This window comes from Sphaeramia orbicularis, chromosome 15 (assembly GCF_902148855.1).
Source record: "Sphaeramia orbicularis chromosome 15, fSphaOr1.1, whole genome shotgun sequence".
Taxonomy (NCBI): domain Eukaryota; kingdom Metazoa; phylum Chordata; class Actinopteri; order Kurtiformes; family Apogonidae; genus Sphaeramia; species Sphaeramia orbicularis.
Genome location: NC_043971.1, coordinates 33,362,588 through 33,506,766, shown reverse-complemented (window position 1 = coordinate 33,506,766; position 144,179 = coordinate 33,362,588). Strand labels below are relative to the sequence as shown.

At 38.4% G+C, this 144,179-nt stretch overlaps 4 protein-coding genes and 1 pseudogene across 8 annotated transcripts; 2 read left to right on the top strand and 3 right to left on the bottom strand.

Moving 5' to 3' along the window:
* The first annotated feature begins 24,800 nt into the window (after positions 1 to 24,800).
* Positions 24,801 to 81,112, top strand: lzts2a (leucine zipper, putative tumor suppressor 2a). Of its 2 annotated transcripts, XM_030155818.1 has the most exons (9): positions 24,801 to 25,071; positions 51,609 to 51,713; positions 72,152 to 72,808; positions 74,235 to 74,906; positions 75,014 to 75,136; positions 76,221 to 76,367; positions 76,447 to 76,929; positions 77,015 to 77,119; positions 78,272 to 81,112. In XM_030155818.1, exons 3-9 carry the CDS (start codon positions 72,185 to 72,187, stop codon positions 78,452 to 78,454), a joined length of 2,337 nt encoding a protein of 778 aa, XP_030011678.1. In that variant the 5' UTR covers positions 24,801 to 25,071; positions 51,609 to 51,713; positions 72,152 to 72,184; the 3' UTR covers positions 78,455 to 81,112. The 2 variants fall into 2 exon arrangements, with proteins under 2 accessions (XP_030011678.1, XP_030011679.1); XM_030155819.1 differs by lacking the exons at positions 24,801 to 25,071; positions 51,609 to 51,713 and adding an exon at positions 57,902 to 58,191.
* A 2,345-nt stretch (positions 81,113 to 83,457) lies between these two features.
* LOC115434123 (PDZ domain-containing protein 7-like) lies at positions 83,458 to 112,692 on the bottom strand. Its single transcript, XM_030155825.1, has 17 exons — positions 112,389 to 112,692; positions 111,338 to 111,971; positions 110,402 to 110,539; positions 110,123 to 110,297; positions 108,626 to 108,802; positions 107,123 to 107,270; positions 106,246 to 106,306; positions 105,100 to 105,627; positions 102,727 to 102,914; positions 100,534 to 100,674; positions 99,698 to 99,789; positions 99,309 to 99,400; positions 97,290 to 97,358; positions 92,692 to 93,345; positions 90,426 to 90,526; positions 84,718 to 85,305; positions 83,458 to 83,504 (listed from the first exon to the last, which is right to left on the bottom strand). Exons 2-16 carry the CDS (start codon positions 111,528 to 111,530, stop codon positions 85,129 to 85,131), a joined length of 2,934 nt encoding a protein of 977 aa, XP_030011685.1. The 5' UTR covers positions 111,531 to 111,971; positions 112,389 to 112,692; the 3' UTR covers positions 83,458 to 83,504; positions 84,718 to 85,128.
* An 832-nt stretch (positions 112,693 to 113,524) lies between these two features.
* sfxn3 (sideroflexin 3) lies at positions 113,525 to 126,389 on the top strand. The gene is made up of 11 exons (XM_030155820.1): positions 113,525 to 113,649; positions 115,712 to 115,884; positions 116,737 to 116,907; positions 118,939 to 119,037; positions 120,842 to 120,917; positions 121,030 to 121,115; positions 121,205 to 121,332; positions 121,446 to 121,495; positions 122,753 to 122,802; positions 122,901 to 122,948; positions 123,059 to 126,389. The coding sequence occupies exons 2-11, from the start codon at positions 115,721 to 115,723 to the stop codon at positions 123,153 to 123,155; spliced, it is 969 nt and encodes a 322-aa protein (XP_030011680.1). The 5' UTR covers positions 113,525 to 113,649; positions 115,712 to 115,720; the 3' UTR covers positions 123,156 to 126,389.
* A 2,114-nt stretch (positions 126,390 to 128,503) lies between these two features.
* LOC115434122 (peroxiredoxin-like 2A) lies at positions 128,504 to 137,521 on the bottom strand. Of its 4 annotated transcripts, none has more exons than XM_030155821.1 (7): positions 137,447 to 137,509; positions 133,490 to 133,682; positions 131,994 to 132,179; positions 131,428 to 131,519; positions 131,195 to 131,335; positions 129,793 to 129,957; positions 128,504 to 129,708 (listed from the first exon to the last, which is right to left on the bottom strand). In XM_030155821.1, the coding sequence occupies exons 2-7, from the start codon at positions 133,653 to 133,655 to the stop codon at positions 129,613 to 129,615; spliced, it is 846 nt and encodes a 281-aa protein (XP_030011681.1). In that variant the 5' UTR covers positions 133,656 to 133,682; positions 137,447 to 137,509; the 3' UTR covers positions 128,504 to 129,612. The 4 variants fall into 4 exon arrangements, with proteins under 4 accessions (XP_030011681.1, XP_030011682.1, XP_030011683.1 ...); XM_030155822.1 differs by having other exon boundaries at positions 131,994 to 132,155; XM_030155823.1 differs by lacking the exon at positions 133,490 to 133,682 and having other exon boundaries at positions 137,447 to 137,521.
* Positions 137,522 to 138,982: 1,461 nt separating this feature from the next.
* LOC115434646 (peroxiredoxin-like 2A) lies at positions 138,983 to 141,842 on the bottom strand (annotated as a pseudogene).
* Positions 141,843 to 144,179: the final 2,337 nt, after the last annotated feature.

The window sequence follows — 144,179 nt, the reverse complement described above, 5'->3', positions numbered from 1 at the left end:
TCTGGGATTTTTTTGAATATGACGGAGAAGAAGAGAAAAGATGTAAAGAAACTAAAACTAAACTAAAACTAAGCATTTAGAAAATAACGAAAACTAATAAAAACTACCAAACCTGCTGTAAAAATGAATTAAAACTAACTGAATTAGAGAAAAAAAAAGTCAAAACTAAATAAAACTAAACTATAATAAAAAAAATCCAAACCTATTAGAACCTTGCATTGTACTGCCAAAAACAGTGCTTTTAGGCATTCCATGTTTTCTTTTCTATCTGTTTTAGTCACATGATACACACAGGAGTTAGTACTGGATTGCATAACCATTGTTTTTGATGACTTTTGATGGTCTAATCATTTTTTCCGCAACTGTATGTACTTCAGGATGACTTGGGCAGATACAAGTAAAAATGTGACACAGAAGACATAATCCCCCACCCCCACCCCCACCCCCACCCCCATCCCCCGATCCAGATACACAATATAAAAGCCAAATAAGTGCTGAGATAGGGGGTTTCACTTGCAGTAGAAAATGTACTTTTATGACCTGAAATTAGCAGTTTATAGTAGTAGTGGTTAAAGGTTGTTTGTGTTAAATTTTAAGAATATCCAGTGGTGACATTACAGATTGGACTCAGGTCAATGCCCCTCACCCCCTTCATATGGAGGCCACAGCACATGCCAAATACTGTCTGTAGAGCCATTGTTTGTTTTGTCCATTCTGGGTGGGATTTTTTTATTAACTCTGTTCTAAACACAAACAAAAGCAGAAAAACAAAGAAGGAGGAAGTGTGTTTTGGGTTACTGTACAACCAATGCTTTGTGGATATAAACAGTTCATTTTAAGACAACACACACAAAAGGTTCTTATTTTTGCATTATAATACATCAAATGAATATATTATTCCACATCTACAAGAAGAGCAATAATGTTTAAAATATACAGCAATATATTCAAACTGCTATCAAATTACTGCAAAATGGGGCTCACATCCACGACTGAACATCATTTTCATCATTTCAGTCGCTCCTCAAAGCTCACCTTTTAGAACTGCATTTTAACTTGTTCTGATGATGTGCGGTGCTTCTTGTTCCTTGTTTTTCAAGTACTTCTGGTGTAATGATTTCATGATGCTGTTTTTATTTCTGTCTTCTATACTCTATGTTTTATGCCATGTATAAACATATCTGGAAAAATGGGTATTTTCTCATGCGGTTTTGCCTTTCATCCATATGAAAACTCTAATTTAGGTCACTGAAAATGATTATTTCTGAGTGTTTCGGCTACTGGGAGAAACGAATGTTACAGTATATGACAAAAAAAATGCACTGTCATATGTGTGACCTTTCCTTATCCTGACCCTAATTCCATGATATCATTCGACGGGCATATTTATGTGAGTTTGTGTAGATGAAAACTTTTCTGAAAACGACCTGGTATGTACGATGCTATTATTAAAAAAAGAGGGGGAGAAATATCTGTGTCTTTAAGTACAGAGCTATGTGTATTCACATGGTCTTACACTCCTGTGAATGTTGTATATTATTCTTTGTACACACTTACTTTAACTTAGTGTATTTAACTCATGAAGACCCAAACATCCTCCGTCGACCAAAACCATCTACTGATGTAAAATATTTAATACCTGTTTATCCACTAATCTTATCAATACATATAAATAATTAGTGTAAAATATAGTTTACCATCTTTTCATGGTTATCAGATATGACCCATTTGGACGTTCAGAGGCTCCGTAGAGAACATGGAAACACCATCATCTTCTACAACAGTGTTTTTCAACCTTGGGGTCGGAACCCCACATGGGGTCACCAAGAATTCAAATGGGGTCACCCGAAATTACTAGTAATTGATAAAAAAAAAACAAAAAAAACAACTTACTAACAAAAAATATATGATGAGTTGATAGAGACAATCACAATCCATAAAAGACATGACACACAGTGAAGCTGAAACTCAAGCACTGTGGTACTGTTTATCTGTCAGATGTTCATTGTGGTCAGTTTCAGATGCTGCAGCTCTTTCATAATTCATAGTTTGAGTTCTTGTTTGTTCAGTATTAATTGTCAGCCTTGTAAATCCAAGCTGGACTGACTGTACATATCCTGACCAAGGAAAACCAAATTCTCACTTTGTGCAGTAATCTACACCTGGCTTTTCTGCCTCTGTCCATAATAATATACATTATATAGCCTAAATGTCGTCTAAAATCAAGGTTTATTTGCAACATAGTATAGCAAACTATTACATGGTGAAAAACAAATTAATTTTTAGCAAAAAAAAAAAAGTCTCTGTTTTGAATGTCTGAGGTCGCCAGAAATTTGTGATGTTGAAATGGGGTCACAAGCCAAAAAAGGTTGGGAACCACTGAACTATACAGTGATTCACCAGTAAAACCCATGGAGTTGGATCCATGACAGTGGATGGAGACACATTTTTATGTTCAGTTATTGATAGATTTTACTGAAAAAGTCACTTTTTCTTGAGTTTTCTCTGTTTCTGATATAATAACCTGCAACTTTAATCTGAGCTTTAATGAACATCTACATGATCAGTAATTAAATATATAGGAAAATACATAATTTACACTGAAAAAACACAAAACACAGAAAATATTATTATAATAAATGGTGATAAATCACTTAAGAGAAGTTAAATTAACTTAACTGACACAAAAGCAGCTCTGGGTCTTCATGGGTTAAGTACCTTAAAAAGTGCTTTACACTTAAAATGCATTATTATACAGTGGTGGTAGCAGTTCATTCCTCCCTAACACTGGTTCTCAGATATCAGACCTAGACCCAGTATTAAAACCTATGACAGATTTTTGTTAGTTATTATAGAGTAATATAATTGAGCATAAATGTAAGGGTGAAGTACGGTTTTAATGTGTTCGCATCCATATGTGTGTATGTGAACGGGTGCCAGATTAAGTTTCCTCAGCCTACTAAAGAAATTAAACCTCCATCCTAAAAGCATGTATCCCATGCTCGCATTCCTCATGTTCAGAAGCGTCTGTGGCAGCTCCTTTCCAGTTACTATGACATTTACTCACTGATTTTTCCCATATCAATAATGTAGGATTATAATTGCTCTTCTTTGAAGTGGCTGGTTAAATAATCCAGGGAGGATTGCTTCTGGCATCGCATTTTCAGCTCAGCCAGAAAAATGAGCTGCTGTAAGAAAAAAAAAAAAGGAAAAAAAAAAAAGAAAGGATGAATCTTGAATGTAGAGGTTGAGGCAGAGCAGCGGTGTTAGCCTCTCAGGGTAGTTAGCTTTAATCTGGCAGCCTGGAAAAGCTGATCAGAACCAGCAGTGTTATTAAAAGAAGGTGCACAAGATGGAGTGTGATGACGTTTGATGGAGAATAATGTGAAGGAAAAGGTTATGTATTATTGATGTGTGATGCTCGGAACTAAAGTACTGGTATATTTTTAACACTCATTAGTCATTAGATGCACTACATTAAAAGTACAGTTTCATTCTTCTGTGATTTGTGCTGTACATGTGTGAAATATAGAAAATGGCCAGTTAAACATCATAAAATACACCTTTATACGGCGTCACAGACTGCATTTAACAGAGATATCATCTAATCCTCCTGGTTTTATACATCTACATACTGTATATGACAATGTCTTTGCTGTTTACAGACGGCTATTCTTCACGTACATTACATTTTATAAGAACTAACAAGCCTGATTCTACTTGCACATTCATTACTGATTTAAGATTTATGTTGAAGTCAGTGCATCTTTTATTATTTTCAGGTTTTTTTGTTTGTTTGTTTTTATTAAACTACAGTGGTTTAAATACAAACAAGTTGTATTCCATTATTTAGCTGATAATCACAGTAGGGTAGTGATTTAGTGATAATTGAAAGTATGGATGTCTGGTCTCTAATTTTCCTGTTCAAATAGAAAAAATGATGGTGGCTGAGAGAGTCCAGTGCACTGCAACTTAAGACAATGAGCAAAAGGTGTAAATTAGTATTCACAATGCAAGAAAATACAGACAATATCAGAGATGTTCACACTTGAACTTGTGTTTAGCTCATTTTCTGACAACACCTGCCACCTTCAGTAACCTCAAATATTGACCAGGCAGTGTTTCTAGAGAGACTTTCAGAAGTCATTTGAGTATGAAGAGTAATGACAAGTATGCATTGTGATGGTTAAATGAGTTAGGCCCAGTTTACACGACAACACTCACGGGTGAAAACATCAAATATTTTATCAGATGTGCCTTTCGTTTAGATAACAATGATGTATTTGGGGGTTAAAGACACAAAAAAGTGAAACCACCTTCCAGAGTGGAAATCTTAAAAACGCTCCACCCTTGCATTACCGTCTGAAGGGTTGAAAACTCGCTGCTTCACAGCTTTGCTCAATGTCCCAAGGTTAAGATATTTTGGTTTAATATCTTGAGTTTAATATCTAAAATATTTCGCATACAGTTAGAGCCTAAACAACCCATTATTATTTTGGGAAATTCAGATGATGTTAAAAAACTAAATAACTTCCAGCAATGTTTCCTTTCTTGTCGTCTTATCATTGCAAAGGAGTTATTTCTCATGCACTGGAAAAAGAAAGTGGTACCCACCACAAAGATGTGGCTTAGTCACCTCACTAACACACTCCACTTAGAAAGAATTAGAAATACTATTATGGATAAACTCACACTCTTTGAAAAAACTTGGTCACCTCTCATTCAATATCTCACACCTCTTAGCAGAAATTAACTTTTCACCTCTACTCTAACAAAGTAGTGAATAGACAGAAGGGTATGGGTGGGAGGGATATTTATTTTTATTCATCCTTGTTTTTATTTTAATGCATTTTTTCTCTCATTTGTGTTTTGTACCTTATGTTTATATCTGTTTTTCATGTATTGTTATATATTCAAAGAAAACAATAAAAGTGCATTATGACCTAACTGCACATTTGTGTATATGGATGTAAAAATTCTGCACGCAGTTTGTATGCAGTAAACATGTAACTATATGACAATGTGCTCTAATAAAAACATTTGAAGCTAAAGCGTTGAAAATGCAAAACTGTGTTTTCTCGTCATGTAGAGTTTATATCACAGAAAAACCACAACATGTCAGATTATTTCCCAGCAACGGACCTTCAAGTTGCCCTAGCCGCTCTAATTTACATCCAAGAGTCGTTTCAGCAATTATCACAAATCTTTATGGAGTAGTAGAGAGCAGAGAAGGAAGATGTTCTGTTTCCTGTTTTGTAATTGTATTTCACACCATGAGAGAACAGGAAGAAGTAGAAAGGTTCTATGCAGGCGCTTGGTCTTGGTGGTGGTGATGTCACATAGCCACCTGGTGTGCATGCTACTTCAGTAAATAGGACATTTCACACACTTTTGCGTGTCCGACTGCATGCAGATTTTTCCCCTAAAACGCACGTCTAAACACAGAATTAAAAGTGAGAACACAATGCCACTTTTGCGTTTTCAGTTCAGATCATTATTGTCTAAATGTAGCCTTAGTCTCAAGAAATTATGAGTTTGTATCCTGATTGGGAAACAAAACTACTTGGTTATTGTTTGAGGAAAAAAACACATATGTGTTAAATTAACCCCTTTGACTCCTGTTGCAGTGTGTTGAACTTTCTTTGACAATGAATGCTGAATACAATGCTGAATTTCAACAGAAAGTTGTGATATAACTCCCGATTTGGCATTCTTTATATTTCCACTGTTAGCGTGTCACTGTTTTGAAAGTTCCCATCTGTACGACAACTGCTGAGTTTACTTGAATATAACCAATTTTGACCAGTCTTTTCATGTCACATTTTCTTGTGTGAATGATTTTAATTCAAAGATGCATTTCCTCATGTCCAAATGTTTTACAAAACATCTTGCCATTGTAACCTCTCTAACGTGTTGTGGCCAAAGACTCTGCCCACTGGTCTGTCTGGTTACCACTTAGTCTATTATGTTAGCAGAGGGTTTCCCTATTATAAAAAACAGGTCAGGTACACTACCAGTCAAAAGTTTGGACTCACCTTCTCATTTAAATGGCATGAGAAGGTCCGTAGATGGCCAACAAATATTCAGCATCACTGGGAACTCCTTCAAGACTGTTGGAAAACATTTCAGGTGACTACCTCATGAAGCTCATCGAGAGAATTCCAAGAATGTGCAAATCAGTAATAAAAGCAAAATGTAGCTATTTGGAAGAATCTAAAATCTAAAACATGCTTTGAGTTATGTCACTTTTTTTAACTACATAATTCCATATGTGTTCATTCATAGTTTTGATGCCTTCAGTGAGAATCTACAATCTAAATAGCCCTGAAAATAAAGAAAAACCAAGTGAGTCCAAACTTTTGACTGGCAGTGTAGGTCTGGTCACAAAAGGAACAAATCCAGAAGTAGTGGCAACAGTGTACATTCTTTATTTAACAGTTTTAATAAAAGACATTTTTTTTACTTTCTATGAAAGCATAAGGAATAGAGGCTTGTCTAGCAAAAAAACCCCAAACAAACTACTGATAAAATTCGGTCACAGTAAATGAGAATTTAAGTAAATAGAAATAACTGAACACAAAACACCACAAACCAAAGTTAGTAACAAAACCAAATGTTAGTAAAGAAAAATACTGTTTATTATGATCATCATATTATTATTATGATATCATAATAAACACAGCAGAATATCAAAGGGCGCTTCATATACTTTATGAAGTTACCCTTGGCAAAGCAAATTTGTTCAGCACCAAAAGGAACCAGACTACCATTCTGCTGTTAGAACGCTGGACAAGACAAGTAGGAAAAAAAAAAAAAAAGTAGTGTGAGATACTCCCTGGTAAAATGTCCAAATAAAAGAGGATACACAACCAAACGTGTTAGAAAAATGGGCAATGATGACTGGGAGTACAGTTTGTGTTGGCTGCTGCCTTATCGGTACAGACAGCTGCCTGTCAGCCAGCTGAGCCCATAAAGAAAGAAGAAAAAAAAAAAAAAAAAAAAGGAAAGAAAAATACTTCATGTCAAATCCATATTAAACTGCTGACCAAAATACGCCCCCCCCCCCCCCCCCAAAAAAAAAAACCCTACAATTTAAGGCCAAATTAAGACCAAATTATCCTATTATCTGTTTGCTTTGACATGTGCACAAAATGAGTACATTTCATTTAAAGCAGAATTTTCAAAACTTTTTCAGCTTAATAAACACAAGTATCAGTATTTTGTGAAGTACATCAAGAATGGCCATAGATGTTGACCAAACACCATTTCTGAAAGTGATTTTTACCTCCGCCAAAGAGGTTCTGTTTTTGCCGGCGTTGATCTGTCTGTCTGTTCATGTGCAAGATAACTCAAAAAGTTATGGATGGATTTGGATGAAAATTTCATGAAATGTTGATACTGGCACAAGGAACAAATGATTTAATTTTGGTGGTGATCGGGGGTGGGGTGGGTGGGGGGTGGGGGGCACTGATCTGCCTTGGCAGAGGTCTGCGCTCTCCGAGTGCTTTTCTAGTTTTTTCTATGTTTTTATATCAGACATACCATAGTTTGCATCTTGTTGCATCATTTTTTCATGTTGGTTTTTGTAATGTAGTTTATATATTGACACATCTTCTGTAAATGATGCCTCTCCTCTGCAATCCAACATTTATAAACTCATCCAGAGAACACTCTTCTACAGTTTTAATAGGGAAAATTAATTCACATATTATATTATTACTATATACACTACCAGTCAAAAGTTTGGACTCACCTGGTTTTTCTTTATTTTCATGACTATTTCCATTGTAGATTCTCACTGAAGGCATCAAAACTATGAATGAACACATATGGAATTGTGTAGTTAAAAAAGTGTGCCTTAACTCAAAGCATGTTTTATATTTTAGATTCTTCAAAATAGCCACATTTTGCTTTTATTACGGTTTTGCACATTCTTGGCATTCTCTTGATGAGCTTCATGTAGTCACCTGAAATGTTTTCCAAAAGTCTTGAAGGAGTTCCCAGTGATGCTGGGCACAGTCCATCTCATGCCATTTAAATGAGAAGGTGAGTCCACACTTCTGACCGGTAGTGTACCTTATATTATAGTAATGGTGGCCCAATAAAAACAGCTCATTTTGGGCCCTGGAGCCTGTCAAACAACCCAGAGAGTTTTTATCCCTATTCCAGAACAGTGGAGGGTGCCAGACTTAACTCCAGTTCGATAAATCTGACTCAACTCTGTAGATGTTTTTAGATTTTTGTTTTTTCATGTACCTCTCCCCTTACATCCAACGCCACATCGCCCACAGCCTCACCATCATGTAAGAACACTAGGTTTCCTCACACTTTAATCTATGAATCATGTCTTTTTAAAAATTGCTTTTCTTCATTAAAGCATCAGTAGTCACTTTTCCACTGGACATCTGCACAAAACTCTACTGATATTTACTAAATGTCAAAAAAACAGAAGTGCTTAGTGTCGGTTTTCCATTGAATCACAAATGCGATGATTTGTTTATTTATTATTGCAAGATGACATGAAAAGTCATTCCATAAACATGGCGACGAACATAAATATGGTGTTGATTTACAGATATATTCATTATTATTATATATTACCCCTCGATCTTGTTCTAAATTAAAAAATGATTGGGTTTCCTGGTGTGTCCACACATACCACGACATGTTTCTTTTTCTTCTTTGCTTGTTGTAACGTACATCAACATCCGTTTTTTTTAATTCACCCGACTCTAGTTGCAAAAAAAAGGTCTTTTCATTGCAGTTTTGCATAATATACCATTTGCACTGTGCCCGAAAAACCACCTCTTGCCAGCGCAAAACTTTTAATCGAAAAATGAGACTTTCGACGAAATTGTCGTTTTTCCATTAGGTACATTTTTATGTGTAAGTTATATTTGTGCAATTTGAGGGTCAATGGAAAAGCGACTACTGATATATTTACTGTATGCAGAGTTGTGGTATAGGTCATAGTTCAGCTGGAGTGCCAGTGAGCCAGGGGATGGATGAACATATGGGACAGTTATTAAAATGTATGAAAGTACACCAGTATGGGGAATTAAAGCAAGATCAAAGTGGTGGCAGGCAACTGAATAAATTATCAGCGTGGTTATTTTTGTTGCACAGACATAGTCTTAATGAGCATGTGTGAAGTATTAAATAATGACTTGCTGCGTGGTTTGAGTGAACTGATGCCGCTATGGCCTTGGCTGCAGCCAGTTTAGTATTTCACTAAAGCAGAGAGAAACTGAGCTGTCATATTGGTTTACAAGACCAACCTTGACAGCAAAGGGATAAGCGGCTGTGAACAGACAGCAGTATCACAACAGAGACGAGGCTACTTTTCTGCCCCAGTTCTCCGCTTCCCAGCCGCACTGATTCAACTGTAGACAAAGAATTCAATATTGGATGAGACGCAGGCTCCAACCAGAGCTGGAATCTCAGGGAAAATATTTTCATGCTACACTGCACTCCTCTGATTCGACCATTATGGAAATATGTAAATAAACCTCGGCAGAGCTCTGGCTGTGCAGCTCTGGGATTGGAGAGCTCTAATTGGGTACACGGCGATGATGTCAAAACACGCTCGATGAATTTTTAAAGAGCTCAAACTAGAATAATGGCATCATTCAAAGTCTACATTGTTGTTGTGTTTTGGCAGATACGTCCTGGGTGCATTCAGAGCTTCATTGTTTATTGAATAGCTAAAATTCATCTACTTGGCAAAAGAGACATAAACACTTCACGAGTTTTTTTGAAAAGTAAGAACACTTTAAGCTGTTTATTTTAAATACTTTGTCTTCCTCTCTATAACTGAAAGTGATAAAACAAAACAACTGTATCACAAAATACAAGCTGTCACAGGATTTTTGGTGTTTCATTTTTCTCACCCCAGATATTATTACACAAATCTGTTTGTAATGATTCTTTAGAGAATATCTGTATAAGTTAACAGTTAGTAAAGGAGTGTGTGTCATGTTTTCTACTGCCATGAAATCACAAATGGCTTTGGCTAAAACCTGAATATTTAACCCACTTAAGAAAGAATCTTCAGATATATATCATATATTACTATTCATGCTAAATATACAGGGTGTCCCAAAAAATGTATACACACTTTAAATAATTGTAAAGTAGGTGTTTATTAAAATTCATTTAATTTTCAAAATGTAATAGAATTTACGAACATCATTTTATTATTTTGTCACCACCTGGTCCCAAACTGACGTCCGTTCTGGTCCAGACACTGCTGACAACGCCAAGCAGTGGAATCACACACATCACCAAACAATTCCCTTGGTATTTGCTTGCATTCACGTTCAATGGCTGCTCTCAATTCAGCGACTGTTGCAGGTCTCATAGCGTAGACTTTGTCTTTTGGGTATCCCCATTAAAAAAAAGTCTTGTGGTGTGAGGTCTGGTGAACTTGCCAAACAGGTGGATTGGACAGAGGGGTTTCGTTGAATACCCTCTGCGTTCAGACCTTACACCACTAGACTTTTTTTTTTTATGGGGATACCTAAATGACAAAGTCTAAAAAAAAGTGAATCTATTACATTTTAAAAAATAAATGAATTTTAATAAACACCTACTTTACAGTTATTTAAAGTGTCTATACATTTTTTGGGACACCCTGTATTGAGTGCTGAGTCCTAGTTTAACCCTTTCATGCATAAGTCCCTCCAGTGGACAGTTATTCTCCAGCTGTTCTCTTGTATATTAATGCGTTTAGTTGTTTTAGTTCCATATCAGCCAACACAGTGGACACTTACGCATCATCTCATATCCTGACATTCATACCATTACTGTAACTTTGCTGTTCTTGATAAACCTGATCTGCACTAACATGTTTGAGTGTAAATCAATTGTTATTTGTTAGACAAGAAGGTTTTTTTTTTTTTTCGCACATTATCTTGATGAAGTGAGGAATTAATAGCATTAGAATATGTTAAAATGTGAGAAGACATCAGATTAGCAGCATTAAACATGTTTTTATTTCATTGTTTTCATATCACTTTCTGATATTGGGTTTTAAACACGTTTCTTTACTTCAAAAATTAAATGCATGGATATTTTTGTAACTCCACAGAAAAAAAAAAAACCTTGATCGCATTGTTTTTTTCATGCCTAAGGAGGAATAAAAACACTGAAGAAAAAAATCTTGACTAAGGTTCTCACAATAAATGCATGAAAGGGTTAAGGTATGTTGAACTTGGTTTTGTTTTGTTTGTTTTTTTCATTCCAACAATTTCTTATCAAACTGGGTGACATGTCTAATGTTAACGGTTCAGTACATAACATTTAGGAGAATTTATAAGGGTCTAAACTGCAGGAAATGCATGTAATATTCAGAATTCTAATTTTATTATGAGCTATGACTGTTTGTATGTTGTTTGCATTAGACTGAAATGTGCTGTTAAAGTCTACAGATGGAGTGGGTCACTTCCACAGAGATCCTCATGTTTCTAACTCATAACAGACCGACACTGAACTGAAATGACTGTTCTCCTCTTTTCCAGTCCATAGCAGGTGGTCTCTTACCATCATCTACAATGTTTGAGTTACCATCTTCTTTAGTGAAAAGCACAGAATGGACAAAATGAACTCTAGCTGCAACAAAGGACTTTCACTTTTGTTTTTTGCAACCATTGAAAGCAGACGGTGAGGAGGGTATTCAATGGGTTACAACATGAAACTTCACTAGATGTTACTTAAAATTACATATTGAACCTTTAAACCTCCTGTTTCACTTATATATGTTTTGCTTTTTTTTTTTTTTTTTTTTTTTTTTTTTTTACTTTAAGGCATCTCAATCAAACAGTCCATCAGAGGTTTTATGAAGTTTGTAATGGTTATTTTGTCCCTTCTTTCTCTTTTGTGTACGTGTATGTTATTGATTGTGTAAAATTGTGTATGTGTACGTATACATCCACTGTACTTTATGATAAATAATAAAAATAAATGAATGAATAAATGATAAATAACTGACAGCTATCGGGTTCTCTATCAAATGCACAGAATACAAAATGAATATTATTTTTGTGTTTTTGTGTGAAGAGTTTGATCTGTCTCATGTGGTTCATCCCTCCATCCCTCGTCTAATATTTTTTTGATAAGCAATAATGTTCTGGGTAATGTTGCCACATTCTTGTGAGTAATTTCCAAGCACCTCTGTTAGCTCTGTGATATTTCTGAGTCATGTTAAAGCTGTAGGTCGGGCTTTGGTCAGGTGTCTGGTGGTGGATGAAGACCCTGAGGGGACAGGGCATGTGTGAGTCATATGATCCAAGACTTTGGCCTTCACAGACACACCAAAGAGGATTGGAAACAAAGACTTGCTCTGTATTTTTCTTGTCGAGGCATGAGCGTGAGGAATTCTTTATTAATCTTTTTCATCTTGTTGTGTGAAGCTGTTACACGAAACTGAGTTTCAGCTGTGTCTCAGAGCCCCCCCTGTTGGACCCCCGTGTCCATTCTCACAGATGTGGAGCCCCATGAGCTGCTGCAGCATATGTGTACTCGACAATGACAGCATGTAAAATATATATAGTGTATGGGAGTGCATAGTGTAGTGTCGCAGGACATTCAAAGATGCAGTCAGAGGAGAGGAAATTGGCTGCATTACAAGCATGTAGTTACATCACATGTTACATTATGCAATGCTTTCAATCAAAGTTTCAAGAAATATTAAAATTCAACATAAGTAGCACATGCATTACCATTCTCGCATCTATTTGAGACACAAACATACTGCAAAAATTAGTAAGAAAAAGCTAAATATGTTGAATTTCCCATATTTTTCACCAGCAGCATCCTCTTCCCGGAGATTATGAAAAACACAAAGTCTAGTGCAACACTACAGACTGCCAAGGGCAAGGACTTTTTATAGAATACACACGAGCACAGGGATCTGCACAAACACACAATACCCGCAACATACTTAGCATATTGTTAGTGCTTTGTAGATGATAAAGAAGTAAGTAGCACAATCAAAAAACCTTGAGAATATTCAACTTTATTCTTCTGCAGCTTAAAAATATGAAAAAAAAACCCCACCCCAGCCTAATGAAGTAGACTCCAATGGGAACCCACTGGGGATAAGGAGAAGCTGCAGCCCATTTGCACGTTTCATTTCAGCTGGAAATCATATTAGCATTGCAGGCTGCTGAAGCCTGAAGTAGAACTGAACCATGGAGATTATTTAAAGGAGAAATGGATGAAAAAAGCAAGTCTGCATTGGTTAAAAAAATTTAAAAAATGGGAGGGTGGAGGTTGAATATGGCAGACAGAAGAAAGACTGAGCTCCTGCACAGTTGTTGAAGCTACAAAAGATGAAGAAAGAAGGTTATTAGAGTTTAAAGAGAGGAAAAAGAGCAGAGGTGTGGTTGGAAATCTGGAGGGAAAAAAGAAAGACGAACACGACCAGAGGAGGCGGAGAGCTCTGTGGATATTCACTTGGCATCGGCGCAGCAAATAAATTGGTATGTTGTTCGCAGAGAAAGAGAGGTCATGTGGAGTTCAACTGTGACAGGGCTCCTGAATATCATTCTCCTCAGGCAGGAGGGTCGGCTCAACATCAAAGACTCAAGGTGATGCTGCAGAGGCGGCGGTGGAAGAAAACGGTGTAAAATGTTTTTGTGCTTACATGTTTGAGATGTTACCCAGCTGTTGAGAGTTTCTCCTGCATCAAATCATCTTTATCAATAAGATATTTTAATTCAATAGGAATCTTAGTGATGTTGTTATTACTACTTTTGCTTTATTTTACATGAGGATATGATGGATGAACATCCCTAGCCAAAACTTATAATATCTGGTTGATTTTTTTCTGTTTTCCAAATTAAACTTCGTTCAAGAACTGATTAAAAAAAAGGGTCAACTATAAAAACAACATGCAGCTTTCTTTGACACAGTGTTCTCCTAAGTTATCGTGCCATAAGGAAGTCGGCACCATTTTAAGATTTTCTCTGGGGATTAACGTTATACCGTGACAGCTGCTCATTTCAAGTGGCGGGGATTTTGCACTTTAAGACCTCGTGGTAATCAATCCATACGTTCCTCCAACAAATTAGGTCATTCCAGCATTCATACAGCTCCCCTTTCATGGATGAATCAGACAGGTGGTACTCCATTGTGTTGGGAGAGAAGACCCTGGATTGTGTTTCCAGGGTGTGAGCGTGGACAGGAGGCGGTGGGCGGGAAGCTCACCTCAAGAGAGTTCAAAGTGGGATAGACAGTGGAAGTCACCTTTAAGTAAGACGGCTCTGGCGTATTTAATAAAAGACTAACCTTGGTACAGGGGTGTCAAACTCATTTTAGTTCAGGTGCCACATTCAGCCCAATTCGATCTCAAGCGGGCCAAACCAGTAAAATAATAGCATAAAAACCAATAAATAATGACAACTCCAAATTTTTCAGTGCAAAAAACAACTTAAATAACTTAAAAAATCTGAAAATTTGTACATTTTACAAACTATCCAAAACAAAAAAGATGTGAATAATCTGAAAAAAAAAGAAAGAAAGAAATTTCTGAAGAAAAATAAGCACAATTTTATCAACATTATGCCTCAACTTATGATTTATACATGTGCATTACAGATCAGCTCTACCAAGGCACAAAACATTTGTTAAAATTGCCCTTTTTTTCTTTAGATATTTCAGGTTGTTCATATTTGTTCTGTTTATTGGCATTTTATTGTTAAAGGATATCAGAATTTAATGTTCTTTGCAATAAATCAAAGAGAAAAAATTGGTGTTGCCATTATTTGTAGGAATAATGTCATATATATATTTTTTTCACATTAAAGAAGAAAATTTGGAGTAATTATGTTTATGTTTATGTTTATGTTTATTCATTTGGCAGACGCTTTTTTCCGAAGCGACTTACAGGGGAAAACCAATCAAACCACTCAATCAATCAAATTTTATTTATATAGCGCCAGATCACAACAAAAAAGTTCTCTCATGACACTTTAAATATAGAGTTGGTCAAAACCAGACTCTAAGCCAATTTACAGAAACCCAACAGAATCCTCCAGGAGCAAACACTTGTGACTGGTGATTATTTATAGGTTATTATGCTATTATTTTTGAGTTTGATGCCCTTGACTGTTAATATCTTTAGGGTAATATTTGCATTTCACAAATTCATCCCGCGGGCCAGATTAGAACCTTTGGTGGGCCAGTTTTAGCCCTCGGGCCGCATGTTTGACACCTGTGCCTTAGTAGAATATATGGAGCATTTTCTCTTCTCTATATCACCATTAAACAGTTCATTAACCTGGAGTAAGGCAGTTAGTGTCTTAAAGTTTAGATTAGACCTTAACTAGAGGGACTGCACAGAGCTGTAACTACTGACCAATTAGTCAACTGACAGCAGGCCTGGACTGACCCAAAGAAGGGTAGGACTATCAAAAAAATGTTGCATCGTACTGTTTCCAAACAAGGCAATTATTTAACATTAAAAAGCCAAAACTTGTACTTAACTTAAGATCCTGTGGGACTTCCAGATCCCAACAAGATGGTTATGGCCAATCAGCCTGATGTAGTGGTGGTTGATAAACATCAGGAAACAGTGGTAGTGATAGATGTAGCAACCCCAAATGCAAGTAACATCAGTAAGAAGGAATGCAAGAAGCTTGAGAAATACCAAAGGCTGAAAGAGGAACTAGAGAAAATGTGGGGTGTGAAGGCAACAGTAGTGCCAGTAGTGATCAGGGCATTGGGGGCAATGACCCCCAACCCGGGTGGACGGCTCCAGTAGATACCAGGAACTCCTAGAGCGCAGACCTAGGAACAGCGAAGAACCTGCAGAGAACCCTCAGGCCTCTGGTAGAGGAGCTAGACCACAGGTGTCAAGCATGCGGCCCGGGGGCCAAAACCGGCCCGCCAAAGTTTCCAATCCGGCCCGCAGGATGAATTTGCAAAGTACAAGTTAGGGCATTGAACTCAAAAATAATATCATAATAACCTATAAATAATGACAACACCATTTTTTTCTCTTTGATTTAGTGCAAAAAACATTAAATTATGAAAATATTTACATTGAGAAACTATCATTTAACAATAAAATGTGAATAACCTGAACAAATATGAACAACCTGAAATGTCTAAAGAAAATTAAATGCAATTATAACAATATTTTGCCTGTTACTAAATTTTTTGTGCCTTTGCAGATCTGATCTGTAATGCACATGTATAAACGATAAGTCGAGACATAATATTGATAAAATTGTACTTACATTTCTTAACAAATTTCATTTTTCAGGTTATTGACATCCTTTTTGTTTAGATAGTTTGTAAATGTAAATACTGGCATAAGTGGATGTTATTTTTTGCACTAAAATAATTTGGAGTTGCCATTATTTATTGGCTATCATGCTATTATTTTACTGGTCCGGCCCACTTCAGATTAAATTGGGCTGAATGTGGCCCCCGGAAGAAAATGAGTGTGACACCCTTGAGCTAGACAAACCAATTGGTGCTCGTCAGTTGTCACTAATAATGGCGCTTGGTCAAAAGGTTAGAAATCAAGTTTTTTAGACAAGACAAGCAGAGCAGACAGAGGACCATGATCGCATTTATAGTAGAGAGTGAACATGGCTGCAGTCCTCTGAAAGCTGTCAGAATCCTTTGAGGTAGTGATCTAAGTTTAGTAAAGATATGTTTATGTTATTTTAAATACAAACCTCAACTCTTTATTATCTCTGTTATCATTTGCTTGTAAGTTTATGCAGCTGAAATGTGTCACCTGCTGACCTTCTAAGTCAAAAATGTCTGTAAATTATAATTCTGATTTATTGTGTAAAATCTCCCTAATAGTATTTGTGTGAGCTTAACCTTCTCATCTGATCATTACACTGTATATGAGAAGACTGACAATGGGAACACTACAGGGGTGATCACTAAACAATATACGTACAATAATTTTAAGTATTTCACATTTATTTTTACACAATTAAGAGAATACTTATTTTACTACATGACATATGTAGTATAGGTCCTGCTGGGCTAACTATACCTCCAAAATCTGGGAACCCCTATTAACCCTTTCATGCACTAATTATGAGAACCTTCATCAAGATTTTTTTCCTGAGTGTTTTTATTCCTCTTTAGACATGAAAAAAACAATGTGATTGAATTTTGTTTTTTTGTTTTTTTATGAACCTATTTTTCATGGAGTTACAAAAATGTCCACTCAGCTGGACACCATGCGTTTAATTTTTGAAGCAAAGAAACATGCATTTACTGTCAGACTGTGTGAAAACTATGAAATAAATGTTTTTTTTAATGCTGCTAATCTGATGTTTTCTCACATTTTAACACACTATAATAGTAGTTATTACTCACTCAAATAATATGCAAAAAACAACAAAACACAACAACTTAAAAAAAACACCCAAACTATTAATTACAGTCTAATAACAACTAACAATTGATTTACACTCACATTTGTTTCTGTGGATCAGGTGTAACCAAAAACAGGAATGTTACAGTAATGGTATGAATTGCAGTGTATTATGGGATGGTGCATAAGTATCCACTGTGTTGGTTGATATGCAAGTAAAACAACAAAATCCATGAATATACAAGAGAACAGCTGTAGAATAACTGTCCACTGGAGTGACCACTGTGCATGAAAGGGTTAAGGTTGGACAGTGTCTTATCTGTCTAATGGTTAGTACATATTTTGCATAAACAGAGACTTTTTTTTGTTTTCTTGAGGTGGCAGTTCATTTTGACAAGGATATTTCAACCATTTTGACATACAAATGTATGAAACCCACACCTGGACTGAGTACTGTTCTCACAGTGAAGGAGCTCATGTACAATTACTGCCACTCTTGTGCCCGGTGAGTAACTGAAAATGCATTTGGCATCTTAGCAGCAATATGGAGGATCCTTGGCTGGTCAATAGAGTGTTTGGCAGGTAAAGTCAGGTTTATATTCAAGGCCTGTGTTTCCTTCCACACCTACCTTGCCTGTACAGATGCTACTAACGCGTCAGCTGCCAAATACTTTACATCCCTGCAAACTTTACACAAACAACCACTGTTTCTGGAGAGCTGCAGCATGGAGAATAGAGGAGACAGGTAGAAGGAAACAGCAACCCTCAGGACCCAGGGAGACTGTCAGACATCTAGAGCAGCTCATGTCACAAGAAAAGACTTTTATGAGTTCTTTCTGACACCTCAAGAACTGGTGTCACAGCAAGCAGGCATTATCTGGAGGGGGTGTCTACAACAGCCAGGAGCAATAAATTATTATAATCCCAAGGGGTGAAATATTTTTTATGATATATATATATTTTTTTTTAAATTGTCTAGTATTTCAGTTATGGATGCAGAAAATTTGTTACACTAATACATTTCAAAAATAATACAAATGTCTCAGAAGTCATTTAATTTGTATTTTAAAAATGTGCATTTAGATTATTCTTGCTTTTGTTAAGTGTACACAACAAACCAAAAACCTTTTCCAACCACACTTTCAGGTTTAGATTTTCTCAATATATAAATATCTCAGTGTTGCACTTTGGTTCTGAAATGACAAATATATTATCATCGACGTGGAACACCTTGGAAGGAATAATTATAGACATAAAAAACATGGCAACAGAGGAAACTGTCCAAGTTGCCAACAAGTCACTGTGGAGCGAATCACCTACATTTCCACAGTGTTGATGCCAAGCAGAAAAACTTTCTGTTCTGGCTCATGCATCAAGTTTTACAACTTCCATTTAAAATCAGACAACACTTGGTGGCAGTGTCTTCATGAAATTTGTCACATGCAGGACTTATCTGTCACAGGGGTCCATCAATTGGAGCATCTTGAACCTTGAAGCTGGTCCAGCAGATGAAGTTGGAGATGGAGGAATGGTTGAAGGTTGGGTGGGAACTGGAGTTGAAACCAGAGGCGTTGGTGGTGGTTGTGGTGCAGAGTACTGAGCTCCCATGGTCTGTCGTCCTGATGGTGTGGAACTCACAACTGAGGTTGACATGGGATGAAGTCGGGGTCACAGGGGTGAGTGATGGTCCTACCTTGGGGTCTGAATCCATTTCCTCAAAAGGAAAAATATTTTTAAAACTGTTATTAGAAGAAAACACACAAACCTAACACATTTTAATCTATGAGACCCAGGAAAGTAAATGTTTTGGCCTTTTTACATTAAATAATTGTTTTGATTGGAAAAACCATAATGCAACAGTTTTTCAGATACAATTTTAATTTTAATTTTATTTTATTTTATTGTGGAATGTTCTTTGCAGTGGACAGGCTTTTTTTCCTAAATAAAGCTGTGAAACTCTTGTCCCCTACAAAATGCATAGCTGGGTCTCAGGAGGTTAAGTTACAAAACCCCAGATCATAAGTGTGTTTCAGCCAAAAAACACAGTAAATCTTGTTGATCCATGCTTTCTGATGGTACGTGCTGAAATGTCAGACTATGGTGATGGCTGACCATATGGCTTCCATATGGCATCAGGGACTCCAAGGAGGCCCTGACATATTCTGCAATGGTTTGACTAAATTAATACTGTTTGATCAATTACTTTTAATATGAACTGTTATTGTACTGAATACATGAGAACATTATGTTTATGCATAGCATTAGAGGCCATACTACAGTTTGCTGTAGGCCCCGTTTGGTGTTCATGATCAGGTTATATCAGTGATTTTCAACCTTGGGGTCGGGACCCCTCTTTGGGTCCCCTGGAATTCAAATGGGGTCGCCTGAAGTTTCTTTTATAATGTTTTAAATGTGCTTCTTTTTCCCTTGTCGTTGTATTTCAATGTCCTGTGTAAAGCACATTGAATTGCCTTGTTGATGAAATGTGCTACACAAATAAACTTGCCTTGCCTTGCCTAATTGATAAAAAATTAAAACTTTGTAATAAAAATTTACATTATATAGCCTAAATGTTGCCTAAAATTAACGTTTATTTGCAACATATTATTGCAAACTATTACATGATCAAAAACAAATAAATTTTAGCAAATAAAATGTCTCCGTTTTGAATGTCTGGGGTCACCTGAAATTTCTAATAATTTATACAAAAAAATTCAAAAATGAAAACTTACTAATAAAAATTTACATTATATAGTCTAAATGTTGTCTAAAATTAACATTTATTTGCAACATAGTATAGCAAACTATTACAAGATCAAAACAAATTTAATTTTTAATTTTAGCCAAAAAAAAGTCTGTTTTGAATGTCCGGGGTTGCCAGAAATTTGTGATGTTAAAATGGGGTCACGAGCCAAAAAAGGTTGGGAACCAGTGGGTTGTATTATCAGGTGGGCACCATTGCTTACCTCAACTCGCAAAACATTCATGTTGGTTGTCGTTTCAAGGTGTTTAATATGAACATCGAGCCACTGCAACGAGGTGTTCAGTAATTCTTCCCACCAGGGTCACCACTCTCCTTCGTCTGTACACACTGTTTGGACTTTGCGAATCTGTCACAGAGGTATCGGCATCTTTTGCGATGGATGCTCTCCTCTGTGCACAATGTTTGGGCTTTGTCGGCTTGTGACCGATGGGTTGCTGGTTCAATTCCCTGGACTTGCGGAGAGTTGTTGGCTGAGGCACTTAACCCCCCCATTTGCTCCCTGGGCACCTGACATAGCGAACCCACTGCTCCTAGTATGCAGTGTGTGATGCATGATCTAGTGATGGGTTAAAGGCAGAGGACAAATTTCAGTGTGGTGCATGTTAACCTGAACCTACTGACAAAATAAAGATTCTTCTCTCTCTTCTCTGCCTCTTTCCATCAATTATTAGCCATTTTCATGTCTTTATATGCCTTAGAAGATGTGTCATATAGATTCTCATACTTCCTCACTGTCTCATCCAACTGATTCTCAAAACTACCCATATCTGTACAAACTTCACTGCCAGTGGAAAAGCAGGAATGACAGCATTTCCACTTTCCTGCATTGACCATGTCCACTTCAAATTTCTGACCACTCACACAATAGTTATCAAACACCACACAAGAAAAAGTTCTGCCCGGGTGATGTGTCAAGAATAAGCTGTGAGAACTCCCAAACCAGTGATGTCAAAAAGAATGATGGCATTTTTCTTCTTGCAACCCTAGGAGCGAAAACACATTTCTGTGTTCTCGCAGTGTATGTAATAACCTTAAGGTGAGTTGACTTTTTCCTTGTCTCATGTTATTTAAATCACTCACATCAGTTGTTGTTGACCACTTTTCACTGTTGAACTGAATATTGTTATTGGTATATTTACCATGGTAAGACGACATCTAAATGATCTACTGACAAAACATTACAATTATGTTGTTTTGCTCAACAAAATGCAAAGTCATTCATCAAAATAGAAGTGTTGTGACTGTTGTATTCAAGGGCGCATTTTGATGAGGGGAGGTAAGAGAAAAGCACTATGTGTTTAGTTTGTAAGTAGGGGTGGCCTGAGTGGGTGTATGTCCCAGTCCAGCCCTAATTGACATGTGGAGTTGAATGTCAGCCGAGGCTATTTTGATAATCAGTTCATTTAAGTGATTTATAAAACGTTAAAATGTATTTATATTTAATAAAATGTAATATTGTGGAGCTTTGACTGTTGAACCAACACATTTGAACAAAACAACTGGCTCCTCTATTGTATGTGGTTCATTTTGGATCAAACTTTAAGCAGAATTGACTTCCTTCCTTCCTTCCTTCCATCCATCCATCCATCCATCCATCCACCCATCCATCCATCCATCCATCCATCCATCCATCCATCCATCCATCCATCCATCCATCAGGTCATGGGGGTGCCAGATCCTATCCCAGCTATCTACAGGTGAAAGTCTTGTACTCCCAGACCTGTCTCCTGTTCATCTCAGGGTTGACACAGACAAAAACCCATTCACACCTATGGATGATTCAGATGGACTAGTTAACCTATTAAAGTGCATGTCTTTGGTTGGTGGGAGGAAGTACCGGAGAGAACCCACTCAGACTTGGGGAGAACACACAAACTCCACACAAAAAGACCCACGCTGGAACTAAATCCCAGGTCCTTCTTGCTGTGAGGCGACCCTACTTCCAGTCCATCCAGGGAAAAGCTACATGCTTTTGTCAGAACAGTTTTCATACTCTAAGAGGTAACACTAATGACATTAAAGGTCCAGGATGTGAGATTTAGAAAGATCTCTCAACAGAAATTGTATAATCACCTGAAAGTCTGAGGCACTGTGTTTTCACTCCTTCAGAATGAACCCTTTATGTTGACAATAGAGAGCAGATCCCTTCTGCTGAGTTGGACATGCTACATTACTCACACATGCATTTATTTATTTTTTTCTTCTGTTCCATGACAGAAGTCTTGTTATCTCTTTAACCAAAAAGCCCAGATCAGGCAAAACAAACAAAAACTGTATGCATTTTTAATGACCACCATGCAGGAGGGTGAGGTGAGGGCAGAGTTGTGCAATCTGGAGCTTCACCTCCTGAGGTCACTAAATATTACAGCATTTAAATATGTATAATACAGAAATCAGTGTTTTTTAGTGTGATGCCCATTCCGTTGATTCTGTCAAAATTCCTTTTTGCATGTCAATTCAATAAGTTTAAGATTTTAAGACTTAACTACTATATGACTGTATAGCCAAAGATAAGATAAGACAGATTTTTTCACTGCAGCTGAATAATACAGAGGGTAGCATAGAATAAGGGTAAAACCAGTGGTGTAGTCCAGGGTATATGGCATATACCTACTTATGTTTCGGTCAGCATTGCTTATACCCACTTCTAAATCCCCTTGATGTGCACCATTCGGTAGTATCTGAGCCAAACTGCTCATTTTTTCCACTATGGTGGTGAGGCCATGACCCACCCTACTCTGCCTCTAATTGGTTAGTACTCGCTGCCTTCACTGATTAGATTGGTTAACTGCTAACTAGCACTGGCCACCTCTGGAACCTGATTGGACACCTGAGCGGCCAGTGCCACCCCGGTTGATTGACAGGTCACTGCAAGTCTCGAAAGATGTGCGATTGTTGGAAATGTGAACGAGAAAGGTAGAATAAATAAATCTTTCAAGTGAGTGGCACGTATTGAGAGAAACTACTTTCATGGAATACATAATTCTGTGGTAAGTTTTAAGGTGGTTTCCAAATGAGTCACTGTTTTAAACTACTGGCCATATGACTAAACATTCAGAGAAGAGATTTTGTCACTAATAGTTAAACTGCGTGAGTAGGCTAACGTTATGAAAGGCTAATGTTATCCTGTGTTTGGCTCATGTTGAAAAAAATTTACATTCATGCAGCTGCTTGTGTGACCAGTAACACCTACAAACTGTTCCTGATCAAGTCATGCTAATTTTATAAAAGTGAACAAATACTACTGATGGATTTTTGGGTAAACTAAATAGAGTAGTCTTACATGTCACTGTTTCTAAAACAGGGCGTTTTTACTGGACTAAAAAAAAGCCAAAAATTGAGAGTATACTCACTTCTCCAGGGACTACTATACCACTGGGTAAAACACAGCAACTAGCAAAATTAAAACTATAAATAAATACTATACAGATCAGGGGTGTCAAACATGTGGCCCAGGGACCAAATGAGGCCCGCCAAAGAGTTCAGTTTGGCCCCTTGGATGTTTTTGCCAAATGCAAAAATTCCACAGTCGTGAACTGAATTAAGCAAAAAAAAAAAAAAAAAAAAAAAAATTAGCTTGAATTAAGGAAAAAATCTTGAATTAAGACAAAAAAATTTTTCAATTAAGTAAAAAAAATCTTCAATTAAGCCAAAAAAAAATCTCAAATTTTTTGAAAAATTTTTTGAATTAAGCCAAAAAAAATCTTTAATTAAGTAAAAAAAAAAAAAAATCTTGAATTAAGCAAAAAAAAAAAATCTAGAATTAAGAATTTAATATTTTTTTTCTTTGTTTTAGAGCAAAAAATAACATTAAATTATGAAAATATTTACATTTACAAACTATCCTGTAACACTAAAACGTGAATAACCTGAATAAATATGAACAACCTGAAATGTCTAAAGAAAATGAAGCACAATTTTAACAAATTTTCTGCCTGTTTCTCAGTGTTTAGTGTCTTTGTAGATCTGATCCATAATGCACATGTAGAAATGATAAGTTGAGGCAGAATGTTGTTAAATCTGCACTACATTTTCTTACGTTTTTTAATTTAAATTTCAGTTTTTTCAGATTTATTTTTTTTTTTTTTGGATAGTTTATAAAGTAACTATTTTTATAATTTAATAGTTTTTTTAAAACACTAAAACAAAGACAAACATTTGGAGTTGTCATTATTTATAGGTTATTATGTTATTATTTTACTAGTCCGGCCCACTTCAGATCAAATTTAGCTGGATATGGCCCCTGAAATAAAATGAGTTTGACACCCCTGATATAGATAGAGCTCTGAACACAATATAAATACATAGCCTACAGTTTTAAGTGTGACTTGAATAAAATAATGTCTTTACACTTTGTCTTTTTTTTTTTTTTTTTAATCTTTTCACCTTCAGGTCAAGATGTGTGTTAAGAGGCATCAATTTAATCGATTTTCCTCATCACCTAAACCTGCACATAAGTAGCTCTGTGTAAAATAGTGCGGAATATCAAATAAATGAAAAGGCATGTGCTTAAATTTGAGGGGAAATGGTATTAAGCCCCACATTATAATGAGCTGCTCAGGATAAAGTGCTCCATTGGTCGTTGTAGCCCCCTGTAGACCCCCTCCCCTCCTGTTCCGAACCGTGTTGTGGATCATCAGTCATGTCCCTCTTGGCGCAGACAACGCACCGCCTCTCGCAGCAGCAGCAGCAGAGCATCCGCGGACTGTAACCGTGCGTAAAGCGAACGCACCCAGACTGAGCAGCGGCGGCGGCGGAGGCGCTTCAGCGGCAGACCCGCTCCTGTGTGCGCCGGACGGACTGAGAGGAAAGCAGCAGACACAGGAGGAGAAGAAGGGCTTTTATGTTGGTTGGTTTGTTGGGGTTGCTGTTTGTAAAAAGTTTACGGAAAGAAAGATTGGATCAGGATCAGAAAGATTTACTGCCACACGGGCTGGTTGGAAAGAAGATCCTGTTAAAGGTGAGTGGGCTTCGGACAAGATTTCGGCGTCAAACTGTGATTTAGGAGAGTCTGCAGATTGTTGTGTTGAATATTTTAACAAAACGTTGAAATCAAACTTACTACGTTGGATCCAAAGCTTTCCAGACCGTGTTTTACGCACCAAACCATCTCTAAACTCTACTACTGCGAGTCACAGTAGAATAATGACTTATTATTTATGTGACATTTACATCCTAAAGGAGCAACAAAGTACAAAGTTGTGATCCTGATTCTGCTTTGTTGGAGTGTGTATTATGTTTGGAGCAAATACATGATTAATTGGTTATTGATAGTTTGACTTGTTCGAGTGATTAAGCGCTTAATCTGTCGTTGATCCAGCTGAGCGCACTGACTAGTTTGCCAATTTCTTCCATTAAAATCAGCTGTTCCTCCTAAAGAACTTGTATGCTGTGTTAGTGCGTAAAAGAGGAGAGAGAAGACAGAATAAACATGGCTTTGTGTCTCCATCCAGCTGTTTTAGTGTTTGGGGTTTTCTAGGCAGCTGCTACACACACACACACACACACACACACACACACACACACACACACACACACACACACACACACAAATATCACTCTTTCATGCCTCCATTGTCTTGTTATAGTTGTTCCCTCTGACTGACTCTTGCTATTTCCAGCTGGGTTTGTTTATGTGATAAAACCAGAGATAAGGAGAATATTGTAGCCTATTGGAAAAGGTCACAGAGCGTGGAAAAAAAAAAAAAAATCCTGGCCAGCGTTTGTTTTATGCTCTCAAGGCCTACTTTAATATATGGATTAGTTTTGAGTTGAAGTGGAAACGCCCAAGGTCTGATTGGACCATAAATAATCCCCACAGGAGCAGATATAATAAACACTGAAGGAAGGAGCAGCATGCCTATAAGATCTCCCTCTCCTCTGTGAAGCTGATGGATGGCTGGAACTTCATGGAAGACTCGAACAGATTGCAGACATATAGAAGACATGCACGCACGCTGCAAAGATGAATCCTGTAGCACACAAACGTCCTGCCTCCTGCACAGGCCGGCAGCGTTATGTCACCGCTCCATGATGTTAACTTCAGGCATCACGCCACCTCACTAGGAGCCCCTACATCATCCTGCCCTGTCACCACAGCACTGCACGGCTCAGGCAGGGGGCAGAGGGGAGGGGGTGGTAGGACACATGCAGGGAGGGGGTGTGCGGGGGGTGCTGGGAGGTGATAACCAAGCTGTCAGATGATCAGGACCGGAGGCAGAGGGCAGGTAGGAGGAAGAGGAGGAGGAGGAGGGGCTGATGCAGGGGGATCATTTTTTATCACATGGCTCCTTCACAGGACGATGAGCCCTGAGGGGGCAATGAGCGAGAACCTGACCAAAGTCATGGTCAATGTGCTTTTGATAGTGTGTAGTCTTTTAGAACCGAAACTGTCTTTGCATCCTCATAGAGCTTATCGAATAGATCCGTCTGTGATAGTCCATTAATCACCCAAGTCACTTTGAGAACAAAAATACATTTTCTGCATCTCATTTGTGAGGATTTACTGCTTGTCTTATTCTGATAACATCTGAATGTTTGAACAGAGAAGCAGCGTTGCAACTTTTTTTGATGCAGTAATTTAATTAGCTAAATAACAAAAAGGGAGTCAGGCAAACATTCATCTGTTTTGTTGCTCTAATTTTTGATGTCACTGTAAGGTGAGTATATGTAGATTTTGGGCTTTTAGTTTTGCAGCAAGGACAATGTTGCTTGCTCAAGACAAATTCAAAATGCAACCTCTTGTTATAATGGAATCATTTCGTGTATATGATTTATATGCTGCTCATTGACCCCCTTGCATGCTGCTTTTTGTTAGTGTTGATATTGTACATATAAGCCATATAGTTTTAGCAAAATTATGCCCTCGAATAATGTTTTGCCTTGAGTTTACATTAACAGGAGAGAGACTTAAAAAACACCCTAACACCCTTACAGCCTGAATTGCATGTAAACTATTGAGCTCTCAAAAATACTGGATAAATGTTTTAATTACTAGTTTACATGCACAGATTATGGCAGGCAGTTCATTTTGTTTTCCATGTGCTATAATCTGTTTTCAGCCATTTGACCAAACTGTGTTTTTACTGTGATTTCTTGCATATGATGGTATGTTCAGTTTCCCTATAATTTCAGTTTATTACCTCAGCAACAATATTTATCATAATATTGAATCAAAATTATAGTGATATTTATCATTTTACCCCATCCAGTGATTATGGTATTTACTGATACATTTTTCATGTACTTGATAATCATAAATTGTTAGAAAGCTAATTGCTAGTCAACAAAACAAAGTGTCATCTCCAGTCACGTCCATATTCAGTTAAGTGTGAAGTAAAACTAGAACAGGACCAGAGGCACAATGTGCATCTGCCAGCGTTCGCTCTGAAGATGAACGACATGGTAGCACAGAACATTAAAGACACGCCTACCGCTCAACATGCAGACTGGCAGCCTTCACAGCTTAATTTGCTTATTAGATAATCTCAGTAGAAAAATAACACGCATAAATGCTCACGTTGGGCCACATCTGTGCGATCTTATGTAACCAGTAAAGGGAAATCCCAAGTGGAGCATACAGTATCTCCAACGTGCCACACAGCAGATCCACACCTGTGATGTTCAATCAGTGAAATGCAACCTCAGCCATCTGGGAATTGAAAAGTTGACGGGCTGCCATTTCATTTCGCCGCAGCCATGATGATGACGTTGAGTTGTGGATGTAATTAAAAGCATGAGAGCGGCATGTCGGCATATTTAATTCATTGTCATCCATCATGACATAATGTAAGCCCAGAAAGCCTTACACAACAGAAACTGTACCTCATGCAGCACTCATTGAAAGTCACTGTAGATAAATTTAAGACAAACCAGGGGCTCGCTTGTTTCTGCTTTCTATAATACTGAGCTTTCATGTGGAAACTCCAGAATGTGTGTGTGTGTATGTGTGTGTGTGGAGGTTATGGAAGTCCTTCAGATCCCTCTGAGGGAAACTCAACACACTCAAAGGACTTCAACAGATACGTTTTCTTAGTTTTGTCTTTCAGCCCCCTCCGGAGCTTTTTAACATCTAAAGTTTCATGCTGGACAAGTCTATCATTTTGACGATACTCTGCAGTTCAATGTTTGCTGTGGTGTTGAGTTTTGTAGATGTGCTTCATCGGAGAGCGGTTGTTTTTTGGTTTAGAATCCAGATTTAGTTTTTTTCTGGTTCCCGTCAGCTGTAATGTGTCTGACAGTGGGTGAAGCATTGAGATTTCCATCAGAGTTCCTCGCTGTCAGCCCATTAAAACAGGACAAGAGTGGGAGCACAGTAGGGGAGACACAAGCTGTCAGTCACACACACACACACACGCACACACACACACACACGCACACATACACGTACACACACTGTATCTGAAACCATTATTAGTATCTGCCTGGGTTCACAGTGACCTTTGTTTTTCTGCTTTTAAAGGTCCCTTACAGTCTTTAAACTCTTGCAAAAACACGACCAATGCATATTCATGCAGGTTTTTTAAGTGAAGTATAAGTAAGTAATTGAGAGTTTGCAGCACATTAATTATCCGCATCAACTAATGGAAAGCTTCAAATATGTTTTAAGGCTTTAGTCTCTCTTTTTACACTTTAATGGATGAAATGTCATGCAACTTACTGAAGAATATCTTAAATTAAATGAGAAGCTGGCTGTTATATTATTATAAAACCCTCTCTCTTCACTGAGCATGAATCACATTCTCTCAAAGCTAAAATAGAACACACATGAGTGTTTTGCTTGAGAAGTAACCCCAGAACATTGAGTTGTAACACACTATTAAACCTTGATGAATTTTTATTTGGTTCCAATGATAATGTGAAGTATCATTTCATTTCATCTGAGGGTTTTTTCAGAGTTACAGACTTTAATTAAATTATCTGATCCCTGGGTCACTGAGTGGGAAAAAAACATAAAATTCACAGTGTAGAGGGGAAAAAAACAAGTATTCAGGCTTGAACATAATGCAGCCTCCAATTTTCCTTTTCATCAAGTGAGTGATTGCAGTAACAGCCTTCACTTGTGTACTGATGATAATTTCCAGGTTCGCACTATACAATCAAACTCAAAACATATAATTTCTGCCCTGAATGGAGAAATAAAGAATGCAAAATGCTAACAGAGGCAGATTTTGTGAAAAAGTGAGTGCTGAATGAAACCTGATTGACCCCGATGGCTGTGAAGGCCTCCTGACTGCAGCATTTCAACATTTGTCACGTCATGAATTTGTGCCGGTGGATTATCAATCACGCTATCAGAAGTCAGGACAGGTCTACACGGTGCAGGCTGCTTATTTCTGCAACTTAATACAGGGTGCTTGTAATAATCAGAATTTTAATGACACTAACTCATTTTGCAGTGTTTACTAAATTAGCTGGGAGGAATATGGAGCTGCATGTAGGGACAGACATAAGCACTGTGTATGAAACGTAGACCCAGGTTTATTTTATTTGGACCAATTCAATAATGTAGAGCGCTGACTGCTAACATTTTTGCATCTTTTGCCTTACTACAAAGAAGTGCCATTTAGCATGTAGTACCTGTTAGACTTTCTGTTGGAAATACTGTTGATCTCCAGATTGTAACAATGAAAGACAAAATGTTTACTGGTTTAATAAAACTTCAGAATCATAACATATTTTGTGGCTTATTTGCTTTTCTGAGAAGCCTTTAAAATGATGGATTTTGCAAACAGGCTGAATAGTTTCCAATTATCATTCCAGTATGATACCGTCATTAAAAAACACAAACAAAACCAAAAGCATGTAAACAGTCAGTCCCATATAAAGTATCCAAGTTGGTTCCCCAGACCATTATCCAAAATTTGTGTTATTGCAGCACAGCTCACTGTTAAAATACCCCAGAGGATCTACCCTCTCTCTTCTTCATTTGCTAAGGTGTGGCTGTGCAGACCAGGGTTGGCCATTACCGCCCCTGGCCTGTCATTGTCAACATGTCTTCAATCTCAGTCTGTCATTACGTCCTTCGACTTAAAAACACCCAAGCGCAGTCATGAAATGCCCCATGAACTCGCCCACCGCCTGCCTATTATCCTCATTTCAGTGTAAAATGAGACTTATGCGCTCTTTTGTGCGTTAGTAGATGGCAGGTCAATTAAGTTGCTGTTGGAATCTGATAGCAATGATGGCAGGCGGAGATGGACTCTGAAAGCCCTTACAGTCTGTAAGAAGAGACAGAATCAATTCAGAGTGGAGTAAGTCTGTGTATAATGGACATTAGTGGGCAGAGTTTTGGCACAGATCACATTAACCAGAAGTGCTGAAGTCTGCCAACGGCTCCAAACATCCATTAGTCGGCTAATCAAACTGTGTTTGCTCAACAGTCATGTAATTATTTACTGATGCCCAAAAGATTTTGGACAGAAACTTTTTCATATGCTTAAATGGCAGTTTGAGTGCCCTTTTCTGTTATGGTGTGACATATCGCTGTTATTATGTGAAAAGCACAGCATCAGTCTTATGAGTCCAATCATCACACATGGAAACTCTTTTTCTGTTTGTCCATCCATCAGGGCAGAGAATCGCCTTCCCTCTCTCTCGCCTGTTTTCTCTTTCTGGAGAAGGTAAAGTGGCCTCATATGTCACAAAGTGTCACTTCACTGCTGTCAGCATGTTGATTTATGAGGGTCGAGATGGCTAGTGCTGAAACAGCAGACCACACACACACACACACACACACACACACATACACACAAACGCAAGATTGACGGATGACACCAGTATTTGGTCCAAAATGGACGCTCTCTGCCTTGTAGCAGATGAACAGTTTTGGGAGTTTGCTCCATGACTTGCTGGTGATGACGTGCAGCTGCAGAAATTAGATTGGATGGTCACGTTGGTCTCTTGCTGAGCTGCAATAATTAATTAATTAATCGATGAGGAAAAGAGGAAAAACTAACAGCAACTATTTTTCATAATAATGAATCATACAGAAATACCAAATAATGGCTTGAGTTCTGCTTCTCACATATTAACATTTGCTCATTTTTTTGTCTTTCATGATTAAACCTCTTTAGAGAGTTGGTTTGTAAAAACACTCAGGCTTTTTTCACTTGACTCAGTTTTTGTTGCAACCCAGTTGGTTAAATATGAAATGTTGCCCTTGTATGCAACTGCATACTATGACAGCGTATATAAAATGCAAAAAGAGTCATAATTTTTACGAGAATGAAGTTGTAATATTATGAGAATCCTGTTGTCATATTTGAAAAATAAAGAAATAAAGGAAGAAAGTGTTTATTTAGTAGGCCTAGATGACTTTAGGGGACAATGTGGCCGGTGCATTACCTGGCTTGTCTGGTCCAACAGAAGTGAAAGTTGCTGCTTCACTTGTTGCGTTTGCTGTAACCGTAAACTCTGTCATCAAAGAGGCTTAAGGCTTACAATTTCTAAATTATGACTTTTTATCACAGTATTGCAAACTTATTTTCAAAACATTATTTTCATTAAATGATTAATTTTTTTTAAACTATGACTTTATTCTCGCAATATTATGACTTTATTCTAGAAATATTACAGTTTTATTCTTGTAGTGACAGTTGTTTTTATTTTTTCAATGTGCCCTAATATGCTGTCATAGCATACCATGTATACATATAGTCTTTAATTTGTTGTGGGATTATCCAATAGACACAAACTGGGTTGGGATGGAGGGTGAATGTAGAAAATCCAGGACTTTGCCAGTAGAGGGAATATTGGACTTTGGATTGGACAGAGAAAACATTGGGGTTTGGTTTAAATATTATTAATAATATACTGAGTCATTTCATGTCTATATGAATTTGAGCCCTAGTATCTTCCTTGATCCACAAACCTAACCATATGAAGTCTGCTGTCATCGTGATCACTTGTGTTGGAAATCATGTTACTTATATTACTTATGTTGCTTAGGCCTATATATGGTACTTATATAGAGATAAATGTTCATTTGAAACATTTTTGGTTCAGAAATGTAACATGTATCTCTGGTTTTCAGTAACATACAAAGGAGGCATTATTCTGGTGAATGGCTGTTGTTAGTCAAAGCAAATGCTTCTGTAGATGTCATTTGGACACATGGAGAAGTCATTAAAGGACCTTTTTGCTATTTTGTTGATGTTTTACAGACTATTTTATTGAGAAAATACAGGGAAGCGTATCTGATAATGAAAATAAATGTTAGTTGCAGTTGCTTATTGTACTCGGGAGACATTTTTGTTTTTTCTCTGAAGTAGATAAAGGTCTAGGCCTCTCCTTTATATGTGATTAACCACAGCCTGCTTCCATGCAAGCGTGAAAGCCATTGATTAAGCTGTTTGTTGATTTGCCTGTATTGGACATTTGATTTGTGCCACCAAGGGAAGCAAAACATGAATTACTGATCTGGCGTAAAATCTCTTCATTTGCGGTCGAGCTGTAGTACCTTCACGACTGTCTGTGGTCGCAGACATCAGCAGGATTGAGTTGTGAGCTTTTCAATGTGTTACAGCCAAACACCTCCGAGATAATAGCATAAGCAAAGATCTGTTGACATCCAGTTGTTTGGACACGCTTCTGATTTATAGATTAGATTTCCTCCACCCTCTTGGCCAGCTCCTTGCAAACTCCTGAGTGTGTGTGTGAGTGTGTGTGAGTGTGTGTGTGTGTGTTGGTGTGAATCCAGCCCAGAGGATGCATCTGCCAGATGACCCTTTGGCAAAGCGTGTTCCACACAGCAGCATCTGTAGCCCCTCCCCTTTCCTGCATCAGCTGACTAGCTTGGGTTAACTGGGGCTGGTTGGTCTTGTGAAAGCAGAGTGGGGAGAAAGAAGTGGGTGGGTGGGCGGTGGGGGGGGGGGGTCACAGAGTTTGAATCATGAGAAAATGTTTACATGCCGACCTCCAAACCTCCCCCTCCTTCCTCTTTGCGTACTGTATCTGTGCGTGTTGAAACTGTGGGATTGATCCCTCCTTTTTAATTGCTGACAGATGTCCCCACTGCTCCATCTCACTTTCAGCTCTTTCTCTTTACTTCTTTCTCCGACGCACACATATTGGGCCGTGATGTTCCTCAAATTCTTCCCGGAAACTCTGGGATGTCTTCCCAGCTGTGGTCTCACTAACATAACTCCCATAACCCGCTTCTGGTCCAAACAGCCTTCATCCCTCAGTGGGTCTGTCACACCAGGACCGGTCTGGATGGTGTCCTGGGCTTGTGAAACTTTTGGCAGATTTTAGACATTGTTGCAGTTCTTGAAAAGATGCTGTCACTGTTTCTCTCCAGTTTTAGTGAGCGCTTGGGCTCAGCGTTTGCCAGCACCAGAGCAACAGAGCTGAATCATGGAGGTGTTGTCTGTCTCTGTGTTGCGGCGTCTTTGTCTGCTCTGCATTATCCTGCAGAGAATTGGTTATGGAGGATTTTGTCCCATCTGCTGAGTGAGATTTCTTGGAAACTGGAGACACAGCACAGAGACAAAGAAGAAGGACAGGGTTTGTCTTGTGGTTAATCAGCAGAAAAGTGAAATCAAGTCCTCAGCAGTGTGTGTGTGTGTGTGTGTGCCTGAATATGTGCCCAGCTGAATATAAAATGTACTGTATCAAACAATGTGATTCTTTGACATGCACGCGTCCTCAAGCCTCCCTCAGCTTCCCTCTGTGATTTCACATTCTAAAGATGTATTGTCCAAGTAAGCCTTTGATATTCATATCATTAGCCGGCTGCACCAGTCTGAAGCTGACTATGTTTGGGGTCTCGGCGTGCCCCCTTTCTGGGGTCCAGACTGAGGGTGGACAGAAGTAGGTCAAAGTTTAGTAGAGCGTCCTGTCTGAGCAGGAGGATTGGAGGGTGTGCAGGGGGGGTTAAAGGGCTCTGTTGGTACCAGGGAGATTCTTACTGCAACGGGGAGGGGGGGGGTCTAATTTCATATCAAAACACTGGAGAGCTGAGTTAAGCCTGTCATTGAATGAGGATCATTTTAATGAGTCACAGCTATAAATGAGCTCTGTTATGACTTTTTTAGAGTTCAGTGATAAAATGATATGAAAATATGATCACCACCAAAAATGATAGATGTTAGTGACCCTAACCCATGTGTCTCTTATAAGCCTAAAGAGTCATTTCCTCAATATATAAATCTACAGGTCGACCAAGTATAGGACGGTGGTTTAAGGAAATGCCCCCGACCTTAAGGACAAACAGGACAAATTTCACAGCATTTGTGGTTCATTTCTAAATTATCTAATGGACAAAGATTTATCACAAAAGCTGGATGAGTCTGTGTTATATGTAACCTCTGCAGATGAATATATGAATACTGAGCCACAGTAATATGATATGTACTTACAAGTACAGTCTGTCTCCTCTGACACTTAAGGGGTGGATAAGTGGCAAAAGATTTTGTTTTAATAACTATGTGTTAACAAAGTTTAACAGAATTTGCTCTAAAAGGATGAACGCTGTTTTATTTTATTTTTGTCTCTTTTTTTGCAGTTTTTTTTTCTTTATTTACTAAATGCTTTAATAATTTATACATTAATTTTTAAGGTTTTCTTTATATTGTCTTTATTTCTCAAACTCAAACGTATTGTTGAAAAAAATATTTGTGTATGTTCCCCGACTGTTCAATCAGATAGGAGTTTTATCAGTCCTTACTGTTTGATGAGTTTTGTAGGAGTATGTCCTCTATTTGCACCCATACTGGTAGTAGTAGCCACAGATGAAATCCTGCTAAAAAATAAATAAATAAATAAATAAAAATCACTGTTGTATTTTGGCAGATGTAAGTATGTCATAAAAGTTTGGTTAAGTTTAGGGACAGAGTTAAAATAGGTATTTAAATATGTATTTTTCTTTAGGTCAGAGGCATTCATTATAGTGATTACAGTATGGCTATGTAATGACCCTGGGTAAAAACATCAGCAGAACATCACTGACTGCAGTTTGTCTCCAGAGTCCATTAGAGCTGATTCGAATATGCTTCTACTGAGGCCATGATAACTGACATCCTAATCTGTGTACAAAAGCTATTTGACAAAAATCCAAAATACCTCATGGAATAAAAAATGCCACTGCCAATCTATCATTTATCTATTCTCAAGATGTAGCTCCTCAACGCGTCACGTCGTAGTCCTACTCACCAAATCCAGAAGCGAGGATTTAACAAAGTCAGACAACCTAGCTTCAGAGGCATCTTTTAAAATGAATATGATGTGTAGAAGAGCTCCATCATCTGTTATTTAGTCACAGTACTGCTATGTACTATGATCTGTCCCATGAGTCTTCATATAAATTTATGATTAAGTTTTAATGTAAATGTGCCTAATGTGTCAAATTATACAGGCATTTCATACTTAAAAAAAAAAGATAAAATAACACACACACAAGTCATGCATTTCATCATTTATATAACTAGTAGAGCTTAAGATTGAGGAAAATTTCCTGCTCATTGCCATGATTTGTTTAATGTTGACATGTGTCATGCTTCATTTTGCATGTCAGGGGTCTAATCGCTTGAAAGATTCCAGCAAAAGATATACTTCTTTATTCTTGGTCCTTGGGAATTGAGAAGTGCCTTTCTGATGCCACCAGCATCAACGTTTGACCACTTACCAGCTGTCCATATAAGTCAAGTGTCTGGAATAACTTCATACATTTCCAAGGATGACCCCCAGAAATTCAAGTCCCATATATGCCAGAAGAGACTGGCACGTCACCAGAAAACTGCATGTAGAATTTAAGCAACTGGTAAAACTGTCCTTTTTCTACGTGAGTGATAATAGTGCAACCTTCATGCTAAGAATATGCACTGTTGTCCATAAAGTTGGAATAAAATATCTTTACCTCTTCTCATGAAATGATTGTGACAATGTGATTTATTCTTAATAAAGTGCAACTGGGCTTTAGTATGTACTTCGTCTAAGGTGGTTACTGATGTGTATAAACAGGAATAAAAAGAGGAATGTCTCTGAAAACAACATAATTATTCCAACTTTATGTTCAACTGTGTCTAACATTTAACATGACATTATATTTTATAATGGTTGAATCCATTGCTGAAAACGGAATGCAAGTCATAACCCACACTCCGTAAAATAACAAAAATGATATTTTTGACACACTTATAGACTCCACTCCACATCTTCTAGGTGTCACTAAACAATATAATGTTTCCTGCTCCTTTATGTTCTGTGGTTGTCTGCTCTTTCACTTTAACAGATCATCTTAAAGGACTCATGGATTACTTGTTTAACCAGTTAAAATGTACAATATGTCTGGTGCCCTAAGCCCTGTCTGGACTGGGGTTGAGTGAAACATACCATACAGATTAGGCTGTTTGGGTGAGTGGGTGTCTTGTGAGAGGGGATTGGGGTGAGCAGAGGTCAGACTGCAGGGTTAGAGTTTAACAGACGGGGTCGTGTGAGTCATGGCCGAGCTTTTTAATGTTAAATCTGAAGAGACCGACTTAAGTTTTCAGAAACTCAGAGGGCTTTTCGAGGCTTATACTCCAGATCCTGTTTTAGGACGTGAATGTCTGGTATCCGGAGATGATACAAAAGAGGATGTGCAATATTTATACATGTCATCAGCAGACTTTGTTGAATGGAAAAGTCCCATTCCTGTTGTTTCACCCTGGCCTGATTTGCTAACATTACATAAGAGAGCTTTTGACAATTAGATGTTATCGTTGACAACGTAAAGAGGGAGGAAGGGCCGTACATTTTTTTGGGAGCATCTTCACGAGAGAACTGTAAATAAAATAAGGGCTCATCTCAGATTGCCGCTCATTCAGGATTTTCTGGTGTGAGGAGTTAAAAACGTAGCTTCAAAGATCAAAAAGATAGATTTAAGGAGGAAACGGAGCGGTCCGGAGATGAACGGATGAAATGAGGGCAGTGTCATCCCATCTCATTTGCTATGCGGGGTTGGGAGGGGATTAGCCTCACTTATGTAACTCCCGTCTCCCTCATCTCCCACTTGTACCATCTCTCTTATTCTCCTCTGTTCTTCTGACATCATTATTCCAGCATTTAGGATGTTTTTCTTTGTTTTTCTAAGATGATCTCCATCTTTGAGAACAATGAAACGGATGATGACCCAGGATGATGAATAGGTAAAAGCACAATTTAGGAGGAACTGGGGATGCAGGGAAGGCAAATGGAGTGAGCAAAGCTAAAACGGTAGTGAGAGGTCTGCAGATGAGGCAAAATGAAAGAGGAAAATGGGAGAAAAAAGGGGGATGGGGGCAGCGTTGGGGGTGGATGAGATAGTCTATTTATAGTTTATCCCAGGCAGTTGGGTTAGACCGCCTGGCCCAGTGCAGCAAAGCTCAGCATCCATGTCACTCCTCATGTCATTCTCCATTAGCTCTATACACACACACACACACACACACATCCTTAGGGTGAAATACAGGCTGTCACACAAACATGGGTACGATGACCTTTGCCACTGAGGTACGAGAAAAGAGAAAATTACACACTTGCTGATCTGCCAGACAGTGTGTGTGTGTGTGTGTGTGTGTGTGTGTGTGTGTGTGTGTGAGGTGCTAGAGTTAACAGTCAAACAGTGACTGACATAAATATAGTACCAAACGTAGGTGAAATCACGTGTCGCTCAGCTCAGTGGATAAAAAGACTATTTCTGAGGTTTTCTGAGAGTGCAAGGTTTAATTTGAGACATATGCGTGAAACACACCGGGGCTGCAAACAACAATTACTTTCATTATCAGGTTATTTCTCAAGGACTCACTCAGTCAATAAATTGTTGAAAAAAAAAAAATCCAGTGAAATGCACTGTATCAGTATCTGGGTTTGCATACAATGTTAAGTAAATTAGAAGCAGTCACAAAAATAAAATGCAGATTATCTTGATTTCCTCAAACTGTTTTTTTTTTTGTTTTTTTTTTGCAAATCTCTGCTGCATTGTGTTGCCATCAGGCAGAGCTGTAGGCTAAATTACACATGGCTCCAACAAACAGAATAGAAGAAGCAGACTATGTTTTTTCATTTAAAATAGCTGCAGTGTCTGTTTTCGTGGATGAATCATTCGGTTTTCTCACAGCAAACTGTTGTATCAGGCATGTTTTAATCCTTTATCCGAATATCTGGGATGACTCAGCAAATATCTGATCAGTCAGCTGCTACGTCAGGATTTATTTGACAAAGGTGTTTCCATTTGCTCTGTGTACATTTAGGCTTTGGTGAAAAATGGCAAAAAGCACCTGAAACCAGTGAAATTGAAATTCTGTTATTTTTTCCTATTCAGGTCCTACGTTGTTATGCTTTCATAGGTACATACACAGAAACATTAAATTCCCAACACCCACTTTCTTTAATAAACTGCATGAATAACCAGCCAAGTAAGTGTAAGAAATATATTATTAGAAGTTTGATTTCTCCCCTCTTCACTTTGACATATTACTTTCCAATTGTGTCCTTAACTATTTGATGAGTTTTGGCATTTGTTATTTTTATTTATGGATTGTTTAATGAGTCACATACCCACAAAGTATAAAAATGGCCGGTTGGTGAATGTATACTGTGCATATGAATAAAATAATTGTATATATTCATTTCATTTCAGGCAGATCTCGCTTATGTTTATATATTCGTATCACATGTATTAGTTCATGTGTTTGTGTTTCAGAGTGTGAAACGTGCTCCCCTCACTGCATCAAACTGGGGGCTTTCCTTTTGGCCAACACTGACGTCACTGCATTTGTTTTTGTTCCAACTGCATGTGCACACGTGTACATATGATCGGAGTCACATGTAGCCAGAAATACTTCTGATTCGGACTTTTTCACTTACTGTGACTTGCTTACTATTACTATTTGCCCGACATTAGTTTTCACTGTAACAGGGCTGACTCAGGGTAATTTTGGTCTCATTTCGTGCTTGTTTGGTCTCAGAATCGGATCTGTGACAGAAAAACAACTCTTATCCATCTTTCAGCTGCTTTTTTTTTCTTTTTCCTATTATGGCTGATGTTAGTGTGATCTGCATGCTAATGAAGTAAAATAATCTTTGGTTACCGGCCGTGGCTAATTGTTATGTTATTGTAGGTGTATTAAATGAAAACTGATGTTTCAAGCCCCAGCCCCACTCGGCTGTCAGCATTCAATGGTCACTGAAGCTTTGAAGCCTGAAAAGTGGTATTTGGGACCGCCTTAGAGTCTTATTTGCTCCCAGAATTGGCTCTAAGATACAAAAACAGCACTTCACATAGTGTCAGTAACACAAATTCTAAATTCAAGGCATTTATATTATACGACTGAAAGCCAATGGGTTTTCACTGTGGGAAACATTGTATTAACTGGGAGCTGAATGCTGTGAAGACTGGCCAGCTACTGTACAAGTTCCTGGATGATTCATGAAAGAGTCTCAGGGTTGCACAGGACCTCGTTTGTTTCTGCTCTTTCTCCCCCTGGCTCACCCCGCTCCAATAACACACTTACTGTGACCATGGTAGAGGACACACATACACAGACACACATTCATGAGCACAAACCCACGCATTCACACATGAACTTATGCAGGCTGACACCCATGCATGCTGCAGTCAGGGTGCACTATATATAGTCAGACTCACACTTTCATTGCACAGCACAAGAAAGTAGGAAAACTGCCAAATGAAATGAATCACTGTCTTGTTTCAGTGGGTTTGTACATTGTTTCATTTGGGTAAAAAGACATAAAAAAATAGAACTAAGAAAATAATTGTCAAAGGTTAAATCTATAAAATTTGTAAGTACTTAACATGAAGTTTGTGTTGGAGCAATGGATGAGGACTTCAACATCCAAATGAAGCCAGTATACAAGTATGTTAATATTGTAGTTCCACTGATGGCCACTGGGGGCTGGCTCCAAATAGGGATATAACGATTACCGGTATAATGATAAACTGCGGTAAAATTCCTGACAGTTAATATTACAGTTGAAATTCTATTTATCAGGAAAACTGTATTCGATTACTGCACTTTGAAAATTCACAGTGATATTACTCATTTCCTGGAGAAGCAGCGGTACTCCAGGTGTGCAATGCAATGTTTGCCTTGCAGAAACATGGCTGAAGGCAGCCGCATGGACAGCGCTCCGGAGAGCCAGGGATAGCAGCATGGACCCGCATCCGGTCCTAGCGCACGTCCGTCCCAAACATCTCTGTCTTTGTCGCTGTCTCTCTCTCTCTCCCTCTCTTTCTCTTTTTCTGCCAACAGAAAGTACATTGTGTGTGTTATTTTATTTGTTTTGAGCACATGTCAACAATACTGCAATAATAATGGTGTCCATGATAATTTTGGTCACAATAACCATGATATGAAATTTTCATATTGTTACATTTCTAGTTCCAAAAGACGTTGCCTCCTATATGCCATGTTTCCACTATGTGGTACCAGCTCGACTCGACTTGGGTACCAGGTACTATTGTTGGAGGCTGTTTCCATTACGGGATGGTACCAACTTTAGACCACCTGGTCGTCATAGCAATGCTGCGTGTAACTTCGTAACCGTGTGCTGTCATCTTCTCTGAGAGTTGCTGATAAACTCACTTGTTGCATGTTGTCCCACCAAGCTCGCACTGAATCTTTTCATCAGCCAACAAGGACAGAAATGTCTGAACCTCCTTGACCGACCACAGTGTTGTTTTGTGGGCTGTCATCATGGATGTATTTATCCCACTGGTATATTAACTGTCAACTTCCGAATGTGGTTTGTTAAAAATGGCGGGCCGTGCATTGATGATGCAGTGACAACTCTCTGACCAATCAGTAGTCTACAGTGTGTATACGTCACATTTTAGTATCTCTTCACCTGTTTTGGAACTTCTGCTGAGCAGATACAAAAAAATAGTACCAGGTACCAGATTCCAGGTACTTTTATGTAATGGAAATGCAAAAAGGCTGAATTGAGTTGAGCCGGTACCACGTAGTGGAAACGCGGCTGTAGACCTAGACTGAGCTTGTCTTCACAAGTCATTCCTGTGATTCATTTTTGGAACCTCTAATAAAGGATTCCCATCTATCTTTACATTACTAACCATTATTCCGTTAATCAGATCTCTGGAGTTCTGGTTAAGAGGTTACACAAATAACAATACACAATGAGATATACAGTTTAACATCAGCTGACCCCTGACCACTTGTGCTCCCACAGTTTTGCCCTTTTGTCTAAATATTGTCTCCTCCGACTCCAAAAAAAACCAACATGGCAACGACCAAATTGCAGTATACAGGATTTAAAGCAGCAATTCAGAAACCAATGGGAGACATCACAGTCACTCCATCCATTAATTACATGCAGATTATATACAGATGTGTTGGGAGCTTGTCAGTTTTTTACACCAGCTGCATCTTTCACCTAAGAGCAGCTAGTGTTGCACATTGTTACAACTGTAGATGAACAGTAAAGAGGCTCTGAAAACCTTGAGTATAGTTATAGTTCCAACCTATGGTCAGATGTGTCATCGCTGTCCATTCTTATTGTCAAATGTGTGCTAGTGTGACTGCTCTTCCCATTGTAGCCATATCATTTTCTCCATCTTTTTAGACTTTTAGCCTAGAATCTCTAACAGAAGTTATTCCAGAGGATGCTGCAACATGTCCTCTAATCCATATCCTCCTGAGACCCAGCAATGCCTTTATGGCCTCTGTAGAGGACAAGAACATCACAGCCTTACTTAAAAAAAAAATAGATAAATAAAATAAAATGCTGTCCACTGCAAAGGAAATTCCATAAAAAGGCAATTATTTGATGTAAAAAAACCCAAAACTTTTTACTTTCCTGGGTCTCAGGAGGATATACTAGATCCTTTTCTCGTATAGTGCTCTTTTTTTTTTTCTTTTTTTTTTTTCTTTTTTTTTAACCTAAAAGTTAATCCTTAAGTTAACTTTTTCCTCAACTTTTGGTAAATCACCAATTACATTACCTAAGAATATTAAGAATTACCTAACTTAATAGCTTTTTTTTTTTACAATCACAGGGTGTGGGGAAAAAGGAGCCAAGGACCTTGAATGCACTCATGTATTCTTGTGAAAGCATCACATGTCCTGTGGTGATACATGACATGGATGTATATCTTTCATTTTCTGCAGGCTGTGTGGAGTGTGACGGCAGCAGCTTTCATGCCGTTTGTCTTATTCGGAGTAGCATTGCGTAGACGTTTAAAGCACAGTTGAGGTATTGAAGCCAGATGCTGACAGGTGCTCAAATGTACTTGTGTGAAATATGTGCAGATCTGGCAGCCCTCTGCTCCGGGCCCTCTGGCAACTTTACCATGCACGCTACATTTCCACTCCTTTGAGCTCATAAAGAGGATATCTGGGCATGGAAACGTATTTGAAATAATTGAAGGAAAGCTGAAGACGGAGAATAATGAGAGAGGAGACAAAGTGTGTGAATGAAAGGAGATGATTCACATCCTCCAGACAGACAAATTGTTACAACAACAACAGAAGCAGCAACGGCAGCCGGATAGAGCTGGAGACAAACAAAAGCCAAGACAAAGGTTCCGGCTTTGGCTGCGGCTGAAACATTGAATCTGCAAAAGAAAAGTTTCCTTGAGCTCTAGATTCTCATTTGCTAATTTCCCCTGTAATCACTATTTTTCTTCATGTGGTCACATTTTGCTCCTCCCACCTCATTCATCATCAGCTGATTTGTTTGCATGTTGCTGTTCTGAAGGATCACAGCAGGATGTAATGTGATGCACAGAAATGTTTTGCTTTGATCAACAGTTTGTGTCTGACGGATTTTCCATGGAAAAAGTCCAGCAAATCAAGGGTAGAAGAAAATATAATTTCTATTAAACAAAAGAGGTTCCTTGTGAATTTGACTTAACATAGTCACCACTTTGTGTTAAAAAAGATTTTTTTTACAACGTCAAATTCAGTGAAACTTACACTGAAGTTAATTCTTTGTTTCTTTATTTTTTACTCAGATCCCCATTATTTGGCAGACTAACAGCAGCTCTCCCACATGCAACACACATTCAGCATACAGAATACTACCCATGTCACTGTCTACAAGAAAAACATGTCTTACATTTTGTATTTAAGGGTATTTTTTCCATCTTCAGACACACAGACATCATGATATATTGCAGCTGATTGTCCTGCACTTCATTAAGTATTACAGGTCTCAATACTGTCATTTGGTGGGCAGTATATTGTGATAGTAATTTAACATTTTGTGATTAACTCTGATTCCCACGCTTTCTGGGACTATAATGTTTATTTCTGAGGTTTAACTGTTGTGTATGTGATTGTTTCTATTCTCCTGAGAGTCAGTTTTCTTTGTATGTGCAGATAATGGCCTCACTTTTGCACGTGGTGCTTGTAAACATTATGTACTAGATAAGAAGTGGCTTCAGATGGTATTTATGTCACAAATCCCACGTGTAGATACACACTTTAAATCACAATGTATGTGAGCACAGCAGCCGATAGATGGAAATGTAAAGTCTATGCAGTGAAGTGATGAGATGAAAGATCATCTGTGATTGGAAATGGACTTAAAGATCAGTTTCTGATATATCCTTAGCCCACTACTGATGCATCCACCCCTTGATCTCATGTCATCTTATCTAATCTGGCCACCGAGGATCTGAGGTCTTACGGACATTACATGCTGCGGATTGGGGTCGAAAAAGCTGGTGTGTATTGATTAGCCTTTTCCCTCCAGGGAGGATTGAGTACTGTACACGATGAGGTCATCGTCATCTGGTCCCGCTTCAGTCTTTGTTTATCCTCAAGGTGCTCGTTGGGTAAAGGTTAAAGACATCATTTAAGCAATTCATTAAAACAAAGCACTGAATGGACTCACACCTGTGGCACCCAAATGTGTATTAAATCACTTTACAGTTTAGCTCGTGACATTTTTGTTACAATATTGTTTCCCTGAGGTATGAATGTCAGATCAGCAGTTATTGAAAACAGCCATCATCACAGACGCACAAATTAGAATGGCTGCTCTCTAGTGGACGTAAGAGGAACTACAATGGCCCGAGCTCTGTCAGAAGTGAAGTGCACACTAACAGGAATGGAGTTTAATATATACAGCAGATAGATCTATTAGAACAGCTCTGGCAAAGACAGTTCCCATTGTTTTTTTCTTAACCTATAAGATGAATGGGCCTCATTAATCATGGCCATTTGTCTTCAGTTGTAAGTCTAGAGGTCAGTGATTAAACCTTGTTCTCTGAAACGTCGCCAGCTCGTAGCTCCCCCCTCTAACGCTCTGCCCCCCCCCCTCCTCTCTGGCTCAGAGGATCAGATGCAGAGTTGCATTTCACCACTGCTTTGCTTCTGCTTTTTATGGCTCTGATGTTGTCTGCCACCAAATCCCAGCTGAATAAAAGTCAGAAATTGAAGCAGCAAATCATGTTTTATGTATGTGTGCTTACACAATGAAAGTGGGCTGGAAAGTGGGCCAAGCATCACACAGGGCATATTATGGCAACAAAGCAGCTTTCCTTTTCTTAGAAAAACGACAGTGGCAGCCTCCAAAGTGCTGGGCATTGAGTACAATACAAGTGTTCGGTCACTGACAGTGAAAACTGTAAGAGAGATACACAGAAATTGCATTACCTGACTGCTGTGTTCCTGGGAAGTGAAGTGACTGGTCCCATTGTAGTAGACCTGTTAGCTCTATTGTTCTGCAGATACTGTATACTGACAGTTGGGCAATGAGACAATACATTATGAAACATTAGAAACTGTTCAACTACTGGTGCCCTATTCAGTATCTCTGGCTGTATTATGACGCTGTGTGCAAATTAATGTGCAAATATAGTGTATTGTATTAAAATAATGAAGTCTCTTGATGCCCAAAGACAGATGTTGAGTTGTCTAATATTACTGGTTATGTCTAATTTCATCAGTGCTCAAAAACCTTTATTTCATTTATTTTTTTGTTTGTTTTCTTCACTGAATTGTAAGGTTGTGTGATATTTTATTCAGATTGTGCTCATTCCTTATCCAGATAGCTTTGTATCTACACTATTATACTACAATGTACTGCAGTTTCTATAAATTTATTGCATTGACTCCGTGTTTCTAAGCTAAAAAAGTCATATATTGTATCAGCTGTAGATGAACACAAAGAAGCATTTAAGAATTCAAGTGCAAGTGTAAGGAGTTTTACAGAAAACTGATCCAAAGTCCTCACCAAAGAAATTAGTATATCATGGTGATTGAACAGTTAACAAGTGTCAAACATGATCTGCTCTGAGCACAGAAGAGACACAATGCAAACTTCACATAAAAACATGATTATGTACACGTTTTGCATAAGTAGAAAAAGTCATCTTTTTTCTGTTTTTATTTGGGACATTTGTGCACATTTAGATGTTCTAAAATTAGTAATGTATGAAACATAACAAACAGAGAAAACATTTCTTACAGTTGCAGTAAATAAATAAATGCTTATAGGTTCAATATAGGACATTTTCCCAAGTTTAGGTGAAGTTTTTGTCTGTGTCATTTGTTGACATTAACCTAATTTCTAATGCAACGATAGTGTCTGTTCCCTACATGCATGATCTCAGAAATGTTTATCAGTTTTAATTAAAATCTGTCTATAAATCTGAAGTTTGACCTGCACAGAAATCAGTCTATCGTGTCTGTTAGCTTGGATGTAGGCAATTGAGACATTTGAAGTCACTAATATAGAAAACTCCAGCACAAACTGTGTAAATGTACCATATTTAACCTGTACGTGAATATGTCTTTGTCTGGTGTCATGAAGAGTCTTCCCCATCAGTCCTTTTTTTTTTACTCAATACGAGACCCAAGCCATGAGTAACTGCTCTAACAAAATGGTTGAAGTTGTGAATTCTGCCTGTTCCATGTTTGAGCAGGTGTATCTACAGTATGTGTTCATGTCTGTCACTATTTCCGGCTTGAGTTAAACATTTCTGCTTCATGGCTCATTGTGTAAGAGTCACCTTGGCCCCTGATTTAGCCACGCCTTTTGTGTGACGGCAGCTGCTTTCCCCTTCAATGCCTTCCTCATCAGTACAGCCCAGCTCTCTGAAATGAAAGGGATCTGGAGTAACCCAATAAATTTAACCTTAGCAGCACTGTGATTAAAAAAGCGAACCCAAGGCAACCAGGCGAACACGCTGGCTGCATCACCTTAATAACACCCACAGTTGAAGTTAATACTGCAGCGCCCAGGAATGCACCCCTGATTCATAGTGTCACTGTACTCACATTAAAGGTGGTCTGTGTGGTGAGGACATATGCCGCTGTAGCACTGCGATCTATCTACCAATGATCTAATGGATTAATAATTTCCATCTAATCTGGACCCATGGGATCACATGTCATCCCCTGAGTAGAGATGGGACATGTATGCAGAGGTGATTACAGTATCACAGGTCACAGCTTCTGGCCTTGCTGTGTGCTTTATGAATTAAATGTTGGAAAGATGAGCCCAGAAAGCCTGCATCACATCTGAGTGGGTGTGTGTACATGTACACGCAACATGTGCACGTCTATATTGATGGAGACTTGATGATTTTGTTGGATACTTGGTGATCATACTGTTATTTTGTGTCTATTTCACTAATTTTATAATGATTTGTGTGATGTTGCCGTACAACTAGTCTGCAATCCTGTTGATCTAACTATGTTGTGTTTTTGCTTTTCTTGGCCTGAAGAGATTTTTAATCTCAATTAGTCCTTTCTAAAAATGTGACACTATTTTTGCTTTATAATTTTACATTATTCCTGCATTATTGATAGATTTTAATAGATTAGTTTGTTCTTTATCAAACAATTGATCACTGATAAGGCTTTAATGGTAGCTATAATATGTAATATTTTAATTTATCTCCATTATATAGACAAACATATTGGACACATTACACCTACACCCTTGTGGGACTTCCCATATCTGTTTATTTGAAATATTATATGTTCAAGTCAGATTTTGTCAGTAATTGTCACAATAAATGTTGTATAAATATATTTCTGTTGAGTTTCAGTGCTATTTTTTCCTCTTGAATGTAGGAGTGTAAGGAAATATCGGTTCCGCAATATATCGCTATATTTCATTTCACGATACTGTATCAATATTAAAAAGTACTGTATCGATATTTTTAGGTATTTATTCAAGTAGAGATATGGCGGAGGTTCATGTTTTTGTTTTTTATTACTCTTTGGGGAATCCTGCAAGCTTTTATTTCTATATTCACATGGGTATTTTACTCTGTTGTTTGTAGTCAAAAAGTACTATTGTGATATTGCAGGTCATGCAAATAGTTTTTTTTTAAACTTATAACACTGTTTTGTTAAATAATGGTTATTTCAATCATCCTAAAAGCACTTTTTACTGTCTGAGAGAGGCAGATGTTAATTTCTTTGTTGGGATCAAAAAAAATAATGTGATGTTCAGGGACTGTGCACTATGCATTCTATTCACGACTAATAAAATATGAACATCTGAGCAGGATCTTAAACTGTAATGTCTGTAAACATAATTTTATTTATTTGTTTATTATCATTATTTATAATAAAATTTCCTTTTGTGGTAAAGTATTGAATCCTGTTCTGATCAAATAAAAATATGTTTAGTATTTGTGCATATATTTGGTATAATTACATTTTTCCGGGAAATATTCTCTTAGAAGAAGAAACAAACCAAACAAAACATATTGCTTTGTTAACAGTATCATGATATATCGTGATATATTGTATCATTGTACTAGTATTGTGATTTGTATCGTATCGCCAGATTCTTGCTAATACACACCCCTACTTGAATGACAAGTAACTTAACCAGATATTTACTTGTTGTTTCAAATGATTATTTATGGTCAGAGCACGAAAAACACTTTAGAAATCTGGAGCTAAAACTAACTAAATTGAAAATGACTCTAATGATTTAAAAGAAAGTAGCATTGATTGAGCCTTTTGTAAGCATTTTAGATGGCACTATAAAATTAACCCTGATGATGAAATAATGTGTATTGCAATGATATTTATTGCAATGATAAATTTATATTATGACATTTGTCATTGTGTTTTTGTACCCCAGTCCCCTGCTAGCAATTAAACACCTAATTCAACATATTTTATTCATATCTTTCAGTGGTTTCCAGCAATGTTATAATTCAGAGAAATCTCTATTTGTAACATTCAGTAACATCAGTCTGGTCAATGGTGCTTTATTTCATTTATGAGGAATCATAACCCACTGGATAAACCATCCTAATTATACTTAATAACAGTAATTCAGTAGTGTTTCAGCATTTTGTTAATTATTTGCATGCCATTTTGTAACATGGTAATCAAGTAGGGAGAATATTTATCAATATATTTCAGTACTGACAGTTTAATCAGTACAATGTGTAACCAGTGACTTGCAGAAGCCTTCAATCCAATGTGTATGCTAATGGGATGCTAATTCCTAACTTACGATTAGATAAGCTGATTCTTCTTTTGTTAGCGTTAACATTACATTTAGCAACAACAACAGTGACATTAATATATACCTGAATAAAACTTTAATAGTATATTATCTTCTCTGAAAAAATGCTTTCGCTCACAGATTTTTATACGCAACAGTGGTGGAAACAACAACTCCCAGAATCCTGTGCTACTTCACAGTATCATCAAATGATGTATTTTGTTATTGTTTTGATTCAGAAACCTTCACTGGCAAACAATACATAATGTGCTTTTTAAGAAGACAAATAAAATATGTCAAAAGCTTCAAATATTTACTTAATACAAACATATATTAAGCCTTTGTGTGTTTGAAAATGAATACATGATCAAAATGGCTGCAGTGGTGCTTTGATCAGGTAATCAGTTCTCCACCTAATTACTGCTTTTCTATTCTGCTTATCTCTCATATGTCAAGTGTTTGCATCCATTAGTAAGCAAGAAAATCAATTTAAAGGGCAGGGAATCTAAAATAAACTCTGATCCTTTATGTGGCTTTACCCCCTCGGGTCTGACCCCGGTGTCTCTCAGGGAAGACCTTGACCATCTGTTTTTTGGGGGAACCTCTTGTTAGGACACATGGATGTCTTTACCCCCTCTAGGAGGCCCCCCCACTTCACGCTTGGCTTCAGATAACTGGATCATGTCTCACTGGCATTCACAGATACAACTACAAGGCACACAGAGCCTCTCTGCCGTCAAATCAGGTCACTATCTCAAATGGCTCCAAAACACTAATCATCTAATGGCAGAAATCCCGGATGCTGATTGTCACTTTAATCGGTGGCACCTAAAGCCTCACTGACCTCCAGATTTCATTCATAAGTTATGTGACGTTCTGCTAACAGACCACAGACAAATATGATTTCATTTCCAGAATTCTATGTTTTCCTTAAAACACCAGCTGCATTAAAAAAAAAAAAAAAAAAAAAAAAAAAAATCAATAATTGTGTTTTAGTTTGTCATTTGAGACAATGAAATGGATTATACTGATTCAGGTTTCTAATATGTCCAATATGTTTTGTTTCCTAAAAGCAGCTGCATCTTTAAAGCGTCTCTTTACTCATTGATGAAGTTTGTCTTGTGTTTCTGTATTGTTTTGTCGGTAAACAGTGATAGATGGTTATACAATGCACTCTGGTACCTCTGTGACATAAAAATCTGGGATAATGTCATTAAAATTTACTTGCAGTTATCCTCAATTCATGTGGAAGCCATTTGATGTTTCCATCTATGCTGATCAGCGTTTGACCTGATTTTGTGAGCAGCCAGAACACGGCATCCAACTCAGGCTGATGTGATTTTTCTTGACAATATATTTTGTCAGAAGTAAAAATCTGTCAGTGCGGCTGTCCACTTCCTCGAGGCTGTCACTTTGTAACAGTAGCTGTGAAAGAGCGCAGTCAGCATCTGTTCCCGGTTCCTGAAATCTCTCAGGCCCGGCCCAGCGCCCGCCTGGCAGGACTGACCCCTGCACCAGGACACTGGCGCCAAAATCAATAGTCGCATCGTATCACTTATCAGACTGTAACAAGCTGACTGATTACCTCATTGGCCGTTTGTGTGAGGAGGAGGCAAAGGGAAAGAAGAGCAGAGATCAGGAGATAAAAACATAAACAAATGCAGAATTACAGAATGGATCAGAAAACTCTGCAACGTAAGAAAAGCACAAAAGTTTCTGGCTTCTTAGGGGAGCAAAAAGTATACAATTAAACCACAATACAGTCCTGTGACAGTGTGACAGCTAATTTTATGAAGTGAAATGTGAAAAGTAATTGAACTGACAGTAATTAAACTGTTGAAATGTCTGCCATGTACAAATATTCTGGATTCACCTTACTCGTGAGATTAGGAAATTATGTATTAGAATGGATAAAATGATTTAATTTAGTTTAAGGGTTAAACTGAGAAATTAACTTTTAATAGTTTAGGGCCAGAAAATGCATTTGTATTGAGGTGTTTCCCCTGTGTGCATTATAGACTCTCAATGTGTTACTCCCAATATCCATTTCACTACATGCCTTCAAATGTAATTTGTAACATGTTCCATTAGATTCAGTGAACAGCATACATTAAAGGCTTAACATTGTCTCACATTATTATTATTTTATTATTATTATTATTATTATCATTATTATTATTATTATTGTTAGTAGTAGTAGTAGTAGTAGTAGTAGTAGTAGTAGTAGTAGTAGTATCTCTTCAGTACATCATTTTATTTGCACTTAATTTCAGAGGTGCGTTGAGTGACAGCTAATCCTCTTAAATTAAAAAATGGCAACAGAAAAGGTTTATTACTTTTTCTGTTTTGGGCAGCATGAAATGGGTGTAAAGGTTTAACATAAATAGCAATAACCTACATTTACTTTTCAATCAAAAATGACTGTAACCAACATGTTACTCTACACTTTGTGCATAACTTACTATGGTGCAGACAGGTTTTTGCACATTGTTTCAAATCAGAGCTTATTAGTAATCAGTGTCTTGTTATTTTCAGAGAAATCAGGTAATCTGTAGAATTTGAGTTACCACCTCATAACACAATCATGTTAGACCTTTAAAACAATACTTCGAGTCCTTTAAAGCGTGTTTAAGCTATTGTTTTAAAGGTCTAACATGACCATGATATGAGAATAAATATTTTAATAATTTTAAAAGAGAGTGCCTTGGGGTTCTTTGTATTTTTCTGAGTCTGTGCCAGTCCACAGAGCGCCTCTAACAAACCCTTTCTTGAGCCCAGGACGTGCCATTTTTCCAATATTTTTTTAGTAATTCCCACCTGTTTAAAACATAACTGTAGCTAAATAGTTTTTCATTGTTTCTAGTCTAACTGTATGTATTCCACAACTCTGCACCACTTGCTGGAATTAATTATTTGAGATTTTTATGCTTCCCATGTCACCAAGTGGGGGCAGTGTGTCCCTACAGAGTCGTTACAGTTACTCTAAATGACAACATTTTTTATGCTAAAAACTCAACTTTGGTTTTGAGCGGATAAGTTAACCCTCTGTTTTGCTTGTTTTCTGTTTCGCAGAGGAGATCAGGCTCAGACAGGATCGAGGTCCTGGGATGAAAATTCTGCGTCCTCTCCCTGTTCCACCCAGACCTCCAGGAGGAGAACACTGGGCGACACTCTGAGGTAAAGAACCACAAAAACATAAAACCCCTCTGCAGACAAAACTCTTCTGACAAGGCTGACCTTCAATATTTGCTGACTCCAGCTCTTCTCCTCCTCCTCCTCTTGTTCTATCTTTCCGACTCCCTCCCTTCGACTGTTGTTGTCTTTATGGAGAGATGGGGACATTGATCAATGCTCTGACTTGGTATGAGCTCAGTTTAGTTACTCACCCTGGTCCCTTCGCCTCACACGCACACATGCAGACACATTTATGGAAATCTGGGTCCTGGCCTCCGTCTTTGAAGTGTCCAGTCGGGGATTGGTTTGGAGATGGATGACAGTCGGAGTGTGTGACAGAGGAGGGAAGGGGGAGGGGGGAGCAGAGGAGGAGATGAGGGTCAAGGGTCAGGAATTCACGGCTGGTCCTGTGCAGTCCCAAATGAGAGCAGGGAGATGGCAGGTGTGTTTGTCTGTTTATTTTTGCTGCAAATCCAATTTGCTCTGCAGTGCACCTCTTTCCTAAACCTTCACCATATGACAAGAGTATAACAAAAAGACATTTGCAATGGGGAAATGGGCGAATTCTCAATGCTATCAAATCAACTGCAGTTTTGAAATGATATATAAATAACCTCTACGTTGAGTAAGTAATCAAAAACCTTTGTGCTAAGAATCTATGTTTATTAACTAAATAAACAAATATAATTGCAATGTAAAAATTCTCTTAAAATCAAGGAAATTTTCTAAATTTCAAACTTGTGAGCTAAGTATAAGGTTTGAGGAGGAAGCTGTTTTCTGTCAATAGTCGACTCCATATCTAAGCTAACGGTAGCTAGGTTTACACACTGTTATGGTTGTAGAAGAGCAAAAAAGAGACAGTGAAGAATTTATTATCGAGCATAAGGATTTTCACAGAATAATAAATCAGTCCTTCAGAAGTCAGTACAGGTTATAATCATCGATGTAGAGAACCAAGACAGTCAATAGCTTACAAATGGAGTTAAGTAAGGTCAACGAATGACTGAGCAGCACAAAACAGACTCCAACATAAACTTAATGAAAGCACACAACCATGTAGAAGCTGGAACTAGGCAAACAAAAAAGTATTCTTCTCTGTAGTTGTTTGGCATGCAGGTGGAAGACTATAAGTGCAATACTAATTTTGTGATCTACATGTGTTAACAGAGAAATGAAAGAATTTTTGTTGGAGATTTCAACAGCAGTGACGTAGCCGATTCAGTCATGACTTGGAGACCATGTATATCTGGACTGCAGATATATTTCAGAACAGTTACACCCCTACTTAAAGCTGCAGGGCTTTATAGTTTTTGGCATCATTGGGCAAAAAATCTCCAATTACCTTTCAGCGTATTGTATTTCAAGTGGTGTGAGAGGAGATAACACTTCTGGATCTACTATTTGCTTACTTTTCAGGCTATAAAAATGACACCCTGATTTTGGCTAATCACAGTTTCTTTACATTTCCATAACTGCAGATCATCTATCTTTATATTTAGTCTTTTGATTTGGACACAGGAGAGAGCTGCAGAGGTGAATCTATCATTTTTTCTGCCTGATTTCAGCTCCTGTGGCTTTAATATGAAACAATATTACATTGGTAAAAATCCTGTACATAAATACCTTCAGCGCTTTCCCCAGATCTTTTGTTGTTAACGTGGTAACACACTGAGTCCCGACACTAGAGCTTTATCAATTCTCTCAGCCCGGGCCCCACAATAGAGCCCAGTATTTGTGAAATATGTGCACTGATAATAGTGTGTGGTCAACACAGCAGCAGCTGTCTTCCTCTCTTCTTTCCACCGTCTCCATTACAGATCTGCCGTCTCCTCTGCTCTCCTTCGTTCCTCTAGTCCATTTCAGCCCATCCCAGCCCAGCTGTCCCCTTCCCTCAATAGCTGTCCCACAGCACAAAGCCGCCTGCTGCCTGCACCAGCAAGGTCACTTTCAGAAAACCCAGGACCGGTTGATGCAGTAGAGATTTAAAGAACAATTCTAGTTAATGCCAGTGATTCCTTCTTATGTTGGTGCCATCATCTCTGAAGCACTTGCAAAGATATTAATTTTTTGGTAGTTCAGAGGTCATACAATCCAAAATTTGTATTAAATTTGGAAATGTATGTTGATGTCAGCTCTTCATTTGCCAGCTACAGCATGAAAATTATTAAATATATGTGGAACAATGAATTTACCAAATATTCTTGTCATCGAGTTGTAATTCTTAACCGTCGTGATTTTTCTTACACTCCAGTGCATGCAGTTGCAGTTTTGCCTGAGAATCTTAACCTGTAAGTTCTTAGCAAGTTAGTAACATGCCATGCTAAGCTTAGTTCAAGCTAGTCCATCACACTATAGTGAGTCCAGATGACATGCAGAAGTCTGTCACATCAGCTCTGTGAGGAAACGTCTTTTACCCACTGAGCAACGACAACTTTGAAATGGTTAAATAATCTACACTGAACAAAGGAAAACACTCCACTTCCTTTTGTTTTGGACTTTTATGACTTAAGAGATGCTCTGCTTTACAGTCAGTTGTGATCTGCTGCCTTTTGTTTGTTTTTGGGGTTGTCTATAAAAATATGTGTTCATTGTTTAGATTTTACTTTACAGTCTCAGGGGCTGCAGTAGCTGAAGCTCTAAGTGGAATAAATTGGAACATAGCCTTATGCATTTGAGTTTTTTTATGCTTTTCACCCCTCGGCCAAAATGGCTGGAGGGATATTTGTAATCATTTTGTTGTCTGTCTGTCTGTCTGTCTGTCCATTCAACGACGTAACTGTATTATCTGAAGAAAGCATTGACATATCTGCACCAAATTTATACTGTGGATGCATCTTGGCATGGAGCAGAAGCCCATTGAAAATCAGTGCCCTTGACTTACTTTTTCAAGGTCAAATGTCCTTTTGCTGTTATAATATCTGAGTACTTTCAAACATAAATATATTTGTAATAAGTTTTACACAGACAATCTAATCTAAATTGTAGGGCAGTAACTTTCAACAGAATCTTACACTATATTTGGCTGAGGGGTATTAAAAGTGTGCAACACATCATGTTTTTCCTGGTGGCAAATGGTCTATTTCCAAAACGTAGTGTGAACAGTGTGGACATCACTTCTGTGATCTGTTACACCCCTATAACTGATTAACAGTTTGAGCACATTTTCCAACTCAAACTACAATGGTCATTGGAAAGAGTTGCAGGATCACAAATTGCAAGAAAAAAAAAGACAATTTTTTTTTTTTGTTTGTTTGTTTTGTTTTTTACATCTTTGAACAAATATAAGATATTTATTGATGTTGCATTGTGATTCAGGAAAAACAGATAAATGTTCAGCTCTCTCAAAGAGAAAAAAAAACTCAGATAAATTACAAGAACCTCAATTTACAGCAACAAACTGGACAAAAGTGATGTGTCGTGCATGCGATTGTTTCGATGTTAACTTAAGCCTTTTTCAGCTTTTGCTAAACATGACTTTGTCCTGCTTTGTGCTGACTCATATGAGGGTCGAACATGTTGCACTGAAAGGATGCACTCTGACAGAACATCATCATTACCTGTGAAGAGGCTGAATAAGAAACGCCTGCTGACTCACACACACACACACACGCACGCACACACAAAGATGACTCAAAAGCTTTCTGGTGTTCAGTTCGGAGAGGTGGACCTTGTTAATGGCAGTAAAGTGCCAAGTCAGAGAGTGAACTTCTCACTTGTGACCCAGAAGGAGGCGCACACACACACATGCATGCAAACACACACACCCTTTCTCCTGCAGCATTACTTAGTCCTCTTGTTTCTTTTCCATGGCAGCGCACAACAAAAGTAAACCTTATGGCTAGAGTTGTGTACCTCAACTCTGTGCTTCTGTTGTCCATGGTTACAATAGTGTAACAGTTGAATAATATGCTCATTATTATTATTATTATCGCACCAAATTATAGTAATAATAAAGACATAAAAGAGAAAATCATTTGTGACCCAGACAGTATTTATTATGGGGGGCTTCAGTGATCAGCATGTTTTCTTGTTGTTCTTTTCTAGTTCACACCTGGAAAACTATTCAATATTTTTCCACCCAGTGTGGTACAATTTATTTGATCTATTGTGGTTGTTCCTTTTGTTTTATTTTCTCTCCATTTTCTGACACTACTTAACTGTTCTGCTGTCAGTGGCTAACGCAATGAAATTAAGATAACATTCACTGCCAAGCAAGTGACAGCACCTGGGGCTGAAAAGTGAACCCAACACATGAAGTGTCAAAAATCTGCAGTAACTTAAATGGCCACTAGGAGGCTGACTCCAAAATCGAGTCAGTCCCATAGACCCCCATGTTAAAACGGCAAATTTAGACATAAACATGTTTACAGCCTGAGACAAAAAACTGTGTAGGTCTCTGTAATTCATTTTCTTATCTATGACAAATGTATGGGAGGTTAATATTTATGTAACTCACATGTTTAGATAATATTTAGCCAAAAGTTTAAGGGAGCTGCTGGTGTGATTGACAGGTGAATGCTATCAGTGTCTGCCATGCTGTTTCAGCTTTTATTTACATTTAGCAGCTGTTAATGCCTCTTGTTTATTGAATAAAACTTATTTCCCTCATTGACGGGTAACACTGCCATAGTTGTGTTTAAGGATTTACATTAAAAAGGCCATCAGAGGATTCTGTTTGTAAGATAACTGGTAATTATTTACAATAATCAGGACATCGTAGCTGCTTTAGCTAATGGTAATATTGATACATGTTGAATTATATGGTCAATTAACTAGGCTACTAATCACCTCAGGTAGACGTACTTAGTGTGAGCAGACACAGTTGTATGAATTAACATTTATTTAATTGTTTAGTATTTATTTTTTAAGTGGCTAAAATTAGTCAAAGGCATTTATTATTACACCAATAGTCAATGTGGTTGGTGTATTCCAGTTTCATCCCTTACTTTTCTCCGACCCCACCCACTTGTTTCCATAAAACCAACCTAATGACAGCCATCTCACACATCTTTAGGTTTCAGAACTGCAGTTTACAAACAACAACATAACAGAGGGTTCATCTGGTAGTTATCTATGGTGACCAGTCATGATGGATCTTGTCTGAGCAGCAGTCTAAAAACAAAATCTTAAATTTCCAATGAATGAATGATGTTTCTGATATTTATGAGATTGCAAATAATGGTAATTTTTTTTAGCAATTAATGTAGTGATTATTTTTCATTAAATCAATTCATTCTTTGCATTAAAACATAAAATTCCCAGAATTAAAATTTGTCTATCATCAACAAGGCCAAATTAAGAAAGGTATTGCTTGCTACTTTTTGATAATTACTGTGATAATGCTGGGTATGAATTATTTTACCTGTCATCTTTGCTATGTCCATTGTCATCTACTCTAGGGAGTTCTCTTTGTTGAGTTCTTGTTGTTGAACATTTAAGTTTAACAAAGCGTTACATAAAGAGTTCCCACACTTTCGATGATTGGGTTTCCTTTGGGATTGAGTTTAATTTTCAGCATGCTCAGGAGAAGGAGCGGTTGGCCTGTTTGGGAACGCACGGTGTGACGTGCTGACATATTCTAAACAAATCAACATCTATGTAATGCACATGTACCAGCCATTGCACTGATGCATTATTCCAGCCCTAGTTACTTATCCCATTTTCATTTGACTTTTTATTTATTCACTCACTGCGCATAAGCACATGAGGAGTGTACAAGTACAAAGATGAGCACAAACCTGTTATGTAATAATACCCCATCTGGGTTAATTGACCCACCCCCTCCCTCTCATCTCTCCCTCCCTTGCAGCTCCTGATGTAGTTGATCTTGTTTGATGATCGCACAATCGAAAGTAACAACACTGGTATTTAGCCCCAGGACATTATGTTAATAACTGTGGAATGGAGAGGTGTCCTTTTGACTTCCATACCAGACATAGACAGCAGAGGTTAAACATCCAAAATCCTCCAATCCAGTGCAGGATTGAGTGGATGCAGGGAATGAGCGTGAATAGGAAAAGGGGGATGGATGAATCCTAAAACAAGAGAGAAGGGGGAGGAGAGGCAGAGGAGTGCAGTGTGTTAAAAGAGGGAAACCAGAGGCAGGGGGTGGGGGGGGCTGGCAGACAAAAGTGAGAGAGGGGAGGGGAGTAAGGAAGGAGGAGGAGGAGGAGAAGGGGAAGGCGGTGCTAAGGCAGACAGCAGGGAAGGCAAGCTGAGAGGAGGAACAGTGGAGAGAAGTGAGAAGAGCGAGGAGGAGGAGGAGGACGGGACAGGAAAAAAGGGGGCTGCTATCCAAAACGCCCTCATGTCGGGATATGAAGTCCAGCAAAGGCAGGAAGCTGGACTGTTTTAGAGAAGAGACAGTCGACGGGAAAGAGGGAGAATCAGGGAGAATCTGAGCTGACGGACAGACACAGACTGAGGAATTTTTTTTTCCAAGAGAGACAAGTGGAGGCAGCGATGCAGGAAGCTCACTGGGGTGAGTGAAAGAACGTGTGTTAAATATGATTGCATATGTTTGCCTCAGATTCTCCAATGTCCTGCTCTTTTTACTCTGCTGTGTTTCCTCGTGTGGCTTTGTTTAGCTGAAAGTTGTTGGAGGGAACTTTGTATTCATGAGCTCCTTCAGCCTCTGAGAAGGTGTCAACTGGGGAAATGTCTTAGATCGAAGGTGTGTCAACGGAAAGAGTTTTAAGACAAAAGCTGCTTGACAAACACACTTTGACAGAAAACTGCAATTTTAATAGAATAGGAAACTAGTTTAGGACTGGTGATGAAGATGACACTCAAAACTTTCATACATCAGTAAATAAAATGGCAACATACAGATGACAACTAGATTTCTTGTCATTTGTCCAAAGATTGAAGGCATCTGGATGATTCAGAGTCAGCTGGTTGAGCGGGCAGGGGATATGAAAATTCCACTACCCGTTTTTACTCCAAACAAACCTACATTTTGTAAGTTCAACGTGTGATATTTAATGACATCTAGACATGGATTTGTAGATATTCGCAAACTGAGTACTGCCATCCCACTCCCTACGGTGGCCACGAAAACCTGAGAGGCCCTTGTTAGGGTCTTTACTTTGTCCATTCAGGGGTAGTGAAGGGGGCAGTCACTGTGGTTCAGACTCAGACATAGTAGGAGACACTTTAACACAGGATGCCACCAGAGAGAAAACAGAAAAAAGGATAAGACAAAGTCTGTTGTGAGCTTATGTAGAAAAATGTTGGTGCTCATTCTCATTCTAAGTTAATGAAGATACTGTGGTTGTGATTTTGTGTAGTTACACGCTAATGAAATATTACAAATACTATTTTCATACTTTCCATAAAGATCTTCCTAAATCTTACCAAACCATCAATTATTTGTCTATACCATCACTGCATGAAAAGTGGTTTCTTTTCATGCAGTAGATCTTCATTATTGTCCAAAAAATTCCATACTATTATAATGGGAGACAGTTTTTTTACTAGGACAAAACATGGACATGATTGTGTACTTGTATGCTCCAGCAGAACTGTCAAAACCACTGGTATTAAATAGTCCTAAATATCTGCATGTTTTAATCTTGTTTTGATCTGTTTTCCAGAGTCAATCTTAAAATGTTATCTAGAACTGGAAAATTATGACTGAAATTCTATAAGCATCCAATGAAGGAGCAACGGAACAAAAACTCCTCCTTCTGATCAGTCACTAGATGCCAGGATTTTTCAGGGACTAGTTGTAATTGTGTTATGTTGTTACTGTTGTCGATGCAGCTGTAACTGACTCTACAGTAAAAGATTTAGGCCAAAGTGCAGACCTTGGTCAGCATGAGGAGGGACAGCCTGAAGCTGGGATTTGTTGTGGAGCGGTGATGAGGTTTTGGTGGTGTGAAACCAGGTTTTCTAATCTTGACCCTAGGTAATCTGTTCTTTGCAGATTGTACGCTATTGATCTGAAATTTCAGCCACAGAAAAGCTGTTTCACCCTCTGGACAGTTGGCCTAGAGGAGCGAGGAGGAGGAGTGTGTTATTCAATCTGTCTAGTGTCTGCACACACACACTTATTGAAGATAAGAAAGAGCATGAGGCAGCATATATATTTCTACCAGAGCAAACAGAAAAGTGTGACCCACCACAACTTTTTTTATCCTAAGAAGTTGAGACTCAAAGGGAATCTTTGTTTTTCTTTTGATGACGAAGCACTGTGGGAGCACAGGCCGCTGTTGTTTCTCTTTTGTCTTCCTCACACTTATAATTACATGACTCCTTGTGTGCCTTGGGCCACATATTGTAGTTTCTCATCAAGTTTGTTATGGCCCTGGAGTGATGTGTCAGCAGATATGTTTATAGTCAGAGCGGTTCGAGGCTGTTCATCCACTTTAAGCCTAAGTTTCGGTAGTAGCTGTTGGTCAGACCGTACTATGTCGAGGTTTCGTTCGAGCGCCCGTAAAAGGGAGCACACTGGCAGAAGACTGTAATTATCCAGACGGGATTTTGGCAGTAGTAAAAGGACTGACGTTTTACTCCATAAACACTGCAGCTGTAACAGACAGGTGTTGTAAATGTTGACATAAAGCTTAACTCGAGGAGTGAGGAGGGGTGATGAAGAGTCAGAGGGTGAGGTAGACAGAAACGGAGAAGATACGTTACCTCATCTTTGCTGAAAATAACAAATGAGGTAAATGTGTGTCACACGTGCCTGAGGTAGCATTCATAACACATCCCGGTTGTGTCGGTCAGTGCTTCTTTTTTTTGCGTAATGGTTCTATATGTAAGATTTGCCCATGCTTGTTTGGTTTTGTGAGGCTTATTTTTGGAGTCTGGTTTGTGCTGGGAGTTGGATGTTTGTTGACGTTAGCTAAGTCCATTCCTAAACCAACAACTGTCTCGGTTTACTACATCCATTATAGCAGCCTGTACACTGGTTTTTATGTAGACGACTTACATCCACTCCAGCAGCTGTAGTGAACAACACTAGCTACCGTTAGCATAAAAGTAAGCTAACATCAACAAACAGCTGGCGCCACTACAACACTGACTCCAACACAAACATCATATAAACACACAAGCAAATGCAGATCTTACATATTGAGCCTTTAAGTCGAAAATATAAAGAAAGAAAAGCATCACAAGTTCTCTCCTCCCAAATAATTTCAGTTTTCAGGCGTCTTTCCTCCTTTTTCTTCCTCCTCTTCAAGCCCCATTATTTTCCAGCGATCCCATTGAGCTAAAGCTCATGCCAGGTATTTATGTAAAGCCTCTAGATGAGAAGCATGGTGGAACACTGAAGGAGAGAGAGACCGAAACACAGGAAGACAGAGAGACAGCCAGAGATTAGAAGTCGGCCTGGCTTCAGCTCAGTTTGCTGAATAAATGTTTTCCACGCCAGTCTGTCCCCCTCCATCTTTCTCCGTTTTTTTACAGCAGTGTGCAGACGGCACGGACAATATGTCTGAATACGGCTGCACATGTGTGTATGCGCGTCTTTGCCATGTCAGATATTTTCTAAGATGAGTAGAAGTGAATTATACATAGAGGCTGGCACAGTTAAACCGAGGCGCCGCTGCTTATGTAATAGCTGCTGTGAAACTCATTTGCCTGGCTGCATTTAGTAACACTGGGTGTGTGTGGGTGGCATTGTGTCTCGGTGTGTTATATTCAGCTTCAGCTATGATCACAGATTTCACAGTAAGTCTGAGCCTGTCAGGAAAATCAGACACCTTTGCTGAATATAAAAAAAAATCTGAGCCATTTTAGATGTTTTGGCCTACTTTTCCTCCCTGGAGCTCGTGATTATTTGTAAGTAAAGTCCAATCGGAGTCCTGTCACTGGCCCGCCTCGCTTTCCCTCACATTATAGGTCACATTGTCACTCAAAGTGTGCTGGCTTTCAGAGTGAGATAACAGAGCCTTTCTCTGCTTTCTCTGTCCTCTGTTAAACTAAGACAATGGCTCTTCACTGTTCATACAGCCAAAGCAGCAGGGGGGAAGGAAGGGGAAATTTCAGAGGGAAAACTTTACTCTTCTTTCTGAAGCTGAGACAATAAGAAGTTAAAATAGCCCGACAACCTGTTTTTTCCAAAATACAGCCCCAGTTATAAACTATGCTTGAGATAAAAGCAGCTGCTCTGGAGCTCAAGAACTAGACGACCCCAGTGATTGCATGTCAGGAGAACTAATCAGAGAAGTTTCATCACGGTTAAGGCTGAAGCGGTCACTGATCCTGACGAACAGTAGTCCGTGGCCACGAGGCTAATCCCTGTGTCTGTACCGCCGGCATCTTCGGTATTTCCAGTGTCTGCCTCTCTGACCACTGACCGCCGCTGGATAACTGTCAGCAGTGGAAAAAACCCTGGAAAATCTAACATTCAAAGTGAGGCAGGAATCTTCTCTTCTTCACATACTCTTTGTTTTGATTTCCTTTAGCCGACTCATCAATCAGTTTGTTTAATTCTTCAGGTCATTTACTGTAGAAAACTAAAATACCAAATGTTGGTAGTGCTATTCCAAGGACTTTAAAGGAGTATTTCAACATTTTGGCCAAGAAATAAACCCCAACTTAAAATTTTTACACCAGACTTTTTAGTTTTGCACAAAACTAAAAACTTGTCTCCCTTCTCAAAAGCTTACAGCTACATTTGTAAAGATAATAAATTGATTTGTTTCTCAACATTTTTGGATTATCTCTCTAAGATGCTGGGCATGTTTTTATAACTTCTTAGCTTGATTCAATCAGGGATTTTGCTGCATGTCCTCATTTTATGTTAGCTGTCTGCTTGCCTCGAATATTTATTTAAAACAGCCAAACATTTGATAACTTCAGCCTCTCAAATGTATGATTTTGCTTTTTTAAATAATAACCTTAATGTAGCTTTCTGACATTTGAGGGATTAAGCAGATAATAACAGACATTTACACTGGTTTTGCCCATTCAGTGCAACATACATTGAACTGAAGAAATCCATAATCTTTTTGCTAGGTTTAAAGAGTGCATAACTGTCCCAGTGGCCTCAATTTTGTAATCAACCAAGGCTTCTTTAAACTAACTAATAAGGCAACTCACTGAAAGATCAGGGAATAAATGTGCATGTGATTGGCAGTTTATGTCCCCAAATGACCGTAGTGTTTCCACTAAGCTGCTGCTACACGCTGATGTCATTGACGTCTACTCTGTGCCATTTCAATAGCTGCTGGCTGCACTCGCTGTCAACCCCCACAGAGACTTTGTGAGTTTTTGAGTGTAGTACAGTATGTATATGTGATAGAGAGAGAGGAGGAGAAATCTAGACCCCGGTCACCCACACAGCAGCTCCCCCACATCCGAATTGAGGCCAGATGCTTTGAGATGCTAAGGAGCCAACCTGCCCGCTGTCAAACTGTCAGGCTATCGAAGCCACGAAACTCATTCACTCTGTCTTTTTTCTTTCTTCCTTCCTTTTCCCGCTCATCCTGTCCCATCTCATTTTGCTCCACTCTTGAAAAATGTGGGCCTCCGCTGCCATGGCAACACCTGCAAACAGAGGGAGAAGCTAAAGTCTGCAGCAGCAACAAGTCGGTTGTAAAAGAGGAGGAGGAGGAGGAAGGGGGAAAAGATGGAGGAACTGTTGCCAATTAGTCTTACACAGACTCCCTTTGGAAGTCTTATTTTTGTATTTGTTTCACTGTAGAAAGCAATTTTTTTGGTAAAGTCCGAAAAACCTGCAGCAGCCTGGACACGCACAACTTTTGTTCAAAGCAATGTCAGAAATGTTACTTTGCCAAACATGAAAATATCACTCTGATTTGAGTGAAAAGAAACTTGGCGCTCAGGTTGCGGGATAATGAGGACTGGATATGTTTGCATGCAATCTCAAACTCTGTCTCACACACACAGACACACACTGCAAGATGTTAAAGCCAAGCCATGTGGGGGTAGGTGACAGAGAGCGACCAGTCAGACAGACAGTCATTGTGCAGGAATGGAGGTTTAATATCACCTCAGGTTTGTTGGCAACACATTAAAGTACCTCTCCCGTTTTACGGCGGAGTCAGCTGACTTCATTACAATACCATTTTCCTGCCTGCGTTTGAAGTTTTATTGTCGAGCTTCAGTGAGTGAATGCGTGACAAATAAATGGGAGAGTAGATTTAGGTGTAGACTGATGTTAGCTTTAGCTGCCAGAGACCGAGGCCGTGTTCCTGCCTTGCCTGTACTTGTCGATTTTCTTTTGTTAGCTGACAGTGACTCACCTAGCATGTTAAGTTTCTCCTTTTTTCCAGCGTCTCTGTTTTTCACTTTCTCCATCCACTGGGATCACAGGTCTCAGGATTAATCAAGCCACCCTCCTCCACACATATACACTATATTATATACACTTGAGTGCTAGGTTGGAATTTTAGAAAAGTGTAAGCAACTATTTGGAGGACAGATCCACTTTTTAAGTCTGTCTTAAAGCAGTGCACACTACCTACACATAGATGGTTTTTGCTTGTAATTATTCCTTCTGTCCACAGTTTAATATCCGTCCTGTCCAGTAACTGTTTAAGTTCATGTGTGTTGATGCTGAAAGCTTGTGATAAGATGAATGATAGATTGTTGCTTTATGGCTACAAGAATCCGCCTCTTTTTTTAAGCATATTAAGTTTGCTTAAAAAAAAAAAAAAAAAAAAAAAAGCCCTTGACTGATTTTTAAGCTATTCCAAATCTAAACAAAACAACAGATACTACTATTACTTAAAAAAAAGTCATGAGTATATTTTGATTATGATGCTGACATTGGTTTAACCCCTGTTCTGGCTCCAAACACTGTGTGATTCTGCATTTTTAAAATGTGTTATGTCAAAGTCAAACCCACAAACAAATGAATCAATCAAAGCTGTGAGTTTGCCACATAAAACCACTGCCTTGGTTCATTTGTTTGTCGGTTTGAAGCTGAACTAATCACCTGAGTCCTGTGGTTGAAAATAGAACATTAAAGTGGCTTCAGGTTGACCCATCAGAAAATGAATGAGGTTTGGCAGAATGTGAATATAAATTTCACCATGTGCAGTCATACTAATGTTTGACTCTACCTCATAATATGTAGGGAAGGTGCAAGAAGATTCTTAAACAGAACATGACAAGTTGAGCTATTGAACTAAAACGATTTAATAATTTGTGCACATGCTTTATTATCTTGTGCGCATGTTTAATTAAATCGTGGCCACGCACATGTTTTTTTTTTTTTTTCTCTCACATGTCACCAAAGGGACTCCGTACACTTGAGATCAAATTGGGCTGAATGTGGCCCATGAACTAAAATCAGTTTGACACCCCTGTTCTATTACATAAATTGTTTTACTGTTCCAAGAGCGCTTTTTGGATCGGTCACCTAGCCGAGGAGAAAGATCATCCAGAGGTATTTTTACAGGGTTCCTGCGGGGTCTTAAAAAGTCTTAAAAGTCCTGAATTTACAAATCTGCAATACCTTAAAAAAGTCTTTAAAAGGTATTAAATTTGATATTGTAGGTCCTAAGTTATGTTGCCATAAACTTGTTTGCTGTATTGTGTTTAAATATGTCTGTTAAATGTCCAAGCTGCAAAGAAAGTACCATTAGTCGACTCAATTCCACCTGTTCCAACCTGACAAAATTTATATCAAAATTAGGAACCGATTATCAGTAACTTTGCAGCCACTGTTGATGAATGATCACAAAACATTCAGTTCTGTGCACAGTATATATGTAATGTTCAATTCTAGGAGTCATTAATTTTTGCCAGTATGGCTGTGAAATGGGCTTTAAATTCTGTTCTAAGTCTTAAAAAGGTCTTAAAAAGTCTTAAATTTAACTTGTAGAAACCTGTAGGAACCCTGTTTTAACGATTGGCTCTCATTATTCTGATACTTCTGCCCCTGTCAATAAAGCAACAACTCTGATCTGACAATTTTATCCTTTCCACCTGTTGCTCTCCCCCTCACACTGGCTTTGCCGTCAGTTAGTCACACTGTGGTGTTGCTGCCGAGGAAGGGCGAATGAAAATGAAAATCTATCTGCATTGAGCAGGGAGTTGTAAGCAGCGTGGTGGGGGTTGGAGGGATGACAGGAGAGCAGTGGAGCTGTAATCCAGCACAGGAAACAAGAAACTGAGGAAAGGGATATGGGTGAAAAGGAGGAGGAGCAGGAAAAAGGAGAAGAGAGGAAGGGCTGAAGTGTGTTTAAAACATTGTGGTTGTACAGAAAGAGGTCACTGTTATCAATGACTCAGCAGACCAGAGCAATTTATGTAATCAATAATCTGTTATGTATGTATGTATGTATATTTATTTTTCTGCCAGATATGATGAAACAGAACATCAAAACCCATTTGTTTTGGCCCTTTAGATGGAAAAAATGACTGGAAGAGAGAATCAATTGCTAATAGAATTGCTGACCCTTTTGATTTCAGTTGACTGAATCACCAACAGTTGCAGCTATAATTGGGAGTACTTTTACATGAGACACATAGATCTGCAAACATTTTATGACTTTTATGTGGTTCTTTGGCAAAAGAGCCACTAACACAATAAAAGAACTGCATTTGATAAAACACATTAAAAGTCACCCATATACCAAGATAGTGCATTCTTCTAGTTTTAACACTTTCATCAGAGTGTTAATACAACTCTTCTTCCTCGTCTGTATACACCTGCCTTCTGTAAAGTTTGATGAGTTTCAAGTATGTTCCTCTATCCACCGTTCTCCACAAATGTGGACGTTTCCCTGCAGTTTCAGTTGAGTTGCTATTCCTCTGCTTTGTATTAGTTGCTACTCGCTCTATCACCTGAAGATTCTGCCACTGCAAAGTTTGCCAAAAGGCCATATTATGAATTTCAGCTGTCATATCTGTTCTCCTCTTAATTTTCATTACTTTTGTGCAGAGCCTTCAGACTAACAAAAAGTAAATAATATTCACTGATTGGTTCGTTCGAGAGAGGAGACAGTGTCTCCCTTCACATTTAATTTTTTCAGTTTTTGAGGTCGTAAGGTGCTTAGACCCCAGAGTCAGTGTGTGTGCTCACCAAATAATGACCAAACAGGATTAGGTGCTTGGCTTGCCCAAGGCCTCTTTGGAGCCTCTCTTTTGGAAATACCTGGCAATGGAATTCCCCTAAACCCCCCAACCAATGCCCCCACTCAGCCTCAGCCTTTTGTCTCCTTAACCCACTCCTTTTTCTTCTTTCTTTCCACTTCTGGCTTTTCTAACTTCGTCCTGAGCCCAGCAGACTCTCCGGAACAGCTTGGAGGTTGCGTGTGATTTCAGAGGCCGATCTGCTGCTGCAGAATAATGGGTTTCCTCTCCTGGGTAACGCTGGCATTATTAACAGACTTATCATAACGGGATTATTTCCCCGTCACAGACCCCACTTCTGTATCTTGTTAGAGAGCTACCTGGGAACCTCTTTCTTCTGTCAGTCCTGCTTTTAGTCATCTCTGGGCCACTTTTAACTCTCACATCAGTAACCTTTTCCACAGAGGCAGGTCCAGGGCCAGTTTGGAGCTGGTGCCTTCTCTGGAACCTACTTTTATGTTTCAACCACCAAAGAACACACTTTTTGCTGGTCAATAACCAGGTACCTCTCAAGTCAAGAGCTGAGGGCAGGATTATCATAAACAAACGCAACCAAGTAAAGTTTGTGAATGCAGCTTTATCCAGGGTGTCAGTTAAAGCACCTTTGGATAACACAAACTGTCTACCTTCAATGTGATGTATCCTACTTTTTAAAAAGGTTTGCTGTTTTCAGTTCAGCTCTCATCATCATTTCATGTTGATAGTTGCGAAGGCTTATAACTTGTGAGACATCTCTGAAAACTTTGGAGCAAGTCTTCTGGACTCTACCTTGATAACAGACCACAGATAAACTTTATTATCACCTGAAAAAATCTTAAACTCCATTCTGCGTCCCAACAACAGCAGTATTTTTAAGAAAATTCTAATCTACAATACAATAACTAACTAGCAATACGATAGCAACAACGCTAACTAACACTGGGCTGGGTGGTGCACTGGTGTAGTGGTTAGCACTTCCAAAGATGTTGTGTTCAATTCCCAACCTATGTTGAGGTTGTCTATTCCCTCTGCTCTTTGTGGGTCTTTGGAGTCCTCCAGTTTCCCCTACCATTCAAAACGGGTATTTTTGGGTGAATTCGCTTGTCGGTGACCTCAGTACTGATGAAGATCTGGAGTTGGCCTCTGAACACCTTCAGTGGCAGGATCCTGCTAATGTTAACCACCATTGCTAATGTCAGGTGCTGTGTGTATTTAGATGGGTAAAATGCAGAGACACAATTTCCCTGTAGGCATAGTAAAGTGAGTTAACTTTGACATTTTTAACCTTTTAGTTCACGTGCTTCTCTCTATCAAGGTGGTACAGAGGTTGGCACTGTCGCCCCCTCCCATCATCCAAACACATGCACATAGCAGGTTGACTGGTCAGTCTAAATCACCCATATACCCATAATGTGAGCGTAAATGGTTATTTGTCTGTATACGTCTGCCCTGCGATGAACTGACGACTTGTTCAGGGCCCACAGGTAATGTAGCTGGGACAGGTTTCAGCACCCCCACTCCAAAGGAAGTACTAGCACTAGACCAGAACTAGCATAGGGGTCGAACTGGGGGAGATATATTTCCACTTCCCGTCAGGACCAGTTGTTTAACGTCACAGCTGCCTTTGAGCCACGCAGCATCATTTAATAGTTTTCAAGCAGCAGGATGTGGTGTAAAGTGTCCCCGGGTTGACCCTGTAATAGCTGACTGCACCACTATTGGAGTTTATTTTTGAACGTCGAATCAAATGCCTCACTGAAAGAAACGCCTCATGAAAGACTGAGAATGATTTCGGGCACTTGAGACGTTTTCTATTTTTAGTTTAGTTTTCCTCTGCATGTCTTGTGCTGCTGACAGGAGAAGAGGATGCAAGTTATTAAGAAGGTGTAGGAGATATTTTCACTTTGTCAAAGGAATGTGACCAAGAAGAGGAGGTGCGGGAGACTTCAGTAACATTAAAAAACAACCAGTGAACAACATCAGAAGGGGAAATTAGCTTTTAGGATTTGTTGCCCAAGCAGCCGGAACAAAAGCAGACCCCAGGAGGTCACAGGGGTGGGAGGACAGAAGTAGACCAGCTCCCTTCCATTCATTAAGGGTTGCAGGGTAAGGGCGTGGGGGGTCACGGTTCAACCATCTCAGGGGGTTGTTAATTCTATTATCCCTGCCTGAGAAGTCCTTGTCAGAGTTAGGAGTGAAGAAAAGGTGGAGATGGTGGGAAAAATGGTGAAAGGCGTGATTATTTTGGCATGAGAAGTGATCACATACCACAAATGTCTTTATCTCCTTGAGTCATGTGCTCTCATGAATTCTGTCTTTTACGCCCTCTCATTCCACGTCATGTATTCACAGTTAGTCAAAATGGAGTCAACTAGCGGGAATTTTACCACCCCCATGACTAGCCTAATAAATCAAGTCTACCTTTGTATTATTGTGTCTCTACATGTAAGGTTTACAATACAAGCTTCAATGATTAGTCCATTCTAGGATCATAAATCTTTAACTATTGTATAACTTACTATAATTATTAACTAACAACAACTGGTACAAGTTTATAACAGAATTCTTCTTTTCATATTTAGTGCTTTCTTGATGCATATGTAATATTTAAATAACTAAGTTTTGACTTTCTGATTCGTGGCTGAATACCAAAAGCTGTACTTTGTTTTGTGAAACTAATATTTTGGGAAAGAGTCATCAAGATGAATTGAATTTAAAGTAATTTTTCTGGTTACTGTGACTTAATTATTAGTCATATTGAGTCTCATTTCCACATTATATTTCAGCGCAGTGCTAGCGTTGGCTGAATCAGTTATCATTCTAAAAAAGGGGAAAAACTCCAGTCCTTCGTGTCTTTCTTTAAGTAACCACTGTTTTGTTGGAGTTGCAAAGTACTGAGGGAGACTTGGTTTTGGTGGAAAATTTGCATGTTAGGAGGTGAGCATTAAAATGGCAGAGAGGTAAACACCACATAAAACTGTAAAAGACAAATACTATGAATATGATGTGCAGGATGTGTGTCACGTAGGTGGCCAGTTCAGTCTTGTTTCACACAGCGATGGAGATGATAACATGGAGGCAGCAGAAGGGGCGGAGAATGCTGACTGAAATAGTCATAAGCAGGCTTATTCCAAGAAACGATTTCTAATGAGACTAGTTCGTTTTTGTTTTTTTTTCCTTCACTTGGACATATCTGGTTGCTGCTAAATGCCTCACAATACTCTCCAGCAAACTTGCCAGTGTGGCTGGAAATGAACTTAAAGCAGCGAAGACTTTATTAGTGAGAGCTTGATACTTGAAATGATACTTCAATTCATGTTCATGTCATTTATACTAGAATTCAGATTCTTACGATGCTCCAGTACAGCATCTCAAAATGTAATTACATATTTTGAACATGACATTCATAATTTAGAATTTATTGTTAACCTGATGATCATTTTATTTGGGAAATTTCATATACACAAATATAAATATACCAAAACATGCCCAAATTTTAAAGTCTCTGATAGAATTTGAAAAATATTTTAAATCATTGGAATTTATCTTTAACAAAAAAAGCACTAATACCCTGGCAATTTATAAAGAATTTTTAAAAATGGACTGAACTTACTCTCTGATGTATTTATTCATTTAGTTTTCTTAGCTCTATATATTTTAAGTTTTTATTATTGTTATTTGTCTATTCTTCTTTGTGTCTCTAAATCTTTGCATTATTTTAATTTATTTGTTCAGATGCTTTTTCCTTTTGACATCTTGATGTTTGTTCAAAATTTATATGTCTTGTATACCTATATATTTTCAATGAAGTTGAAAAAAAAAGATACTCCAGTACACTGCATCAAACCCACTCAGGTCTCTTTCACCGACCCTTTGTTACACTGTTTTATTTAATGTACCAGAAATAATGAAATACTCTAACATTTACCCTGCATCTGTATAAAATGAACCAGGTGGCAGTATGTGTGTGATGCATGTGCAGATGTTAACATTGCTTTGTGTGTATAAGAGTCTGTCGGTATGATTGCGTTCACCCTGGCAGGCTGTGTGCCGTCATAGCTGGCGTGGATTATTCCACTTGGCCAGACGGATTTGGGCTTGGCACGGCAGGATGAGTAGATGTGCCCCCTCGCAACCCCCCAGCAGCTAACACTGATAATACTATCTGGAAATGGATGTCTTAATCTCCTGCCACTTATTGTGTGAATAATATGCTTTCATGTTGCAAAAATAGAAAAGGTCAATGTAGCACAAGTGAGACTGTTATACATGGTCTATATATATGTTGATTGGCATGTGAGGCTGTGGAGAGGTGACTAGTTTTCTAATGGCTTTACGTGTACTACACAGATGACTGCTCACTAAGTTCAGACGGGGACGTTAAGGAAAATCACAGCTGCAGATGGAGTTGACCATGACTCATTCGCACTCTCTCTCTCTCTCTCTCTCTCTCTGTCGACTGCTCTCTCTGCTAAACCCATCCTCTTCCTGTCTTTCTGCCTCATTAATGACATTGGCAATTAGCAGTAGCGTCACCAGAGATATATATATTTAATGAGGAACGAGCCTTTACTGAGACTCAGGGATCTGGAGATATGCTCCCACTGGACTCATTTTTCTAATAAACAACCAAAACGTGGTTGCTGCTAATGAGCTTTGCGAGTGGCATTAGGCCTAAAATCAATAAATAATTTGGCTTCAATGTTGCAAAGAGGCTTATTTTGATTTGTAAAGTGTTTGTTTTTACAGAAAAGCGATCACATTTCAATAATACGAATATGAAATAATATGTATTAAATCAAGGTTAATATTGAAAATGTGTGAGTATTGATTATGGTGATTAGGCCTGTAATGCAAACATGACAGGGAAGCAATTTAGCAAACAATAAGTTTATCGGAGTTTATTTAATTATAGTGAAATATCCACGCCTGCTGCTCAGCTAGTCTATTCATCTGTGTTTCTACACTCACTTCGTAATTTTTAAAGATATTTGCCTTGTAGATGTCAGTTTTCATCAGATCGTTAATTTATTTTTATCTTCAGCTCTGCAGATATAATTCATCTCTGCTGTGTGGAGTTAATCTGGCCTCCCCACAGCGCACAAATGGTGATGGGGCCGTGCAGCAGTGCGTGCTTTATCCTGCTGTATTGTAGGTGCATTTTACATGAAGGAGAGAGATTTTTTGGGGGGCATTATGAATCAGTCAGAAAAAGTAGAATAAATTATTTGGGAGGGGTACTTCAAATTTTAGGAAGCTAAAAGGCTGTAAAATAGATGTGACATCAGTAGAGGATAGTGTCATGTCTCATGAATGTTGAATATAAATGGGTAAAGCTCTCCAGCAAAACATGAAATGGACATCTGTATCTAAAATAGATCTTTTCTTGCTGTCTCTCTCCTCAGAGTGCGTGGTGTGTCTGACACCGTCGGGGTGCCATGGCTCTGGTTCAGGCACTGCCTGTGTCCGTGACTGACCACCCAAATCCAGGTCTTGAGGTCCAGCAGTGCCGGCCGCTACCATCCCACTCCCCCTCGGGCCCCTGCTCTGTCCCCTGTGGGCCCTGCAGCTCTGGGACAGCCATGGGTTCAGTCAGCAGCCTCATATCAGGCCGGACGTACCAGGAGAGACACTGCCGCGCCGCCAGCGAATTTGCCACCAAACCACGCCGTTCCACGCCGGCTACCAGCTGCTTCCGACTCCAGGATAACACCCTCCGCAGCGGGAGCTCCCTGGAGCAGCTGCTGGTTATCACCAACCAAACGCAGCCACAGGTGCAGCTTCTACCTCCCCCGCTGCCCACCAAGAGGCAGCCTCGGCCAGGAAACTCTGCCGGAGCAGGTGGAGGCGGAGCGGTTGGTGGAGCAGCAGGTGGTGGGACTAATGGAAACTTTGGGTATGTTACTGAAGAGGTGGTGGTAGGAGACTGGAATGACAATGTGGTACTAGCAGCTGGAAGCCCCTGCAGTGACTCCGAGGACCAAAAGGACAACAGGACTGTTAACGGCAACATCGGAGGGCCACCTCCCAAACTCATCCCAGTGTCCGGACAGTTGGAGAAGGTAATCAAGTCCATGATGGAAAGGGAATCTGACACTTATAATCATTCATGTCATTTTTTAAGAAAAAACCAAAGAAATCTTTATGGTTTCAGCTCCCAGAATATGAGGATTGGAGGCTTTTCTTTCTGGCAACTTTAGTTAGTTTATATATATATATATATATATATATATATATATATATATATATATATATATATATAGTAAGATGAATGAGTTTTGAGTTACTTAAACAGAAATATTCAAAATTCTACACTTACACTAAAACATGCATTCATTTTCCTTCCACTACAAAAAACAAAAATAAAAGATATAGTTGTAGATGATGATGTGAAGTATTGTGGGAGTAGTTGTTTTTGCACCATTATTAATGGGCAGAAACAGTAATTATAGGTGAGGCAGTTTTATGTCATCTTTAAATGTTAAAGTTTGTAAAGAGGATATGACATAGGACAGTTGACCAGTATGGGTTGGTACATGAAATAAAATGTTTTTCTGAATCTGAAGATGTTGTATTTATTTTATATAATCAAGTGTACAAGCCAACAAAATATATAATATAGATCAAGACATTTTAGTTTTACTGTACATTTACCAGATATTATATGTTTGTAAGTGTAGACTTTATAGCATAGATTCTCCAACTCAGTACATATCTGCCAGTTTACAATGTAGTTTATATTGAAAATGATATACAGAACTGTTTTATAGCTGTCCGTGACCTCTGACCCTCTAGTAGGCAGAATCTTTATAGAAAAAATTCTTCTTTAGACAGAGCTCAGGATTTCACCTTATAACATTATATATTCCAGTTAGGACCTCCTGTCGCCACTGCCTGGAATACATACAGGTCTTAAGCAGGCCGGTTTTACATTTCTGTGCTGATCAGGTTTACGACACATTACCTCAGCTGTCTAATTGGCTATTTATTTCCATTGATCCAGTGAGAAGCTTAATCACTGTCCTGACAGGCTGAGATGGATCATTTGACAGCCTACTCACCTTGCAGGCACATAATAATCAATGTCAGCGCTGACTTACACTCAGTGACATATTTAGTGAACCCAGAGGAAGACCATTAAGAAAAATGCTTACAGAACATGTGAGGAGCTTTCACCTCATCTGTCTTTGTCTCTGCCATCTCCTCCCTCTCCCCAACTCTGCCCTTTAATCAGATTCACTCTGTCCTCTCCTCTTTCACTGTCCATCCCTCTCTTTTTCTTAGATAATAAGAAAATCCTTAAGAAAATTACTTATGAAACCCATGAATATCAATTAAACCAAATTACTCTAATCAGAGTCCTGAGGGGTGACCTGCCTGCATATCACTCACCCTTCACTAATGAGTTTTATCCAGCTTTTGCTAATTAGGGCGGCTTAGCTTTTATCAATCACTTATGCTATTTTTTTTATGAATCTCTACTTTCAGAACATGGAGAAAGTGCTGATTCGTCCCACGGCGTTCAAACCTGTAGTTCCCAAAAATCGCCACTCTGTGCAGTACCTGTCACCGCGGCCGGGGGGCAGTAATCTCTCAGAGAGCCAGGGCAGCCTTAACCTCCTGCTGCCCCTTGGGGGATCCAACGGCGCCAGCAGTGCAAACATCAACGTAGGAAGCAGCAGTTCAAATTCTGAAGAGAAGCGTAACTCCTACAGCGGAGGCCGAAACGCTCGGAGCAGTCAGTCATGCTCCATGTCCGATTCAGGGAGGAACTCTCTCTCCAGCCTCCCAACTCACAGCAGCACAGGCTATAGTTTGGCCCCCAGTGAAGGCTCCAGCTCTGGATCTGGGTCAGGGGGCTTAGGTGGCCAGTTGGAACCTGCGTCAGGCCTGAGCCGCAACACATCAGGTGGTAGTGGGAGTCATGGTCACACTAACTCAGACAGTGGACGTTCCTCTTCCAGCAAAAGCACAGGGTCTGGGTCGATCAGTGGGCGCGGGCAGCCCCTGTCAGACAGTGGGTCCTGTGGACACTCGCCGCCGCCTGTGGAGGGCTACGAGGCTGTTGTGAGGGAACTAGAGGACAAACTGAGGGAACGGGATCTGGAGCTTCAGCAGCTCCGGGAAAATCTGGATGAGAATGAAGCTGCTATTTGTCAGGTGAGACAACAGCTGTTTCTGCCTGACCTGACCTTCAACTACAGCCATTTAGTATTAAAAGAAGAAACACTTACCTCTGTCATCTCCTCCATTTATTTGTCCAAAAGGTCTATGAGGAGAAGCAGCGTCGCTGTGAACGAGAGATGGAGGAGCTGCGACAGAACTGTGCCTCGAAGATGAAGCAGGCGTCTCAGAAGGCGCAGAGGGCTCAGCAGGTGCTGCAGTTACAGGTATGTGAAGTGTTTGAACAGATTTAGTAACTCTAAGCTCTCTCAAGAAGCTCATGAACTTATGAACTCTTTTCAACAGAGACCTGAGAACAGACAAAAAATGTAGTTGACTCAACTACACAAAAGTGCACAAGAAACAGAATACATCAGACAGAACTGGGGCAAACTGCTGTCCCACAGCCAACAAACACATTTAAAAAGCATTTAAAGGTGTGGATTTGCTTGTGTGAAGTTTGTGTTGAAGTCAGTGCTGTGGTGGGATCTGGGTAGCTTTGACACAACTGTCCTGCTGACTAGTAGTTAGTGTTGTACACTATTACAGCTGTAAGGGAGCAGAAGTATTAAAGAACTCAGAGTGAGAGTCAGGATTTTAATGGAAAATCTGACTCGAGTCCTCTGTATGGAAATCAGTGTACAGGCTGTTATCATGGATATAAACATCCAAGACCAGTGATAACATAGTAACGGACTGGCTAATGTCAACAAACAGCTACTACCACACACCAGATTCCAACATAAACTTCACATAAGCACATGAGCATGTGTGATTCTTGTATAGTTCACCTTTAAGTTTGCAAATCTGAAATATTTACTCAGGTCTATCTCTTATCTATTTAAATCCAAAATCATTTTGAGATAACAGTAAATTTGATGTCCATTATAATAATATCATCATTTATGGGGGTACTTTCAGTTGGGTGTTGGTGCCAAACCCAAGCCCTTTAGGTGTGAAACATTAGTGCTGCTTTTAAAAAGATAAAGTTTATTTTTTATGTTTCTTTTTTCTGATGTAAATGCTGAGGAAAAATGTCCTTTTTTGGCTATAGAGCAGTATAGGATTTAGTTGATCACCCCTACATTTTTAGACAGTAGGAGCTTTTGGTTGGTGAACTGGAAACAATTATGACCAAACTTCTCATGATGCAGCCATGAGAATAGGGGTTTTCAGAGTTCAGTAGTTTTGACAGGATTTGTATTGTTTAATGATCTTCAAGATTATGAGGCGTTCGTCTTGCCATGCTTTTAATTGTAAATCTTAATATTTGTTGTAGTATTTCATTTGGTCAAAACCCTATGTCTACAGGTATTTCAGCTACAGCAAGAGAAAAAGAAGCTGCAGGAGGATTTCTCTGCTCTGCTGCAGGACAGGGAGACTCTGGAGAGGAGGTGTGCGACCATCCAGAGGGAGCAGACCCAGCTGGGCCCACGGCTGGAGGAAACCAAGTGGGAGGTGTGTGGAATAGTTTTAACCTCATAAGCAGTAAAAACCTACAGAAGGCAGGCAGTGACAAAGTCCTTCTTTTCCTCAGGTTTGTCAGAAGTCTGGAGAGATCTCCCTCCTGAAGCAGCAGCTGAAGGAGATCCAGTCAGAGCTCAGTCAGAAGGCAGGAGACATTGTGGTGCTGAAGGCGCAACTCAGAGAAGCCCGATCTGAGCTGCAGGCCAGCCAGGTTCGAACCCAGGAGGCCCAGACCGCCCTGAGGACCAGATCTCTGGAGCTGGAAGTCTGCGAGAACGAGCTCCAGAGACGCAAGAGTGAAGCCGAGCTGCTCCGGGAAAAAGTCGGCCGCTTGGAGGACGAATCATCCCGCCTTCGAGACACTCTGTCCAATCACAGCGGACCATGTCTAGCTGGAAATCCAAACGGGAAAGGACAGTGCATGAGAAGGAGCGGTCCTAGTCCGTCTGTGTACCGCGACGGGGAGGAGACTCATCTGGTCTGGGCGGGGGAGAGCGACGAGGCCAAGGCACAGAGGCAGAATGTGGAGGCTGTGTTAGGACTCAGACAACAGGTATGGAGGTTTTCTGCACATTCTTCAACCTTGAGTAATTAAAGGTCATGGAAGAAGGCAGTGCTTAACTCCTGGTTTGTCTCAGGTGGACAGGCTGAAAGCTGAACTCATGTATGAGAGGAGGACGAGTGAGGAGCATCTGTCACGGTTTGAGGAGGAGAGGAGGGTTTGGCAGGAGGAGAAGGAAAAGGTAAAGAGGAGGTTTATTGGTAATCAGTTCCTATCACTTGTAAGACTGTTTTTTATTTTTTCAGAACAGGGCAGTCATAGCTTCTCAAATATAGCACCACAGCATTTCTGTCCATATTCCCATTGGCTCTACTTAACTGTATCTGTAATGTGCTTTGTCTACAGTGCACATACCTTAACTAAAAAATAACAAAACTAAAAAAAACATTAATGGTCTAAATATGTAGGTGATTAAAAAAGCTGAACTTTATAAGCTTTTAGTGCATTCATTGGCAGCATTTGCAAATCTGTTTAATTTTTTTTTTTTTTTTTTTTTGACTGGCTGATGCTGTGAAATAATTCAGTTCAATTCAGTTTTGTTTTTACGATCCAAAATTATCTCAAAGCACTTATTAAAAAAATAAGGTCAAGAACTTTGAATAGAATACTATACACAGGAAAAAAAACAACAAACCCACCACTCGGAGATCGTGAAAAAACTCCCATGATGTTTATAATCTTTAATAATTACAGTGTTTAATAGACCAGGTTAATCAACGAACAGTTTAATCTGACAGTTTCAGCCTGTTAAAAGGAAGTTTATCCTCGTTACTGTCACCAAGTGTTTGCTCCAGGAGGATTCTGTTGGGTCCTGTAAATTGGCTTGAGAGGTTTTGACCAGCTCTATCTGTAAAGTGTCATGAGATAACTTTTGTAATGATTTGGCACTACTGAAAAATAAAATTGAATTGATTGATTGATTGATTGATTGATTGACTGATTTAATAGGTTTATCTAATTCATGAAAAAAGATTAAGGTTGTATATAATTTGATTTGTATTTGATGATTTCTAATTTGATTTGTATTTTTATTATTTTTACTTTAGATTATTATTTCAGTTATATCGTATTTTTAATTCTTTTTTCTTTTTTTTTCCTGTGTTTTGTTTATTTCCAGGGAGGTATTCACATAAGCCTTTTTTTGGCTTCTATCCTCTCCTGCACAATGATGTTACTTGTTTGAATGTTGTTGTTATTGGGTTTTTTTAAATTTTTCTCTTGCTGTTTTATGATGTGCAAATAATAAAATAGAAATCACTAAATGACACTTGCACAATGTACAATTTGAGTCTTCATTTTACAGCTTTTGTTCATGCACTTGCTCTCTTTTCAGGTAATCCGCTACCAGAAGCAGCTGCAGCAGAACTACATCCAGATGTACCGCCGAAACCGGGACCTAGAGCGAGTCATGAGGGAGCTGAGTCTGGAGTTGGAGAACCGGGACATGGAGGACTATGAGGTTCACAGTGGCAGCAATGACATTCACTTTGAGGAAATCACCGCCACTGAGATCTAAACCCACATTTAATAGACAGAACCACAACTCACAGACGACCTCTGAGGACGTAAAAACCAAACAATGGACTCCAGGCCAAATAACTGCACTATCTTCACACTATGGCTTTATCTGGACCACAGAGTGATAACTCATCACTGTCTCAACGGTGCATCCTTACTTTACGCTAACACAAAATGCACTCCTCAAATCCTTGTAAGGTGTCCCATGGCGCTTTTTAAAGAGTTTTATTCCACCACAAAGCCAGCACAAAGACTTTTCTTCTATGAAACTACGGTGAAAAGCAGTGAAAATCAAGAGTATTTCTTCTTTTTTGGACCACGTTCAAATCAGGGTATCAAAATCAACAAGAAACCTAAGCAAAAAATGTTGAGAAACGCACAGGATTCTGGTCAAAGTGCAGTCCCACCTGGCCACCAGCATGCATGTAATGAAGCCATCATTACAGCCGTCCCATTACTTCCACTGCTGGCTAATAATGTTACTAATGAAGACCTTGCCTCACCACCCGTCCATACTGTGCTTGATGATGACCCTTAGCAACAACCGCTGCACTAGAACCTCCAAATGACTGCTTAAGGGAAAGCAACACCAAAATACACACCTGTATGAACTTTATAGCATTGACAGGATCAACAATTCATGTCATTTAACACATATGAGACAGTTTTGCTTTTGTGCTTGTTTTGGCAGCAACCGTAAGTGTCTAGAAGGAATGTATTGTCACTCGAGAAATGCAGTAAAAATGGTCTCCACTGAGAGAAGGAAGGAATCTCCTCAGCAACAGAAACATGGTTTGTTTTGCACAATGTTCCTGCGCTTTTTTTTTTCTTCCTTCTGTATGGGATTTTTTTCCCTCACAGAGCAAGTCATCACCACTAAAACAACAGTTTTGACGTTTGCTTACATGTGGACATCCTTATTCTGTCTGCCGTCGTGGAGACAGAAACCAAACATTCAAAGGAAATGTTTTATTTGAACACTGTTTCTAGACCACCAACGGGCACACAATCAACGCGTCATCTCATTAAGGCGACGCCGTGAACTTTCACAAAAACATTTACATTTTACAGTTGTGTAGCACTGGGAGAAACGTAACAGTACTGAGCATGGGAGATATCATCGAAATGCTGCTGATTCTCCTCTTCCTCTGTCTTTTTCTGCCTTTTGTCTATCTCTGTCTCTGCTTCTTACTTAGCTCTATTTTTGTAACGGTGAAAAGCACCTCAGCGGTTGGTATCAGAGTTGTACGGGCAACTAAAAATGGAGCATATTCAGGTTCGGTTGTGACGTCACTGAGATATTTCAGCTGGTGTTTGAACTGTAGGCATGCTTTTTCAGAATTTCCATTTATTCCCACATCATTCTCTTCCTCCTCCTCCTCCTCACTCTCCTTCTTATTTAGCTTTTAGCGGCATACAGCCAAAAGAATATTTAAAGTCTTCCTAGCCTCCCCCTAGACAATAATCTTTATCGACTGCTATACAGGTAGTGAGACTGGCATGTCTGCATGTCTTTGTTATTCCAGATTTCAGGAGAGGCTGGTTCAGGCAGAGGCAGGGTTTGTGATGTGAGGGGAAAACTGCAGATGCAGTAGCTTCAGTGCGTCATGTTTTTTAAGGCAGATCGGTTGTTAAACCAGCAAGAAGTGAGTTATCAGTCGAAGCTGTGGGTTGATTTGTGTTTCTTTAGGCTGAAACTCAGTAAATGCACTGAGCATGGTGGGTCTTTAAGAAAAAAACAAAAACGTAGCGGGCTGAAAACTGTTGTCTTTTCTTTTACAAAGAGTCTATATCAAGGAAGTATAGTTAAAAGGAAATCTATATAATGGAGGAAATGTTGTATATTTTTTTATATATAGCACCTGAAGATATTTTGTTGTAGTACTGGTATCAGTGTGGGTTTAATATACAAAAGTATAAAGACTTCTATATATCTATCACATAAACATCACCATTTCAAATGACGGATCAATTATTAATGGAGGCGGCAGCAGAGAAAGAGTGCACCTAATACTGTAATGCATGAAAGTATGTTTACATATAATCTGTCTGTGTAACACAAGCTCTCTGAAGACCAAACTTTGCAACTGATAAAAAAAAAAAAAAAAGTTGGGAGTTTTGTTTTGTGTTGAAGTGTCTCCATTTTAACTGATCTTTCATTTGAGTTTCAGCCTCATAATATTCACACTCGTCTTCACTGTTGGGTTTTTGTGCACGTCGTTCGTTTCTAAATGCATGGTCTTCATGAAGTTGAGGTCAGAGCTGATGCGAACAAAGACTTTTTATTTCCTATACCTGAGAATTTAATAGTACCCTTGCAAAAGGCATTGATCAGGAAACTAGATCAGTCTATATTTTGCATGATACAACATTACCACATTTACTGTGGTTTGAGAGATTATGTAGGATGTTTAAAAGCCCGCACTGTGTAAAAACGTAAAGCATCGGAAAATGACTCTGAGTGCAAAAAGTTGGGTTTGTTGTGGCTCCGGTTTGTGCCTCTTATATATAACCTGACATAGGAGTTACATGTCCAAATCTAACATCTACTGAAACATAAACTTATTAAAGATCCAGCACACAATTGACAACATTTACCTCTATTCTAATGCCATCATCAATCTACAGACACTTACCTAACAAGCTAGGGCACAAAGATTAAAAAACATGGTATTAATTTCTGAGTTAGAAAGCAATAGCAGATAGACAAACCGTAGTAATTACCAGAAATGCATCCATATCTTTGGTTATTTGCCTTGTGGATCAACATTAGCTCATTTGCAAAAACGATGACATTCACCAAAGGAAGATGTTTTTCTGCTTTGTTATATTAAAGGTTATTTCCTAAATATACTCCACTGAATTTGTGTTGATTCAATGCTAGCATGATGAAAGGCTTTAAAAGAGCTTACTTATTTTCGATAATGAAGATTTTACACAGGAAAACAGTATTGGTGTTGGCCCAAACCTCAACAAATGGTGCATCTGTAATAATTAGTTATGTTTTGCATCCGTCACACCCTCTAGTACTGTTTTTATCCAACTTGTTATAATCTTTCTGGATAAACCGTCTCATCTGAGATAATTGTTGTCAATCATCTGCTGTTTGTTTTTTTTTGTTTTTTTTGTAAGGTTGCTTAATATTTATTTAACCTGACATTTTATTGATAGGTAGTATATCTCTGAACCTCAAATATGATGCAACACATTTGGGCACTAACCGGGGCTACATGTGTTTAATCATATTCAGTCACAGCGGTTCTTATTAGCCTCTAGTAGACTGTTAACTCATTCACCACAGACACAGCACAGGTTCACATAACCAACAAACCGGCACCTTCACTAAAAAGTAGTCTGCTGAACATCCTGGACTTCTATATTGTCATCATCGCATAAACATCAGTGTAAATATGTAAAAGACTAAATAGTATAACAGAGTGACATTGTCTTTTATTTAGACAAACTATATATTTCAGATGTAGCCACTGTGACTAGACCAAAGCAAAGTAACATTTATTTTCGTGGCATTTTTTTCTCATCCTTATGTGTGCATTTTTTTTTTATGTTTACTTACATTGTGTCTTCATTATTTCAAGTATGTAGTTGTCTCTGTATATTTTTATGTGTATATTTCTTGGACAAATGACTGTGTTTTTAATTAAAGAACAAGTTGTCACACCTTAAAGCAACTTTTGGTTTATTTGTTTCTCACCAAAGGCAAATGACTGACACTTTGACGCATCTGTTAAGCAGTTATAAGCAGCGTATTAGCATTTAAGTATTGCAATTCTGAATAGATATGAGGACATTCCTCTTACAGCATTATTATTGTTAATATATATTTATTTTTTACGTTGTCTTATGAAGACTTAACTATAATATTCAGTTCAAACATTTAATTAAATGTTTGTACACTGCATATACCTGCTTAATATTGTATATAAATTAAAATATTAGTGGCAAATCTGGTCTAAATATAATGAAGGTGAGAAAGTTATAACAAATTAGCCGTTACTTGAGCTGAGTAAATTATTGTGTAATTTCTCAAGGGCACAGCTGAATTTAACTGACTTGTAATTTACAGTCAGAACATTTCACCTTGAGCTTTTTTTGCATTTATTAAAACCAATCTCTTGCTCAGTTGCTGACTCCAGAATAAGGCACTGTGCACTCTATACTATCTTGTTAGCCATAGCTCTTCTTCTCTGATATAAACTGTGCCACTGGCCTCCATGTTCTGCATTTCTCTTTGACATGTTTTTCCAACTCCTCCACATGTCTGCGTAAGCTCAGTCCACAGCGTGGTGTAATTAAGCCTCTAAAGTGGCGGATTGCTCCAGAGCACTGGCATTTCTGCCAGAAAAATACAGCACAAAAATACTGAGCAGCAATTTGTAATAATCCCCCCCAGACATCCACTAAACCCAAACTATCAGTTTTGACATAGTACAGAGGTTTAATCTGGGTATAAATCTATAAATCTCATAACACAGACTGGGGTAATCTCCCTCTGGCAGGCCTGCAGAGCTGGTGGACCAAAAAGTTCAGACCACTGGCTCCACAATCAGACACTGGTCTGGGGTCGCTACAAGGTCGCAACATGTTAAACAGTGGCACAATTTCAACCAAGAGCGAGTTCATGCAGAGCACAGTCTACAGGATGGGTGAACAGTAACTAGGCATTAGAAATTGCTTATAGAATTTTTAGTATCACTGAGGTCATGACGAAAACAGTTTTTACACAGACAGCACTAATGGGGATTTCTTATGTTCTTATTGTCTTATTTCTTATTCACGGATTCAGGAGGTTCTCAGTGAGATGCCAGACGATGTCTTTCAGAAGGTTGTTCATTCCATCTCTGACCGTTTGAGGAAACTGGTTGACCCCACCGGTGCTTACGTTGAAATATGAAGATTTACTTTCATTTTCCCATGTAAAAAAGAACATATATCATTTGTTTCAATAAATGTGTGATAGGAATATGGATTTTATTTCCAATTTTTTAATACCTAGTTACTTTTCACCCACCCTGTAATCATCAAAGACCCTTAAAGGTGCAGGAGACTTTTGTGACCAATTTTTGATCAGATCTGTAAAACCTCAGTAATAGCCTAAGTATTATGAATCTGTGAGTCTTTCTGTGATTACTCACCTGAATCTCTTGCATCACGGTGAACAATTTCGAAGTGCCATCCACCATAAAGAGTCCACATGTTTACAAACTGAGCTGGGAGGTCACTCGGGCCTCTTTGGAATTTTATCGCGATGTGCATTGTGGGAAGCGAAGGCTCGCGCAGCCACCTTAAAGCTGCAGCTGGAACAGACACGATCGGAAACGGCAGGAGCTCCCCTCCCTCTATGCATACTACTCCAGCCGTTTCCATGTGTTTGTTTCATCCATATAATATCATATGGTCACACTGCTGCTGTCAGGTGGCTGCGCGAACATCCATTTCCCACAATGCATGTCACAACAAAATTCCGAAGATGCTCAAGTGACCTCCCAGGTCAGTTTGTAAACACATGGTTTGTTTATAGTGGATGGCACCAAGGTTATTATCGTTAATGAAAACTAATGAAATGATGAAAACTAGAATTGAAAAAACATTTTCATTAACTGAAATAAATAAAAACTATAATTCAAAGAAAAAAACGATAATTAACTGAAACTGTATTGTGTGCTTACAAAACTAAACCAGATAAAAATTGTGGATAAAATTCCCTTCGTTTTTGTTTTTTGTCAATGTCGGATTGATGCAAAATCGATTTATTTCGCTCTAGCAATTTTAGCTAGCGGCACCATACGACACTTCACGGTCTGTCACTTGTGGTTTAGAGTCGTCTTCTTGTCCCCACTGTACCTGGAAACATGAAGACTAAAACTGAAAGAAATCAGAAGAGTCCTGTCTGGAATTTATGCAAATACGACGGAGAAGAAGAGAAAAGATATAAAAAAAACTACAACTAAACTAAAACTAAGCATTTAGAGGAAAATTAAAACTAATAAAAACTAGCAAACCTGCTCTAAAAATGAATTAAAACTAACTGAATTTGAGAAAAAAAATTCTAAACTAAATAAAACTAAACTATAATGAAAAATCCAAAACTATTATAACCTTGGATGGCACTTTGAAATTGTTCACTGTAATGCAAGAGATTCAGGTGAGTAATCACAGAAAGACTAACGGATTTGTGATACTTAGGATATGACTGAGGTTTTACAGATTTGATGAAAAATTGGTCCTGAAAGTCTCCCACACCTTCAAGAAGACTTGCTTCTCATCCAGTTCATGTGCAATACATGCATTGAGTAAAGTCTTTGCTGAAAATACTAAGAATTTTATAAAAGTTAGAACATTCGTGCTTCTAAACATTAGACGATCTTAAAATATCTCATATCAAAATGTGTCCTTAATAATCATCTACTGTAAAATAAACTTTTGTATAAGCTAAAAGTTACTTCACAGTCTATAAAAATGCTCTTCTTTGTTCTTGTGATGGCTCCACCTCTGTCAGGACTAATCCATTCCTCTTTACAATGACCGGAGCTTCACCTGTCCACTGTTTCCTGTTTGTGGTGAATTTCGTAGCTCTTTCACTCCCTGCAGGGGTTGCAAGTTTTCGGTGTCCTTCATGCGCTGTTTGCAGTCTGGCTGGGAGGCACACAGAGGTTAGTCAGCAGGTCTCCTGGGGCTTTTGGAGGTGGTGGGGACTTTGGGGACCTTGACCACAAAAATCATGGGTTCTATGGCCTTATTGCCGAACGCACGGCGAATTGTGTTCACGGCTTGCAGATGAGTCAGTCCCTGCAGATTCTCACCGTCCACAGTCAACAGCTCAAACCCTGCCTGCAAACACAAACACATACAGACGTTTTCATACATATTTATTCACTGCTCTGTGTCTACATGTCATATAAGCGTATTTTTCTCCCAGTGTATCCATCTTCCTGTAAGCAATCTATCTCTTTCCAGCACAACATTATAGACAGTTTCCATAAATCTGTAGTGATTCTGTCCCTTAGCAGGAACCTGATTTATGCCACAGAGGATTGGGACTTTACCATGACTTTAATATATTCACACTGAAGGCCGTCACAAGTGTACATATAAAGTTTCCCCTTCAGCACAAGGTTGTTGGAAAAAATACACTGAGACAAGCGCAAACACATGCAGGATGGTTTTCTTGCCGTTTCCTGCAGGGTGCGAGTAACTTGGCAAACTGTTGAAAGCCAGTGGAGAGGAACTTCCTCTGATGTCATCAGAGGATACACCTGCCTAATGTGTTCAACCTCAATGAGGGACCACAAACACACACACAGAAACACACAAGGCCGACGGTCATTGTTGTATCCCCACCAATCGTGTCTCTTGCCTTTTACAGTCATGGAACGCAAATAGATTAACTTTCCTTTCCTTCTCTGTTGGCAAATTCTATGTATTATTCCAAGAAATGAAGCAGAAATGTGTGTAATGCATTTATCCTGACAGTTTCTCTTCAGATCAGTGTGTGAGTGTGTGTCAGGCCTACAGTATAGCCTACCGTGAGAACAGTATCAAAAAGATTTAGATCCATTTAACCAGAGAGGAGATTAAAAAGCGCTTTTTCATTTTTTTGAAAAGTAATTTATTTGAATTAAATAGATCACAACCTAATCTGTCCCATCCGCTTCCTCCTCTCCAGCCAGAGGAAAACACAGCCCAAAAATAGCACGACTGAACCCTGTATGGACAGATCGGAGAGTGTCTTAATGTGATTTACCATCATGTTACAAATACATGTAGCTCTCTTATTTAGCAGAAGTAATAAGAAGTATCGGCCTAAATATTTAAAGATGGATTTATCTGTGTGAAAAGGTGAGCATGTACTGCATCATAAATCATCTTTAATCATAAAACTGTACACCTGAAACATCTGAACATCTAAAAAACAAAAACTGATCACAGCTAAGATCTGCGCTATATATATATATATATATATATATATATATATATATATATATATATATATAATTTTTTATATAATATAGTTCTTAGAAATGAGACAGAAAGTTGACAGTGTAAAAGTGATATGTGTTTGCAGATTTCTACTTACTCTCTTATATTAGTAAATATAAGGATTATAGCAGATTTACTTATGTCATCAAAGTCACGATTGATTACATTTGATTATTTTGTGAAAACCTTTCTAACAATTATTCTAAACTGCTTCATAAAGCTGAAAAGAAAACAATACTTCCGAATTAGAGACAGATAGATTGATCACTTTGTTTGGCCGATTAATCTGCACCAATAGGACATTTTTAATAGTGGTTGATGAGCTTCTCAAGCTTTACAAACAGTAAACAAAAAAAAACAGTTGGTAAAATTAAAATGACAAAGATGTTACAAGACTGGTTTATGCAATATATGCATGTGCAACATCACTAACACACTGAGGTAGTACATTGTGTTTGCACAATAGCTTGTACAGGGTGGGGAAGCAAAATTTACAATATTTTGAGGCAGGGATTGAAAGACAGTGTATGACCAATTAGTTTATTGAAAGTCATGAGAATTTATTTGCCACAAGAAAATTGACATAATAGAAAATGTTTTTATTCTATGTGTCCTCCTTCTTTCTCAATAACTGCCTTCACACGCTTCCTGAAACTTGCGCAAGTGTTCCTCAAATATTCGGGTGACAACTTCTCCCATTCTTCTTTAATAGTATCTTCCAGACTTTCTCGTAATAGTTTTGCTCATAGTCATTCTCTTCTTTACATTATAAACAGTCTTTATGGACACTCCAACTATTTTCGAAATCTCCTTTGGTGTGACGAGTGCATTCAGCAAATCACACACTCTTTGACGTTTGCTTTCCTGATTACTCATATGGGCAAAAGTTTCTGAAAAGGTATGGATAATAGTGTTAGGTATGATTATGACATCAATATATGTTTGGTTTCAAAACAATTGATGTTGTGCCTGCTGAGAAAAAACAAATAAATGTTCATTGTAAATTTTGCTTCCCCACCCTGTATTGTACAGTAAAATAAAACACAGAAGTATGTGAGTCAAGAATATTACATCTTTACAATCAAAGTGAAAAGGAAGACAAGCAGAAAAAGCAAAACAGAACAAAAAGTAACAGATATCCATCATGTTATGTATTTAAGTCCAAATTATCCTGCACTCTCAAAAGTTCTAGTGGCTTCCTCCATTTCAGCAGGAAAATATGAGTCATTTTGTTAATATAGTGTTTTACTAGTATCACAACTTCTGAAATCAGTGATTTCCACATAGGAATGGAACGGGGGGGGGGGGGGGGGGGGGGGGTCTTCTCCAACCCATTTTACCATTATGGCTTTCCTTGCTAACATTAAAAGCAGGGACCTTCCCTTGCAGACATAAAAGTGGGTTTACTGGTACCTGTTGACTTATTGCTGTACTAATACTTAAGCACACTGCCTTCCTGAACAACTGATTTTTATTTATTTATTTATTTTTTGCTTTACTACTCAAGATTTACATTTGGGGAAGTTTGATGAAGTTTCATACTTACTATAGATATATGGAGATATGTAGAGAGTCAACAATTTTTAAAACCACATCTAAAATCTTCCATTTTATTTTTTATTGATTTAAATCTGCTGCTCAGTGATACAGATTTGTATATTTAGGTTTTCTTCACTTTAATTTAGGTGTTTAATTCAACAGTTATCACTTTCCCATTAAGTCAAAGACTTAATTATTGACTTTGAAAATAATTTTATATCATAATATCAGCCTGTAAACATGTAGTTAGACACCACCTTCTGATTCAGTTGTAGCCTCTTTATAATCACCAACAATTTCCCCAGTAACTATATTTACAATTACATTTATTTTGTGATTCCCTGTAACTGTTGATGGTGAGCTGCATTAGTTGCTCATCGATTCTTATTTTCCTTTGATCCTGTTTCATGTCATCTCTCCAGTAGAGTTTCTACCTGATAGCAAAATCAAAGATTCATGGAAACATCTCCTTCCAGATGCAGCAAGTGTCTATACTGGATAATTCACATGCACAGGCTGTCATACAGATTCATGTTCACAATGACAGATGTAGGTTAACTGACACGTTAACCATGAGTAAACCTGCAAAATGATGCGCTAGTGTAACCAGCATAGTTATCTTTACCATTCATTGCACCCTCACATGACACACTTCGGTGCATATTTCTGCAGATAAAAGCAGAAGGTGGCAGGGAGAATCTAATCCACAGGAAAGTGTTTGCACATACACACAATGGTAGCATTCTTCCCTGATTGTCTGTTATCATACGGCTCAGAGGAGACAGGATGCATGTTAACGCTGTGCTGCCCTGCTCTGACTTCCCTCTGCAGAGTGGGGGGAGATAAGTGCAGAGTGATGGAGCTGATATGGACGAGCTGCATGCTGTGCCTCTGAGGTGTGAGACAGCAGTCAGCAAATCTGCATCTGAGGTTAAACACTGACTCTGCCTTTACGCTCTCAGTCTGTTTCTCCTCTTTCTGCTGCTTTTCTTCCTGCATGTTGTCATTTATTTTAACTGAAATTAGTTCTTGCTTTTTTGTTCTTACAGTTATCAGAGTTACATATATCACTAATAGGTTACAGATTAGTTGTTACCCTGTTAATATTAACTCCATCTAAGTAATTTAGATCATTCCATTTGATATCTTTACTAACATCTTTTTTAATCTGGCCAATGAAGTTCTGAAAACCTACGTTTAAACAGTGTTAGACAGGATAAACCTCACAGCAGGACTCAACATGTCAAAGGAAATGAAGAAAAACAAGAAAGTTCTTGATAAGTTCAATTATAACTAGCATGATTTGATTTTAAAGCACAGCAGCAAAGTGAATTACAAACAACAACAAACTCTGATTTATCTGGTGGGACTTTTCCCCTTAATCACCAACATGATCATCAACTCTTACATTTAACTAGTTTCTCCCCAAAACAATGTATTGCAATTATATTACAGTTATATTATTTAAGGTGGTAGAGATGAGCGACTCCGATGAATAAACACTACTGGAAATAAATAAATAACTGCACACAAATGGACTTATATTAACAGTGGCTGAAATATCATCACCTTACGCTGCAGTTTCCCTCAGCATTATGGAGTGGTTACTTCTATAATAGGACTTTGTATGCTATAACAGTTCATATGAGGATGACAGTGAAATGCTGAGCTGATACTGGATCCTCTCGAAGTTTGACAATCTAATCTGGCCTTGTCAAACGATAGCTAGTTGTTAGGAAACACATGGAAATTAACCCTGGTGAACACACACCTGCACAAACATTCACACAAAGGTGCTATCATAAGAAGTTTGCATACTGTTTGTCACACTTTCACCTACTTAAACACGCACTTCCTTTCACATATCTCCTTGTGGCTGTTGACTGACCTCTGTATCTTTGACTCTTAAGCTTAAAGGGTTAGTCAGTTAAACTGAAGTGGATGCATGTGTGTATATCATATGTTTAAGTGAGTCAAGCCAAGATCACTGTTAAGTTACTGTGCAGGCAATATATTACCAATACATTAGCAGGCCAGCACCCGTGTACCTCATCAATAATGGAGGAGATGGGCTATTCGAGATGCCTCTCCACTCATCTTCTCTCCACTCCTCATTGCACACCCTTCACCCTCCGTTATAGACATGGTTCTTATAACAATAACAACTCATAACCACAGTACAGAGGCTGAACAGGGGAGTGAAAAGGCACTCTGACTATGATGGTTGAATAATCTGCTCACAGAACAGCTTTCTAGTAATGGAGCGTGGTAGTTTCAGCCCCTTTCTAATGAAAAGATGAATTTTCACTACATTTTTCTAGATTTTTCTTTAAAATTAGGAATTTTCTTTGGGGAAAAAACATATTTTAGTCTTCTCCATTCATTTGAGCCCATTAACATTATATCATTATGTGTTTTCCTCCACAGCTCACCTTTAAAGACTCATTTGCAGAAGCAGCTCCTCCAGGGAAGATTTTTTCAATTTTTATCATGGGCTGCACCTTAGACTCTGCACCTCCAGAAATACTAATACCTGTAAACACAAAGAGAAATGATATTCAAAAAAAAAAAAAAAAACATGTTTAGTCACTCTGATACTATTAAAGCTTTTAACTCCTTCACGCCACTTTCAGTTTGGTAATAAGTGATGCCCTGACCTCTACTGGTCATGTAGTGAAAATAGGAAAACATAAAAAGTACTTTACTTTTTGGCAGTGTTTACAAATTAAAAACATATGGAGCAGGCATGTTATTTGTGGATTCATTGACAAAAATATCTAAATAGTTGCTTATTAACATATGCTTCATGTTAATAGCATATTGATTAAAAGCATATTGGCTCTTTGTTCATTATAATGCAATTATTCATTCCTTTGCACGTTCTCCCATGTCTGTGTGGGTTCTCCGGCTTTGGTCCCACTGTCCAATAATATAGACCTTTATAGGTTGAATAGCCTGTTAAATCAGCTGTAGATGTAAATGTGTGAGTGAATGGTTGTCTGTATATGTCAGCCCTGTGATGAACTACAGGCTTGTCCAGGTTGTACCCTGCCTCCATATGTTGGTCGTTGGGAGAGTCTCTGACCCCCCCCAATGACCCTCTTGAGGTTTGAGCGGTTTGGAAATTGACTAAATGCATGGTTATTTATTACAGATTTAATATGTAACATCCATAAGCATGTGTTTCCATTTAGTGAACACTGGAGTCACTTTGGTCATGGGAGCAATTTTTTTGTGATTTGTCATTATGTAACTTCACTGCTTTGCTAAAAACAGTCTCAGTTGCATACATCTACAATACCAGCCTGTACACTGATTTCTACAAAGAAAAATTGGGTCAGTTTCTTTGTGAAAATCCTTATTTTTGCTCAGACGTTTTTCAGTGCCTCTCTTCTACTTTTCCACGGCATCAGTCAAACAAATGTTTGACTCCAACACAAACTACACATCAGCATATGAGCCTGTGCAAATCTTAGGCAGAATAACTAGTATGATCATAATATACAGTCCATACTGAAAAAAACATAATATGAGCATTATTTTTAGTGTGCATGGGCTTATATGCAAATGCAGCTAGACTGTACTCAAAACACCTGGTTCCTGTTTAAAATTTCTAACTCAATGTCCCGACAGAATTCAATTTTCTTAAATATGACATACATGTTATCAGTATAAACAGAAAACAAAATAAAATTTAAATAAGCACACAAGTCTGAATCACATATCGCATACTGGACTGTATAGGCTTTAAAATAATTAGAATCTGTGACCTTGAACTTTGACATGTTTATAGCTGACCAAAGCGATAAACGAAAAACATTACTGCTGAAGTTGTTCATCATAGCTCTATTTTTTATTAGTTATCAGGTAATAATTTAATAATCACAAAAACCCACAGACAGACAGATGGAAGTGACTGACTTATACATCCCCATCAGCTTGGGCATCTAAACAGGTAAAGGCTGGCACTGATTGTGTGTTCATACAGTTTGCTTTTTTTATACCCCCATGTGGGAATAGGTAGCCACCAAGACACAAAGGGGTGGTGATTTCTTTCTCACCCTCAAGGATAATAAATTGCATTTGTTTTATTGTAAATACCAGTGGTTTTAAGTTACCTGTCCTACATTGGATCCTAGTGCATCCAAAGATATGCACTAGTAGGTTAATTGATTAATCTAAATTGCCCATAGGTGTAAATGTGAGAGTGATTGCTTGTTTGTCTCTATATGTCAAGGTCGTTATTGAAAATGAGAATCAGTTCTCAACTTACCTGGTTAAATAAAAGTTAAATAAATAAAGCATTCTGCCCAGGGCTTGGCTTTGAAGTAGAACAGAGAACCCTACGTGAGGTTGTGTAGCCAATCAGTTTGAACTTATCATGCCTTTTTTATATTTGCATATTTGTCATGCTCTCTTAACATTTGTACATATTGCTTCTGTTTATTGTTATCTTGTTTTGTCTATATAAAAAATATGTATTACAACTTCCCGACTAAGTATCAGTAAGAAGAACTTTGATGGAAAACTGTGGAAAACTTGAAAATGTTTAGTTAATAGTTCAGTGGTTGAATAATATAATCATGTAGAACAGGCTTTATAATGAGAAAGATAAATGTTAATTCACTGCTAACATGTCCTGTATATTAACAGGCAATAAAACATCTGTATCTTAATATCAAGTGTTAGTGTCCTCACCCAGGGATGGCTTGGCCTTGGAGATGATCATAGTGGCGATGTCATAGTCCTCATGTGGCAGAGTGCGTCTCCTTTTCACACCTTGACCATCTTGTACATGTCCGTTTACCTGCGGACTGCCTCCTCTGCTCCTGGAGGGGCTTTTCTCTCTTGGGGTTGGGGGATCAAACACATTTGCTAAGGGGGTTCTCCCTCGTTGCTGTGAAGGTACACGTACGCTGACCTCGGTGTAGCCCTCCTGCCTGCTCCGTCTATTGTCTATACTGTCAGGACTCACGTCCCTTCTTGTCCTCCCACGACTGTTCCTCACTGGTGACCTCCCTCGCTCAGGAGCTGCATCTCCTCGGTCAGACACGGACAACATGGATACTTCATCGAACAGACGGGTCGGCCCGTTCTCTCTTTGGACTGGGGAGCGATGGGGTTGGCGCCCTCGCTGTGGGCTGTGAGGGGACGAGGGGCTGGGGGAGCGTGAGAACATACTGGACGAGCTGTAACTGTCCACAGGTACATCCAGCAGGGGGGTGAAGGCACGGGATGGAGGTAGATGATCTGTTTGATGGCTGGACATCCGCAGCCTCTCCAACTCCTCAATTAGCTGACGCTCCCTCTGTGTGTCCTGGACTGGCTGCAGGTAAAACCCCCCTCTGCAGTCTACAGACATACACAGAAACACATTAACACAGAGTGTATTCAGCAAAATGTTTCTCAAAGTGCTGTAAATCATTCAGTAGAGCAGCATAGTGTCATAAGGAAAATATAACTATTACTCACTTTTCACATATAAACAGTGTATAAAGTTTAACCTAAACTTTCTGCAGTATTGGAGTGTACTTTATTTCAGATATTTCCATTTTATGCTCCTTTATACTGCACTAAATCTCAAGGCAAAATTGTATTTTTAACTCACTGCATTTGTCTGACAGCTTTAGTTCCTTATCAGTTTTACAGTTTTCATCCCTTCAGTGATAAACTTGAGGATTAAGTGTTCCTTTATGGGCTCAATTTATAATTCTCCTCCTTAAATTAAACTGTTTAACCTGTTTTTTGAGCTCATGAAAAGTTGACTTTTTAGAGATGCACACTTCTCACAGGACAGCAATGCTACAAACATTTAATAATAATCTTATGTAATATGATGTGTTGCTGTAGATTAAATTACAAACTAATAAAGTTGTTCCAAAGAGCTCAACTTGAAATATTTACAGCAGTAATATACAACATACACATGAATGCAGGAGTAATAGGATACCAAAAACATCATTATAATAATAAGTAGTACGAGTAAAACAGTAACAAGGACCATTAAACATTTCATTCTTAAAGCTGCTGATAGTACATGGTTGTGAATGCAGTACCATATTAGTACCTGTACTTACAGCTGCAGAGCTTGATTATTTGTTGTGTCACTGAACTTAATTACCTTTCAGTATAAAATCAACCAAGCGATCAGACAGAAATCCTCTTTTTTTGTGTTGTAGAAAATCTAACCTGTGATGCAGTTAATTACCTCCACCAAGGAGGTTATTTTTTTGCCGGTGTTGGTTTGTCTGTCTGTCTGTCTGTCCATGTGCAAGATAATTCAAAAAGTTATGGATGGATTTGGATGAAAATTTCAGGAAATGTTGATACTGGCACAAGGAACAAATGACTAAATTTCAGTGGTGATCGGGGGGGCACTGATATGCCTTGGCGGAGGTCTGTGCTCTCCGAATGCTTTTCTAGTTATTGCTGTTTTCAGGCAGGTGTGTGTGTGTGTGTGTGTGTGGGGGGGGGGGGGGGGGGGTCAATGGATGACTGACAGCTGTAATTACTGGTTGCTGATCAGATATGTGTCACAGTTTGCTTCACTGCTGTCTCCTCTCTGACCTTGCCACACCTCCCCAGCAGCATCAGTTTCACCTGGGACTCCCCACTGCTGTCCTCTCCCCCACCATTCCACACCTCATCACCCTAACCCATCCCACCTGTTGCTCCCAGCTGTTCCCAATCAGCTGGCCAAGATATAAGCAGGGCAGATTCTTCCTCACACTGCTAGATTGTCCTTGGATCCTGCCAGAACTTCCAGCATTCATCTTGTATTTCCTTTTCCTGTTTCTGACTCTGTTTCTGACAGGTCCTCGCCTCAGCCCTGGTCACCTGACCTGCCTTTTTGTCTGTGACCATGAGATCAGTTTTGGATATTCTGCTTTTTGTCTGCCTGTGATCTTGTGGTGTTTGCCAGTCCCGGTTTCCTTGAGCACTGTATCTCCTTTCCATGTTCGTGTCCTATGCATCATCCTGGTGAGGGGTCTGTCTGCCTACCCTATGGTTCTGATTCTTCAAGCCACGCTGATCCTGCGCACCGCTCCTGCCTTCCTGTTATGAGTGTCTTCAGCCAAGTGCTAATAAACTGTTCTGGCTTTACCTGTGTCTATGTATGTTGTGTTTGGGTCCTCCATCCTGTACACAGGGGTGGCCCACCCTGGTCCTGGAGAGCCACTATCCTGCATGTTTTGGATGTATCCCTCTTCCAGCACACCTGATGGTCATTATCAGGCTTCTGCAGAGCTTGATGACAGGCTTATTGCTTGAATCAGGTGTGTTGGAAGAGGGATACATCCAAAACATGCAGGATAGTGGCTCTCCAGGACCAGGGTTGGCCACCCCTGCTGTATACCAATGGTTCTCAAATCCAATATCCAGTATCCTGCATGTTTTAGATATTCCCTCTTCCAGCACACCTGGTTCAGTTATTGATCAGCTCATCACCAAGCTCTGCAGAAGCCTGATAACAATGTAATGGCTTCCAGGTGTGCTGGAAGAGGGACTATCTAAAACATGCAGGATACCGGCCCTCGAGGACCAAATTTGAATACCCCTGCTGTACACCATCTACTGCAATACGTTACTACTGCTCTACTCAACATAGAAGCCTGGAAAAGTTCTGACTTTTCCACAACAGCATGAGATGATATTAGAGCATCTATGTTTATATTTAGTCTTTCAATTTGGAGCAAGTGATGAGAGTTGCAGAACTAACATTGTGCACTTGTGTGTTCCTGGAGTTTTAAGTAATGGACCTGAATATGTCTTCTATCTTTTGCATTTTGCTACAAAATATTGAGAACAACATACACTGTATATATATATATATATATATATATACATATATGTATGTATGTATGTATATGTATATGTATATGTATATATATTCTGAAGGATCTACTTTTGAGTGACACATGGTAATGATTTTATTTTATACTCAGTTCAATGAAGACAGTACTGGAGAACTGAAGTCCCACCACTTCTGTTGTGTCCAATGGGTTGTACTATATATAATAACAGCAGTCAGTGGAGAGACACAAATCATTGTTTGATCCCATTTGAACTGTCATCATTTACACATGTAAAGAAATAGTAAAGACTTGTCTAGTTTTGGGTTAAATAGCTCAATTGTCTTCATCACCAATACCAAAATGACTGCTGCCTTGCTACATTTTACCTCAGTCTTTAAGAATGAGGTGAAAATGTATTAAAAAGAGGACAAAGTCACTACAGTCTGGTTACACTGAAGCTGCAGAGACATATTCAGATTCTGAACAGCTCAGACGGTTACATTAATGTCACCTCTGCAACTTTTAGCTGTGTAGACTTTCTATTTATGTATTTCCAGTCTAATACTTCAACAATTTTACCACAAATTATATTTTATGAAATTATATTTTATTTTTTTGACATTATATGTGTAAACAGTGGCATAAGTCAAAGGAGATAGAAAAAAAAAAACTTCTCACCAATGACTGCAATACAATTTACTTCCAAAATAAAGTCTCATGGGACACAGCCAGCTTTCTATTGCACCATATTTTCAAGGGACAGCACATCAACATGGTGCCAAAGGGAAGACAAACACATATAATTATCTAGTTTAACTGTCAAATAGACAAACTACTGAAGACAAAATAAATAGACTAATAATGTTTTTCTGGCCCAGTCTAAAAAAAGACCAAATATGACCACCATTTCTACTCAGTCTGCTGCCGTCCTTTTTTCTGACCTCATGACCCCAGAAAGTTAGACGTCTGTAGTCAGTCAATCTAAGTGCAACTGTATTGATTGTGTCCTGTGTCTGAATGACTCTTGGAAGAAGAAAAGCCTTGAAGCATCTCTGTATTGTTAAAGTGCCACTCCGGCTAAGCACACACGTCTCAGCCGTTTTTGTAGACAACAGAGATGTAACACAAGCCTCGGCTTCAGCGCAGCTACAGGAAACCTGATATTCGTGCATGTTAATGTGTGGGCAAAATGTGTGTTAATGTGTGCACGAGTGTGTGTTTTTCAGACGTGAGTGTATGTGTGAAGAACACCAGTGATAGGAGAAGGTCTGTGCGTGCAGGTGTTTCAGTTAGATATGAAATAAAGCTATTAAGAATTGAGGTGATGGAGGAAAAGTGTAACGGTGAAGAGGACAAAAGGCGAGAAGGTTAAGCCCCTTCCGACATTCTCCTGAGATGAGACAAAGACTATCAGACTGATATAGAGTGAGAGTGAGAAAAACAGAGGTGAAGCATTGAGAAAGATTGAGAAGAAAGGACAGATGGACACAAACTCTCTACCTGGGATTGGGGTGATGAGGTGACGTCGAGGTGTTCCACTGCGAGGGGAGCGCAGAGCTGGAGATCGCACTAGAAAGAACGGAAACAGAAAATCATAACTCCTTCTGTAAGATAAATCACATCCAGTAATTTAATCAGTTTTCCTTGCAAAAATCAAATGTGTACATAAAAAACTGTCTTTTTATTTCAAGTTGCTGGAATAAAACACCTTCAGTGAAATTAGAGTGTAAGACTAGAATAAGTGTGTAGAATTTAGTGACATCTAGTGGTGAAGCTGTATATTACAATCAATGGAAAACCTCCTCACTCTCCCCTACAGTGGCCTCTGAAAAAGTGTAAAATCCACTGTTAGAGGAAGTTTTTGCTTTGTTCAGAACTAGTTATGGTGATAATCAGAATCAGAAAAAAACTTTATTTATCCCCAAGGGGCAATTAGGAGGGCACATTAAAGCGCAAGAGAAGAGAAAATATACACAAAGGTGGGTGGGCAAAAGCAGGTAATAAGACAGAAATGTCCATATAAGTGGCAAGATGTATAGTAATATACGTGATAAATATTGAAAAAATGTAAAATAGCAGATTATCTACAGCACAGGTGTCAAACATGCGGCCCGGGGGTCAAATCTGGCCCGCTGAAGGTTCCATTCCGGCCCGTGGGATGAAAGTGCAAAAATTAACCTGAACAGTAAAGGTTGTCCAAATCGTTTTGGTTCAGGTTCCACATACAGACCAGTGTGATCTACAGTAAAAATAACAACATAATAACCCATAAATAATGACAACAACAAATTTTCATGGAAAAAATTTAAGTGAAAAAAATAACATTACACTGTGAAACTATTAACATTTACAAAACTATTCTTTCACAATAAAATGCAAATAAATACATAAATAAAAACAAAGATGAACAACCCCAAATGTGTGATTTGAACAATATTCTGCCTGTTACTAAAAGTTTTGTGCATTTATGGATCCACTGTGATCTGTAGTTGTGTTAATAATAAGAGATGGAATATTGTATAAATTGTTCAAATTTTAGTTCCAAACTCCAAAATTTTAACAATATTCTGCCTGTTACCAAATGTTTATGTAACATTGTGTATAATGTACATGCATAAATAATAAATCGAGGCATAATATTGTTAAAATTGCACTAATTTTTCAAATGACATTTCTGTTTTTTCAGGTTATTCGCATCTTTTTTTGTAAAATGTAAATATTTTCATAATTTAATTGAGGTTTTTTTGTACTGAAACAAAAAGAAAAACTTTGATTTGTCATTATTTATAGGTTATTAAGTCATTATTTTATTGGTCTGGCCCACTTGAGATCAAATTGGGCTAAATATGGCCTCTGAACCAAAATGAGTGACACCCCTGATCTACAGCAATAAATAATAATGACTCTTTTAGGAGTTTTTATTGTAGGTTAATGCACCAGTTATGACAGAAGGATAAGAAGAGGAAGTCGAACCACAGAAGTGGGAGAAATGTTTTCAGACACCCTTAAAATTTCCCTCAATCTCAGTTTGTTTTGTGTGTGTTTCAGACAGTGTGGCTGCATCACAAAGACAAACAAATGTAAAAATGATTTTTTTTTTTAGTTTAATGTTAACAAGTAAAAATATCGAAACTAAATTCTTGACAGTTTCAACATGTCATGCCCTGGATGTGTTTCAAGGGACATTATCTTGCTGAGACATCCAGTTTTGACCTCAACCGAACAGAGCGCGTGCAGGAGGGAGCATGTGAGTTTGGAGAATGGCACAATACTAGAGTTTAATGACTTAAGAGTGATTCTTAATGCAGTATATCACGAATGCATGAAGTATCCAAAAACTGTCTTCCACCACTGCACTATAGAAACGCCTGCTCCCCTTTGTAAACATAAATAGCTGATACTAAGGAATTAAACAAACCATAATTATGAAGGTTATATTATATTTCTGTAGCAGTATTCCTCTATATCCTGCTAAATCTTATACACTGGACTTTAAACACTTTTACTGTATCTGCTCACCAGAGCGACTCTTTAGAACGTCATAGGCTTCCAGCTCAAAAGGCATGAACATACTGTCAAAACGGGCCAGTTCGGTGGTTGGTATCAGCATTCTGCAAAGAACAGGATCAGGGTCAGACATCACATACTGGCCATACATCCACTGAATATAATGTGCATACATGTAGTCTGTCCACCACCTTTTTTTAATGTTCCTTCACTGTTAGTCGCTTGAGGGCTATTTACATTTACAAATGTAGTGCATACATTACAATGGACTCGCAGCAAGAAACATGGGGTTTCCGGTTGAGAATACTTTTACACTCATTTCTTACTGAGGCTCATGGACATCAATATCAGTGACACATTATGATTTTTACAGTTTAAAACAAGTTCAGAGTAAATATTACCTTATTTCTCTGAGAAGTAGCAACTTCTCTGGCCTGTCCAGGATTGCCAAAAGGTTGTGCACCAAATCCTCAATCACACATTCTGACAAAAACTGAAAGACATATGAATAGTTAACAAAAATGAAGAACAACTGGCTTTATTATTTCCAGGGACAAATCTCCCGCAGATCATTTTCAGTTTTCTTAAAAGCCTTTGAATCAACTTTTTTAAACTAACTAATAAACTCAACTAAGAGAAGACTGGAGGTGTTTTATGTGTGATAAGTATGAAATGCCATAGTGAAAGCTTGGAAATTGTTTGAAGCAGCTTGAAATGTACTAATTTGTGGAACAGCTCATTTAATTATGAGTCTTTGATCACCTTTCAAAGATCAATGACATACAAAATATACATCTGATAGTTTAATTGTCTTTATATGTGGTATTGCATTAAATATTAATGTTTCCAAGAATGCCACAATGCTTCCCTGTTTTCAGGCTTTAAGGTGTTTAATTACTGCATTACCAGGAAGTCATACTGTCCCTAAGTAGACTTGATATCTTAACGCCGCTGTGGCAAAGAGCCGGCTGAGGAGGTGAACCTAAAGATTTTGGCCGATGAGTGTGAGAGGGTCTTAGAGACACAAGGGGATCAGATGATGGGGGATATTTGATCCTAATCGTAAATGACAGGCCAAATCCGTCTTTTGTCCCAACCCTCGCCAGACACCTCCATCACTGAGGGACACACAGCGACACAGGGAACAATAGTGCACACTTAAGCCCTCGAGGAGTCTGGCTGGCGAAAAATAAAAAAAACCCACACTCAGGAGAGTGATTTGGGATCAGGAACTCACCCGCCGACAGTGTCTCATCACTGCTGCCACCTCATCCTGGCTGAGCAGTTTCTTTGCCATGTCTTCTACGTACTGCAGGGTCTCAGGCCGGGGGAACAGACTGCTGTCTTTCACCCCAGCACGGGACTCCCTTGGAGGAGGCTCATTATCTGAAGAAAAGATAAGAAACTACCTGAAAAAAACAAACTCTACATGGCTGAAATATATCTGGAAACAAGAGGAAAGTAAACTTTACCACCTCCTGTTTCTCTGAAATACATCTGTCCAGACTCACATAATATACTAGTGTGTTGACCCATGGGGACCCACAGGTTCTAGATAGGGTAGTTTTTATGCCGTTGCGTATTCGTGCATGCTGTATCGCATTTGTCCAGCAGTCACTGCCAAAGCGTTCTGGCCATTACAACATGATTGTGAGGCTATTGTATTCCAGAATTACTAATATCACCCAATATATTGGTCCTATCAACTTGTCGTTTTTGATAGTCTGTTTCTTGACCAAAAATACATAAATATGCCAAACTGCAGCAGTCAATTCTTTCCAGATTTTGTGTGAATCCCTGGACACACACATATACATGCACAGAGGCCACTTGACTTCTAGAATATAGATCAGGGGTGTCAAACTCAGATCCTTGAGAGCTGGCATCCTGCATGTTTTAGATGTTTCCCTCTTCCATCACACCTGGAAGCCATTACATTGTTATCAGGCTTCTGCAGAGCATGATGAGCTGATCATTAATTGAACCAGGTGTGGCTGGAAGAGGGAAATATCTAAAACATGCAGGCCCTCGAGGACCGGTGTTTGACATCTGTGATATAGATGATGATGTGATGACCCTGAGGGTATTTGATTTAAATTAATGAATGTATTTTTTGGTCAAACGGAAGTTGTCACATTATTGACATACACAATTCCAGTGAAATGAGGAGAATGACGTTGTCACAGTGAAGCTGACCTTTGACCTATTTATCCTATTACACATTTGGGTGAAATTTTGTTCAGAAATGAAAAATGAATTTTTGAAATATGATCAAAAAACACTGAGAACAAAAAATGTGAGATCACAGTGAACTTGACCTTTAGTCAAAATCAGTTCATCTTTCAGCCCAAGTGAAAGTTTGTGCCACATGAAACTGAAGGTTTGAATCCCGCTCTGTCCTAGTCAGTCCGTTGTGTCCTTGGGCAAGACACTTCACCCTCCTTGTTTCCAGTGCCACTCACACTGGTGTATGAATGTGTATGAATGTTTGGTGGTGGGTGCAGATTGGCAGCCACACTTCTGTCAGTCTGTCCCAGGGCAGCTGTGGCTACAGATGTAGTTTACCACCACCAGAGGGAGAATGTGAGAGTGAATGAATAATGGGTCAATAATGTAAAGTGCTTTGGGTGTCTAGAAAAGTGCTATAGAAATCCAATCCATTATTATTATTATAGTCAGGCAAGCAGTAGACTGAATGGAGAGAGCAAGCAGAAACAGAATTAAATTTCATGTGTCTTGTCCTGTGTGTCACCTAAGAACCAGTATCTTGCACAATTACACTGCTCTACAATTTCTTAGAATATATCTGCTTCAGACATTAAATGTACAAAATCTCACATACTTTAATAAGATGAATCAGAAAACAAATTACAAAAGTGGTGGTTAGCTCATGTTTTCAGTATATATGATGGTGTGTTATTACACATATATGTTGGTTTATGTACATTTATACAATGGATTTATAAATGTTCCACCACAAAGAACCAGAAAAGTGACTGCATTGTAATGTGCAGACACTGTTTTGAGGTGGATGTGCTAACTCTGAGACAAACACTCCTTTTGAATAAAACCCATTCTCTCATTAATTCTCAGAATTTCGCATTTTGGCCTAAGACTGTATCTTAGAAACTACAACCAACTAGTGCTTTTGATTTAATTTTTCTTTATTAGTGACTCAAATTTGGTGAAGTTTAACTACTTTTATTCTGGAAGCAATTTACTTGTAGACCAGTGTTGACTAAAATGTCATTCTGCTGGTAATCTAATGTTTGTTTTTTTTTGTTTTTTTTAATTATTATTTCCTTCGAAGCATACCTTGTGTCAGGTGAATTCTACTGTAAAAGGTACTGAATTTTTTGTTATGATGTAGTTTGTTTTTTGCAACAATTTTTAAGATAGACTTGATTACTGCAAGGTCATCTACCTGAACAGAAAGAGCGATAGGTTGCACAGCCCTTTTACCTTTGTCTGCATGGCGTGACGGTGACTTGGATCGACTGCGGTCTTTGCGGTCTCTTTTGAAGAGCAGGCTGACAAGGGTTTTGGAGCGCTTCAGGTTTGTGTTACCATCTGCTGTACTCTTCTCTTTCTGTTGCCTCTTCTTCTTCTGCTTGTTCTCTAAAAGGGGACATGAAAAGACAAAATAGCGTGGAGTCACTCTGATTAAAAATGGGGTCAAGATTGTGTTGCTTTAATGACATTATATGTTAACATCTTATTATATAAGGAAAATAAATCAATGTCATGCATAAAATAATGCACTCCCTAAATGAGTTTTTCTGTAAATGAGGTATTTGACATTTGATAAGATCTAAAAAGCAAAACGTTAGTATTTTCATAATGAGGTATTGACTGCCCGAAGTCTCCTGTCACTGTCCTGTAAGGTTCACGTGTCTCTAAAAAAGTCAACTTTTAATGAGCTCAGAAAAAACAGCTCTGTTTTCAGCTGACAATAACAACACATTTTCTAGTGAATCCAAGAGGGTTTTAGGGAGTTGATTTACTTTAAGAGGGATGTTAATGTTGAACTCAAGCCATAAGAGACCATTTAATCCTTCGGTTTATCACAAACCTTCAAAATAAGCAACTAAAGCTGTCAGACAAATGCAATGGCGTATGAAAATTCTTTACCTTCTAGGCATCATCATGTAGGAGTAGGAAGGTGCATACAATAGAAACAGACAACTAAAGTGAAAGTATGTTTTTGGAAGTCTGAAACTGAGGATACAACTTCAAACATAAAAGATATATATTAACATTTTTAAAACATATCAAGACTCACTGTGTACAGGCTGTTGGGTGTTGAAAACATAATTCATTAGGCTTTTTACTGCTTCATACTGAAGTGTAACCATGTGATACACTCGCTCTACTACGAGTACAGATTGTTCATTCCTCTTTCAGTCAGCTTCTGTATTCAGTGCAGTAAATCTGCCAATGTGGAAAGTAACCCAGTAATACTGATGAATTGCAGCTACACTAACCTGAACACACCCCATCTATTGAGAGCAGCTGCTTCAGCTTACATAACAAATGTCCAATCAGCTCCGGGCTTTGGCCTCTCCGGGCCCTGAAGGTATGAATGAGCTGGGTAAATTGAAAATGAAGGGCTAATAACTCAATAGCCCTGTGAAGGTCTGGATGGATATTTCTTTATATGTTTATTCCTGTTCATTTCTCATGCAGGTACAAGGAGTGAGAATAAAGGGCTGTGATTTATCATGGCTCTGTGTTCAAGTTGAGGCCTTAGACAAATTCTGTCTGGGGCTGTCTTGTTTATAGTCTGGACTGATAGAGGAATGAGAGTCCATTAAACAGACCACTCAGAAATCTCTGGAGACTCTGAGGGTAGGTCTTATTGCAAAGTGAATTCAGGGACTGTAACCAAACTCAGCACTTCAACTATGGAGATCAACTACCCTGCTTTGTCTCAGAATCTCAGCTTTAAACTTGAATTGTGTTCTTTATTTGTGAGGGCAGCCAGGTTAAAGAAGTAGCTTGTTAGTTTCCCCAGACCAGCAGAGAGATTATTTGCTGACGTACCCTTGAGCAACCCTCTATTTGCTCCTCAGGGGCCTGTTATGACAGCCCATACATATTGCTCCTAGTCTGCAGTATGTGTGTGTGGTACGTCCCTGCATGGTCAACTAGTGATGGCTTTAAAAGAAGAGAGTCAATTTCAGTGTGTGTTGCATTTCCACATGTAAAATATACTGACATACAAGGATTCTTCATGTAACATATCACTCTTTTCTACATCCTTTTCAACTCGCAGGGAAAATCCAATTACCTGCAGCTTTCTAAATTATCTCAGAGGAAATACATTTGATCATTTTAATTACTCCAGTGACTCTGACTTTAAATTGCGACTTGTTAGATCTGTTCGATATGAGCTCAGGTCCCTAATCTACCAAACTGAGACTGTGTTTTATTGGGATCTATCAGTTCAGTTGAGTTGCTTGTGTAGTTTGCTCTATGTTTCTATATGTGTTTCTTTGTATATTATTTTGTGAGTATAATTTTTTTTCTCCTCTGTAATTACATGTAAATTCCTGTCATCTCCATTACTTTTTTAAAATTCCAATTATTACAGAAACTCTTCTACACATATCATTTGGTTCATCTTTATGTACGTTAAACCTTCATATATAATTTTTTAAAATGTATTTTAAATACTTCAAACTATGAAATTTTGGCTTTTTAAAATAATAATCTGGATATTGATGGTTAAAACAATTGAAATGAACTTTTCTAACCAATTACTTAACTAATACTTGTAGTTCTGCCAAAAAAAAAATCTCACCTGATGCAGTGATGTGGCTTTGGGAACGTCGGATTGGCTTTGGTGGTCCGCTCAGGGCCATCAGTGCTGCTGTCTTTGGAGACTGCTTCCCTACTTCCTGTTCTCCTGATGACAGCGTCCTTGTCCTGCTCCGCCTTCTTTCTCCAGCACCTCCCATGTCTCTCGGTCCTTCTCCTTTACCACGTATCACCGTATCCTTCAGCAGCACCGTGGTGCCTACGGTTCGACTCGTTTCTGTGGCGATGAGCCTGTCCGGGAACGAAATGCCAGGTGATGGGTATTCGGGGTAGTTAGAAGGCTCGGGGTCAGTCTGTATGGCAGTATCAACAGTTCGCTCACTGCTGCTTGGGTGCCGTGAGCGGTCATCTGTGGAGATGGCGACATCTACCATCTCAGAGCTAGAGACGGGAGGGAAAACGACCTGGGAGAATCCACTGACGGAGCTCAGAGGGGTGCAGGAGGACAAGGAGGAGGCAGAAGAGTTACAGTCTGAACCCTGGGAGGAAGGCGCAGGGCCTCCATTGGCCACTGGAGGAAAAAAAAAAGACCATAATTACAATGAAAGACATGAGCTTTACAAAGAAACTCATCAAATGCTACATATGAGCACAAAAGCACAAACTCTGCAACACTAGAACGAATCAGCTCTGCACACAGATTCTCATTTCCTTTTTCACGCAATGTACTTTATTTGGATTAAAACGTCTCTGACCTCATGCCCTGTTAATCCTCTCTGCTTTTCAGAGAGAGTACATAAACTAAGAGTTTCTTTTTTGGTCTTAAGTAGCAACAAAATGAACCAGCGTCTTTAACATCCTTATAAAATAAACACACAGGATCCCAGACATCAGGTCACCTTCTGATCCAGATGACTGAGCTGTCTTTGAGTACACTGACTAAATCTTTGGCTATTTTCAGACTGGCTCATCCCAAACTAAAAATATTAGGAATTTAAGTCCTTTGAGGAAAATGAGAAGCGGTTTTAGTATAAGAAGGCTACAATGTTTTTCTTGTCGGCTACATTTTGAAGCAAAATCCAGCATTTGGCCTTGAAAACAGTAACAAAATGTAATGCACATATTATGTTGTGCAGCATTGGAACATCACTGGTCATCACATCTACTGCATTTGTTTTAGACAACGTACTTTTGTTGAGCCAACCATATTCAGCTACCCTCTCCATGTAGGCAGGATATCGTCCAGCCTCCTGTTGAAGTGCAAAAAATGCCATATTTAGTGAAGAAAAATACAAATCATCACACGTGTTGGAGCTGTATGTGTTGTTTACTATCACCCAAGGTTAAATTAAGCAGCCTTTAACATCTGGAACAAATGTCCCAGATCTATTTTAAGGGATGACCTCACCAAAACACAATTTGAGGTCAAGGACAACACACTAGGTTACATGTAATATTTTCCACACAGGCTTTAGATGGCACCCTGTTGAAGGTTTAGTAATAAAATCCTCACTCCCCTATGTGTGATTCTGACCCATAAATGCATCTACAGTAATGCAGGACTGAAGGATCACATAAAATTAGGCTTTCTGTTGATTATAACCTGATCCCTGACTGCTTTTGAATAATGAACGTCGTCCCTGGCTGTTTTTCACACATGGAACCTGAGATCAGAGGAGTAAAATGAGCACACAGCAATGTTAAGAGAGCTATGAGAACACACAAGCAGGCAAGATGCATCACACACATACACCTTTATCTGAAAATGACATGGGTTAAGTGCTGCAGCTTTGCACAAGCATACACAAGCACACAGTAAGCAGACACACAACGGAAATTTGAGGGCTGTGAGCCAGCTGTCTGCTCTACCATGGACGATCACTCTGTCTCCTCTCCCAAAAAGAGCCGGTGTTGTTTAACATGCTCTAACATTTATTATTGTGTCACAGCACTCAGAGCATCCAATCAATTATGTCTCAACGTGTACAACTGGTTAACATGTGCCCCCAAGGAAGGCGACGCTAAAATTTGACCATTAATTCGCATGTAAATGTTCCCTCTCTCACCCTAATGGTCAGGATAATATGGCTGCTGCTCTTCAACACCTCGACTGCACTGTTATGGCTGATGTCTTCAAAGCTGACCCCATTGGCTGCCAGGATCTGATCGCCCATTTTGATGCCATGCTGTTCGGCAACACCTCCTGGATCTAGTCTGAAAAGATAGAAACACAGGAGAGAGATTTACATCAATGGTATTTCATGGGTTTTACTCATACATATTTGTTTATATTAGATGTGGATCTTGCAATGCTGTCTCACTTGTCTAGCATATTTAGAAAGCAATCTCTGGACAACTATAGCTGGGATGGAAACAAAGAAAAAGAACACATCTACAGCTGAAACAATTACTTTTTTTTTTGAGGGGGAGGCTTTTTTTAGACATAGTGAAGAAGGACAGGAAAGACAGAAATGACACTGTGATAAGGTCTCGGGTCATGTGAGACACATGGCACTCAGGTGATCCACCAAATGATCCACCAGGTGATCCACAAGGATACCCCAAGACTGATCTTCAAATACTTTTAGAAATTAAACTGACAGCATGTACTGGTTCAAACGTCTTGTATGTAAACTGCTGCTTTCTTTGAGTTCTACAACAGAGTAAACTGAGTATATCTTGATTTTGGGTTCTTTTTGGAAAGCTACTGATTTAATTATGAACGTGAGAACCTGTAATGGTCATGATTCCACAATTACACAACATTTAGAGACTAAATTAATAATTTATTTACCAAGCAGGATTGATTTTTAACCCATAAAAGGCCCAGTGCTACTTTTGTGGCAGTTCCCCAATGAATTTTTCTCTCTATTTAACCTTTCTTAAGTTATTTATGACCATTTATCGTAAATATTATCCTCTGTATTTTGCACTTTTTCAATGAAAATCAGATATTTTCTTATATTTAATTCACTGATCATGTAGATGTTCATAAAAGCTCAGATTAAAATTGAGTATCACATCAGAAACAGAGAAAAATGATGAAAATGTGACTTTTTCAACTAAATCTATCATTAACTAAACATAAACCCAGTGTCTCCATCCACTGTCATTGATCCAATTCCATGGGTTTTACTGGTGAATGAATGTTGTAAAAGATGACGGTGTTTCTAAGTTCACTACAGAGCCTCTGGACATCCAAATGGATCATATGTGATGATCATGAAAAGATGAAAAACTGTATTTTACACCAATTATTTACATGTATTGATAGACTTAGTGGATCAACAGGTATTAAACAGTTTAGATCAGTAGATGCTTTTGGTCACCAGTGGTTGTTTGGGTCTTTATGGGTTAAATATGGATTACATGCAGACATTCACAGTTGAAGACTGGTTGCTTCAAATGTATGTAAAACCCCACCTGGAAATTTAACTCCCCATAACCTGCTGCCTGAATAAAATGATTAAAATCTGCATTTTCACATTGATTGATCATTGATTTTGATTCCTAGTTTCTTCAGAAAGAAGCAGCAGTTTAAAGTGGCTCCAAACAGATTTGATTCATACTTAGATACATATATTCCCAGTCCAAACTCTCTCCCGCCTCTGATGTTGAAGCCCAGACGGTAGTCATCAGCTGTCGTGAAAAGATGTATAATCCTCCGCAGTGCACTGTCTGTACTAGCTATTGACGGCGTGCGACCGTTCTCCTCCACGACCATCCGCCGATGAATCAGATCCACCCTGTGAGAACATGTAAACATAGGATAGTGACATGTGACTACACACACATGTTAACATTCACTTTTTTTCCCCTTTCTCCGCTGAACTTAGAACTGTCACTATCAGGTCATCGACTACCCGTAAAGGTAACAGCAGTAATCCATCCACTGCTGCCACATGAAACCAAGATACAGTATATCCCAAACGAAAGATAACCAGTATGAGCTACAGTCAAGTGACAAGATAACACAAAACAAAAGCCATGAAAAGGTCAGTGACAGTAAACAAGGTTATGTAACGTCATAACAACATACACAAGAATATATATATAGTGTTTACGTAGGTTTACTTTATGTATAGGGTTTTCATGTATGACAGTGTTAAAAAAAACAAAACAAAGGGATTTACTTGATCACTTAATTCTTTTGTGCCAAAAACTTATTATATTATATTATATTATATTATATTATACTAGCACGTTGACCCGTGGGAATCCACAGGTTCTAGATGTGGTAGTTTTTATGCTGCTGTGTATTCCTGCATGCTGTACTGCATTTGTCCAGCAGTCACCGCCAAAGCATTCTGGCCATAGCAATGTGATCGTAAGGCTATTGTATTCCAAAATTACGAATATCTCCCAAAATATTGGTCTTATCTACTTACTGTTTTTGCTAGTCTGTTCCTTGACCAAAAATACATAAGTAAGACAAACTGTAGAAGTCAGCTCTTTCCGGATTTTGTGTGAGTCCTCAGACACACATACACACACACACACACACACACACAGAGGCCACTTGGCTTTTATATATTATATTATATTATATTATATTATATTATATTATATTATATTATATTATATTATATTATTATGTTATTTTCTTACATTTCTTTGGTTGTACAAAAGTTTCTTGTTACCTGCTCATATAAAATGCTAAATGTCCACCTGGGGATAAATAAAGTTGCCTTAAATTGAACTGAATTGAATTAAAACCACATGAAATAAATGTATTTCAAATCTTCTGCATTATTTTTGAGTGAGTATATTTTCATTATATTTTGCAGCTGTACGTTTTTTGTAGAAAATAAGCATTTGAAAAGTTATTCCAAGATGATAGACACATTTTATCACCTTTTCTCCACGGTGGATCCATGACAGTAAATATTAGAATAAGATGACGAACATACATGCATGGTTAGTTTGGACAGTTTCAGTTTTAGTTTCTGTCATAATTCAGTGTAGTGGATATCATGCCCAAATTCTTTGCTGCAGACTACATGAATGACTCTGATTATGTCTGGCTCTCCTGTATAATGTAGCTACACTCAGCTGTTAGTCCTCACCATGTAGTCTTCTCTTTGGAATAGCGGATGCCGGGGATCTTGCCCACTCGTCTTACAACCATCTTCAGCCTGTTGTTGCCTGTCAGCACCTTCACAGCACTGCTCATGGTGATGTTCTCCAAACTGACCCCGTTCACCTCTATCAGCTTATCTCCCATGACCAAGCCAGACTGTGCTGAAGACACAGGTGGAACTCAACATGATACAACTGAATACAAGTCACCCTTAAATCTGCATAAGCACACTGGAAAGATTCCCCTGTGCATACTGTCTACTAACCTGCAGGGCTGTCATCCTCCACTTTGCTGACAAATATCCCCAGTCCATGTTCAGAGCCTCCACGGATACTGAAGCCCAAACGTCCATCTGGACCTTTATCTACTGTCACAGTTTGAAGGTCTTCACTGTCATCCCCACCTGCAAACATACAAAATCACCAAACATGAACCAGCTGCAGAGGTCAACACAACCATTCTATCTGTATTGTCACAATAAAGATAGAGTGCTTTAAGTATAAAAAATATTAAAATGAAACAGAATACGAATAGAATTTTGGGCAAAATCATCTTCATTTTTGTGTACAAGAATAAGATGCTTGCATGATATGAGCACTTTAGGTTTTGTACCTTTTTAAGCTTCTGTAGATCAATAGTTTCCTCATACTACCAGAAAAACCAACACTAGGCCAAGTTTGTTCCCCTAAATTGAAATATAAATAAAAGTACTTATGCATGTAGAAAACTGAGTGAAAACAACACCATACTGAAAGACTACATAAAAATTAAATAGAAATTTCAGAACTTCTATAATCTAATCAGTAACATAGCCATGATAGTCATATTTTTGTATTGTTTTTATTTTATCTTGTCATTATAGCAAAGAATAAACTTACAAAAATTTAATTATTGCTCTCCATTGACCAAAGAATACGATGACTTTCAGTCACTCATAATTAACCACTGATGTATTCATGCATTTCAATCACACCTCCCAAAATGTAACTGTACAGTAACTGCATTATGTCCATAACAACACAGGTATAGAAGACAGGCTTTTAATTGACTATCCAGTAAAAGGCTCATTACTGACTGATATATCAACAAGCCCTGTATATTGTACTTTTTACTTCCTGTCCTGGATGTACGTCTTTGTGTTGAAGATGCTGTGAAAGTAGCATCATGACAACAGAGCATTGTTATCATGACCAAAACTCACCATCAAAAGGTGCATTGATGAGAATAATCCTTCCCATTGGTGAGGATGATTTGTGTCTTTGGTGGTGTGGTTTCTTGAGCAAGTAGTGTGAAGTGTTTTGGGACCCCCCTGTCCGGCCTCCATTGATGAGGTGGGGGTGGCCCCATCCATTTGTCATCTCCTCCCAGCCAGAAGGGTGAAAGGAGTGAGCCATGCTAAGAGTCCGACTCCACTTCTTTCAGGCATCCAGACAGGATTAGATCAGGGTCCAGAATGGAAGAGGTGCAGCCTGGGAATGGCAGGGGATAGGAAAAGCAGGCTGGACCCTGCTGGATCAAGAAACTCCCAAAGTTGGGAGCAACATTGCTTTATCTTAAATGAAATCCAGGGGAGACAAGGTGACACAGGGAGGTCGAAGTTGTCCCAATCCCGAAAAAATGGACAAATTATTTAAAAAGTGGTCCTCATCCCAGCATGGATGCCTCTAATTCTTCTTCGAGTTTAAAAACACTTCTGTCATCACTCCATGAGTTTCCCTTACAGCCTGTGCATCCATCACTGCAGCCTGTCTCCTTCTGCTTGTGCTGAGGCTGAATGCTGAGCAGTCAGCAGGGCATGGAGATTCCCCTCAGCTCATGTTTAATTAAAAGGATATCTGTTGTGAGGAGAATATTCAGTTATGACCGGTGTGGTTACAGAAGAACCAGATGAGGAAAAAACACTCCTTTATTTTAATTTTGTTAAAAACTAGAGTAGTGTTGTTAGAGGTACAAGTGTCTAAGTTTTCTTTCTTTCAGCACCACGGACAGCGACCAATAACCGGCATACTTTAACACGTGGTTCATTTTGACACATACAAAGGATTTCCATGTTGGGACAGTTGATTCACATAGTTTAGTTACCATCACATGCCATCATCTGCCTCAGCGATATTAGAACATTTGTAAAAGTAGAAACACAGTTCAACATGGTGCTGTTTTCATCTCTTCTGACTGCAGAAAATAGCTGCGTAACGACAGTAACACTGTTAAACCAGATGTAAAGTACCGTAAACAAAGTGTGCCATTGTTACCTGGGTCCACTCCACGGTGTGCTGGTTGACCTCGGTAGCCGCTCGCACGGATAGGCGCGTGCTGGTCCGCCTCGCTGACGTACAATGGGACACCTCCAGAGTATTAGTGCCACCTCATTTGTTCTCCAGGTGACCATTATTGTCTTAAGAGGTGTAAGCCCTTTACATAAGCCGAGAGCTCCTGCAGCTGTGCGGACATTAAGCCTGGACGATTGATGGTTAAGTAGCCCTCCTGACACTAATTACACCAGGTCTGTTTCGTTCCGTTATTAGTGTGTAAATCAAGCCCATTTTCATTTAGGAGATGAGTCTACCTGGAAATACTGGATGTGGGCTCCTGTAACTGCCTCCATCAGCATCAAATATAGGGGAGCAACCCCACCCGGTGGCCAGAAGTGTCATAAAACAAGCAGAGTTTCTAATAAACCACCTTCTGTGGAGGTTTGTAAAGCCTAATAGAGCCTAATGGTTATCAAATCACTTTTTATTTCCTTTTACATTTTATTTTTATTTCACATTTTATTTCCATTCAGGTTGTTTTCCATTAAATAAATTGCTGCATCATAGATTATCTTAAACTACATTATGTAGATGCCAGCTGACCTATAAACATACAGCCTACTAAATCCACTGTAAAATATTTAAATCCATGAGTAAAACCTAAACTATACAACCTACTCTATACTAAAGATTATCTTTGTTTTACTGTAGATCATCAAGTTTTTTTAAACAGCCGTCTTGGCGGTCTGGAAATACAGCCTAGTTTAACTGCAGAAACAAGGCGTTTCTAAATTCTTAGAGTTCCAGTCAAGTGCCTTCAACCAATCGTGTAATGTTTACCTCCCACGCCCAGTGGTTTCTAACACACTCATGTGCTCCATCGGAACAAATGACAAACCTGCAGTTAATAAACACCGCCTCCAGCGTAATGATGCATTCAAATACTACTCCAAAGCTCGTGATTCTACAAGGCTGTTTGTATGACTGTAATTTAGATAGATAAATGGAACTCGTGAGACTGAAATAGTTTTTAAGTAGACGGTATTTAAATGAATTTTTTAGTATCTACCAAATATATATTCCTATCAGATTATATATTAAAAGAAACTCACCCTTTATTGTGTTTACCAGCAACCTGAATCTACAGATGTGCTGTGTTTAACAATTTATACATCAGCCTTTGAATGCAGCATAGGTCCACCCGGTGGTGCTGTGATATTGAGAGGTCATACATTTTCATAAAACACAGAAAACAACCCAGGTACGTCTGATGCTGACTTCAGTGATTGTCTTTACACGATTAAATAACATTCAGATTAAACAGTGTTTACTTCGTATCGATCTGTTCTCTGATAAGGCTTAATGAAGAGTTAGCATGTTAGCCTCTAAACTGACTGGAGGCTAAGGCTACATCCGGTCGATGTGACTTTACTAAGTAATAGCTGTTTTGTGCTCGGGTTAGCTCATACCAGGGTCTGCCCTGGAAAGACTGAGGAATAAAGTAGCCTGTCTGTCAAAGTATTACTGTAATATAGTGTCTTTTATAGTATTTGTTAGATATCTTGCCAGGTGGTGTGCTAACCATATTAGCTAGGCTTGCGTACAGGAGCCGGGTCCCGTGTCGTGACTTCCCCTGTCCCACCGGTGTCACGTTATTTATCTGTTTCAGTGTGACACTCTAAATATAGACTATGTAGTCTTCATAGTTAGAGAGTTACCGATCTACGGCGATATTTTGGGTCAAAGTTGCCATGTATTGGAACACGATCAAAAAACACCACGACAGTACACATATTTTACACATTAGTGTTGTATTTGTGTTGTAGGTGCAGTATGAGTATTCACATGGACTATATAGGTTACATTCAAAACCAAGATTAAAGTGTTTATGGGATTATTTTATTAAGAGAGGAATTAAATTTATCATTATGTGCTCCAACTGGTTTTGCTCAGCAAAAGAAACTAGAGCTCCAGTGATTAATTATTAATGTAAGTTCACAATGGGCAACTATTGGGATAATGAATACACAATTCAGTGTTTTTATGTACTTATTTATTTTTTTTACTAAGCAAAAATCACAAACCTTTCCGTTTTGTAATAATTTGACCCGTTTGCTCCTTTTTGTAGCTTTCAAGTGTCAATGAAATATGTTTATGTTGCGGCATGTTTGCTCTGTCAATCTACAGTTTTAGTCTATAGGTAACAGAACAGAAAAATTAAAACTAATAACCAACAATGTACATGCTGGCTCCTAAACATATGAATTACTGTAAGCATACAAATGCGATGACTGATATAGACAGCTGTATATGAGAAAGACCTGGTGGATAGTTTAGATGTGGGGATATTTCTGAATTTTTTCAGAAAGAGTAAAATTTCTGTTAGAAGACATATTCATTTTGAAAAGGCTATATGTAATTGCTAGTTATGTGTTTAACTATGAAAGTAATCAGTGTTTGTGCTCTGAACCTGTAAGTTGATATCTTGCCCTTGTCTGTCATTGGCTACCATAAATATTTTCTCTGTAGGTTTTTTTTTTTTTTTTTGCAGATGTTTTTGGTAGTGATAACAGCCATGTATGTTTTAACATATAGTTTCAAGTATATAGTTTCGGACACATATAGCTTATCATACCATACTGTAGACCTACTGTACTGACACTTTCAATGGGCAAAACCACCTTCAAAAAGCCAAAATTTTAAGCATAGCTTGTTTCAGGGTTTATTTTCCTTTATCTTCTACTTGCAGTTACTGATAGAAAATGTTTGAGAACAGTCTTGACATATTTACATTACTTCTATTCTTTGGCTGTTATTATGAACTTTTAGAATTGACTGCAGCAGACAAAAATCTGATTTTTTTTTTTTTTTTTTTTTTTTTTTTACAAACTTTATGGTAGCATGTACATTTTATTTTTATACTATATGTTGAAAATTCAGAAGGTGATGTTTTGACCTAGTCTGTTTTGTGCTATTTCTTTAGAGATAAATATGTGTAGAGAACAGATAAACTGGTCTACATGCTGGTTCCATGATGGGGGAGGGAGCATTACTGCATTGTGTCTATTGTTCAAGCACAAACAGGGGCTTAACTGAGCAATCTGCAAATAATTCAAACAATAATTCACCCGTACTTGACTCCAGTCCTATAGTTTGTTAAGTCACCTGATAGGGATAGGAGATATGAATAATACTGTGAATATAAAGAGTTAGAGAAGTATGAGGTGTGTGCCCCTTTAATACCTGAATGTAAGCTGGCAGGACTGGTTTGTGGAAATACTATCAAAGTTGTCCACTATTAAAGTTTCTGTTTATGTCCAAAGGAAGCCAGAATGTCTGGAGAGCTGTCCCTCAACATAAACATCAAGGAGCCACGATGGGACCAGGGCACATTCATGGGACGGGCCAAGCACTTCTTCATGGTCACAGACCCCAGGAATGTCCTTCTGTCTTCGGAGACACTGGAGGAGGCCAAAGTGATTGTAGAGGACTACAGGTAGACGACCAGGAATGTTCATGTAGAATGGATGTGGTGGTGTGAAGCATGAAAAACAAATGAATTGACAACAGCATTAGTGTGTAATTAGGAGTGGATGTTGTAAATTGTGTAGTAAGTCCTGTAACATTCAGCTAATTAGCCAAACCAAAAAATAAAATTTGAATTTAGTTGTTTTAACTAGAGCTGCACACTATATTGTTTGAGCATCGGCATCGTGATGTACATGTGTGCAATAGTCACATCGCAGGTCCTGCAATGTTGGAGGCAAATGAACTCAACATGTTCTCATCTAATTTCAACCTGGGTACCTGACACACACTGCACACAGCAATCCGCAAACCACATACCTTCTTGATGAGTTTGCCGTAGCAGACCACGCCCCTGCACATGGAGTGAGTCGCTGATAACAACATTGAAAAATGAGCAATGAACAAGAGAAAAATCACCAAAAACGAAGACTTGGTTCCAAAAAGAAAAGCAATATCAGTTATCTGGAATTATTTCGGCTACAAGAAGGATGATATTGAAACATGTGTTCTGTGTCGATAGTGCCTTGCGCCTGTCACCACAACGAGAGGTAACACAACTAATTTGTTTGACCATTTACGTCAGCACCACACTGCTATTATATCCTCCTGAGTATTTTTCCATATCCCAATATATATCGCAGGGTTAAAAAAATCGCAGTGTCAGTTTTTTCCAATATCATGCAGCTCTAGTTTTAACACATCATATGTAATAATAATTTGAGAACTTGATCAACATAAAAATGGCACAACACCCTATACACTCTGTTGTTGGTTTGCGGTTGAAAATCATTCCTCTGTCTAATTTTTATGACTCTTTCAGAGCTGGCAAAGCAAAGCCTGGTTTGACAGAAGATGAGCTCTGGAGAGCCAAGTACGTGTACGACTCCGCCTTTCACCCCGACACTGGAGAGAAGATGTTTGTGATTGGCCGGATGTCTGCTCAGGTGCCAATGAACATGTCCATCACAGGCTGCATGCTCACCTTCTACAGGTACAGCAGAGGTTTCAATCCATGGTTCTGTGTGTTCTTTACAACATCAAGGACGTAAAATGGCGTTAGGAGCTAAAACAGGCAGATAAAGGTATTAAATCTACCGATATGCCATGACGCTGGAAATTCAGTCTTAGTACAGCATACAGCGCTACATAAAAATAGAGATTTTAATCCCTACAGAGAGTGAAAATCCTCTTAAAGAAAAAAAAATCAGTGTGCTGAATATTTATTAAGAGGCCACTGTAGCTATTTGATGATGATGAAAACACAAAAACAATTAAATAAGAAATTAGGTCATAAAGATAATTAGTTTTTACTCTGGTTATTTGGTGGTTGTGTATCTTGCTAGCTATATGAACTGTATATGAATACAGACTTTAATTCCAGCTCACAGATTAAATTTCTTCACCTTGGACTTGCTTTGATGATAATCAGACATTTATAGGTTTTACAACACATGTAATCACTGTGTATCACTATGACAACATTATTCATATATATTAGTAAGGAAGTGAACAAAGAAACGTGCGCTTTAGCTAATTTTAGTGTTACTGACCATCTCAATGTAGATTGATTTTACCACTTGGGGGTGCCAAAGTCTGAAATGTAACTTTCTAATAAAATGGCCTGAGCAGAATCAGTAGTTTGGTCATGAATGATGCAGCAGGTCATAATGATGCTGTAGATTGGAAGGACTGTTTATGTTGACTCAGATGTTTGTACAGGTGTGTGTTTTGTTCCTCTCACTCCTTTCAAATCTATGGTCAAAAGTAGCTCAATCTTTTTTTTCAATGTTATGGACATTTATAGTGTTAATCAATTGTTCTCATTATTAAAACTATATGACATTTACAGTTTTAAAAAATCTAAATTACTATATTACAAGAAGCAAATAGATTGTATTTTGAAATTTTGTTGCATAAGAATGGCAGTTTTGGTGATTAAGACATTTTTCATGATTTTCAGAACCAAAATGTTGATTAATCATGATTTGATATATTGCCCAGCTGTGGTCTGAAGTGTCAACCTCTATGAAATAATCATGGAAAGTCAATGAAAAGACTTTACTTAACTAGAATTAACCTGTCAAATGTTGATATACAAAACACAGATATTGGTCAGTTTCAGTAAATTTAAGCCAAATTAATAAAAAATAATAAGAAGAATTTTAATCAAAAAGCACATCACAATTACCAGCAGTGTATTAATAGTTTGGCAAAGTGTTAAAACAATTTACCATGAAAATGAACCCTAAACAGTCAAACGGATTTCTCATTGCTGTGTATGATAAATAGGGGTGTAAGAAAATATCAGTTCGGCAATATATCGCAATATTTCATTTCATGATACTGTATCGATATTAAAAAGAACTGTACTGATATTTTTAAGTATTTATTCAAATGCAGATATTGTGGAGGTTCATTTTTGTTTTTTTTTTGTTTATATTTTATTTATTATTATTTAACACTCTTATTAAATAATGTTAGTTCCTTTGTTGGGATTGCACAAAAATACTGCTCTGATGCTAGTTCTGAACAAATTGAATATGAACATTTGAACAGAATCATAAACTGTAATGTCTGTAAAACATAATTTAAGTTTTAACACAGGAAAATTTGGTGATATAACATTAGATCCTGTTCTGAACAAATAGCAATTTGTTTTGTATTTGTGCATATTTCTGGTGTAATTAAATTCTTCAATGAAATAATTATTTAAAAAAAAAAAAGAAATCATGATATATCGTGATATATTGTATCGTGATCCTAGTATTGTGATTTGTATCGTATCGCCAGATTCTTGCCAATACACAGCCCTAATGATAAATCCAACAGTCATAACATAGGTGCATATAACATGACACAGTGTTAATATGATGTGGTATTGGTGATACTGTATATTGTGCTCTGTCATGATTATGTTTCATGTGTCAGCAGCCTATGCTTCACTGCACAACATTGTTATTAACACTTTAAATTCTGTGTGAAATCCACTTCCTCAAACAGCCTGTTGTTGTCTTTGTTACAGGACGACTCCGGCCGTCGTGTTCTGGCAGTGGGTTAACCAGTCCTTCAACGCTGTCGTCAACTACACCAACCGTAGCGGAGACGCCCCCATAACCGTGAAGTAGGGAGGACTTCTCACTTCACTTCCACTCTAGATCATTCCTGCCCACCCCCTAAACTAGTGTCTGTAAGGAGGCTGTGGGAGCTGCTGTCCTCTCCCCTTCCCTCACAGCGGTATTACGGTCCACTGTTAAGCATGTTCAACCCCATGTCACCACGCAATTACGCTGACGTAGGCTCTGTTCACGCCGACGTTGCATGTGTCGTAGCTGATTTGATCGCAAGTGGACGGCTCTAATGCCACATGTGAATGGATCCAAGACGCACAGGGGATAGAAGCACTCAGACCACATTTTACCACATTTATTTAACCCATAAACACCCAAACATCCACCATCGAACAAAACCATCTACTGATCTAAAATGTTTAATACCTGTTGATCCACTAATCCTATCAATACATGTAAAGAATTGGTGTAAAATACAGTTTGTCATCTTTTCATGGTCATCAGATATGACCCATTTGGATGTTCAAAGACTCTGTATTGAACATGGAAATACCAGTATACTGTATTCTACAACTCTGATTCACCAATAAAACACATATAGTTTGATAAATGACAGTGGATGGACACACTTGGTTTATGTTCAGTTATTGATATTTTTGCTGAAAAAGTCAGTTTTTCCTCAGTTTTTTCTGATATAATAACCCTCGACTTATCTGAGCTTTTATGAACATTTACAAGATCAGCACATTAAATATCGGAAAACACCTGATTTTCACTGAAAAAATGCAAAATACAGAGGATGGTATTATAATAAATGGTAATAAATCACTCGAGAAAGATTAAAGAAAGAAAAAATTCATTTGGGAATTGTCATAAAAGTCACACTGGGTCTGTATGGGTTAACAGTGTCTTTTAATTAATCCTCAAACACCCACAACTATTTTTGACACAACTTCCAAATGAGATTTTTTTTATTTCCCAAGTGATTTATCACAATTTATTATAATATTATCCTCTGTATTTTTCATTTTTCAGTGAAAATCAGGTAGTTTGTCATATTTAATGTACTGATCATGTAGATGTTGGTAAAAGCTTAGAGTAAATTCAGTTATGTTAGATTAAAAAAAAAAAAAATTAGGAAAAAATTATTTTTCAACAAAACATATCAATAATTAAACGTAAAAACAAGTGTCTACAACTGCTGTCATTGATCACACTACATGGGTTTTACTTGTGAATCAATGTTGCAGAAGAATAGACTCATTACAAAGCAGAACCAGCTTCTTTGTCTCAGGCAGCTTGTTCTGAATCCTCTTGGCCTGCAGGAAATGTTTTGTTTTAGGCTGTTAGAGGCGAGGAGTGAGATCTCACTCAAGATGGATCAAATACAAATTGTGAACATGGCTGTTAGCGTGTGATCGGATCACCACAGACACATGTTAATACCAGGTGTGGACAGGGCAGTGGGTTAATAGTCCTGGTTCATGTCAGGTCAGCAGGTGTTTGTATACAGTCTCATCGTGGCACAGAATGGTTCGTTCAGATACTGCACATGCATGTATTCACAAAGGACGAGAGGCTTTCCTTCAACACCCGCAAATGCCAACTAATTCATCATCCAATGAGCATGTCGTTGAGTCTAAACAGAGCAAAGAGATTTTCTCAGCTTTATCATAATTAACCATTACATCTGCATTTATACATAGCATAGAGACATATGTAAAATGTGGAACTTCATGTATGTGACAGATTCTCATTAGCGTCAGTTCATCAACTTCTTATTGCGTGAAATTTTTTGTACAAGAGTGAATCATAAAAGCAGAAGTGGATGACCTGTGAACATCTGTTTTCTCACAGTCAGCTGGGTGCAGCCTACGTTAGTGCTACGACAGGAGCTGTGGTCACCGCTCTGGGACTCAAGTCTCTGGCCTCGGTAATGTCTGTGTTTTATGTTAACAAACAGAAGCAGTGATCTATGAAAAATAATTCACATGTGATGCTTTTTGCACTGATTTTTTTTTTCTCCAAATTGCCTGTCTCTCCAGCGTCTCCCCCCAATCGTCAGCAGGTTCGTCCCCTTTGCTGCTGTAGCTGCTGCCAACTGTATCAACATCCCCTTCATGAGACAGAGGTGAGTTCTGTTACGATCACTCAGGTATTTTAAAAATCTGTTTATGCTTTTGTCCTCTACACAACTCTGTTTATTTGTGCTTTTCCCAGGGAGTTGAAGTACGGTATACCTGTGACAGATGAGAATGGAAACAGGTTAGGAGAGTCCGCCAACGCTGCTAAGCAGGCCATTGTGCAGGTGGTGGTGTCGAGGATCGGCATGGCGGTGCCTGCCATGGGTAATGTCAACATGTTACTGCTTCACTTGTAAAGATAAATCAACACTACAGATAAAAATCAGGGTAAAGCTGACTTACAAATGCATTTTTTCCTTCTTTTTGTTCATGCACAGCCATCCCCCCAGTTATAATGAATGCACTGGAAAAGCGAGCTTTCATGAAGGTAAATGAACTCTATGCGTGACTGCCATTCAGTGGATTTACTGGTTGCTGGTGTTTGGTGAAGCTGAAAAGAGCCCTGCCACATTCCACATGTTGTACATACATTGAATGCTTACCTGTGTGCACAAAGAATGTAGCACTTGTACTTAAAGAAATGGGGTCATGTGTCTTAAAATTTCAGCAAAGTGCAATATATGAACTGTGAAACATTACTGCTGCATTAAAAAATCCCCAAATAATAATAATAATAATAATAATAATAACTAGAAGCACTCGGAGAGCGCAGACCTCCGCCAAGGCTGATCAGTGCCCCCCCCCGTGGGCCCCCCCACCCCCGATCACCACCAAAATTTAATCATTTCTTCCTTATCCCATTTCCAACAAACCCTGAAAATTTCATCCAAATCTGTCCATAACTTTTTGAGTTATGTTGCACACTAACGGACAGACAAACAAACAAACAAACAGACAAACAAACCCTGGCAAAAACATAACCTCCTTGGCGGAGGTAATAATAATGAGGCTTACGCTGTCGGGGGCTGACAGCAAGGGTATATCCCCGAAATCCCCCCAGTCCACTGCATCCCCTAACCATTTGGAAAAAACAGACCATTTGGTGTCAAAGTTTGACATCATGTAAACTCAAGGTAGTGTCCTGAAGAAAGATAATTGTTAGACAATCGATATGAACTCAATTTGAGCTACATCAACCTGATAGTGGCAGAATAACGGTCGGAGAACCATTTTTTCCCCACAAAACTCCACCTAGTGAATGAAAATGACACCATAGGAACTCTGGATGGTAGCCAGAAAATGAACATTGGTAAGACGATCAATATGAACTAAATTTTATCTCAGTCGACCTATTATTGCTTGATTTATGTCCAAAAAAGTGATGGTCAATTAAAGTGCCCTCATTTGGATGATGTATAATACTCCTAGACAAGCTGAAATCGATAGGGTTTTTTCACTAGCGGACCCCTTTCGGGCATATAATAATAGGGATCTGCTGATTATCTTCTTGTCCATTATTCAGTATTTTAACAGTGGCGGTAATCTGGTTTCAGTTTTTTTCAGTATCAAATGTTCCTTTCTTGTACTCTCCCCTTTATAAAAAGAAGTAGGTTATGTACTAAATTACAGTAATTGTAGAAGACATCCATCTGTTTCTGTTTCTAACAGGCCTCAGAAAGGAGTAGTTTTAGATTTGTCTGCTTGATTTGTTGAACTTCACTCACTTCGCTTTTTGTCTATGTAGCGCTTCCCAATCCTCAACGCTCCAGTGCAGGTGGGGCTGGTGGGTCTGTGGTAAGTAGATTGTTAATTTAATGAAACAGAAGTAATGTTAATGGTGATCGTTTTTGTAGCACTGTTTAAAACGGTCTGGTCATTGTGTTGTTTTTCAGCCTGGTGTTTGCCACTCCTCTATGCTGCGCCCTGTTTCCCCAGAAGAGGTATGTATATGACTATCACCACCCAAGGGGAGTGGGTCATATCTGTGCACTGAGCTGTTCAGACCTTTCAACCTGCCTCTACCTGTATTTTATTTCATAATTTTTTTTAGCTCTATGAGTGTGAGCGGGCTGGAAGCAGACCTGCAGGAGACGATACGACAGAGCAGCCCTCAAACTACCACCGTCTACTTCAACAAGGGCCTGTAGGACCAGCCAAGACCACTTCCACATGCACGCAGCATACAGACACACACACATACACATGTCTGTAGTCCTGTGGGCGCAATAAGGAGAAGGAAAAAACACATTTTATTTATGCATTTTGTTGTTCCGTGTACTATTTGGATATCTGAAATCAACTGCCTGAAGCTGCTTCTAGGGTAACATTTGACAAAAAGGATCCAGGGGATGGAAAGTGAAACACTTGAAGGCAGGAAGAGAACTTAAATAACTGAAGTTTTCAAGTGTCAGTCATTAGAAAACAGATCTATATTGTGTTGTGGTGTGTTTTCTGTCTTCCTTGCAACTGAGCGAAAACTGCCTGATTTGCTGGTAGTTTGGGAAGTTGCTGATTTATGTTTCCCTCTTACACTCACCCACATTTCATGTTACATTGAGGTTAATTAAGCTTTTACATCTTCTAATTAATTATTTGCAAGCCCAATATAAAGTGAAGGTTTGTGCTTTTAAGACTTGGATTCATTTCTGAATGTAACATTTTTTGCCTTGTATCCTTATCTTCCTATTTTACTGACTATTATCACAGTATTCTGTAAAATTGAAAAGACCAGTACTTTAATTAGCACTAAACAACAAAAACATTTAGCTTTGCCTGCTTATTAACCAGCGCAGCTTCATTCTTTATCTCAGCACTCCTTTAAGTGTACTTACACCCCCTCGGACTTTTACAACAATGAGGTGCTAGGTACATGTGGAAAAGGAACTCTGTATCTTGAAATACCCAAAATACTATTTTAAGCACTCCAAAATCCTAAGCAAAGCACATTCTAAGCATGAAAAACATCACTGTACTGTCGCCGTGGTAATGGCGGGCCTTTTTATGATCACTTTATGAACATTTTGAGTCACGATGCCCAGTGGCGTTTTAATGAATTGTTGTAGGTGATGGTGCTGTTTGTGATCGTGTTAAATGGAGAGGAATATAGTGTACTGTGTCTAATTATTGTTGCTATGTGAAAAATTGTGTGATCTGATCTGGATTTTTTGTAGTAGTTGTTGAATTACAAGCAATGGACAATAATTTAATTCTGTTGTTAGAATTTGCCGATTTAATCTCTGTACTTGAAGTTAGGGATTGCATCAGCTGGTTAAAAGAGGTTAAACTCATAGAAAAAAATCTGTTTTCAGTTCCTTAAATTTTGAGGTACAGGGTTTCTATATGCAAGAGCTCACCAGCTAGTCAGTCATCTGCAGAAATGTCTGCATTTAGCCAGGGTTGTCCCTTTGCACACGACGACAGCATCATGAAGCTTAAATCCTAGATATGAGTATTCTCTCCGTGGTAGTGGGTAACGTATGCACAGTGATTGTTGCTGCAGTTTGGTTGAGTTTGAGCGTCTTTGATCAAATCCATTCACACTGACGACCAGGCTCTCCAAACATATGGCTGTTCTGTGTGATTTGATAGTAAACATGATGTAGTGTCGTCTGGATTATGTCAAAATAATTATATTTTTCTTGGACCTATTTATACAAATATATATATATATGATATTCAAGGATATACTAGCACATAAAGGTATGCATGAGTTATTTGAGAGATTTTACTTTGAAGGTGTGATGGAGTAAATCCACCAGATGGCCCCACACACATATGCATCAGAAACAGCTGCTTCTCATAATTTATTATTGCAAAAGCGCTTTTTATTTTAGGCGTAAATAATCTCCATCTGGATTTACATTGTTTCAGTGACATTCGCAGTTTAGTGTTGGTTTGTGTTAGTCGGTAAAAACCCACATATTTATCCCCTATAGTAACACTGTTCAGAGCATCTTCATATTTTAGTTGAATTTCCATCAAAAGTGTGTTTGTAAAACTTTAGTCATTTTAAAGGACGCTGTTGCTTTGTCATTTAAAATGTTTCATCTGCTGCATCAGTTTGACTTCTGTCATAGAAGCACCTGGGTGTCTGAAGTTGTAGCAGTTATGACATTAAAACTGTGTGACTGCGGATGGTAAAGGCAAAATATCAGATATTATTCATCACATTGTATCAAGGGAAAAAAAGGTCAAATGTTTAATATGCAATCCAATGAGGCTATGTAATACCAACAGGATTTGATGCATACTGTGTGTTTGTCAGAGCATATAGCTGTGTTTGAGTTTGGTTTTCAGTGGGCTACAGGGTAAAGGAACCTGGTGGTGTTCTCCAGTCAGCCATCCTTCCTCCATGTTGACACCCACAACGCCCCATCAAACCCTGAGACACGATCACATGCGCTGCAGGACAGTGCTCCAGATCTACCATCACTACTGTCACGTATATGAAGAGGTGCTTGCAGTCACCAACGTGTAGCTCAAGACGTTTTGTGTGTGTGGTTTTTTTTTTTTCCTGCTTGTTGAAAATGCACTATTTAACCTTTGCTGTGCTGCTGTAGGAGCTGTTAAGGATTTGTGTTGCAATTTAAAAACATGTTCGGGAGTGAAGAAGATCATCCGTTAAAGATTGTATTTGTTTTCATTTGTGATCGATATCGTCCGTTCAAGAACTCTTGCCGTGTTACTGCAAATGAGGAGTTAAGTCATTACTGGCAGCTTTCATTGCTTGCAAAAACTAAGTAGCTTATTTTCTAGATGTTGTTACTGATGTTGAGAACAAAACTGGAGGCTTTTAATGCAGTGCTGACACCCGGATGTAAACATGCGTCTCAGCTTGTGTTTGTGCAGTGCCGCCCAAAAATGTCGCAGCCATACGTCTAGCCAAAGATGACACCATATGAATTGTAAAATGATCGAGTAGAGGTGTGAAACTATTTAGACGTTCTGTTTCAGCTTTATTTTATAGGCCTTTATTGCACAATTTTTTTTTTTTCTCCTCAATGTGCAACAATCAATAGCACACCAAACTTTATCAGAATGACAGAGCACAGATACCAAACTGAAATATGAATGAATAAACACATCCCAGGTCATATTTCTGCAGAATTGAGCTGTGGCACACTGGTTAAAACCTCCCTAACCTTTTAGAATCGGAGTTATCCATGTCATGCAAACTGAAGGCACACACGTAGACAGTTATGTCATTTCACCTCATGAATGTTTTGGTCATTTCATGTACATACAACTTACCCACATGTAGTTCTGTCAGTATTTGTGCACCGTGTTTTCTCCCTTTTTTTGTATTGTGTTGGGATATATTTCCTCGATGTGAAATGTATTTTACTCTGAGCAGTTGAATAAAACATGTCTAATAAACAAAATGTGTCCAGGAGCGTTTTTGTTGTTGTTGAGTATTTTAACCCTTTCATGCATGAATTATGAGAACCTTAATCAAGATTTTTTCCTGAGTGTTTTTATTCCTCTTTAGACATGAAAAAAAACAAATGAAAAATTGAGAAAAATTGAAAATTTTCTTATGAACCTATTTTTTTATGGAGTTGCAAAAATGTCCACTCAGCTAGACACCATGTGTTTAATTTTTGAAGCAAAGAATCATGTATTTACTGATATACTGTGTGAAAACTATGAAATAAAAACATTTTAGTGCTGCTAATCTGATGTTTTGTCACATTTTAACATACTCTAATATTCAGTCATTAGTCACTTCATGGAGGTAATATACAAAAAAAAAAAAACCTTTTTGTTTAAAAAAACAACAACAAAACAACCTGTTAATAACAGTCTAATAACAATAACAAGCACTTGATTTAACATGTTTCAGCAGATCAGGCTTATCAAGAACATTAAAGTTAAAGTAATGGTATGAATTGCAGTGTATGGGATGGTGCATAAGTGTTCGCTGTGTTGGCTGATATGGAACTAAAACAACAAAAACCATGAATATATGAGAGAATACCTGTCCACTGTAGTGACCACAATGCATGAAAGGGTTAATATCTGAACACGTCTTCCAGAAGTTAATAGAGTAGAACTTAGACACTGACTCACAACATTCTCTATATCATTTTTTTAGGAAGACAGAAGAAGAACAAGCAAAGATCAGACTTTAAGATAATCCATGGTTGTTGCCAAGTGGTGACATGTCCAGGTATGAACTGAGATCATCCTGTCATGATGATGTCATGTGTTTCAGTTCACACACAAAAAAGTAAAAAGTGCTGTGCAAGAATCCCAACTGAAAAATTAGCCCAAAAATGAAAAATATCCTTAACTTTTTGCTTGTATTATTTTTGTAGCATGCTTCGAAAATTCTGAGGAAATGCACATTCCCAAACCTTATTTTCAAGTATAATCTGAATGTAACTCCATCTAATGCTGACATTTGATTGAGATCGCACTGTAAAAAATATCTGATCTGTGTGTGATTTAAGCCCAGATCAGGACTAAGAATATTGTGCAAACTTATGCTACTCATACCAACATAAAAAAACATCACATTTGTAAATAAAGATCAAATTTACACCACTTATGCAGTCTGAGTGAACCCAAAGAGCAGTTTGTACAGCTCTGTTACATTTTTATATAGATTCCTTTATAGAATATGTAGACACTCAAAGTAAAGCCCTCAAAAATACACCCTTCAGTATGGTGCTTGTTTTATTAAACAAGTTAAGTCCAAATGTGAATCCATAATCATTCAGGGAACTTTACTGAAGGCAAAATTATTACTTTAGCATTTAACAAAACTTTTAATTTCATAAAGAAGAATTAACTTCAAACCAAGTCAAGTCAGAAAACTGATCCCATACATGCACAATGTTGCTAGAACAAAGTGCTGTCCAGCTGGATAAAATAAAATAACAGTTTAGTCAAATGTTGCAGATAAGAAACAGTGACATTACGTGGTTTTCTTTAGTTAGTCTTTATTTACTGTGGCTGTTATTCACATTCTGTTTACAGGTACATACATGGGCCTCATGTGGAACAACATAAGGAAATGTTCTCTTATTTTTGTTTATATCCAAGATTTGTTCTTATTTTTTGTTTTTTTTTTTAAATTATAATAACTTAATTCTAAAAATTATGAGGATAAGCAGCATCCACCACTACAGTTCTTCTATAAACAAAAACTTTCAGCAGCAGTGAAATCAACACTTAAAAAGAATCTATATGAAGATGATTTTCCAGGGCATTGATATATGTGTTATGAAAAAAATCAAATCAAAAAGCCAGCAATGGACAATATTTTGGAAGCTGCAAATCATGGGTCAGTAGGGCGACAAATGCCAAAGTTAAAAGTCTAACATGAAAATAGAAGCATGTACCCTTTTCATGTACCGCAGTGTTACCTGTGTAATATATAATCCTACTCCCCCAATTTATGATCAAGTGCAATTTATCATTCACACACCTGAGAAAAAGAGAATAGTTATCAACCCTTAAGGGTCTCAGCCTATTTTGGCCATTTTTTTTAAAAAAAAACTTCTGTCTTCATACATAAAAAATAAAATATTTATCATACCTATGTTTGGGATCTTTTTTTTCCAGCTCAACTTTTATATGATCTGATAACTACTTTTCCAATTTAACCTGCTTTATTAACATGTTGGGCCCAAAAAATACACAAAAATCATCAAATCCAACGTGTCTGCACTTGAAAACCCTTGGCCTTCAGTCCACGCCAAAGTTTTTGCACAGATGGATGGACGGATGACAATACCCTGTGGTGAGGGCTGAGGTTAAAAGTGAACATAAAGGCAGAATTTAATATTTTTGTGCCATCAGATCAAAACCATCTTATCTCTGGTCTATCAACGTCAAACTAAAAGAGTTTCACATCTGCACTATTTTTTATTTTTGTTCCTGCGTTTGGAAAATGTCATCATCGAACATTTGCTACATCTGGAGTCGACTTCTCAAATTTTTTCCACTTAACAGAAAATTTGACAAACTTTCCGAAAATGTTGCTGCACGAGGCCCAATCTCTCTCTCTCACACACACACTTCAGACATTACCAACACGTCTCATGGCAACAAAAGCTGCACCTGTGAATGTTTTTTGGCATCGAACCTGCTCCTCTCTGAGACGAGTTTAGAGCCAGGTTGTCATTGTTAACACACAGACACACACCTCTGCTGCCAAAGCTGGAGGAAGCCTGAACATGAACACATACACACACACACAAAAACACAACAGTACCACTAATGGTTATTTTCAGCTTGAATTACTGGCTTGCTAAAAGGAGACCCTTACTGGTTTACAAGGCTGTACCTGAATGAACATGTGCCTTTCAATCCCTACAGGTTTCAATACCCGTCTGCAGAGATAAAAGGAATAATCAGTGAGAAATGCTGCCCTAGTATATCCTTTGTTCTGCATTTCACAACTTGATTTTCACAATCAGCAGTTAATTTCTGTGCAAACCACAGGAGGTATAATGTGATATTAGACAAGGCAAACACACAAAAGTTCAGTAGTTCAGTGACGGATTAACAGGATTACGTTAAAAATGTCTAGATTAACCCATTCGTGATGATACAGAATCTATCAAGCCTTACAATTTTTTCTAACTCACTAAAGAATTATTTTACTGGCACAATTTTCTGAACAGCCTCCAGAACGTCTGCAGTGTCCACTTTATGGCCAAACTCCTTCTCACGGTGTTCAAGTAAGATCCCCTGCAAAATTTATAGAACTTTTGTTAAACTTTGACACATTTTAACAACCAAACGCGACACAATGCAAGACGTTTGTTCCTCTACCTGATCTCCGGCACCAAAGACAAACACCCCGCCCAGAATGAAGCCCTCGCCGTTCATGTTGCCCTGGTAACCTGACCTCCAGGCCCGCATGAAGTTCTGCCACACGCCGAGACGGATGAAGCCCAAACCTCCCATCTTCCTCTGCAGCGGCCCGTAGAAGTATTTCTGCAATCAGACCATTCCATCTGGCTTAGATGCAAGGAAAGATTGGCACCTAATCTAAAGAAACCATGGCAGAAGTGGGACTGAAATCTGACAGTAATGAAACAAAAACCTCCTGATGTTTGACGGGAAGCAACTAGTATCAAAAAAGCTCAAGGTAAGCAAAAAAAAAAAAAAAAAAGACACATCTACACACTAGTCTTGGCTGATAATGTGTCACAACAGTTATTACAGTGTGTGTGTGTACAGTCAGAGCAAAAAAATGTCCCTCCTTTGCCAGCCTTTTGGAACATTTTTACTCGAGGGCGATTGAGCATGTCAGATCCATTTCCAGTGACTCAGGAGTACCAACCTCTCGCAGAGTCAAGCGCCAGAGCCACGGCAATAACAAGAGACATCAGCATTTTCATTGCAGCTGATATGAGGCCATTCTACAGTTTTGCACTTTAAAAAAAGAAATATTTAATTCTATTTGTGGAAAGAAGTTCAACAGTTAAAAGCTCATGCATGGATGCAAGTTATAAAACATTTCAAAATGCACCTACATTGTTTTGTAACTTAAATAAAAAAAGTCTGTTTGGCATTTTAGTTTTCTTAAACTGAATGTGAAATATCGTCTCATTCTCGTGAACCCAATATCGTGTATCGTCTCATAACACCCCTATCAGAAGGTAATACAAATTTTGCAGTAGAACAACTGGATGTAATTTTGCCATCATTATAGTTACATTATTCAAGGGAAATCTAAATACAGTGCATACTATCATGACTTCAACCCAAGAAAGAGAAAGAAAGAAAATGACCATCCTCACCATCACATTGAATTAAGAGGGATAATGACTTATGACAATGTGAACATTTATGCAAATCAGTCAAGAGTTAAATGCATTTAATTTGGTCCTGGATGACAAAGAGCCAAAGTTACTGCAATCTGAAAGAGGTCTGTGTAGAAAATCTGAGATGGAGGGATGCATGAGGGTCAAACTTAATGTAGCATTAAATCTTATCTTTGCATATACACACATGTGGAAAATTAGAATCAACAGCTCTAAATGTCATCAGCGCTAGTCACTGTCATCAGGAAGTCAAAAGAGATAAGGATGATTTATCTGAGTTGTAATAAGCAAATGCTGTCCAAAACAAAACCTCTTGAATAAAAAGACATTGATCCCTCTCCGTTCACTTTAAACATTTTCACCATGACATTCACAATATTCTCCATGACTATGACACCACTGACCTTTTCATCTACATAGATGTCCCCAGCGAAGTGCGGTCTGAAGTCCTGGATCTCTGTGCCGATGTTTTCTTTCACCACAGCGACCAGAGGGACCCCGAGCTCTTCCAGCTGGGGCTTCAGAGAGGACAGCTCAGAGGCCTCCTACACAAAGGACAGAATGGAAGGAAGATCAAACCAATATACACACTGAATTTAAAAACTATACAAAGCATTAGGAGACACATATTCATCACCTCTCTGCACAAAAATCATCCAGGTCGTCGTACTGCCATGACCACTGCCCCATTTTTCTCCCACAGGCTCTGTGCTTTGATAACCTTCTCATCTGCAGACAGCGCAAGATAAGTGTCACATTCCTGATATAAAACAAGTGATAAGTACAAGAGATAAAACAACAGCTTCTTGTTTAGACTAACAAGGATTTAATGATGAAAAAACTCTATGGTCATGTGAAGAATACATCTTTGAATATGTACAAAAATAGCACATGGATGCAAACATGTAAAGATCTTTTCAGTGGCCTAATCTGGGCTTAAATATATCACCACAAAAGCAGCTTTGCCTGAAATGCTTCAACCTTGTTCCTTTCAGTACAATGTATTCAAACACGCAACACTACAGAAAAGTGAAAATGGTGCTTTTTGTGTATGCTGCTGTAATGTTAATTCTCCCCCTAATGGGTTTAATTTATGGATAAAGCAGCCTGACAGAACACAGCAGCTAGTGTTAAAGCAAACAGGACGGCTCTGTGGTGTTATTAACAGCTAATCCTGACAAATAGTGCTCACACTTCTCTTACCATCTACGGTCGATCGTAGATCAGCATCTGCGAGGTATTCCAGCGATGCCTTGGCAGCTTTCGACAGACATAGATCAGTGTTTGCCAGGAAGATCCCGGCTAACGCTGCTCCGACAGCACCCAGACCCAGGGACCACATCCCCATCCCGAAAAGATCCACGTCTAGTCCGGATGCAGAAGACAATGCTGCATCACAAACAGGTAACATCACAAGAAGAGAAACGTGTTGCAGGTCCAGCAGTCAGTAAGCACTAAGACAAGGTTTTTTACTTTAAGCTGACTCTCCAGTTCGATCACAATCTGAAAAACAACAGTAGAACAACTGCTGCAAAGAGTTTTCTCTGTGCTACTGTGTTTACGTGACTTCAAATACTCTGCGACAGTGAAACCAAACAAGATGCAACTTGCCCATTCAGTTTGGTTCCTCAGAAAAAAGCAGAACATAACCCTGTCACCCTAATCTAAAAATTCCTGCATGAAATCATCAGACATCTGACACTTGAACAGGAGGAGGGCTATAAATCCACATTACAGGCAACATTTGGGGGCAGATTTAGTCTAATGAAGCCTAATTTCTAGACCTAGTTCCACACACTGATACTGTTATCTGTGATACACCAAACATGAGTTCACACAGTTGTCAGATGATTGTAACTGTGGTATGTGTCTCTGAGCCGCACAAGGACAACCAGCCACTGTACAAAGCTTCTATTGTACATGATTATTGGTGGGAAAAACAGAAATATTATTTTTAATTGAGTGTCGATACAGCAGATAAAATTCCTAACCCGAGATAATTGTGGCTCTTGCAACCTTCATATAGGCTAGATGATTAAAAAAAAAAATAGAATGAGTTGAAATGCAATTATCAGGGAATCAAGAGTTTAATTTGATGATTATTTTAAGTTACACAACAAAAATCCAGCTCTTCATTTGTCATTTCTTAAGTGAAAATTCTTAGCTTTCTTGACCTGTCGAGTCTCAAATGAGGACTCACTATATTCATAATAAAATTTAAAACTTTTGGTTTTGGGTTAAAGACATAAACTTGGCCTGTGGAAAATACAAAAATGTGGGAAATTATGTAAACTTAACATCTGTGAAGGTCTGTGTTTAACTATAATGTTTAGACAGTTTCCACTGACAAAGAACTTGTATAAATACTAAAACTTCACAATAAAACTAGGTTCAAAATTTATGCATTCTGAAGAGTCATAGCTGACTTTGATAACCAGCAAATATTAACATGTAAAAAGCTATAACAGTTTCGGTATTTTGGCAAAAAAAAAAAAAAAAAAGAAGTTAAAAGTAGCTCTATTAATCTATTAATAAATGCTAAATAAGCAGCTATTAATTCAGTGGCATTAAAAGTTGCCATCTCTGGAGGAGACACTGGGTAGGATGTACAAATTCACACTACAACTCAGCTTTTGCAACAAACCTAAAGGTATGGGTTATGACACAACAGCGACGGATGGTGTTCAGGTAATTCTTGCCTGTGGGGGGCTTGTTTGGAACAGGACTGGCTTTGGCATTACTTTGATGAAACAGAGCAGCCTGGGGTCTTACAGAACGGGGGCTGCTGCTCCTGAAACACAGGGCAGGACAGGGCAGGGACAGTCTCCATCTCAGAGCTGTTGAACACCTGGACAGAGTCAACATCTGAACCTCTGACTATTCACACCCCCACTGGAAGACACAGAAGATGAGGCAACTTGATATTAAACCCAAATGAGCCCAACAGAGATGTGTCAGTTCACTGTTAAACCAGTTAGGTGGGTTAGGTCACACCCAGGTGTGAACTGCCACCATCAAAACTGAAAGAAACACATCATTCAGGCCCAAACATGTGGTTCTTAAGTTCATTAGGGTTTCCCAAAGGAGCTGCACGATATATTGGATTAGATTGATCAGATTGGTCAAATCGGTTTTGCCTTTTAATAAATATGAAAATGCACATTGACATTTTACAGTTCTCCTTTCTGTTTGTTGATATAACAAATATAAGGTTTATAAAGTAAACAGTATTTGAATTTTTTTTTTTGTCTCGACTTCGACACACCAAAAGTCATATCACCCAGTACTATTTTTCCATTTTAAACCATCTCGAGTCATCTTAAACCCCCAAATTTTGCTTTGTAAACACACATAGACTGTCTATATTTACAAGAATAAATTGTAAAATATAGAACAGAAATACACTAGTCTGCAAATGTTAATTTACATTTTCATTAACTTCTACATCCACCACAAAGATACAAAAGAGTGTAATGTAAATATGATTGAGCCTGTGAAAGGAACAGCAGCCAATACACTGTTACACTTACGCCGCAAGGAAAATTCCTTGAATGCATCTGCAGAAAAGTATCATCAGTCAACACCTCTACTGTGTGCTTTTGGTACTACACAACAGTCATTTATGAACATATAGTGTACATACATTAACTCTTAGGGAATGTTGCGTACATTTTGCACTTTACTTAACTTTTCAATAATTTTGGCTGTGTTCATACATATCACATGAATTTTAGCATGTTTGTATCTGATCTTATTCCCAGATCAGCTCCTATTGCAAGTCTAAAAGACACTGTGTACAAACAAAAGTTACACTTGTACTGTTCAGTGCAAAACCATGCATTTGAAGTCCATTCAAATCAATGTATAAATGAAGAGCTTTTTTTTGTGCTCAACGGAATGAGTGTGACTAATATTAGAAGCAGCCCTAAGGGTTAAAAACAAAGTAGGGAGGCACTGATGACTGGGTCGTATATCATGTTGATAATTATTAGTGCATCCCTAAAAAGACGTCCTGCATTCAGCTATATTTATACTTTATTATTTGGAGACCTAAACAGCCACAAGCCACTAGAAGCATTTACTGATCTAAAATGTGTAATACCTTTTGAACCACTAATCCTTTCAATGTAAATAATTCAGGTAAAATACAGTTTCTCAGCTTTTCATTGTCACCCATGTGACCCATTTGGACGTTCAGAGGCTTTGTAGTGAACATAGAACCAGTGTCATTTTCATCACCGATTCACCAACAAAACCCATGTAGTTTGACAAATATAGACCCTTATTTTTATGTTCAGTTAAGGATATATTACCCTGAAAAGTTCACTTTTTCCTCAGTTTTAATCAAATAATCTTTGAAATTACTCTAAGATTTAATGAATACCTACATGATCAGTAAATTAAATATAGGAAAATACCAGATTGTCAACAAACTAAATGCATAATGCAGTGTAAATGGTTATGAATAACTAAGGAAAAGTTAAATGCAGAGAAAAAATTATTTGTGTAAGTCACCACAAACGAAAAACCAACAAAAAGTAAGAATGTACTTATATCCTTTTTTTTTTTTTTTTTTGGGGGGGGGGGGGGGGGGGGGGGCAAGTTGACTATCTAAAGAGATGATCAATAGTCTATTTCATATACATTTAGTTACTATATACTATAAGGGATATAAAATGGTATTAAGGTTGACTTCGACAAGACACAAGGACTCTGTAAACACAGTCAGATGGGTCAGTATGTAATTGAGGGACTTTTTGAGTTACCTTTAAAGGGTAACATAGTTGAAAAGTATAATTGACATTTTTGCTGTTTTCAGGCCTCAAATCAACATAACCATAACACCACATGGCATTTTTACAGGTAGTTTCTTCTAAATATCATATATACAATTGAGTAAAATTGAAACTGAAAGTTATTTATAAAGATATTGTAGTAATTCTGTTGACATAAGAGTGTGATAAACACACTTGACTCACACACTACTTTATATTTAGTAAGTAAGAAAGAGGAGAAAGAACTTATGTTGGAGTCTTGCCAGTGTTTTCTTCAGGTGGAAATGACATCATGTGGAGCAGGTCATGTGATTTGGATTTAACACACTTCCTTGAGGTGTTTTTATAATGGGTAACTTAGTTGAAAGTGATTTCTCGGACACAGAAACAATTTGTTATTTTCCATATAAAATGTGACAAAAGAATATATTGGTCATGATTATCTTAACTGAATAAAAAGAACAGAATCAAAACAATTTTTGAATAAGCTTATTTTATTATTATTTAGCTAATTAGAAGGTGGTTGTCATTAAATTTGGACGGTTATTTAGTTGACATTTTAATATATCTAGTCATTTATTAATGAGTGATTGTTTCCGTAACTAACCCTTTCATGCATGAATTATAAGGACCTTAGTCAAGATATTTTTCCTGAGTGTTTTTACTCCTCTTTAGGAATTAAAAAAAACAAACAAACAAAAAAAACCAATGTGATGGAGTTTTTTTGTTTGTTTTTGTTTTTTAAGGAGTTGCAAATATGTCCACTCAGCTGGACACCATGCATTTGATTTTTGAAGCAAAGAAACATGTATTTAAAAGTTTATATCAGAAAGTGATATGGAAAACTATGCGATAAAACATTTAATGCTGCTAATCAAATGTTTTCTCACAAAATTTAACATACCCTAATACAAATTATTACTCACTTCATGGAGACCATATGCAAAAAAAACAAATAAACAAAAAAAAAAAAACCTTTTTGCTTTTTTGCTTCCACTCAAACATGTTAGTGCAGATCAGGTTTATCAAGAACAGCAAAGTTACAGTAATGGTATGAGAGTCAGTGTATGGGATGGTGCATAAGTGTCCTCTGTGTTGGCTGATATAGAACTGAAACAACAAAACCCATAAATATACAAGAGAACAGCTGTAGAATAACTGTCCACTGTAGTGACCACTGTGCATGAAATGGTTAAATGATTATGGAATGTTTAAAGACATGATCATAATGAACATAAAAATCATTCGTATTTTTTTTTTTTTACTTCTAAAAAAGGTATATACAAGATATATTCCATGGACTTCAAAAGTCCCTCAATTACATGTTGACCCAGATAAGAGATGAAACACGGCGTCAAACATAACACTGAATGTATTAGGGATTGGGTATTTTATGTAAATCACCTGCAGGGGGTAGTTTATTTGTCACTTTCAGATTATATAAAAGTACTTGACACGTAGCGGTTGAACATCAGCCTTTGAATTAAGTAATAAAAGGAAAAAAAATGCTGACTCACCATTAACCGCATATTAACCTGGAGGTAAACAGCCAGGAGCTAATAACTGCTACTGATGACCTTGATTATATCAGTGTGTGCATTTACTGTGGACAAAGCCAACATGAAATAACTACCTAATGACTTTACATTTATCACCCACTGTGGATTTTTACATACGTTAGCATTTGCGGCTAATGAGTTGGAGATTATGTAATATCGAAGACTGTGTCCTCAGTCTGTGGTTTATGGTCCGTCGAGTTGCTAACGCTAGCTAAGTTAGCAAAGTTAGCCCTGACTCAAGAGTCGAGTCTGACAAAGCTTAGTGAATAACCTGCGTATGATAATGGAATTTAATGAAGGTATTTCCCTTTAATTCACTCACCTGAATCAATGAAACGACGAGTAACACCTCCTTGAAACGAGCGGCTTATAAACAAAACACTGCGCATGCGCATTGGGAAAGTAGTCAGCGCAGGACGACTAATCGAGTAAGATAAGTTTTTAGAGGAAGACTTTTGATACGTAAAATGCACGTTGATAAAACAAAATACGCGTCACAGACAGGTAAGCAAGCAGTGCATGACTGGTTTATTGCAATATGAACAGTTAGATGTGATAGCAGACGCAAAATAGTCACTTTTACTGTTAATTTGTCTCAGTAAAGGCACTGTTTGATAGAAGTGCTGGGTTTGTGTTCAAGCATCAGAGCTGTTCTCCCATCAGAGTTTAGAAACAGATCTTCATTAAGATGCACAAATAGCACAGTCTACAAACAATATGCATGCACTGACGTAATAAGCAGTTAAAGTGGATACAGCAGTCATGCATTATACAGCATGCTAAAAGTCAAATGCAACTCCATCAGCTTTACACAAAACACACAGAATGCAAACTGCAATCATCTGCAAACTCCCTGACATATGTGAGGTTTTGGGGACCTTTGAGGGGTCTTTGAAATATTATTGATGGTTACAAGTTTTACAGGAATAGGAACAGGGAATAGGAACTCAACAATTAACACTTCTCAGAAATGGGGATGACTGAACTCAATAAGAAATAGTGACATTGCACTTTATTAACTTATTTTAGTTATTTATTCTATTTCTTTGCTCTATTTATTATTATTGTGATTTCAAATTCTTAAATTTTCTGTTCTTATCCTGGTTTTTTATCCCAGACTGTTTTAATCTTTTTCTGGTTTTTATTGTGTTTTATTGCATCTTGTTTTTATTTATTGATCTTATTTATTTATTTTATTCTTTTTACTTATCCATGCTGCTATACTGATGAATGGTGGAACACTGAGCACTTTTTGTCCTTTCTTTTTGTCCTTTCTGTAAGCTTGATCAAGTACCTGTCTTACGTGTTCAGTGTATGTCTTGTTGTAATATCAAAGCAATCACCTCGACTGCAAAACAAATCTACCCATGGGTAAAAATAAAGTAACCTTGAACCTTGAGCTAATACATTACATTTTCTTTGGTCATTGTTTAGAATGAACTGGGTGAATAATGTGCAGGTGATAGTGAGCATCATATACTTTAACCTTGCCATGAAAATCGAGTTATTATATTATAGGTAGATATGCCACAGTAGGGTTTAGATTTTTCAAAAGACAAAATAAATATCAAGTTAAACAGCAGAACAGGTATAGACATAGGTGAAAGAAATGACAAAAATAATGAGGTTAACTTTCTAGTTAAAAAAGAAAATCCCCAAGTGTTTGTAATTGGAAGGGGCCCACAGAGGATTTCTGTCTATCACATTAATCACTATGAAACATTAGAAGAGAATGGACAATGCGTGTTATGTTTCCCACAACCTAGGTGGAAGTATCTAAATGCAAATTCAGAACCTAAAGATACTCAGTTTAGTGTCAGGTATGACAAGATAAAGATCAAATAAGTATTTCTGAAAAACTTGAAAAATGATAAATGGTGACAATGTTGGTCAATAGAGTTTATGAAAGTTCAAAACTACATTTATGGAAAGCCTATTAGTGATATCTAGTGGTGAAGATGCAGATTGCACCACCTTGCCTTCACCTCACCCTAACCAACAGTGACCATAAAAATACTTGAGTTTCTCATTTCCCAAGTTTGTTTTATCTGTTTTAGGCTTAATGAAGGTGGTAATAACTCTACTCCTTACTAACTTTGGATGCCACCTACTATAAAACAGAAACACAAGTAGCTAATTCTGAGTTACTGTAGAAACATGATGGTGCAGGATGATGGACTCCATGAAGGTGACAGGCTCACCCTGTATTGAACATGCAACAGTTCTTATTGGTAGTGGACAAATAAAAACATAGATGTGAACATTATATTCTATTTCTGTAAATAGGGTTGCCTCACACACTAGACCTTTAAGTATCTGAGGTTATGTGGTCTCACAAGAACCTGAAAACTGCCTTAAATTACACAGAAATGCACATGGAAAACATGCTGTAACCACTGTTACATAATGCCACATTCAAACACCCCATTCATTCACATTTTGAGGTCTATCGTGCCCCGTCGTCTTGCATTTTGCGGGCTGTTCTGAGGACTGCCAGCATATTCACTTTATCCCCGAACTCCTTCTCTCTGTGCTCCAGCAGGATGCCCTGACATAAAAAAAAAACAAAACATGTCCCATGAAGGTGTCCTGATGCATTAATGAGGAAACATTCATTCAGTTAGTTGTACCCTACCTGGTTTCCTGGACCTATGACAAAGACCCCCCCCAGGACCAGTCCTTCACCTCTCAGGTTTCCTCTGTATCCTCTCCTGTAAGCCCTCCAGAGGTTCATCCACACCCCGACACGCAGAAACATGGACAGAAACATCCAGCGCTCCTGAGGGCCATAGAAATTCCTCTGCAAGAAAAGCGTGCGGCTTATTGGCTTAAATGATATAACTCTCCATGTTTCACGCAAATCATGAAACCATGTGAGGAGGTTTTGCAAAAGCAGACCTGCTGATCCACATAGACCTTCCCAGAGAAATACTTTTTGAAACAGTCCAGCTCCTTCCCGAGGTTTTCTTTGACTACAGCAAAGAGAGGAACCTCAATGTCCTGCAGCTGGGACTTCAGAGAGGACAGCTCAGCAGCCTCCTGCATCCAGACGAAGATGGACAGAGTGAATCAGATGACATGATTTACAGAGTGACAACAGACCGGTGGCTTCTTATAACTAACCTCTCTGCACAATAATCATCCAGGTCGTCTCACGACCATGACCACTGCTCCTGTCTTCTCCCACAGAGCCTTGGCCTTGTAGCGCTCATGGACTAAAAATAGAGTCAACATAACATAATCAGATATGAGAGGATATTTCACATCTTTTATGTACAGAAAGTGTGTGACAAAACAAAGGAGAAACAACTTAAAGTATGTTATTGGAGTCGCCACAAGACGCCGAAACATCCTGACTTCTTCTTGATATAAATTCTGTTGAAAGGATAAACACTGTTTTCCAAAAGAAATTCCTTCATTTTGTGTTTGGATGATGGAGTTGGCCCGTGCAGCCTCAGACATCAAACCAAAATCTACTCAAAATATTCATTTTGGTTCACTTTGGGTCAATGCAAATGCCTCAGTGAAGGATGTTCATTTAATTCACACCAGTGATTTCTTTTGCACGGTAAAGAAGCATGTGCATTTATTATGGTTGTTTTTTTCTCACTCTTTTGCACGATAGTCTGGTTGGGTTTTGTGGGGAATTATGTCATTGATGTGTTCTGGTAACTCTTCAGGATCCTAAATTGTGAGTTGTGTCTGTAGGTAATTATAGGTGGGTTAAACTAAGACCCGTGATGTGCGTCACCATTGCAACCACTGGTTTTGAGCGTTAATTGGGGTCAGACTGTGACTAAAGTTAGGTCATTGTGAGGAGTTGTTCAGGTGGAATAAGCTTCTGAAGTTTAGTGAAGCTAGATTGTTAAAGGATTTAATACAGAGCGAAAAAAAAAAAAATCCTCAGGTTTATATGCCTTTTAGTACAAGTACATTTAAAATATGTTCAATCAGAAAATGTGTAACTAGTGTGAAAAAGTGCAGCTTATTTAGATTGTTATACTTTATACCTCTAAAAATCTAAGTGTAAAAGTGTCAGAGATCAGCCACTGTCCCTGTTCTTTCTCTGATTTTGGACTCACCGCCACCGGTGGTCCTCAGCTCTGTGTCCTCCAGCACTTTGAGGTCGGCCCATACTGGTTTGGTTTGAAACCAGTCAGTGATAGAGCTGATGAACTCTAGGACAAACAGGCTCACCGCCTTCAGGACCGCGGTCACCGTCACCATGGCCCTGCGTTCCCCCAGGGCCCACTTGAACCTGAACACGAAACATGCAAAAAGATTAACATTCACATCTGTTCTTTAGGGACATTTACCATTTCATTACTTTTCAGTTTGCTTCAGTGTGTTTTTTCTTTTTATGTCTCCATTCATTTTGCAGAAACAGTTTTTCATTTTATGTTATTGTTATAAACGTCTGGCCAAAAGCATTGTTACTCAGAAACCAAGAATCACAGTTTCATCGTTCTGCTTGTCATGCATTTATTATTCGTTACCATCACACATCTATTCAGTACAGTAATATAATAACACATAACACAAAAAAATGATATACTAATGGACTTAATAAAGTCAAGTACAAAAATTCAACAATAACAAATACGCAACATAAAGAGGTGATACTCACCGGTCTGTGGTTCAGAGCTAATGCAGAGGAATCTGATCTGTTTTCAACCAGCCCCTTAAGCCCCTCTAAACTCAGCTCAGTCCAATCACAGTGAAAGCTTTGCTTATGTGAACGTAGCATGATAGAAATTCCTCAGAGATGGCTGAGAAACAAGGCTCACGTTGAGCTGGATCCTCAGTACCAGGTTCAACGTGGTGCGAAGCAGAGTTTGCATCAAAAAGCTCTGCTGCCTCATGGTGTTTTTATGAAACAGTATTTATTATAATGATGTTATTTGATTATGTTCATGCAGATAAAGTGAGAAAAATCTCTTCTTCTTTAGTTTATGATTTCATCCTCAGCCCCTGGCCTCTTATCCTAATCTATAAAATACATGATATGTCTCCTTCAGTGGTGATCATAAACTTTACTTTTATAATATTTGGTCTTTTGTTGTTTGCAAACAGGTCAGTTCTTCAGAAGATGCAACAGTGCAAAGCATTTATGGCTCAAGACGAGACTGACACCTGCAGGAGGTTAGTGTCACTACACACTGGATCAGAACTTACCACATCACATATACTGTACAGGAAGTGGCCCTCAGTATATCTTCTTTACTGATGTTTGCAACAAGATAACATTGTACTGTCACTCACAGGTCCCAAAGGAAGTTAATCATGTTTTATACAACCCCAAACCATAAAACTGTTCATTACATAACCTGTGTGTGCGGTTGTTACAGATAATGACTAAGGCCACAAAAAACAAGACTATAAAATACTGAAAGTGGTACGGTGCCAATATTTACATCTGTTCTGGGTTAAAGGCAGGATTGGAATCTTGTTTGCAATGAAGAAAGTAAATGAAGAAGTTATCAAAAAAGTAAAAAAACGAAAACAAAACAAAAACTTCATATCATTTTAATCCAACTGAATCCATCAGTTCAGACTAAAGTGGGGTTTTTATGTTAATATTAAGCTTTTCTCAGTCTTTTCTCTATAGAATTTAGGCTCATGTTTGTTATATGTACGATTAAGAAAAAGATGTGCATGACGCTGTACTTTTCAACAAGTTGGCTCAATGTGTACATAGTTTATTCCATGGCAAAGATTTGACCTAAACAATTATTTTTCAGGGTCACAATTCTATGCATCGATCCCCTCAATCTTCAAAAATATCCTGTTTTACAGCCCTTTTTATAGCCACTAGCAGATAGCAGCTTCATAACAGGAGCCGGTGATAAAAACAGCCTGGTGAGGTGGAGTAAAGGTGTGCAGAGGTGGTAAACCCTGTATATTTTATGACCCGTCGTCAGATTTTTATTGACAAAACAACTAAAAAGTAAACTGGCTTTTTCTCTGCAGAGCTTATTGCAAGAACTGTTTTCTTTCACTGATTGGTGGCAGCTTCATACAAGAATGTGCTGAGGATCCAAAATGGGCTGGAATACAGATGGGATAGGATGACAGTCCACAAGCACAGCTGGTGCATTCCCTTCGGCTGCTCGGCTCAGAGTCTAGACATACATTTAACGTTTAGCGTCCAGCCACTTTCACAGTTCGCATGATGCTACTTTCTCCTCCAGGATTCAATACTTCGATTTTTAAAAAAATCTAAATAATCCAACATTTCATTGTTCCAGTGTGGCTTTTCTAAATCACTTAACCTGTCACTAAAACCAAAGGAGGACATGTACAGACTCAAAACACCCCTCATGATGCAGATCTGCTGTTTGGTTCAACTGAGGTCTTTCGCTGTAATCACTACTTTTTTCCCCTCTGGTATTCTTATCGCCACACAAACAAGCACACAGCCATCCAAACATACACACAAATACAAACACAGCCTCTTCTTGGTCCAGTGTCTCTGTGATGGGGTGTGTGTGGTGCCAGTAGCCAATCACAGCTCTAGATTTGCTCCCCACCTCCTGCTCTGTGTAGCTGCTCACTGTCATTGGTTCAAATGTGCGACTCCTATTGTACGGCTGAATCCACTGAGGCAAATCGCAGAGCTAACTGGGGAGTTGTAAAATAAGACCAGAGGCCCTAGTAGTAATTAGTGTCATTCAGTGGATCCTTTTCATACTGTGAAAGCAGTGAATACAAAGGCTTTTGTTTACAGATGAAGTTTCAAAGAGAAGCGAGTTTAACTCATTCTATCCTCCAATGCTTAAACTCTCATTTACAAAAATATGACCAAAAATGACAGTGTCAGACAACAACAACACCTCTTTTTTCCCCACTTTTTTCCTGTCTATATAACAGTCTTGTATACATTTATTAACTCATTCTTATCCTAGTTCTTTGCTATTTGTCTGTTTATGGTTTAGAACTCAGAAAGCAATGAATAAATCACAAAAAAAAAGCCCAATACCTGATACATACTGGTTGCACACATTCTTGTCCATTAAAGCTGATTCTGATTCTAAAATGTAACCAAAAGCCAAAAA

Coding starts and splice junctions, on each gene's coding strand:
- sfxn3 (XM_030155820.1), top strand. CDS start 115,721: ATGTCTGGAGAGCTGTCCCTCAACATAAACATCAAGGAGCCACGATGG. Junction 121,116..121,204: donor ATCCCCTTCATGAGACAGAG/GTGAGTTCTGTT, acceptor TGCTTTTCCCAG/GGAGTTGAAGTACGGTATAC. Junction 122,949..123,058: donor GCCCTGTTTCCCCAGAAGAG/GTATGTATATGA, acceptor AATTTTTTTTAG/CTCTATGAGTGTGAGCGGGC.
- lzts2a (XM_030155818.1), top strand. CDS start 72,185: ATGGCTCTGGTTCAGGCACTGCCTGTGTCCGTGACTGACCACCCAAAT. Junction 72,809..74,234: donor TGTCCGGACAGTTGGAGAAG/GTAATCAAGTCC, acceptor CTCTACTTTCAG/AACATGGAGAAAGTGCTGAT. Junction 76,930..77,014: donor TGTTAGGACTCAGACAACAG/GTATGGAGGTTT, acceptor GGTTTGTCTCAG/GTGGACAGGCTGAAAGCTGA.
- LOC115434123 (XM_030155825.1), bottom strand. CDS start 111,530: ATGGCTCACTCCTTTCACCCTTCTGGCTGGGAGGAGATGACAAATGGA. Junction 107,271..108,625: donor CTGGGAATATATGTATCTAA/GTATGAATCAAA, acceptor CTATCTTTTCAG/ACTAGATCCAGGAGGTGTTG. Junction 90,527..92,691: donor CAAGGCCAAGCCATCCCTGG/GTGAGGACACTA, acceptor TTGTGTTTACAG/GTATTAGTATTTCTGGAGGT.